The sequence below is a fragment of the Mauremys reevesii genome, linkage group 24 (assembly GCF_016161935.1).
Source record: "Mauremys reevesii isolate NIE-2019 linkage group 24, ASM1616193v1, whole genome shotgun sequence".
NCBI classification, from domain to species: domain Eukaryota; kingdom Metazoa; phylum Chordata; order Testudines; family Geoemydidae; genus Mauremys; species Mauremys reevesii.
In genome coordinates this window covers 17,152,289-17,282,042 of record NC_052646.1, presented here as the reverse complement: position 1 = coordinate 17,282,042, position 129,754 = coordinate 17,152,289, and the positions used below count along the sequence as shown (strand labels likewise).

Here is a 129,754-nt window from a genome sequence, read left to right as displayed (position 1 = left end):
GCAACTCCCTCTTCTCACAGGAAACCCACATCCTGCCAAACCCGCCCGGCCCCACACAGCGCAGACCCACGGGCCCCTCTAGTCCGGCGTCCCGCCTGCCCCCAACCCGGTGCACACAGAGCTGGGGGCAGAGCCCTCCCCCTGCCTCCCTCCCCACAGCCTGTGCGCTCAGCCCCTGGGCCTCCCACAGCCCGGCTCTGGTTTTCACACCAGCTGCTGGGAATGTGCCCATCTGGGTGGGGTGGTGCTGTCCGGGGTGCGAGCTGGGCTGGGGAGCAGCCGTGTCCCCTCCCCCCTCCAGCCCAAGACGCTGCGTTGCTGGCGACCTGCCCCTCACCCCCGGCCTCCGCCCACCCCCAGCCTCCAGCCTGTGGCTTGTGCCACCAGCCGGCTCCTCACGAATTAAACTGCAGAGCGACCCCTGCAAGGGCTCGACCCCTGCCTGCCTCCCGCTCCCCCTGGAGATCTGCCACGTGCACGGCCCAGGCCGCTCCCGGTGCCGGACGGGTCTGTGCCAAGGTCCTGCCCCAGCCCTGTGGCCCCCAACAGCGATTCCCACACGCCGGTGTCGAGGGAACATTCCCCCAACCTGATTCACTCCAGCACGGCCGAAGTGAGCGCTGGGAGCAACGGAAATCAAGCGGCTGCTGGGCAAACTCCCAGCTCAGGTCACCGGCTAAATGAACAGCAAAGCCACTGATTTGTCGCATCCAAAGCCGTAGTTCGCTTCACAGGCCGGCTGTCCCTGCACCCTGGGCCCCCCCCCTTCCTCAGGTCACTGGCTTCAGCTGCCTCTTGGTGGTTTCGGTCGACACGTGGAAGACGAGGGGAGGTAAAACGCAGGGCACTTGTTTATACGTCTCCCCGCCCCCTCCCGGCTGGACAGTGGCTCGTTAACACCTGGCTGGGGCCTGTGTGCCTTTGTCTCTGAAAAACTGATGTGTGGGCGTTACCCAGAATTACAGTAACAATCGTACCGTAGAATCTTATAACTTCATCCCCAGTATGGCTACACGTATTTCAGCAGAACAATAATGTTCAGCAGATTATGAGTTTCCGAATGACCCCTCCAGAGGCATAAGTTGGCCAAGATTTAGCATCTTTTTATGAAATGGGGTGAACATGGGGGGCAGGTTGTCACCCGCAGAGCTCAGACTCAGACTAGCATGTCAGTGTGTCCCCCTTATGGATTCACGGACACTGCCCAGACCCCTGAGCCAGCCAGCCAGTTTTTCAGAGCTGGGAGTTTGCCCAGGCAGCCGCTTGATTTCCGTTGCTCCCAGCGCTCACTTCGGCCGTGCTGGAGTGAATCAGGTTGGGGGAATGTTCCCTCGACACCGGCGTGTGGGAATCGCTGTTGGGGGCCACAGGGCTGGGGCAGGACCTTGGCACAGACCCGTCCGGCACCGGGAGCGGCCTGGGCCGTGCTCGCGGCAGATCTCCAGGGGGAGCGGGAGGCAGGCAGGGGTTGAGCCCTTGCAGGGGTCGCTCTGCAGTTTAATTCGTGAGGAGCCGGCTGGTGGCACAAGCCACAGGCTGGAGGCTGGGGGTGGGCGGAGGCCGGGGGTGGGGGGCAGGTCGCCAGCAACGCAGCGTCTTGGGCTGGAGGGGGGAGGGGACACGGATGCTCCCCAGCCCAGCTCACACCCCGGACAGCACCGCCCCGCTCAGACGGGCACATTCCCAGCAGCTGGTGTGAAAACCAGAGCCGGGCTGTGGGAGGCCCAGGGGCTGAGCGCACAGGCTGTGGGGAGGGAGGCAGGGGGAGGGCACTGCCCCCAGCTCTGTGTGCACCGGGCTGGGGGCAGGCGGGACGCCGGACTAGAGGCGCCCGTGGGTCTGCGCTGTGTGGGGCCGGGCGGGTTTGGCAGGATGTGGGTTTCCTGTGACAAGAGGGAGTTGCAGTGTCATCGGTTCGGTGCCTGCTCAGCGCTGGGCTGGTGCAGAATCACCCGGGCGCTGGGTAAGTACAGACAGACCCTGTGTGTGAGTCCCAGCTCCGCCCCGCTCTAACCACTAGTCCCCACTCCCCTGCTCTGCGCAGTCATTTCCCCACCCTCCTTCCCACCTGCACCTCCCCAGGCACCGATCTGGGACCCACTGAGAGCAGCAAATCACGGAGCCCGTCAGTCCAGGCACTGGCTGCCCCCCGGAGCCGCGGAGCGGGAGAATGTGGGTGCCAGGAGCCAGCCAGATGCCCCCTTCCACCAAGCTCTGCATTGAAATCATCCTCGCACTGCTCTGCCAGGGTAAGAGAACAACAGCAGAGACAGCTGGGCTGGCAGGAATCCCCCAGAGCGGGGGAGAGAACCCAGGAGTCCTGGCTCCCAGCCCCCCTCCTCTAACCCACTAGACCCCACTCCCCTCCCAGAGCAGGGGATAGAACCCAGGAGTCCTGGGTTCCAGATGCCTCCTGCTGTAAGAGTTGATACTGGTCAAATAAATTATGGTTTGGGGAAATAAAGGGGCTCTAGCAGAGCTGGGGGAGGAGACCAGTGCTGGGCTCGCAGGGGCTGCGGGTCGGGAGTGAGGGGCACCGGCAGAGCTGGAGGAGCCCAGGGCTGCTCCTTCGGGGGCTGCTCCTGTGCCCGGTTCTGCCAGGCCTTCACGGCAGGGTCCTCCCTCCCCGCTCCCGGCCGGGCAGAAGGTGACTCCTCCCAGCACACAGCGGTCTGGTCGGTGAGGAACGAGGTTTTCCCAGGTTGGACTAATTTGAACTTCAGTCCTGGAGCATCTTGCTGAGAAAAAAAGAGTAGAAAGAAGACACTGAATTTACGGCTTTTTAAACGTCTTTTCAGGATTCTGCAGCTTGAACAGATTCCAGCATTGTAGGGCCGGAAGGGACCTCGCGAGGTCTAGCCCAGTCCCCTGCACTCATGGCAGGACTAAGTATTGTCTAGACCTTCCCTGACAGGTGTTTGTCCAACCTGCTCTTAAAAATCCCCCATGATGGCGATTCCACCACCTCCCTGGGCAATTTATTCCAGTGCTTCACCACCCTGACAGTTAGGAAGTTTTTCCTAATGTCCAACCTAAACCTCCCTTGCTGCAATTTAAGCCCATCGCTTCTTGGCCTGTCCTCAGAGGTTAACGAGAACAATTTACCTCCCTCCTCCTTGTACAATGTTTTATATACTTGAAAACTGTTCTCATGTCCCCTCTCAGGCGTCTCTTTTCCAGACTGAACAAACCCAATTTTCCTCAGGATCTACGACCTGTTTCTGGACCTTTATTCATTTTTGTTGCTCTTCTCTGGACTTTCTCCAGTTAGTCCCCATCCTTCCTGAAATGTGGCGCCCAGACCTGGACACAACCCTCCAGCTGAGGCCTAATCAGCGCGGAGCAGAGCGGAAGAATCACTGCTTCTGTCTTGCTCACAACACTCCTGCTGATACAGCCCAGAATGATGTTTCCTTTTTTGCCACAATGTTGTACTGATCCCTCATATTCAGCTTGTGATCCACTATGACCCCAGCTCCCTTTCCGCAGGGCTCCTTCCTAGGCAGGCATGTCCCATTCCGTGTGTGTGCAACTGATCGTTCCTTCCTAAGTGGAGTATTTTGCATTTGTTCTCATTTCATTTCATCCTGTTTACTTCAGACCATTTCTCCAGATTGTCCAGATCATTTTGAATTTTAATCCTGTCCTCCAAAGCACTTGTGACCCCTCCCAATTTGGTATCATCCGCTAACTTTATAAGTGTCCTCTCTACGCCATGATCTAAATCACTGATGAAGATATTGAACAGAACCGGATCCAGAATTGATCCCTGTGGGACCCCACTCGTTATCCCTTCCAACAGGACTGTGAACCTTTGATAACGACTCTCTGGGAATGGTTTTCCAGCCAGTTCTGCACCCACTTAGGTTGTATTTGCCTAGTTTGTTTATAAGAAGGTCATGGGAGATGGTATCAAAAGCCTTTTTAAGGTCAAGATGTACCACATCTACCGCTTCCCCCCTACCCCTATCCACAAGGCTTGTTACCCTGTCAGAGAAGCCGTCAGGCTGGGGTGGCATGATTTGTTCTTGACACATCCATGATGGCTCTTACTTATCACCCTATTGTCTTCCAGGTGTTTGCAAACTGATTGCTTAATTATTTGCTTCATTATCTGTCCAGATCCTGGACTTAAAACAGCTTCTGCAGTGTGTATAGGAGAGATTAGGGTTATACCTTTCCCCGAGCAAAGCTTGTGCTCCACCAGTTCTTCCAGAGAAGTTTGCAGCTCCATCAAACGCACAAGCAGCATCTCTTTGGGGTCTGATTTACAACCATTTAACTCTTCTGAGATGTGGGTTGTCACAGATGCAGCGGATGTGTCGCCTGTAACCTGAACATCTAAAAATGCATCTACTGGCCTCCCACAGACGTCTGGAGAACGTCCGCAGTGACTTAGTACTGGACACCCATTTGCACGGTGCATTTATCAGCCACGTGCTCGTTGTGTGAGTGCGGTGAGAGAGTTCTTCACTTTTCCAGCTCCTGAGTCTTTCAAATCCAGCGTCCACATTCAGGGTTAGCCAGTGACAATGCGCTTCACACTGGCCTCAGCTTGGGGTGTGCGTAGCTGGAAAGTCTGGTGTGACACGCACTGCGCTGGGGCTCCAGCATTAAGTGCTTCTCAATCTGGCCGTGTGCGTGGTGGCTCAGGAGGCTTCCTGCAGAGCAGAGGCTTGGTGCTCTGCAGCCCTTTCACTGGCTTCGCCAGCCCTGGCTTTGCTGATGGGCCTGGCAGACCAAGCGCCTCCACTGTTCCCCGCTGGAGCAGGGAGACGCTTTCCTTCCGCGTCAGCTTTGTGGCAGGAGGTGCCCAGGGGCTTCCTCTGCGAGGTCACTGAACGGGAAACGTTTGAGCGACACACGTCCAGACCAGCCCTTAGGTTGCGGTTTCTTCAGTAGGGAGCTTGGTTTGTGCTTCGGGCTGTTCGGACGTCGAGAAACCACTTGAGCCTGCAGCTGGCGGGTTGGTGCCGTCTTGGTTCCTGGCCTGTTCCTCCCCTTGGTTGGTTTCAACCCTGGGGGTGATGGGGGATTTCAGGGAGGGTTCACCCCCCTTGTGGGGGAGGGAGATTCCTGATACTGGACAAATAAATTGTGGGTTGGGGAATTAAAGGGGCTCTGGCAGAGCTGTGGGAAGGTGGGAACCCAGGGCTGGCTGCAGGGGGCTGCGGGTCGGGAGTGAGGGGCACCAGCAGAGCTGTGGGGACCCCAGGGCTGCTCTGGCAGGGGGCTGCATGTCGGGAGTGAGGGGCACTGGCAGAGCTGTGGGGAGAATGAGATGTGCAGGAAGAGGGGGGTCGGTTAGTAAAATGCCCCTCCCGCAAGCCCATGGCTCCCAGCCCAAAGCTGCTTCCTCTTTCTCTGGCTAATCAGAGCTCACCACCATCAGTGACTTGGAAACACTGCCCAGCCCTGCCCCATGGCTCTAACCACTAGCCTCCCACACCCCTCTTAGAACCAGGAGAGAACCCAGGAGTCCTGGCTCCCACTCACCGCTGTAACCCTTCTGCCCGTCACAGTTGGCAGCACCAAGGGCCGGGTTCAGTATCCAGGGTTCCGTTTCAATAACACAACACAAAACCGGCTCGAGCCCCCACCCAGTGACCTGGGACAATTACACCCCACCCCCACCCCGGGCGCCTCTAGGAGGCAACACTTCCCCTCTCGCAAGCACAGAGTCTGAGTGTAGCAAAATCCTTTTAATAAAGGAAGGAAACAATGTGGCATTACGTTGTTGGGGAAACACCACAAACAGGATTCATAACACAAACCATGAGCAAAGACCCACCTCCAAGCTAGTTTGGCAGTGTCCTTTTCCCCTCAGGGTCTTAAGTCCAACCACCCAAAATATCACCCCAAAAATCCAACAAAAGTCTCTGTCCCTGGTCAGTGCAGCCCCAGAGTTCAAAAGTTTATCTGTGGAGTTTTACCACCCCCCAGCCTGGGTGGAAATGGGGGGAGGGGGCACATGGGGTGTTAAGGGGGCACCTTACGTGGGCCGAGGCTGACTGCCCTGCCTCTCCGTGGAGTTCTGCTGCCGCCTTCACCACGAACTGCTCTGCTTTACCAACTGCTCCCTGAGCCGCTCCAACCGTCCCACAAACAGCTCAGCTCTACCAGCCACTTAGCAATAGATCTTCAGGCTCCCCCACTAGTTAACACAGCACTCAATGATCTCAGCTCTTAGTGATTTCTGCTTGTAGTAGGTGAGCCTCAGTGCTGGTGCACCATTGGCCCAAAGTGAAATTCATCTGAGCAGCCTCTAGCTGGACTCCTAATAGAATCAAAATGAGCTCTGCTAGTTAAAAGTGGAGAGAGAAGATGGTGTAATTGGTGTTTCAGACAGCAGAGCAATTGTAATGCACACCTATCCCCCAATCTCTTTCTATTCTGGGGGTTTTGGAACCCATGTCTCTTGTCTAGCAAATGCTCTTTAGTTGATGGCGACTCCCTCTGTCATAAAACAGTTCCATTGTCCTTGATTCACATAGTCAAGGTAACAACACTTTATTCTTCCTGCCACAATAACAGAGAAACTGGGGATCCCACAGCAGCCAAAGTGACCATGTGGGCAGCTGTGGGCTCATGCCAGGCGGGGTGGGTGTGCCTATGCAAACAAGATCGGCCCCTGAAGTTCTTTTCCACACTCGCCTCAATTCACCACCAGATGTCAGGGTAGAGCTCATCCTGACTCTGCTTACACCGCTCTAATCACTAGACCCCACTCCCCACAAGCCTCCCATATTTCATCTCTGCTCCCTTGTTAGTGTATTTTTATTCTCTCTCCCCAGGGAAGGACTGAGGGGCACCGGCAGAGCTCTGTGTGGGGGCAGGGGTGGATCAGGGGGCTGCAGGTCAGGAGTGAGGGGCACCGGCAGAGCTCTGTGGGGGGGTAGGGTGAATTGAGGGATGACACTCTGTGTTCTTGGCGAACCCGGGCACAGTATCCTGCCTGTCTGACTCACAAAGGACCCCACCCCCAGCCTCTGCTTGAACCAAAACCGATCAGAGGACGGCCTTACAGAGAGCAGTGAAAGGCAGGGGGAGACACACCTAGATCCCTCCTAACAAGGGTGACAGGATTAAGGGAACTCCCCTTACCTCATCTGCATCGAAGATGGGACAAGGAGGCATCTCCATTAGCTACAGAATGGAGAACAGAGATCCCAAGGCAGGAACCGCACTGAACTCTGGGACCAGAAAAGCCGGGAAGCACGGCATGATGGGGGATCTCTGCTCCAGATGTCAATGAACCCGCCTGCACACCCCCAGCTCAGCAGTTATCAGACCAATTCTAGTAACGAATCCTTGACTGGTATCCAAAATAGTGAAGCTCCCTAGTTGCCTTGTGAGCTCCCTGCAAGGAACATCACCCATAGCCAGGAGTGATGGGCTCCTATTGTTTAGCCTAAAGAAAACCCGAGTCATCAGTTTACCCATAAACAAATCCAGTGTCTCCCTTGAACCATTGTTGTTTCCCTACAAAAAACCCTGCTCACGCTTCAGTCAGTGCTCTGATGCCTGGATCCAAACTCTGCATCAGTCCCACTGGGACTTCATCTTCTCCTGATTGATTGTGCTGGGGGCTCTGCCCGTCTCCAGCACCCAGGACCCCGAGCTCCCCCCATCACCTGGGATCCCGGACCAGTTCAAGCCTCATGGAGTGGGTGAGACCCCAGTACTCTCTCTCTCTCTCTCTCTGTTTTCTTTTCTACCTCAATTATTAACCTTCAGTAACGTAGCTGTTATGTTGGTTTAGGCTCCTTGTGTGGTATCACTATTAGTCTATAAATAACTCTTATGGTTAAGCTGGTTGCTTCTCTCTCTAAACTTTACTCTTTGCGTTTTTAGCTTCCCCAATTCACTCTGCAGCAACGCTCCTCTTACCTAAGCTAAAGATCCCTGTAGCACCCAAAAATCCTGTGGGGTTTGCTCATCCAGGGGGTTAATCCCAGAATAATTGTAACGTGACAGTGGGGAGCGGGACGTGCTGAACCTGTGACATCCGAGGGTGGCAGCCTGGAAGTGCTGCTCGACCCAGACTACTGGGTCCAGGGGCATATAAGGTGGCAGCTTGAGAGTGCTGATTAACCCGGTCCACTCAGCGCTCAGACTTGCTCTGTTAATGTGTGTGTGTGCGCGTGTGTGTGATGCTCTGGGGCTGGAGGAACCCAGCGCTGGGGAACCGAGGTCCTGCAGGGTCGCCCCATTGGGAGGGGACGTGCAGAAGGGAGGAGTCGAGTTCCCATATGAAAACACAAGTGCCCAACTTAGTGCCTATGGGGGGGTGGTAGCAGATGGAAGGTTGAGAGAGGATTGGGATTTGGAGCCACCTGGGAAAATAAAGTGACCCCGATGCTGTCCCCAAAAGCCCATTCAACCCCGATTGGCCAGGCTGGCATAACGTAGCTCCTGTTTCCACGAGGGAGGTTCAACGCAGAGTTGTGGGAGCCGATCTCCCCACAACGGAGCTGGCCACGGACGTAGTAAGATGGTCTCCTAGTCAGGCCAAGGCTACTGCCGAGCGACTGGGGCCACTGAACCGTGACACCGCTGTTTCGTGGCTGGCTCCTGTTTGGCAAATGCACCCCTCTGCTGACGGCATGGACTGAACCCAGCTGGCTCAGTTTTGCGCCTCTCCTTGTGATGCAGAAGCTCTGGGCATAGGCGTAGGTCCTTGGGAGCGGGCTGCCCCTGGACGCCGGGAATGAGTGTTAAGGGCTCTCTAGATATTACTGCCTGCGTCTTCCCGCAAGAAACTGCCTATAATGGAAGAGCAGATGCCAGGCGAGGCCCCCGAAGCTTTCCTACTTCGAAAGGAAATGCTGGCAGCTCTCTCTGATTCATTCCCCCGGACAGAGGAGAATGGGATCGTCTCTTTCCAGTACCAGGGACCCGAATTAGTACAGGGCACTTATGCGGGACTAAATCCTCACACAGAACTGACCATGGGGCTGTGGCGATAGAACACCTCACCTGGAGTGAACTAGTGGTAAAAATCCAACAGGCAGGAGATTTGCTGCGAGAAACTGGTGTGCTGAAAAGACAAGTCAGCAAAAAGACGCCCTCAGAGCCCGGGCGGGCGATCACGGTTACAAATAACGGTCCTCACTCTGCCAGGCGCCCTCCCAATCCTACCCCCACCGCCCACAGCCCCGGGCAGCGCCGACCCAGGGAGACCCTTAGGAACACGATTTGGACGGAGCTGGTGAAGTTAGGGGAGGACATGGGAAGATACGATCGCCAGCCCCTCAGCATCGGGGACGGCTTTAGGGCGATTCGCCCAATTCCCCTGAATCGGGCCCCGCCCCAAGAGGGCCCCGCGCCCAAGCCCCGGTTCGGCGTATGGGCAGGAGCTGGAGCTCCACACCGGGGTGGCCTGGCTTCCCCAGGGGGCAATGTAAAGGGCCTGGGGCTCCCAGCAGGTCTTGCCACCAGAGCCCCACTGCCGGAGCCCTGGGGTAGGGCTGAGGGGCTCTGGAGGCTATTTAAAAAGTCCAAAGCTCCCATTGCTTCTACCACCCTGGCACTTTAAACAGCCACTGGAGCCCCGTCGCTTTCCCAGGGCTCCCTCGGCTAGTTAAAGGGCCGGGGCGCTAGAAGCAGGGGGGCCCCAGGCCCTTTAAATAACCCCCAGAGCCCATGGGACCAGCCATGTGGTCTGTGACAAGGGGGAGGGACGTTCAGACTGTTTGTCTAGTCAGAAAAGCAGATTCGCTGCTGGGGCAGAAAATGGCTCCAACGCTCTGTCTGTGGCGCAGGCGGAAAGACCGAGGATTTGCCAGTTGTGCCAGACGCGGTTCTGGACTCAGCTAAAAGCCAGGCAGGAAGTGGCCCTAAGCCCGTGTCTGTCGGGGGTAATGACTTGCCCATGGAGGGAGCTCCCCCGATCTCCAAACGCTTGTCTGGGAACAAGGGGAGGAAATGCCAAGTTCTGGGGGTGTTGAGAACGGCCGTTTATCTGCTGGGGGAGCGTTTGGCCTGGGGAGCAGACGGAAGGTGCCTCTCAGCGTGCGCGGACGGAGGGTGCGTCCGTTAACTCACAAGTTCTTCTGGACTCAGGTGAAACCCAGAAAGAGGCTCAGGAAGATGTTTCTGCAGAGCAACCCCCAGCTGAAAAGGGAAAGGACAAAATTTCCGGGGGAAATGGGATTGTTGCCTACGGTGCTACTGAAGGACTAAAACCTCGTGCTGATGTGAGCAGAGTCAGGATGGGCTCTACCCTGACGTCTGGTGGTGAACCCTGGAAAAGGACGTCAGGGGCTGATCTCGTTTGCATGGGCCCACCCACCCCACCTAGCATGGTGGGACTAGCATGACCCACCCTGCCCAAACGGTCACTTTGGCTGCTGTGGGATCCCAGTCTCTTTGTTATCGGGACAGGAGTAACACAGGGTTGTTATCCTGGTGATGTGAATCAAGGACAGTAGAACTGTACTTGGCATTTTATGACGGAGGGACTCACCCTCAACTTAGCAGCACTCGCTAGACAAGGGACATGGGTGCCAAACACCCCTTCTCTCTCCACTGTATAATAATGGAGCTAATTTTAACACTATTAGGAGTCTTGTTACATGCTGCAGAGCTAAACTCATTGATAGTTAGGTCTCAATGTTAGACCTGTTTTGGGTAAGTGGTTTTGAGTTTGCCAGTAGTGCACCCCCCCCCCCCCACTTGCTAACATCTGAAATCATGGAAGAGCTGGGGGGGGGGCTGGCAGAGAGGCAGGTGTGGCTGGTGGAAAGGAGTGGCTAGAAGGATGGCTGGGGGGAGACCCAGCTGGTAGTGAAGACTGGAGCAGAACCCCCTGGTGACATCTGCAATCAGCCATTGACCAGAGAGCAGCAGAGCATGTAAGATGCCCCCCCCAGATCTCCCCCCACTTCCACCCAGGCTGGGAGATAAACTCTGCAGGGGAACTTCTGAACTCTGGGGCTGCACTGACCAAGGTCAGAAACTGTGGGAGGGATGACGGTTGGGTTGCTGGACTTAAGACCCTGAGGGGAAAAGGACACTGCCACACTCACCTGGGGGTGGGTCTTTGCTCAGGGTTTGTGTTATGAATCCTGGTTGTGGTGTTTGCCGCATTGTTTCCCTCCTTTCTTAAAAGGCTTTTGCTACACTCAGACTCTGTGCTTGCGAGAGGGGAAGTGTTGTCTCCTAGAGATGCCGGGGACGGGGGGTATGTAATTGTCCCAGGTCACTGGGTGGGGGCTCGAGCCGGGTTTGCATCGTGTTATTGAACCGGAACCCCCCAACCACAAGAAACAGTTTTAAATTTCAACCCTCTGATCACAAACGTGGCTCCCCTTGAAAGCGCTGATGGACCCGGTCCACACAGACTCTGTGTGTGGCAGGGGTGCGGGAGGTGGCAGGATCGCTCCATCGGGAGGGGACCTGCAGCTCCGTATGAACCCACACGTGACACAAGCAGCAGATTGATAGAATTACAGACCCCCCCACCCCCCAGAATAGTAACTCTAATAAATGAGGTACCCCAGAGTAACTGGCAAATCTGGTAACAGAGGGGCTGTGGATCAGGATTGAGGGGCACCAGCAGAGCTCTGTGTGGTGTGGGAGTGGAGGTGGGGGGGGCTGCAGGTCGGGACTGAGGAGCACCGGCAGAGCTGTGGCGAGCCCAGGGCTGGGCTGGCAGGGGGCTGCGGGTCGGGAGTGAGGGGCACCAGCAGAGTTGTGAGGAGCCCAGGGCTGGGATGGCAGGGGGCTGCGGGTCGGGAGTGAGGGGCACCGGCAGAGTTGTGAGGAGCCCAGGGCTGGGATGGCAGGGGGCTGCGGGTCGGGAGTGAGGGGCACCGGCAGAGCTGTGGGGAGCTCAGGGCTGGGCTAGCAGGGGGCTGCGGGTCGGGAGTGAGGGGCACCGGCAGAGTTGTGAGGAGCCCAGGGCTGGGATGGCAGGGGGCTGCGGGTCGGGAGTGAGGGGCACCGGCAGAGCTGTGGGGAGCTCAGGGCTGGGCTAGCAGGGGGCTGCGGGTCGGGAGTGAGGGGCACCGGCAGAGTTGTGAGGAGCCCAGGGCTGGGATGGCAGGGGGCTGCGGGTCGGGAGTGAGGGGCACCAGCAGAGTTGTGAGGAGCCCAGGGCTGGGATGGCAGGGGGCTGCGGGTCGGGAGTGAGGGGCACCGGCAGAGCTGTGGGGAGCTCAGGGCTGGGCTAGCAGGGGGCTGCGGGTTGGGAGTGAGGGGCACCAGCAGAGTTGTGAGGAGCCCAGGGCTGGGCTGGCAGGGGGCTGCGGGTCGGGAGTGAGGGGCACTGGCAGAGCTGTGGGGAGCTCAGGGCTGGGATGGCAGGGGGCTGCGGGTCGGGAGTGAGGGGCCCCAGCAGAGTTGTGAGGAGCGCCGGGCGGGGCTGGCGGGGGGCTGCGGGTCGGGAGTGAGGGGCACCGGCAGAGCTGTGGGGAGCTCAGGGCTGGGCTAGCAGGGGGCTGCGGGTCGGGAGTGAGGGGCACTGGCAGAGCTGTGGGGAGAATGAGATGCCCAGGAAGAGGGGGGCTGGTTAGTAAAATGCCCGTCCCGCAAGCCCTTGGCTCCTGGCCCAAAGTAGCTTCCTCTTTCACCAGCTTATCAGAGCCGGCCACCAGCAGTGACTTGGAATCACCCCCCCCCCCAACCACCCACTCCCCTCTCAGAGCCAGGAGGGAACCCAGGAGTCCTGCCCCTGAGCGCCACCCACTCTACCCACTAGTCCCCACTCCCCTGCTCTGCTCAGTCATTTCCCCACCCTCCTTCCCACCAGCACCTCCCCAGGCAGCGATCTGGGACCCACTGAGAGCAGCAAATCACGGAGCCCGTCAGTCCAGGCGCTGGCTGCCTCCCGGAGCCGCGGAGCGGGAGGATGTGGGTGCCCGGAGCCAGCCAGATGCCCCCTTCCACCAAGCTCTGCATTGAAATCATCCTCGCACTGCTCTGCCAGGGTAAGAGAACAACAGCAGAGACAGCTGGGCTGGCAGGAATCCCCCAGAGCGGGGGAGAGAACCCAGGAGTCCTGGCTCCCAGCCCCCCTCCTCTAACCCACTAGACCCCACTCCCCTCCCAGAGCGGGGGAGAGAACCCAGGAGTCCGGGGTTCCAGATGCCTCCTGCTGTAAGAGTTGATACTGGTAAAAAAATTATGGGGCACCAGCAGAGCTGGAGGAATTGGGGGGAGCCCAGGGCTGGGCTAGCGGGGGCTGCATGTCGGGAGTGAGGGGCACCGTCAGAGCGGAGGAAATGGGGAGCCCAGGGCTGGGCTCGCAGGGGGCTGCAGGTCGGGAGTGAGGGGCACCGGCAGAGCTGTTGGGAGAATGTGATTTCAAAGCCGGATTTCCCCGGTAATTGAAATGGGGGGGAGTTGAAGTCATAGGGGGTGAGGGCTGAGGGGTGAGCCCGTGAGGGTGCAGGGGGGGTTGTATGGCACCATGGTAACAATGGAGAAACATGTCCCGGCCATTTTATTAGCTCTAACTCGGGCTGTAAAACCATCACCCGCATCAGCGCTGGCTCCTCAAGCCTTCCATGAAGCACGACAGCTCCAGCCTACTTGGCTTCTGGCTGTAATTTTGGACGTGTCGAATGCCGCCAGGTCCCTTTGGGGGCTGCTCCTGTGCCCGGTTCTGCCAGGCCTTCACGGCAGGTTCCTCCCTCCCCGCTCCCGGCCGGGCAGAAGGCGACTCCTCCCAGCACACAGCGGTCTGGTCGGTGAGGAACAAGACGCTCGACCGGAGGTGCTGTGACTGGGAGCAGCAGGAGATGAATTCCTACTTCTGCCAGCCCAGGAAACAGCCCAGAGATCAGGTCGCGCTACTAGCGATGATGATACAGAAGAAGCTGAAGCCAAATCTTCATTTGTTCGTCGTATGATATTCCACTCTGGGGTCAAATCCTCTCTTCTGTCCTGATCACATGGCAGCCCCGTTGCTGGTAGTGCCTCACGCCACTTCTCTGTTGGCGTTTTATGAGAAGGCATCTGGAAAAGCTACACAGAGGTTGAGAGAATCCAGAAGTCGCTGTTGTAGATTGTAAGAGACAAGTTAGTTGTAGATTTTCAGCTGGCTTAACAGACACCTCTTGTCCTCTTCACTTAAGGAGTCAATATTAGTGCGTTCATTAGTCAACTTCTGGACTGAAGTCTTTGCTTCTTCCAGTACCTTTTCAATGAATATCTCTGACTGATCCAAGTGTAGCTTCTATTGCTGGACAAAAATCTACGACTGTGGTAGCAGAAGCTTGGATGGCGTTGGCTGATAACCCAAGTGGTTTCATCAATAGACTTACGAGAGAGAGAACAGCGATTGTCTTCTCTGAACATTGTAGCAAAGTTATCCACCAGCCTCACTCCTTAGATACGCTCCTGCTCGGTAGAGACTCTCCAAAGCCAGTACAGGGGAGTCGCATCTTACGTGGGGGTTAGGTTCTGAAGTCAGCGCGTAAGGCCAAAATCGCATATAGTCAAACGCTCATTGAGTGGAATGGCAGGCGGAAACGCCCACACTACAGGTACCGTATTTACATTTATTTTTCTTTTCTTTTTTTGCCAAGTGCATATAGTTAAAATTGCGTAAGTTAAATGCGCCTATGATGCGACTCCACTGAAATAATCGTTGCAGTAATTTTAAGACAAGAGCCAAGGATGGCTCGTTGAAAGCCAGCAGGTTTTCCCAGGTTGCACTAATTTGAACCTAATTTTCCATTTTCATCAAGACGTTCAGGCTTTTTGGACTCTTGCTGAGAAGAAGAGTATAAAGAAGACATTGAATTTATGGCTTTTTTAACGTCTTTTCAGGATTCTGCAGCTTGAACAGATTCCAGCATTGTAGGGCCGGAAGGGACCTCGCGAGGTCTAGCCCAGTCCCCTGCACTCATGGCAGGACTAAGTATTGTCTAGACCTTCCCTGACAGGTGTTTGTCCAACCTGCTCTTAAAAATCCCCATGATGGAGATTCCACAACCTCCCTGGGCAATTTATTCCAGTGTTTAACCACCCTGACAGGAAGTTTTTCCTAATGTCCAACCTGCAATTTAAGCCCGTTTCTTGTCGTAGCCTCAGAGGTTAATGAGAACAATTTACCTCCCTCCTCCTTGCAACAACCTTTTATGTCCTTGAGAACTGTTCTCATGTCCCCCCTCAGGCTTCTCTTCTCCAGACTGAACAAACCCAGTTTTTTTCAATCTTCCCTCAGGATCAATGACCTTTTTCTGGACCTTTATTCATTTTTGTTGCTTTTCTCTGGACTTTCTCCAGTTTGTCCACATCCTTCCTGAACTGCGGGGCCCAGAACTGGACACAACCCTCCAGCTGAGGTCTAATCAGCGCAGAGCAGAGCGGAAGAATCACTGCTTGTGTCTTGCTTACAACACTCCTGCTGATACAGCCCAGAATGATGTTCGCTTTTTTTGCAGCAGTGTTACGTTGTTGACTCGTATTCAGCTTGTGGTCCACTATGACCCCCAGCTCCCTTTCCGCAGGGCTCCTTCCTAGGCAGTCATGTCCCATTCTGTACGTGTGCAACTGATTGTTCCTTCCTAAGTGGAGCACTTTGCATTTGTCCTCATTTAATTTCATCCTATTTACTTCAGATCATTTCTCCAGTTTGTCCAGATCATTGTGAATTTTAATCCTGTCCTCCAAAGCACTTGCAACCCTCCCAGCTTGGTATCGTCCGCTAACTTCATAAGTGTCCTCTCTACGCCATGATCTAAATATTGATGAAAATATTGAACAGAACCAACACCCAGAATTGATCCCTGGAGGACCCCACTCGTTATGATCTTCCTGCATGACTGTGAGCCGTTGATAACGACTCTCTGGGAACAGTTTTCCAACCAGTTATGCACCCACTTAGGTTGTAATTTTCTAGTTTGTTTATGAGAAGGTCATGTCAGACAGTATAAAAAGCTTTACTAAAGTCAAGATATACCACATCTACCGCTTCCCCCCTAACCACAAGGCGTGTTACCCTGTCAGAGAAAGCTGTCAGGCTGGGGTGGCATGATTTCTTCTTGACACATCCATGATGGCTCTTTCTTGTCACCCTATTGTCTTCTATGTGTTTGCAAACTGATTGCTTAATTATTGCTCCATTATCTTTCCGGGTACAGAAGAGATTAGGGTTACACTTTTTTCTGAGGAAAGCTTGTGCTCCACCAGATCTTCCAGAGAAGTTTGCAGCTCCATCAAACGCACAAGCAGCATCTCTTTGGGGTCCGATTTACAACCATTTACCTCTTCTGAGATGTGGGTTTTTCAGAGATGCATCTGATGTGTCGCCTGTGACCTGAACATCTAAAAATGCACCTACTGGCGTCCCACGGACGTCTGGAGAACGTCCGCAGTGACTTAGTACTGGACACCCATTTGCACGGTGCATTTATCAGCCACGTGCTCGTTGTGTGAGTGCGGTGAGAAAGTTCTTCACTTTTCCAGCTCCTGAGTCTTTCAAATCCAGCATCCACATTCAGGGTTAGCCAGTGACAATGCGCTTCACACTGGCCTCAGCTTGGGGTGTGCGTAGCTGGAAAGTCTGGTGTGACACGCACTGCGCTGGGGCTCCAGCATTAAGTGCTTCTCAATCGGGCCGTGCGCGTGGCGGCTCAGGAGGCTTCCTGCAGAGCAGAGGCTTGGTGCTCTGCAGCCCTTTCACTGGCTTCGCCAGCCCTGGCTTTGCTGATGGGCCTGGCAGACCAAGCGCCTCCACTGTTCCCCGCTGGAGCAGGGAGACGCTTTCCTTCCGCGTCAGCTTTGTGGCAGGAGGTGCCCCAGGGGCTCCCCCTGCGAGGTCACTGAACGGGAAACGTTTGAGCGACACACGTCCAGACCAGCCCTTAGGTTGCGGTTTCTTCAGTAGGGAGCTTGGTTTGTGCTTCGGGCTGTTCGGACGTCGATAAACCACTTGAGCCTGCAGCTGGCGGGTTGGTGCCGTCTTGGTTCCTGGCCTGTTCCTCCCCTTGGTTGGTTTCAACCCTGGGGGTGATGGGGGATTTCAGGGAGGGTTCACCCCCCATTGTTTGGTTTGGGGAAATAAAGGGGCTCTGGCAGAGCTGTGGGGGGCGGAGCCCAGGGCTGGGCTGGCAGGGGGCTGCGGGTCGGGAGTGAGGGGCACCGGCAGGGCTGGGGGGGGAATGAGATGTGCAGGAAGAGGGGGGCTGGTTAGTAAAATGCCCCTCCCCCAAGCCCTTGGCTCCCGGCCTGAACCTGCTTCCTTTGTCACCAGCTAATAAAGGCAAATATTGATCAGCTGAGAAATCGAGTCTCTTTCTCACAGCCGGCCCCTGTCAGTGACTTGGAAACACGCCCCCCCACCCCTGGCTCTAACCACTAGCCCCCCCACTCCCCTCTTAGAGCCCATCCGCCGCTCTAACCACTAGACCCCACTCCCCTCAAGCCTCCCATATTTAATCTCTGCTCCCTTGTTGGTGTCTTTTTATTCTCTCTCCCCAGGGAAGGACTGAGGGGCACTGACAGAGCTGGGGGGGGCAGGGTGGATCTAGAGGGGGCTGCGGTTCGGGAGTGAGGGGCACAGCAGAGCTCTGTGTGGGGGTGGGGTGGATCTAGGGGGGCTGTGTGATGGGACCGAGGGGCACTGTCAGAGCTGGTCTGTTTCCCCTGCAGGTGGGCTCTGCCAGGCGCCCGACTATCGGATCCAGGTCCTGTCCCGCGTCACGGCCCAGCAGGGTCTCTGCGTCCTGCTCCCCTGTAATTTCACAGCCAATTTCGAGTCCTCCGGGGTCCCCTACAAATACTGGTTTCTCAAGGGCGACGACAGGGACACCAGCCCGGCCGTGGCCACCACAGACCCTGACAGGGCCCTGCGGGCGCCTGGGGGCCGGATCCGCCTGGTGGGGGACGCCCCAAACGACTGCTCCCTGCACATCAGCGACGTGAGAGCCGGAGACAGGGACCGCTACTTCTTCCGCTTTGTGAAGGGAAACTTTAAATACAGCTACCGGGTGACCCAGCCGCTGGTGGATGTGACAGGTGAGGCTGGGGGCCCTGGAAAGCTCAGCAGGATTAACTCTGCTTATACCCAGTGGCAGGGAGTCCCGCAGGTTAGCCCCACTAATACCCAGTGGCGGGGAGTCCCGCGGGTTAGTCTCACTAATACCCAGTGGCAGGGAGTCCCGCGGGTTAGCCCCACTAATACCCAGTGGCGGGGAGTCCCGTGGGTTAGCCCCACTAATACCCAGTGGCAGGGAGTCCCGCGGGTTAGCCCCACTAATACCCAGGGGCGGGGAGTCCCGCGGGTTAGCCCCACTAATACCCAGTGGCGGGGAGTCCCGCGGGTTAGCCCCACTAATACCCAGGGGCGGGGAGTCCCGCGGGTTAGCCCCACTAATACCCAGGGGCAGGGAGTCTCGCAGGTTAGTCTCACTAATACCCAGGGGCAGGGAGTTCCAGGGATTAACCCCAGTAGTTCCCCACTGAGTTGAAGTTTAATGGTGTCGCCTGCTTAGAGCTGAAGGAGCAGCCGGTGCTGGAGGTCCCCGAGGTGCTGCTGTCCGGACAGCTGGTGAATGTGACCTGCCAGGCTCCGGGGACCTGTTCAGGGACCCCTCCCCAAATCACCTGGACAGGGGGGTTCGACTACACAGCCAGGAACGTCTCGGTCGCCCTGGCGAATGGCAGCGTCTCCTACAGCTCCGTGCTCAGCTTCACGCCGGCCCCAGGGGATGACGGCAAAGAGCTCGTCTGCACCGTCACGTACCCCGCCGTGGTCGGGGTCTTCACCCGCAGAGCCGTCCGGCTCCACGTCGGCTGTGAGTGACCCCATCCAGCGCCGGCGGGGGAGTGGGGTCTAGTGGTTACAGGGGTGGGGCTGGCAGCCCGGACTCCTGGGTTCTATCCCTGGCTCTGGGAGGGGTGTGGGGTCTAGTGGCAGGGCTGGGCCGAGAGCCAGGACTCCTGGGTTCTATAGGAGAGCACTGGGGTCCCAGGAGGCAAGTCCCCCCACACATCCCGTGTCCCGTTGCAGACCCGCCGGAGCTGCTGCCACGGGGGAACTGCACGGTGCGGGGCCGCGGGCCCGGGGGAGCCGCCACGTGTCACTGCGCGGCCGAGGGGAACCCCCCGCCCCGGCTCGAGTGGCGTTTGCCCAACCGCACCCTCCCTGGGGACTTCGAGGGCCCCGAGCTGCGAGCGACCTCGTGGGCGCGGGGCCCGGCCGTGAGTGGGGAGCTGCGGGGCCCGGCCTGGGCCCTGGCCAACGTGTCCTGTGCTGCCACCAACGCCCACGGGCAGAGCCAGGCCGCGCTGCCCGTGGTGCCCGCAGGTACCGGGGACCGGCGGGGGCTGGGCAGGGGATCCAGCTTTGCCATTAGCTAACAGCAGTGGCCTGTTCGTCTTCAGGCAGAGATGTATATGTGAGGAAATACGGCGCTATGTGCCAGCCCCTTCGACAGGTGGCAACTCACGTATAAGTCACACAGTCCCCACCTGCCCCCTTTCACCTCTGTGCCTCCCTGGAGAGGTGGGGAAGGGGGCTCAGTCCCCATGGCTAGGCCAGCCCTCGGCCCCTCCCCCGCTCGGGGACCCTCCCCCTACGTCGTACCCACCAGTTCATTACAAGCCCTGTAGGGCCCATCACCGCCCAGCTGATCCCACCGCTCACACCAGCTGTTGGTTTGCAGCCGGCTTCCCCCTGACGCTCGTGGTGGCCTTGGTGGCTGGTGGGAGCCTCGTGCTGGTTGGTGCCGGGGCTGCAGTGGCCTGGAGAGTCAGGAAGGGAAGGTAAGACTCAGGCGGGACGGGAGAAGGATCCAGTAGGAACCGTAGCCCGGAATGGAGGGAAAAATGGCTCCCCCAAGATCGACTATCGCTCATTGCAAGCGTGAAATTCCACTTGCTGCCCTCAATCCCGACCCACAGCCCCCTGCTGTGCCAGCCGTGGGTTCGCCCCCCCAGCTCTGCCGGTGCCCCTCACTCCTGACCCGCAGCCCCTGCTAGCCTAGCCCTGCGCTCCCCCGACATGCAGCTCTGCTGCTCTGGGATGGCGGGGTGGGGGAGGGGAGGGATATCGGGATAGATGGCCCCATGGGTCTGATCGGGGCAGCAGGGAGGAGGCGGGACACCAGGCTAGATGGGCCTAGGGGCCGGATTTTGATGATGGTTTCACCCCAGACAGGGCAGCAGGGATCCCGCCAGGGCCGGACGGTGCCAAGGGACCAGAGACGGGCAGGTCAGTTACTCTTCCAAGCAGCTAGAGTCCACGGTGCCTTCCCACAGACAGGTGGGTTCCCGGCCCTCCAGTGGCTTATCCCAGACCCTGCACCCTCCAGCCCCCTCCCTGCCCCATTCCCCACCCTGCTGGGATCCCTCCCTGCACTCGACATGGGCCTTGGGAACCCCTCCGCCGCTCCCAGAATCCCCCTCTGCTGGGATTTCCCCCCTCCATCGCTCACCCCCATCCTTTCCCCTGGCCATGGCGGCCACTCTTCCCCGCTAACCCCATCTCTTTCCACACAGGATGCCACCAGGGAAGGGGGAGCCCTTGAGAAGAAAGCGGGAGGAGGAGGAGGAGGAGGAGGAGGAGGAGGAAGATGCTACCAGGGGAGAGGTGACGGGGATCAATTTCCAGAGGAAAATATCTACGCCAACGCCTAAGGCCAGGGAGGGGGACAGGGTCACTGCAGGGCTCGACCTAGAGAGAGACTGGTGGCAGCGGTGGGATAGCCGGCCTGCCTTGTGGCTAAGGTGCTAGCCTGGGTCACCGGACACCTGGGTCCTATTCCCAGCTCTGCTACGGAATGCCTGTGTGACTCTGGGCAAGTCCCTCCCCCCCCCGCCCCGTGCCTCAGTTTCTCAACTGTAACACGGGGAGTATATCACTGCATTTGGCTACTTACGCCGTGAGCTTGTTGGAGATGGTCTCTCGCTGTGTGTGGGCAGCACCTGGCACAACTAGGGCCTGTCTCTGGCTGTGTCTGGGCCGCGTCCCCCTCCCACCCTCCACCCCCCATCTCAGCTGGGGGCCACTCTGCTAATACACCCGTGAGGCAGCTACTGCTCCAGACAGAGTTACGCCGAGCAGGTCGGCCTGTGTTAACCCTTTCACTGCTGCAGCTAAATAAAAGCCATTCCCAGCTCCTCCCTGGGCTGAAGAATTTTATGTTGTCTCAGTTTCCCTCAGGGTTCCCCTCGCTCGTGGAGCCACTCAGCTGTGGCTGGACACTCACGGCCCAGGCCCAGGGTACCAAAGCACTGGGAAGAGGGTCACGATAAATAATGCCTGGTGCTGTGAGGCAGCCACCTCTGGGGTGGGAGAGCTGGGGAACAGCCGCACAGCAATGCCATGGGGCTCGCCCGGGGTGAGATGCAGCCGCCTCTGAAGTGTCGCAGTTAGAGCAGGGGGCTGGGAGCCAGGATTCCTGGGTCCAATTCAGTAACTATAACGACAGGCTCGTGACTTTAAAAACCACATTTAATGTCCAATAACAAAAAGCAAGATGCAAACGGAGCAATAAATAAGGCGGGGGCGGGGAGTGCGGGGTGAGAGGCAGCAGTGCTGGGGGCAGCGGTCGAGCCGGGCTGGCCGCGGCTGGAGGGACGGCGCCCCCGAGCGCTGCTGTGGTCTGGCCGCGTCCGGCCGGCTGGCTCAGGTGCGGCAGCAGAAGCCGCAGCCCTGGTTCCGGCAGCACTTGCAGCAGTAGGAGCAGATGGGGAAGTGGGCGTTGTGGCGCTTGGCTCTCCGGAGCAGGGCCTGCGGGGAGAGACGGGGTCAGGACTCCTGGGTTCAATCTCCAGTGAGAGGCGGGGGGGGGGTCTAGGGGTTAGCGTGGGGGGGCTGGGAGCCAGGACTCCTGGGTTCTCTCTGCAGCTCTGGGAGGGGAGTGGGGGCTAGTGGTGGTAGGGCGGGGGGGGGGGGGCTGGGAGCCAGGACTCCTCCGTTGCTAGGCCAAGGGAAGTGCATTGGCTCATTAATAGCCCAGAACCGTCCCCGAGGGCTGTAGGTTCAGGGACTGCGATCCCGGTACCGCAGCCTTCGGGGCCAGCCCGGACCCCCAGGGGAGACCCCCACCCCACCCCCTGCAGCACCGCGCCCCCTAGTGCCACCCAGGGGCTTCGGGGCCAGCCCTGACTGCCAGGGGAGAGCCCCCACCCTGCTCCCTGCACCACAGCGACCCCTAGTGCCAGGCTGGGACATCGGGGCCAGCCCTGCCTGCCAGGGGAGAGCCCCCACTCATCCAATTCTTATCTGCAGACCCTGAGTTTCTTCTTTGGGTTCCATCTGTTGCGTTAACAAACCAGCAGGATTTGCTGTCTGCAGAGACACAGAGCAGACAGACCTGATCTTTACGCTAAGTGCAGTGGGTTAGAGCAGAGGGGACTGGGAGCCAGGACACCTGGTTTTATCCCTGGCTCTAGGAGGAGAGTGTTGTCTAGTGGTTAGAGGGGGAGGGGGCTGGGAATCAGGACTCCTGGGTTCAATCCCAAATTCTTCCTCTCATTTGCTACACATATTTGTGCAACTCAGGACATGTACGTTGTATTGTGGTCTATACAATTTAATGCCACAGATTCCGAACAGAAACCTCTCGGAGAGGCTGGCAAAAAGTAGCAAGTAAGTTTTAGAAAAAAGTTTTCCTTCAATAGCCAGTGGGAAAAATATTCCCAGTCACATTTCGTGCCCCTTGTCCAGCTCACCGGCCTTTGCCCCGCTACGAACATTGAGTTTATTCCCGAATAAAGACATTTGTATTGGGACAACAGGAGATTTTGCTTAAAAATCAATCTGGACTATTTGTAGCGCAGAAGAAATGGCCGTTTCCCCCTTCCACAAATCTGTCTGTGATTCCAGACAGACCCTGCAGCTTTCCCAGAGCTTTTCATGGGCGCAGGTCTAGCTCTTTAGGTCGCAGCATTGCAAAGGGGGGAAATGACCTCTTTATTGTTTTCCATCACCGCACTCATTACGCATGAGCTCCAAACGGGCAACAATTGATCGATCCTAATTGCCCATCATCCCAGCATTTGAACATAACCGTGATGAGTGAGGCACCCCCCCACCCCCTTCCAGGGCCCGTTTCTCTCTCTTCCGAAACTCACCTTGATCAATTTCACCCTGGGAATTCTAAATGAGGATTCGAATTATCTAGATAAGGAGCCAAGCCTTATTGTTTTCAATGCTGCTAAGACGTCGGGCTGAGTGACTATCATGTGGCAAGGAGTTCCGCAGGTTAATGGCACTGTAGTGAGGCGGCCTGGCTCCCAGCAGCACCTGAGAGCGACGAGCCAGAACAGGCGCCTCAGTGGGCGGAGCCGCCACCTGTCCCCGCCGCCTGGAAGTCAAGGGGCGGGACAGGAAGTATAAAGGCCCGGGCCCAGCGCTCAGTTGCTGCCCGGCCGCTGGAGAGGACAGACGCTACTGACCGAGCTCCTGCTGGACTGAGCCTTCCCTGAGCCCGGTACCACGGGGAGGATGGGCCAAGCCTTCCCTGAGCCCGGTACCACGGGGAGGACTGGCTGAGCCTTCCCCGAGCCCGGTACCCCGAGGAGCTACCTGAGCGTCCCCTCGCTCCATGTCCTGAGGAGCAGCCCGACCTACCCAGCGCTCAGCCCCACGAGGAGCCCATGGCGTGGGACCCGGCAGAGGACCCCAGAGACGAGCAGGTACCCATGGAGGGGGAGATGGGAAGTAGCCCGTGGGTAGCCGACCCCAGTCTGGCTACAGCAGACGTGGAGCCGATGTCGGTGTGTTGCGGTCAGGACCCCACCGGCACAGCAGCAGACTGACTGCCACTACTAGGGCCCTGGGCTGGGACACAGTGGAGTGGGTGGGCCTGTGTCCCCCCTGCCACCCCACTCACGGGTGGCAGCCTCCCCCTCACCCCAGCGCTCAGACGTAGGAACCTGGACTTACTGTTGTCTGCTCAGCTCCTGCTTGAGGACCTGAGCCCTAAAGTACTGACTTGGTTTGCTCGGCCCTGCTATTTACTGTCCCGCCCTGACCTAGGGCTCGGATTCTGGAGACTGAACTGCCTCCCAGCCTCATGCAGTGAGGCGGCCTGGCTCCCCGCCGCACCTGAGAGGGCCGAGCCCCCACACCGGACTCTTACAGGCACGTTGGCTGGAAAAAGCATCGGGTTAGCCCTATGTTAAACAGGCAAGACTGGGGCTACTGTTCTTTAAAGTGGGGTATTTTGATTCCGGTCAAGCGCTAAATGGGGACTCTTCGCTCGGTCTCAATTATCAAGCTAGCGATTTCACGAGTGATTTGCACAGGAGAGGTTCTCTGACATGCTGCCAGTTCCCACCGACATTCAGAGGCCCCCCCTTGTAAAGCCCAGCCCTAAAACAGACCGTTCGTAGCAGGACCAAAGGATTTCATTGTTGGGGGTGGGGGGGTCATGCTGTACCTATCTTGAGTCACTCCTCTGTGTCTGACACTCTGACTTTGGAAACACTTATGGGCCAGATCCCAGCTGGCGTCAATCGTCCGCCGCTCTGCTGGAATGAACGGGGCCATAGCTCTGTCCCCCTTTCAGGAGTCGGCTTGGCCTTGCCTCCCCCCACGTTTCCCCTCATTTAAAAACGACTTGCTGATAAAATCAGACATCAGAATACAACAGTGTCACAGCGCATTAGTCCTGAGAAAATGCAACTTTCTCATTGTTACCGTGTAATTCTAAAATAAATCACTCGGAATATGAATATTGCACTTGCATTTCAGTGGACCGTCTACAGAGCAGTTTAAACGAGTCATTGTCTGTATGAAATTGTAGTTTGTACTGACTTCGCTCGGGCTGTTTCTGTAGCCTGTTGTAAAACCAGGCAAATAGCTGGATGAACTGCTGTACCCCCTGGCAGATCTCCGGGTACCCCCAGGGGTAAGTGTACCCATGGCTGAGAACCGCTGGCTCAGCTGATTAGCGTGGACGTGTTTGCAGGATTGGGGCTGAAGGGCAAAGCAGATGTGTTGATTGTTCTTTGGAAAACGCGTGTGTCCCCGCGACGGCTAAGAGCGATTCTTGCCTTTCTGTCTGGTTCTTGTGAACAAACAGTTTCCAGGGAGGGAAATTTCCTTTCGACGACCTCAGTTCCGCGAAGCCTGAAGATTTATTGATTGAACGAGACGTTTCTGCAAACGCCCAACTTAAAAAAAAAGAAAAAAGAAACGTTGTCCTCTAAACTCGGAGGTTTTTAATTGTATTTTTCATAACCACTTTTACAAAGAAAATTCACCGAGGTAACAAAGTTACAGCCACAGCACCGAGGATATTCGCAATATCAGATGAAACAGTCAAACGTTGATTTATTCAGTTATTTCAATCATTCGCTTCTAGTAACTGCCAAAACTATTAATGAAGCAATCAAACGAAAGAGAAATTTTGCTACCTGTGTAAAACGTCTTATTGTTTCAAAAAACAATAACGTTACTTACATCGTTTATTGAAATGTAAACGTATTACATTATTTTGTTTCTTGTGTTTGCCAGAAGCAAATGAACTAATTAAATTAATAAACATACTGTACCTTTTGCCTGTGACGTTTTAAAATGCAGTGTAGCGAAGTGTTTTCAGTTATTTGATTCTAGGGCTCTTCTGCCTCAAGTAATCACATTCAATGAAGAGGTTTATTTATTTTATTGTCTTTGGGAACAGAAGTTTTTATTTAATTTCTTAAAGTCAGTTGTTTGTTTCATTAATTAGTTAAACATGATTATTTTGATTGGCCTGAGAAAAGGAATGCTTTGAATATTTTTGGAAAGAAATTATGTGAAATGTAATGTATTACACTATTTCAATAGTTTAATTACTAATTAATTAGTGCAAGTAAATTGATTAAACCCAGGAGATCATTTAAATCTATAGGCAGTGAAATTTGACATGATTTGAAAATACTAGAAAAATGCAATTGAAAAACAATCAGTATTACCTAATAGAAATAATACATATGAATTTCTAGAACATTCAATATTAATTATTAAAGTAGTTAAGAAACAGAACTAACAAGCATTTGAATTTTCTTTAGAAAGCAGTTTCATTTTGCAACTTTTATTACTAAGTAGGCATTTTTAAAATTGAATTTATTAAAATACTTACATCGATATTTTTCTAGTGATTTTCATAATAAATAAACATTCATTTTAAAAAGTGAGAATTTTCACTGATTCCAGAAAGTGTCTTTTTAAATTTATGAAATGATTTCAACAATTTGTTGCTAATACTCTCAAAAGAAACTCCACCAGAGAGGTCCTTTGGGGCCATCTGCCTGTCCCAAGTCAGGGTAAAGGAGGAGGGTTGGGCGTGGGGCTAGCAACTCCACCCTGTAAAAATCAGCTTGCTACAGAAACGCCAACAATAGAGTTAACAGAGACTTTTAGCCTGGAAAAAGAAGGGTCTTCAACTCGAAGATGCATGACGCTGGGTGGTGAAAGCCGCGAGGAAGCCACTAAGCCGATCACCCTTCTTGCAGCCAGGAGGATTACCATCGGCACATGGAACGTGAGGACCATGTACGAGTCAGGAAAGACGGCGCAGGTTGCAGCAGAGATGAGGAGCAACAACCTGACCCTACTAGGCATTAGCGAGACAAGATGGATGCAAGCTGGACAGAGACGACTGTTGACAGGAGAGCTGTTGCTGTATTCAGGACATGAAGAGAGCGACGCACCCCACACACAGGGAGTAGGCTTCATGTTGTCCAAGCAGGCACAGAGAGCACTGATTGGTTGGGAGGCACATGGTCCCAGGATCATCACAGCATCCTTCAGAACTAAAATGAAGAGGATTAAGATGAATGTTGTTCAGTGCTACGCTCCAACCAATGACAGTGAAGAGGAGGACAAAGACTACTTTTACAACAGACTCCAGAAAATATTAGAGACTCTCCCAGACAAAGACATTACCATCCTTATGGGAGACTTTAATGCCAAAATTGGACCTGATAACACAGGATAAGAACAAGTCATGGGGACCCATGCTCTGGGAGAGATGAGTGAGAATGGAGAGAGATTTGTGGATCTGTGCGCACTTAACAATCTGGTCATAGGAGGCAGCATCTTTCCTCACAAACGGATCCACAAGAGTACCTGGGTATCGCCAGCAGGCATGACAGAAAACCAGATCGACCATGTCTGCATTAGCAAGAAGTTCAGAAGATCCTTGCAGGACGTTAGAGTTAGAAGAGGAGCAGACATGGCGTCCGACCATCACTTAGTGGTGGCCAGATTGAAGCTGAAGCTGAAGAAGAACTGGATAGACGCGTCAGACAGAAGAGCGAAGTACAACGTCAACCTTCTGAAGGACCATAAGACCAAGGAAGATTTTGGATTGACGCTGAAGAATAAGTTTTCAGTACTACAGGATCGGTCTGAGGAAGAGGAAGACAGTGTACTCAACAGATGGCAGAAAGTGAGAGACACACTTAGGTCAGCATGCCAGGAAGTGCTTGGAATTAAGAAACACCAGCAGAAAGAGTGGATCACAGCAGAGTCCTTGACAAAGATAGAAGACAGAAAGAAGAAGAAGGCAGCAGTCAACAACAGCAGGACTAGAGCAGCAAAGGCCAAAGCTCAACAAGAGTATGCTGAAGCCCACAGAGCAGTGAAGAGGAATATTAGGAAGGACAAGAGAGATTATGTGGATGGACTGGCAGCAGAAGCAGAGCAGGCAGCATACAGCGGTAACATGAAACAGCTGTACGATACTACCAAGCGACTGTCTGGAAAGTTCAGCAAGCCAGAACGTCCCGTTAAAGACAAGCAGGGAAAGTCTATAACAGGAATAGAACTACAGATGAACAGATGGGCGGAGCACTTTGAGGAACTCCTGAACAGACCAGCACCACCAAATCCACCAGACATCGACCCAGCCAACGAGGACCTCCCAATCAATTGCGATAAACCAACCAGAGACGAGATCAGAAAAGCCATCACCATGATGAAGAACAGGAAGGCGGCTGGACCTGATGATATCCCAGCAGAGGCCCTGAAAGCAGACCTGGATGCCTCAGTGGAAATGCTGTACCCCTCTTTGAGAAAATATGGGAAGAAGAAGTGATTCCGGCTGACTGGAAAGAGGGATATCTCATCAAAATCCCCAAGAAAGGAGACCTCAGCAACTGTGCCAACTATAGAGGAATCACACTCCTGTCGGTGCCAGGGAAGGTCTTCAACCAAGTCCTCTTAGAGAGAATGAAGGATGCCGTCGATCCACAGCTACGAGATGAACAGGCAGGTTTCCGGCAGAACAGATCATGCACGGACCAGATAGCAACGCTCCGCATCATAGTCGAGCAGTCTATGGAGTGGAACTCCTCGTTGTACATCAACTTTGTTGACTATGAGAAAGCATTCGATAGCGTGGATCGAGAGACCCTCTGGAAGCTCCTTCGGCACTATGGCATCCCAGCAAAGGTGGTCAACCTGATCAAGAATTCATACGACGGCATACACTGTAGAGTGATCCATGGAGGGCAGCTCACAAACAGCTTCCAGGTGCGAACGAGTCAGACAAGGATGCTTGTTGTCACCACTTCTCTTTCTTCTCGTCATCGATTGGATTATGAAGACATCCACTTACAAGCGTAGGAATGGAATCCAATGGTCATTGTGGACCCAGCTTGATGACCTGGACTTTGCCGACGACCTTGCACTCCTTTCGCACAGTAAACAGCAGATGCAAGAGAAGACCAACGTAGTGGCAGCCACGTCATCACAGGTTGGCCTCAACATCCACAAGGACAAGACCAAGATCCTTAGGATCAATTCCATCAGCAACGACCCAGTCACACTGAATGGAAGCCCCCTGGAAGAAGTGCAGTCCTTCATCTACCTAGGTAGCATCATCGACCAGCAGGGTGGCACAGACGCAGACATCAAAGTAAGGATTGGTAAGGCAAGAGCAGCCTTCTTACAGCTCAAGAACATCTGGAGCTCCAGAGAGCTGTCTTTGGCAATAAAGATTCGACTGTTCAACTCCAACGTGAAATCAGTCTTACTGTATGGAGCTGAAACCTGGAGGACAACCAAAACAACCACCAGGAAGATCCAGACCTTCATTAATAGCTGCCTCAGAAGGATTCTCCAGATCCGCTGGCCAGACACCATCAGTAAAATCCACCTCTTGGAGAGGACCCATCAACTCCCAGCAGAGGAAGAAATTAGAAGGAGAAGGTGGGGCTGGATAGGACATACACTACGCAAGCAGCCAACCAACATCACCAGACAGGCACTGCAGTGGAACCCCCAAGGCAAGCGGAAAAGAGGCCGCCCAAGAAATACCTGGCGACGTGACCTTCAGGTTGATAGCAAAAAAATGGGCTATACCTGGAACCAGCTAGAGCGAATGGCCCAGGATAGAAGACTATGGAGATCTGTTGTTGGCGGCCCATACCCCGGTTGGGGTGACGGGCATGAATGAATGAATGACTCTCAAAAGAAATCATTCAATTAACAAAGAAATAAGAATTGTCCCATATAATAATCAGTTGCCCAGTGTATTAATTAATTTTCTACTGTATTAATTAAATTATGCTAGTTAACTTGCTACTATATTAACTTCCATTCTAATAAACTCACTGGTGTATTCTGTATTATATGAATTAACCATCTACTATTTTGATTCAGATAATCAATTGATTAATAATACATATTGGCTAGTGTATTAATTAGCTAACATATTAAACAAGACTGGTTAACTTCTGTCTGTTAATTGGCTGGTGTATTTATTAAACAACTAATTAAACAAAATATTAATCAATGAATCTATTAATCACCTACAGGATTAATTAACCAGCTGGAAACAGTTTCCTACTGAGGTAGAGTACGGGGTGATCTTGACCCTCCACGTCCTGAGACAGGACCGCGCCCAATCCCACCTTGGAGGCATCCGTCTGTAGAATGAACCCTCGGTGGAAGTCCGGGCTGTATAGGACGGGTTCCTGACAGAGGCAGCGCTTAAGTCTGTGGAACGCAGCCTCGCACTCCGCGTCCCAGCGCACCTGCCAGGGATTATCCTTGGGTAGGAGCCCCGTTAAGGGTGCGGCTATGGATGCAAACTGGGGAATGAAATGCCAATAATACCCGAGGATGCCCAAAAACTGACGAACGTGACGCTTCGTCGTCGGCGTGGGACAATCCAGCAGGGCCTGTACCTTCCCCACGAGGGGTCTTACCCGACCCCCGCCGACCGTATAGCCCAGATAGTTCGTCTCTTGCCAGGCGATACGACACTTTTTGGGGTTAGCGGTCAAACCCACTTGTTTGAGTGATCTTAGGACTGCCGCGACCCGGGGCAGATGGTCCTCCCACCGACGACTATAAATGACCACGTCGTCTAGGTAGGCGGCGGCGTATTCGTGATGGGTCTGTAACAGGCGGTCCCTTAGCCTCTGGAAGGTCGCCGGGGCCCCATGAAGACCGAAGGGCATCCGTGTAAAATGATAGCGCCCCGACGAGGTGGCAAAGGCGGTTTTTTCTTTTGAGGCCTCGTCGAGGGGGATTTGCCAATACCCCTTACTGAGGTCGAGGGTTGTGATGTATTGAGCCTCACCCAGTCGATTTAGTAACTCGTCTACCCAGGGCATCAGGTACGCGTCGAAGCGTGAGATGGCATTAACCCTCCGAAAGTCAATGCAAAACCGGCGGGAGCCATCTGGTTTGGGCACGAGCACCACTGGGCTGCGCCACTCGCTTTGGGACGGTTCAACGACCCCCAACGCTAGCATCGCCCGGACCTCTTCCTCGACGTCGTCTCGCATTCGATAGGGCAAGGGCCGGTTTGTTTCCCGGACCACCTTCCCGGGCTCTGTCTGGATCGAATGGCATACCAGGTTGGTATGACCCGGGACGGCGGTGAAGGTCTTCTGAAACGCTTTCAGGAGACAGTTAGCCTGTTTTCGCTGCTCATCTATCAACGACCCGCCCAGCGCTGGCGCGAGGGGTTCCTCAGGCTGGGGCACGCGAGGTCCCAGCTCTGGCTTGGGCGGGCACGGGTCAATTAGGAGGCCCTCTTGTTCACGCCAGGGCTTCAACAGGTTAACATGATACCATTGGGTCGCCTTGCGCTTGCCTGGCTGACGAAACTCATAGGTGACTGGTCCTATCTTTTTAACCACCTCATATGGCCCCTGCCAGTGGGCCAGCAGCTTAGACTCACTTGATGGTAGGAGGAGCAAGACGCGGTCCCCCGGCGTAAATTCGCAGACCTGGGCTCCTTGGTTGTAGGTCCGCTCCTGCCGTCTCTGGGCCGCTCTCAAATTCTCTCTGGCTAGGGTTCCTGCCTGGGTCAGGTACTCCTGTAGCTGGATGATGTAGTCTAAGAGACCTTGGGTCGGGGAGGTCGTCTGTTCCCAAGCCTCCCGCACCAGGTCCAGGAGTCCCCGGGGACGGCGACCGTAGAGTAGCTCAAAGGGCGAAAACTGTGTCAACGCCTGGGGAACTTCTCGGATTGCCAACAGCAAGGCAGGCAGGAACTGATCCCAATGACGGAGTTCCCTGGGAGGGAATTTGCGCATCATGCTTTTAAGGGTTCGATTGAAGCGCTCCACTAGTCCGTCGGTTTGCGGGTGGTAGACGGACGTGCGGAGTTGCTTGATCCCTAAGAGTCTGCACACCTGTTGGAGCAGCCGAGAGGTGAAGTTGGTTCCTTGGTCTGTCAGGATCTCCCTGGGAAGCCCCACTCGCACGAAAATCTTCACCAGTTCCCCGGCTATGGTCCGGGCCGTAATACTTCTCAACGGGACGGCTTCTGGAAACCGGGTGGCATAGTCCACAAGCATGAGAACATGCTGAAACCCGGTTGTAGTTTTGGGGAGCGGGCCCACGAGATCCATGGTGACCCTCTCGAAGGGTACCTCCATGAGGGGCATGGGAACTAAGGGTGCCCGGGGTACTCCCGGCGGGGCCGCGAGCTGGCACTCCGGGCAGGAATGGCAGTACTGCTTTATGTCCTGGTGGATCCCCGGCCAGAAGAACCGCCCTAGGACCCGGGCTAGGGTCTTTTCTTGCCCCAGGTGCCCGGCGGCCGGTACGTCGTGAGCCAACTTCAGCACAGCCCGCCGGTGGCACTGGGGGACCAGTAGCTGAGTCCGTGGCTCCCGAGTGCGCGGATCCCGGTCCATCCGGTACAGGCGGTCCCGACGCAATTCAAAGTGCGGCCACTGGACAGCTCGCTGGGGTTCAATCACGGACCCATCTATGGCCGCGAGTTGTTCGTAACAAGTGCGGAGGGTAGGGTCCGTCCGCTGGTCCTGGCAGAAATCACTGTCAAAGCGGGGTCCCTCAGGGGACTCCCGGTGTGGTCCCACCTCTCTGGTGGGCTCCGGCTCCTCTTCCGCGGCGCCCGCCGGGTCCTCGGATGAGGGCTCCGGGGGGTCTGCTTCGAGGACCGGCTTGGCTCGCAAGAGTTCCTCGAAGGCGGGCCAATCCCGCCCCAAGATGACAGGGTAGGCAAGGCCTGGTGCCAGGCCGACTACCAGATTCTGAGTGACCCCTCCGACCGTTAGAGAGACTCTGGCACTAGGATAGGGCTTGACATCCCCGTGTATACATTGTAGCTGTATCGTCCCTAAGCGGGAGTCGGCTGGGGGTCCCAAGTCCTGCCGCACTAGCGTCTGGCCACACTCGGAGTCAATTAGGGCCTGAGCTGACTTGTGGCCGACAACCACCGGGACAGTGAGCTTGGGGTTCTGGGGCAGTCGCGCCCGGTTGCGTCCTGCCCACACCTGGCCAAAGCTGCAGTCCCTGTCGGGGCAGTCTCGCTGCAGGTGTCCCCGTTTCCCACAGCCAAAGCAGGGGCTGAGCTCACGCTGCCGAGTCCGGGGGGCCGTTTGGCTCGGCCCGCGAGGCGGGCTCCGTTGGGCCCCCGGGGGTCCTTGGCAGACGGGCGTGGGTCCGGTCCGAGGGGTCACCTCCCAGCCCCGGGCCCGGGATTCCTGGTGGGGGCTCGATCCGTGTCCTACCCGCCGCGCCTCACCGGGGGACTCCCTCTTCTTTTCCACTCAGGAGGTGTCTGCCCTGACCCCGGGAGGGGGACAGGGGGGACCTACCGCTGTTTCAGCGGCAAGGAAGTCTTCCATCAGGGTCACGGCCTTGGTCGCGGGCCTGTGGCGTAGCACCCACGCCCTGCCCCGGGATGGCAGGGTGTGAATAAATTGTTCAAGGACGACCTGCTCAGCTACTTCCTCCGCTGTCCGGACGTCCGGTTGGAGCCATCGATGGCAGGTCTCCTTTAGTGTCTGGGCGACCACCCGTGGCCGAGCGCCCGGGGGGTAGGCCTGGCTCCAGAATCGCTGCCGGTACGTCTCGGGGCTGACGTCCAGCGCGTCTAATATTGTGGCCCTCACTCGGTCGTAATCCTGAGCGTCCTCCGTAGCGAGCCCTCGGTAGGCCGTCTGCGCCGCCCCGGTTAGATACAGGGCAAGCAGCATGGCCCACTGGTCCCGGGCCCAGCCGGCGACCAGGGCCACTCGCTCGAAGGTCACTAGAAAGGCCTCGGGGTCATCGTCCGGGCCCATCTTGGTCAAGCGGAGGGGGGCCGCCATCCGGGGTGGTCCCGATCCCTTGCCGGCGGGCCCCTCCGTGGGACGAGGGAGAGTGACCAGCAGCTGTTGCAGCTGGGTCCCCAGCTGTTGTAGCAACTGCTGCTGCTGTTCCAGCTGGGCCGTATGCAGGTCCTGCTGCAACTGGAGGTGGGCAGTATCCCTCTGTTGTTGTTCCTCACGCTGGGTCGCCTGCTGCTGCTGCTGATGCTGCAGCTGGGCGGCCAGCTGCCGCTCCTGACTCACTACGAGCAGCTGGATTATACGCTCCATCTCCATTCTGGTCTAGGGGAGGGGTAGGCAGTCACCGCTCCCTTTTCTAGCCCTTTCTCACAGGGCTAGGGTGTGTCGTCCCTTGTCAGGTGCCAGTGTTATCCGTTGGTCGGGGTTCGACCCTCCCACAGTCAGGAGGGGAGCCACTCCGACTCGCTTCTTGCCTCCTGTTAGTCTGCTTGAGTGACAGGGAACAACGTTAGGAGGCCCAGGCCCTCTGGGCAGGGGCTGGGCAACAGCAGTACAATTAGGCCCAGGCCCTCTGGAGCAGGGGCTGGGCAACAGCAGTACAATTAGGCCCAGGCCCTCTGGAGCAGGGGCTGGGCAACAGCAAACACAGGGCTCAGACCCTCAGGCAGGGCTGAGCAGCAGTTCAAGTTTAGGGACTCAGGTCCTCAGTCAGGAGCTGAGCAAACAACCGGTAAGTCCAGACCTTTGGGTTGGGGTGCTGGTGTGAGGGGGGAGACTGCCACCCGTGAAAGGGGTGGCAGGGGGGACACAGGCCCACCCACTCCACTGTGTCCTAGCCCGGGGCCCTAGCAGCGGCGTGGATCCGCTGCAGTCAGTGGGGATCCTGGCCACAACACACTGACATGGGCACGTCGGTGCCCTCAGCCGGACAGGGGTCGGCTACCCCCGGGCTACACTCCATTCCCCCCTCAGGGCCTACCTCGTCGGTCGCACTGGGTTCGGGCCAGTCCATCTGCATCGGCTCCTCTGGACCCAGGCTTGGCGGCAGGTCCAGCAGCTCCTCCGGGAAGTTGGGCCAGGACTGTTTGGGCAGCTCCTCCGGGTAACAGCAGGGCCTGGGGGGCTCCTCATCGTAGCGGGCGCTCGGCAAGCCTGGGGGGCTCCTCGTCGTAGCGGGCGCTCGGCAAGCCTGGGGGCTCCTCCCAGTACCGGCTCCGGGGAGGCTCCTCCTCGTAGTGGGTGCGGGGAAGCTCCGGCCAGGGAGAGCAGTTGCCTCGGGCCAAGGAGGGCTCCCAGCCAGGAGCTCCCGCCGGCACGTCTGCTCTCAGCGGCAGCTGCCGTCTGACTGAGCTTTAGTGCCCTCCTTTTCTACTTCCTGCCCCGCCCCTTGACTTCCGGGGGCCGGGGACTGATGGTGGAAACTCCGCCCACTGGGGGGTTGGCAAGGGAGCTCCCTCCGCCGGGCAGGAGGGGAGCCACACGGACTCACTACATGGGGGTCATGACTTGCCCATGGAGGGAGCTCCCCCGGTCTCCAAACGCTTGTCTGGGAACAAGGGGAGGAAATGCCAAGCTCTGGGGGTGTTGAGAATGGCCGTTTATCTGCTGGGGGAGCGTTTGGCCTGGGGACCAGACAGAAGGTACCTTGCAGTGTGCGCGGACGGAGGGTGCGTCCGTTGCCTCACAAGTTCTTCTGGACTCAGGTGAAACCCAGAAAGAGGCTCAGGAAGATGTTTCTGTAGAGCAACCCCCGGCTGAAAAGGGAAAGGACAAAATTTCCGGGGGAAATGGGATTCTTCCCTACGGTGCTACTGAAGGACTAAAACCTCGTGCTGATGTGAGCAGAGTCAGGATGGGCTTTACCCTGACGTCTGGTGGTGAACCCTGGAAAAGGATGTCAGGGGCTGATCTCGTTTGCATGGGCCCACCCACCCCACCTAGCGTGATGGGACTAGCATGACCCACCCTGCCCAAATGGTCACTTTGGCTGCTGTGGGATCCCCAGTCTCTTTGTTATCGGGACAGGAGTAACACAGGGTTGTTATCCTGGTGATGTGACTCAAGGGCAGTAAAACTGTACTTGGCATTTTATGACGGAGGGACTCACCCTCAACTTAGCAGCACTCGCTAGACAAGGGACGTGGGTGCCAAACACCCCTTCTCTCTCCACTATATAATAATGGAACTAATTTTAACTCTATTAGGAGTCTTGTTACATGTTGCAGAGCTAAACTCAGTGATAGTTAGGTCTAAATCTTAGACCTGTTTTGAGTAAGTGGTTCTGAGTGTGCCAGTAGCCCCCTGCCCCTGCCCACTAACATCTGAAATCATGGCAGAGCTGTGGTGAGAGGGCTGGCAGAGAGGCAGGTGTGGCTGGTGGAGAGGCACAGAAAGCAGGATGTTTGGGGGGAGACCCAGCTGGTGGTGAAGACTGTAGCAGAACCCCATGGCGACGCCTGCAATCAGCCATTGACCAGAGAGCAGCGGAGCATGTAAGATGCCCCCCCCCAGACCTCCCCCCACTTCCACCCAGGCTGGGAGATAAACTCCGCAGAGGAACTTCTGAACTCTGGGGCTGCACTGACCAAGGACAGAAACTGTGGGAGGGATGATGGTTGGGTTGCTGGACATAAGACCCTGAGGGGAAAAGGACACTGCCACACTCACCTGGGGGTGGGTCTTTGCTCATGGTTTGTGTTATGAATCCTGGTTGTGGTGTTTGCCGCATTGTTTCCCTCCTTTCTTAAAAGGCTTTTGCTACACTCAGACTCTGTGCTTGCGAGAGGGGAAGTGTTGCCTCCTAGAGATGCCGGGGACGGGGGGTATGTAAGTGTCCCGGGTCACTGGGTGGGGGCTCGAGCCGGGTTTGCATCGTGTTATTGAAACGAAACCTCCAACCACAAGAAACAGTTTTAAATTTCAACCCTGTGATCACAAACCTGGCTCCCTTTGAAAGTGATGATGGACCCGCTCCGCACAGACTCTGTGTGTGGGGGCGGGGGGGGGTGGCAGGATCGCTCCATTGGGAGGGGACCTGCAGCTCCGTATGAACACACACGTGACACAAGCAGCAGATTGATAGAGTTACAGACACCCCCACCCCCCAGAATAGTAACCCTAATAAATGAGGTACCCCAGAGTAACTGGCAAATCTGGTAACAGAGGGGCTGTGGATCAGGATTGAGGGGCACCAGCAGAGCTCTGTATGGTGTGGGGGTGGATCTGGGGGGGGGCTGCAGGTCGGGAGTGAGGGGCACCGGGAGAGTTGTGAGGAGCCCAGGGCTGGGCTAGCAGGGGCTGCGGGTCGGGAGTGAGGGGCACCGGCAGAGCTGTGGGGAGAATGAGATGCCCAGGAAGAGGGGGGGTGGTGAGTAAAATGCCCCTCCCGCAAGCCCTTGGCTCCTGGCCCAAAGTAGCTTCCTCTTTCACCAGCTTATCAGAGCCGGCCACCAGCAGTGACTTGGAAACACCCCCCCCAACTACCCACTCCCCTCTCAGAGCCAGGAGGGAACCCAGGAGTCCTGCCCCTGAGCCCCACTCACTCTACCCACTAGTCCCCACTCCCCTGCTCTGCTCAGTCATTTCCCCACACTCCTTCCCACCAGCACCTCCCGAGGCACCGATCTGGGACCCACTGAGAGCAGCAAATCACGGAGCCCGTCAGTCCAGGCGCTGGATTCCCCCCGGAGCCGCGGAGCGGGAGGATGTGGGTGCCAGGAGCCAGCCAGATGCCCCCTTCCACCAAGCTCTGCATTGAAATCATCCTCGCACTGCTCTGCCAGGGTAAGAGAACAACAGCAGAGACAGCTGGTCTGGCAGGACTCCCCCAGAGCCGGGGAGAGAACCCAGGAGTCCTGGCTCCCAGCCCCCCTCCTCTAACCCACTAGACCCCACTCCCCTCCCAGAGCAGGGGATAGAACCCAGGAGTCCTGGGTTCCAGATGCCTCCTGCTGTAAGAGTTGATACTGGTAAAAAAATTATGCTTTGGCGAAATAAAGAGGCTTTAGCAGAGTGGGTGGGAGGGGTGGAGCCCAGAACTGGGCTCGCAGGGAGCAGTGGGTCAGGAGTGAGGGGCACCGGCAGAGCTGGAGGAATTGGGGGGAGCCCAGGGCTGGGCTGGCAGGGGCTGCGGGTCGGGAGTGAGGGGCACCGGCAGAGCTGTTGGGAGAATGTGATTTCCAAGCCGTATTTCCCCAGGAATTGAAATGGGGGGGAGTTGAAGTCACAGGGGGTGAGGGCTGAGGGGTGAGCCTGTGAGGGTGCAGGGGGGGTTGTATGGCATCTTAGTAACAATGGAGAAACATGTTGTGGCCATTTTATTAGCTCTAACTCAGGCTGTAAAACCATCACCCGCATCAGCGCTGGCTCCTCAAGCCTTCCGTGAAGCACGACAGCTCCAGCCTTCTTGGCTTCTGGATGTAATTTTGGACGTGTCGAATGCCGCCAGGTCCCCTTGGGTGGCTTCTCCTGTGCCCGGTTCTGCCAGGCCTTCACGGCAGGGTCCTCCCTCCCCGCTCCCGGCCGGGCAGAAGGCGACTCCTCCCAGCACACAGCGGTCTGGTCAGTGAGGAACGAGACGCTCGACCGAACCTGCTGTAACTGGGAGCAGCAGGAGATGAATTCCTACTTCTGCCAGCCCAGGAAACAGCCCAGAGATCAGGTCGCGCTACTAGCGATGATGATTAAGAAGAAGCTGAAGCCAAATCTTCATTTGTTCGTCGTATGATATTCCACTCTGGGGTCAAATCCTCTCTTCTGTCCTGATCACATGGCAGCCCCGTTGCTGGTAGTGCCTCACGCCACTTCTCTGTTGGCGTTTTATGAGAAGGCATCTGGAAAAGCTACAGAGAGGTTGATAGAATCCAGAAGTCGCTGTTGTAGATTTGTAGGAGACAGGTTCGGTTGTACTTTTTCAGCTGCCTTTACAGACACTTCTTGTCCTCTTCTCTTAAGGGGTCAATATTAGTGCGTTCATTAGTCAACTTCTGGACTGAAGTCTTTGCTTCTTCCAGTACCTTTTCAATGACTATTTCTCTGATTGATCCAAGGGTAGCTTGCATTGCTGGACAAAAATCTACGACTGTGGTAGCAGATGCTTGGATGGCGTTGGCTCATAACCCAAGTGGTTTCATCAGTAGACTTACGACCGAGAGAACAGCGATTGTCTTCTCTGAATGTTGTAGCAAAGTTATCCACCAGCCTCACTCCTTAGATCCGCCCCTGCTCGGTAGAGACTCTCCAAAGCCAGTACAGGGGAGTCGCATCTTACGTGGGGGTTAGGTTCTGAAGTCAGCGCGTAAGGCCAAAATCGCATATAGTCAAACGCTCATTGAGTGGAATAGCGGGCGGAAATGCCCACACTACAGGTAACGTATTTACATTTATTTTTCTTTTCTTTTTTTGCCGAGTGCGTATAGTTAAAATTGCGTAAGTTAAATGTGCCTATGATGCGACTCCACTGTAATAATGGTGGCAGTAATTTTAAGACAACAGCCAAGGATGGCTCGTTGAAAGCCAGCAGGTTTTCCCAGGTTGCACTAATTTGAACTTCATTTTCCATTTTCATCAAGACATTCAGGCTTTTTGGGGTTCTGTTTTCTGTACCAACAAACTCTGTTTAAACTGTGTTCCCGTCATCTAATAAACCTTCTGTTTTACTGTCTGGCTGAGAGTCACATCTGACTGCGGAGTTGGGGTGCAGGGACCTCTGGTTGCCCCAGGACCTGCCTGGGCACACTCGCTGCGGGAAGCACACAGTGTGGAAGGGGACGCTGAATGCTCCGAGGTCAGACCCAGGAAGGTGTAAGCTTCTTGCCCTGGAGACAGTACGCTCAGAGAGAGGAGGCTCCCCCAGAGTCCTGACTGGCTTTGCATGGAGTCGTTCCAAAGCATCCCAGCATCCCCTTCCACACCGTGCGCTTCCCGGAAGTCCGCACAGGCACTGACACTCCCTCCTCCGGCCTTTGTCTCTTTTCCAGGCATTATGAGGCCACCTGATCTCTCTGTTCTCCAACACCTTCCGTTGGCACCTTGCAGGAGAGCGGCCCAGGCAATCAGTTGCCTGGAGACAGGGTGTCGGCCATTCTCTGTGCAGACGGCATCACACTGGCCCTCTAGGGCTTTACAACAATCACACCCCCTTATCCCACCATCTAGATCCTTGAGAAATGCAGAGAGGAAACTGAGGCACCCACACAGTCTTCAGAGAAAACATTAAGAACATTCCCACTTTGTAACACCTGTATACGACCAGTTACATACTTTAAAGGGGTGTAAAATAGTCAAGTATCGTGCTAAACAAAATGATACTCCAAACTGACCACCAAATTTAAGTTGCACGTTTTTCCCCTCAGGTGAGGGCTCTGGGGTGGGGCTGGGGATGAGGGGCTCACAGTGCAGGAGCGTGCTCGGTGCTGGGGGTGCAGGCTTTGGGGTGAGGCAGGGCTGAGGATGAGGAACTTGGGGTGCAGACAGGCTGCCCCAGGGCTAGGGCCAGAGAGGACTCCCCATCACCACCACTGGCAGCAGCAAGCTCCAGGGGAGGGACCCCTCCTCTCCCCCCTGCCCCCCACGGCACACACTCTGCTCCACAGTCACTGCACATGCTCCTAGGCCCCCTCTCAGGTCCAGAAAGCTCAATCCCCTCCCCTATGATGGGTACTAGGGGGTGGGGGTTGCCATCACAGGTGGCCTTCCATGTTGCTGCCCCTCACCATAACTTCACTGTGGATGGGGCTGCCCCTTGCCCAGCATGGGGCAGAAGTGGGGTCTGCACGGTGATGGCTATGGGGCAGGGGAGCAGGGTGTCATAAAATTCACCCAAGCCCCAGCTGCTCAGGTAGGTCTATGAATCCCCTCCCCCATCTGCCCTGTGGTGGGTGGGTGCTGGAGGGGAGGGGCACTGCCTTCATATGGCTTCCTGCCTCCCTGACCCCTGCTACAGGCTGCAGCCTGCTGCCCCTCACCGTAGCTTCACTGGGGGACGGTGGGAGGGGATGGCATGGGGCTGCCCCTTCCCCAGCGCTGGGCAGGAGTGGGGGCTGGGGCTGCGGGGGGAATCATAGGGTCAAACACTCACGGAAGCCCCAGCAGCTGCTAAGGTGAGTGATGTCCCTCTCCTGGCCGGAAGTCCCCTCGCGTCTCCTCCAGGTAGGGGCAGGGAGGAGGGGAGGGCTGCCGAACACGGCAGGGCCCCCTCCCCTCCCCTCCCCTCCCCTCCTGAGGTGCTACAGCAGCAGCCAGCATTGCTCTTATGCTGGATCCCAGGCCCACACAACTCGTAAAGCGGCGAGAGCCACGTTCCGCCAAAGAAAACAGCCGAGGGCCGAAACCTCCCAGCCCCGCGGAAACACCCCCCCCAGGGCCGCCCAGCCCTGTGGAAACAAACCCTCCTTCCCCAGCGCCGCCCCACCAAAACAGCTGTGGGCCAAAAAGGAAGGTTGGGGGTGAGGAGGTGATACTTGATTTTAAATCAACCAGGGGCTGCCAGCTGAAGACGTGGCTGGGAGCCCTGAGGGTCAAATTAAAGGGCTCGGGGCTCCGGCGGCTGGGGGAACCCGGCAGGGCCGGCTTTAGGTGTTTTGCTGCCCCAAGCAAAAAAAAATTTGTCTGCCCCCCGTCCCAGCCCTGGGCTCCCCCCTGTACCCCCTTGTGATGTTATTGATATAAATTGGGACCATATAGAACATGGGTTGCAACCAAGGTCCTGTAGTGGCACCAAATCTTAAGTAAAGGGGGTCATATAAGGTGTCTAAGACCAGGTTCCGGGTTGCTGGTTATGATTATGCTGTCTGTATGTCTGTGTCATTTTGTAGTTGAAGTTATAAGTATTGGCTCTGTACTGTCTGTATTTTGTATTATGCTCTGCTTCTGGGAAATATCCCAGACAAGCTGGTGTTAGCCCTGCCTAGCCTGCTTGATGGCCCATTAAGGACCATCAGCTACACAATTGACCCATGGAGAGAAGGCAGACACGCCTTGTGACTCAGCAAAGTATGCAGAGACTTGTACATGTGACTCCAGACTCCATTTTGCTGTAATTTTCCACAGTGAGGACAAAGAGATTCTTACATCTGGAAAAGTCTATATAAGGCTGATGCATCATCTCCATCTGGTCTTCAATCCTGCTTCTTACCTCTGGAGGGACTTTGCTACAAACTGAAGCTCTACACAAGGGACTGAGGACCCATCCCAGCGGGGGATATTCCAGAGACTTAATTTGAACCTGCAGTTTACTCCATCACTGCTGCAAGCCTGAACTAAGAACTTTGCCATTACTGTATGTAATTGATTCCATTTAACCAATTCTACCTCTCATCTCTACCTTTTTCCCTTTGTAAATAAACCTTTAGATTTTAGATTCTAGAGGGTTGGCAACAGCGTGATTTGTGGGTAAGATCTGATGTGTATATTGACCTGGGTCTGGGGCTTGGTCCTTTGGGATCGAGGGAACCTTTTTCTTTTATTGGGGTGTTGGTTTTCATAACCATTCATCCCCAGGACGAGTGCACTGGTGGTGATACTGGGAGACTGGAGTGTCTAAGGAAATTGCTTGTGTGACTTGTGGTTAGCCAGTGGGGTGAGACCAAAGTCCTTTTTGTCTGGCTGGTTTGGTTTGCCTTAGAGGTGGAAAAACCCCAGCCTAGGGCTGTGACTGCCCAGTTTAAGCAATTGGTCCTGATTTGGCACTCTCAGTTGGGTCCCGCCAGAATCGCTCCATCACAGCCCTGCTGCCCCAATCCAGAGCAACCCAGAGCCTTCTGACTCCCGGTCGCGGCTGGGATTTAAAGGGGAGAAACCTAGCTCCAAATATTGGTGGAGCAGAGCCCCTGACTGTGAATATTCCTGGGGCTTTAGCCCCAGGAGCCCATATAAGTTGGCGCCCATGCAAGCAGCATCTCTTTGGGGTCTGATTTACAAGCATTTACCTCTTCTGAGATGTGGGTTTTTCAGAGATGCGTCTGATGTGTCGCCTGTAACCTGAACATCTAGAATTGCACCTACTGGCCTCCCACGGACGTCAGGAGAACGTCCGCAGTGACTTAGTACCTGACACCCATTTGCACGGTGCATTTATCAGCCACGTGCTCATTGTGTGAGTGCGGTGAGAGAGTTCTTCACTTTTCCAGCTCCTGAGTCTTTCAAATCCAGCGTCCACATTCAGGGTTAGCCAGTGACAATGCGCTTCACACTGGCCTCAGCTTGGGGTGTGCGTAGCTGGAAAGTCTGGTGTGACACGCACTGCGCTGGGGCTCCAGCATTAAGTGCTTCTCAATCGGGCCGTGCGCGTGGCGGCTCAGGAGGCTTCCTGCAGAGCAGAGGCTTGGTGCTCTGCAGCCCTTTCACTGGCTTCGCCAGCCCTGGCTTTGCTGATGGGCCTGGCAGACCAAGCGCCTCCACTGTTCCCCGCTGGAGCAGGGAGACGCTTTCCTTCCGCGTCAGCTTTGTGGCAGGAGGTGCCCCAGGGGCTCCCCCTGCGAGGCCACTGAACGGGAAACGTTTGAGCGACACACGTTCAGACCAGCCCTTAGGTTGCGGTTTCTTCAGTAGGGAGCTTGGTTTGTGCTTCGGGCTGTTCGGACGTCGAGAAACCACTTGAGCCTGCAGCTGGCGGGTTGGTGCCGTCTTGGTTCCTGGCCTGTTCCTCCCCTTGGTTGGTTTCAACCCTGGGGGTGATGGGGGATTTCAGGGAGGCTTCACCCCCCATTGTTTGGTTTGGGGAAGTAAAGGGGCTCTGGCAGAGCTGTGGGGGGCGGAGCCCAGGGCTGGGCTGGCAGGGGGCTGCGGGTCGGGAGTGAGGGGCACCGGCAGAGCTGTGGGGGGAATGAGATGTGCAGGAAGAGGGGGGCTGGTTAGTAAAATGCCCCTCCCCCAAGCCCTTCGCTCCCGGCCCGAACCTGCTTCCTCTGTCACCAGCTAATAAAGGCAAATATTGATCAGCTGAGAAATCGAGTCTCTTTCTCACAGCCGGCCCCTGTCAGTGACTTGGAAACATGACCCCCCCCCCACTCCCCTCTTAGAGCCCATCCGCCGCTCTAACCACTAGACCCCACTCCCCTCAAGCCTCCCATATTTAATCTCTGCTCCCTTGTTGGTGTCTTTTTATTCTCTCTCCCCAGGGAAGGACTGAGGGGCACTGGCAGAGCTGGGGGGGGCAGGGTGGATCTAGGGGGGGCTGCGGGTTGGGAGTGAGGGGCACTGGCAGAGCTCTGTGTGGGGGTGGGGTGGATCTAGGGGGGCTGTGGGACGGGACCGAGGGGCACCGTCAGAGCTGGTCTGTTTCCCCTGCAGGTGGGCTCTGCCAGGCGCCCGACTATCGGATCCAGGTCCCGTCCCGCGTCACGGCCCAGCAGGGTCTCTGCGTCCTGCTCCCCTGTAATTTCACAGCCAATTTCGAGTCCTCCGGGGTCCCCTACAAATACTGGTTTATCAGGGACGACAACAGGGACACCAGCCCGGCCGTGGCCACCACGGACCCTGGCAGGGCCCTGCGGGCGCCTGGGGGCCGGATCCGCCTGGTGGGGGACGCCCCGGACGACTGCTCCCTGCACATCAGCGACGTGAGAGCCAGAGACAGGGACCGCTACGTCTTCCGCTTTGTGAAGGGAAACTTTAAATACAGCTACCGGGTGACCCAGCCGCTGGTGGATGTGACAGGTGAGGCTGGGGGCCCTGGAAAGCTCAGCAGGATTAACTCTGCTTATACCCAGTGGCAGGGAGTCCCGCGGGTTAGCCCCACTAATACCCAGGGGCGGGGAGTCCCGCGGGTTAGCCCCACTAATACCCAGGGGCAGGGAGTCCCGTGGGTTACTCTCACTAATACCCAGGGGCGGGGAGTCCCGCGGGTTAGCCCCACTAATACCCAGGGGCAGGGAGTCCCGTGGGTTAGCCCCACTAATACCCAGGGGCAGGGAGTCCCGTGGGTTAGCCCCACTAATACCCAGGGGCAGGGAGTCCCGCGGGTTAGCCCCACTAATACCCAGGGGCAGGGAGTTCCAGGGATTAACCCCAGTAATTCCCCACTGAGTTGAAGTTTAATGGTGTCGCCTGCTTAGAGCTGACGGAGCAGCCGGTGCTGGGGGTCCCCGAGGTGCTGCTGTCCGGACAGCTGGTGAATGTGACCTGCCAGGCTCCGGGGACCTGCTCAGGGACCCCTCCCCAAATCACCTGGACAGGGGGGTTCGACTACACAGCCAGGAACGTCTCGGTCACCCTGGCGAACGGCAGCGTCTCCTACAGCTCCGTGCTCAGCTTCACGCCGGCCCCAGGGGATGACGGCAAAGAGCTCGTCTGCACCGTCACGTACCCCGCCGTGGTCGGGGTCTTCACCCGCAGAGCCGTCCGGCTCCACGTCGGCTGTGAGTGACCCCATCCAGCGCCGGCGGGGGAGTGGGGTCTAGTGGTTACAGGGGTGGGGCTGGCAGCCCGGACTCCTGGGTTCTATCCCTGGCTCTGGGAGGGGTGTGGGGTCTAGTGGCAGGGCTGGGCCGAGAGCCAGGACTCCTGGGTTCTATAGGAGAGCACTGGGGTCCCAGGAGGCAAGTCCCCCCACACATCCCGTGTCCCGTTGCAGACCCGCCGAAGCTGCTGCCGCGGGGGAATTGCACGGTGCGGGGCCGCGGGCCCGGGGGAGCCGCCACGTGTCACTGCGCGGCCGAGGGGAACCCCCCGCCCCGCCTCGAGTGGCGTTTGCCCAACCGCACCCTCCCTGGGGACTTCGAGGGCCCCGAGCTGCGAGCGACCTCGTGGGCGCGGGGCCCGGCCGTGAGCGGGGAGCTGCGGGGCCCGGCCTGGGCCCTGGCCAACGTGTCCTGCGCTGCCACCAACGCCCACGGGCAGAGCCAGGCCGCGCTGCCCGTGGTGCCCGCAGGTACCGGGGACCGGCGGGGGCTGGGCAGGGGATCCAGTTTTCCCATTAGCTAAGAGCAGTGGCCTGTTCGTCTTCAGGCAGAGATGTATATGTGAGGAAATATGGCGCTATGTGCCAGCCCCTTAGACAGGTGGCAACTCACGTATCAGTCACACAGTCCCCACCTGCCCCCTTTCACCTCTGTGCCTCCCTGGAGAGGTGGGGAAGGGGGCTCAGTCCCCATGGCTAGGCCAGCCCTCGGCCCCTCCCCCGCTCGGGGACCCTCCCCCTACGCCGGACCCACCAGTTCATTACAAGCCCTGTAGGGCCCATCACCGCCCAGCCGATCCCACCGCTCACACCAGCTGTTGGTTTGCAGCCGGCTTCCCCCTGACACTCGTGGTGGCCTTGGTGGCTGGTGGGAGCCTCGTGCTGGTTGGTGCCGGGGCTGCAGTGGCCTGGAGAGTCAGGAAGGGAAGGTAAGACTCAGGCGGGACGGGAGAAGGATCCAGTGGGAACCGTAGCCTGGAATGGGGGGGAAATGGCTTCCCCAAGATCAGCTATCGCTCATTGCAAGCGTGAAATTCCACTTGCTGCCCTCAATCCCGACCCACAGCTCCCTGCTGTGTCAGCCGTGGGTTCACCCCCCCACCTCTGCCGGTGCCCCTCACTCCTGACCCGCAGCCCCTGCTAGCCCAGCCCTGCGCTCCCCCGACATGCAGCTCTGATGCTCTGGGATGGGGGGGGAAGGGGAGGGGAGGGATATCGGGATAGATGGCCCCATGGGTCTGATCGGGGCAGCAGGGAGGAGGTGGGACACCAGGCTAGATGGGCCTAGGGGCCAGATTTTGATGATGGTTTCACCCCAGACAGGGCAGCAGGGATCCCGCCAGGGCCGGACGGTGCCAAGGGACCAGAGACGGGCAGGTCAGTTACTCTTCCAAGCAGCCGGAGTCCACGGTGCCTTCCCACAGACAGGTGGGTTCCCGGCCCTCCAGTGGCTTATCCCAGACCCTGCACCCTCCAGCCCCCTCCCTGCCCCATTTCCCACCCTGCTGGGATCCCTCCCTGCACTCGACATGGGCCTTGGGAACCCCTCCGCCGCTCCCAGAATCCCCCTCTGCTGGGATTTCCCCCCTCCAGCGCTCACCCCCATCCTTTCCCCTGGCCATGGCGGCCACTCTTCCCCGCTAACCCCGTCTCTCCCCGCACAGGACGCCAACAGGGAAGAGGGAGCCCTTGAGAAGAAAGCGGGAGGAGGAGGAGGAGGAGGAGGAAGATGCTACCAGGGGAGAGGTGACGGGGATCAATTTCCAGAGGAAAATATCTACGCCAACGCCTAAGGCCAGGGAGGGGGACAGGGTCACTGCAGGGCTCGAGCTAGAGAGAGACTGGTGGTAGCGGTGGGATAGCCGGCCTGCCTTGTGGCTAAGGTGCTAGCCTGGGTCACCGGACACCTGGGTCCTATTCCCAGCTCTGCTACGGAATGCCTGTGTGACTCTGGGCAAGTCCCTGCCCCCCCCCCGCCCCGTGCCTCAGTTTCTCAGCTGTAACACGGGGAGTATATCACTGCATTTGGCTACTTACGCCGTGAGCTTGTTGGAGATGGTCTCTCGCTGTGTGTGGGCAGCACCTGGCACAACCAGGGCCTGTCTCTGGCTGTGTCTGGGCCGCGTCCCCCTCCCACCCTCCACCCCCCATCTCAGCTGGGGGCCACTCTGCTAATACACCCGTGAGGCAGCTACTGCTCCAGACAGAGTTACGCCGAGCAGGTCGGCCTGTGTTAACCCTTTCACTGCTGCAGCTAAATAAAAGCCAATCCCAGCTCCTCCCTGGGCTGAAGAATTTTATGTTGTCTCAGTTTCCCTCAGGGTTCCCCTCGCTCGTGGAGCCGCTCAGCTGTGGCTGGACACTCACGGCCCAGCCCCAGGGTACCAAAGCACTGGGAAGAGGGTCACGATAAATAATGCCTGGTGCTGTGATGCAGCCACCTCTGGGGTGGGAGAGCTGGGGAACAGCCGCACAGCAATGCCATGGGGCTCGCCCGGGGTGAGATGCAGCCGCCTCTGAAGTGTCGCGGTTAGAGCAGGGGGCTGGGAGCCAGGATTCCTGGGTCCAATTCAGTAACTATAACAACAGGCTCGTGACTTTAAAAAACACATTTAATGTCCAATAACAAAAAGCGAGATGCAAACGGAGCAATAAATAAGGCGGGGGGGCGGGGTGAGAGGCAGCAGTGCTGGGGGCAGCGGGCGAGCCGGGCTGGCCGCGGCTGGAGGGACGGCGCCCCTGAGCGCTGCTGTGGTCGGGCCGCATCCGGCCGGCTGGCTCAGGTGCGGCAGCAGAAGCCGCAGCCCTGGTGTGACGGAGCGATTCTGGCGGGACCCAACTGAGAGTGCCAAATCAGGACCAATTGCTCAAACAGGGCAGTTACAGCCCTAGGCTGGGGTTTTTCCACCTCTAAGGCAAACCAAACCAGCCAGACAAAAAGGACTTTGGTCTCACCCCACTGGCTTACCACAAGTCACACAAGCAATTTCCTTAGACACTCCAGTGTCCCAGTATCACCACCAGTGCACTCGTCCTGGGGATGAATGGTTATGAAAACCAACACCCCAATAAAAGAAAAAGGTTCCCTCAATCCCAAAGGACCAAGCCCCAGACCCAGGTCAATATACACATCAGATCTTACCCACAAATCACACTGTTGCCAATCCTTTAGAATCTAAAATCTAAAGGTTTATTTACAAAGGGAAAAAGGTAGAGATGAGAGGTAGAATTGGTTAAATGGAATCAATTACATACAGTAATGGCAAAGTTCTTAGTTCAGGCTTGCAGCAGAGATGGAGTAAACTGCAGGTTCAATTTAAGTCTCTGGAATGCATCCCCCGCCGGGATGGGTCCTCAGTCCCTGGTGTAGAGCTTCAGTTTGTAGCAAAGTCCCTCCAGAGGTCAGAAGCAGGATTGAAGACCAGATGGAGATGAGGCATTGGCCTTATATAGACTTTTCCAGGTGTAAGAATTCCTTTGTCTTCACTGTGGAAATTTACAGCAACATGGAGCCTAGAGTCACATGGGCCAGTCCCTGCATACTTTGCTGAGTCACAAGGCGTGTCTGCCTTCTCTCCATGGGTCAATTGTGTAGCCGATGGCCCTTTAATGGGCCGTCAATCCAGCTATGCCGGGCTAACATCAGCTTGTCTGGGACACTTCCCAGAGGCAGAGCAGAATACAAACTATAGACATTACAGAGCCAATACTTATAACTTTAACTACAAATGATACAGACATATAGACAGCATAATTATAATCAGCAACCCATAATCTGGTCTTAGACACCTTAGATGACCCCCTTTATCTAAGATTTGGTGCCACTGCAGGACCTTGGTTGCAACCCATGTTCTATATGGTCCCAATTTATATCAATAACGTCACACCCCCAATGCAAAATTGATGCAGGAAGGGATGACAAAACATCGCTGACTGCATCCCAAGAGCCCCCTTTCCTTGGGTCTGTCTCACTACAGCTAGTGTTGGGCTAGAGGCCATACCAGTGTATAACCGAAATGGTTTATCAAAGTCATGTTCAATAACATGAATGAATCTCCTTACAAACTCAAGGTATAACTTGGTTAGCTTTTGCAGCATGGTTCCTGTATGTTTCATGTGATCTTGCCAAGAGCTTAAGAAAACAGCTACTTTATCCATACCAGCTTTGGCCAATGTTTGGAACCCAATTAACATTACACCAATGTAGATATTGATGTTGTTCATAGAACAGGAATCTTGGCATTTAGCCATGAAAGCAATATGGTAGTGTGCCTCAGTTTCCCCTCTCATACAGCACATCAGGTCTGGAATGTATTTTCCCCTGTGAAAAGTTCCAACACTGTTTACAGGCATTAACTGTGAAACATCAGTATAGCAAGGCCCTTTAACATAAAGTGTGTTTTCATGTATTCCTTTCAACATGTTCCAGGGATTTTCCAAAAGATTAGGCACATCGTACATTGTTACAGTCCTTGGCAATAGCAACACATTAGTTACAAAAATTAGCATTAGCAATAACAACAAATTCATTGCAAGTGTCCATTTACAATCATATTTGTCATGCCATACCCTTGGCTCAATACCATTGGAGATTGGGCATTTTAGGGTTAACCTGTGGCTTCCCTTTGCAAAATTCAGTCTTCTCTTTCCTTCTTGTCCTGCAGGATGAGACCCTGATTTCTCTTGCTTAACCGAATTCACTGGCTGATGGGGTGGGCCCTCTGTGCTAACAGCTATTAGCAATTCTTTCTTCTCCCTGCCAGCCAAGTAATTTGCATTAACACAGACACTAGCTTTTAACTCTTCAGCTGCTATGGATTTCAAGGCTGGACTTCGTCTTACAGAGATACCACACAAATCCAAAGAGGCTGAGGGTGAGAGCTGGCTTGCTCTCCCCTGCCTCCTCAAGCATTCAGCCATAAAACTGTTTTGCTTTGAAACACCAGTAACTGAATCTGTCCTCAGATCCTGAAGCACAGATTGCTCACTTACAGATTTAGCATGGAGACATTCCTGTCCCAACAGCATTGTCTCCCCAACAAGCTGGCCACACACAGCCAGGTGATTATAGGGCTGCTCAACTTCCTTAACAGCTTCTACTTCACCTGAGACCTTTTCAAAGCTGCCCACACTGGATCTCTCAAAAGGAAAGTCAGTGGATCCATTCACAACAGAAAATTTCTGGCTGTTAGGAACTGAAACTTCCTTGATTAAATCACTTCTACACCCTTCAGTTGCAGTAAACTGCTTGCACAGGCTACCATGAGGATTCCTTTCCCTAGGAGCTTCTCTAAGCAGCAATTCACCCCTCACAGAAATTCTGCCCTTCCCCTCTCCACCTAGGGCTTGCTCTACAGGAACACTTCCCTGAGCAACCACAGCCGCTTTCTGGGTCTCACTTACACTTAGACTCACTTCAGGCCCCACAGGCGGATTTCTACACAATCCCCTTTTAGGGACATTGCCTCTCCCAACAGATAAGCTGCTGCTCTTTTCACTACACTGAGCTACTTTTAGCAAATCACAGTTACCCATTTCAGGTTTACTTCTACAAGCTGCACTAGCCAACAATTCATTACCCATTACAAATTTACCCTCTCCTTCCTCAGTTAGGGATTTAACCTGACCATCTACTTTAATCTGCTCCTGAGAAACATTTTCCTCACCAATGAGATCTTTCTGCTCTTGATCTAACTCCAGATTCACTTCTGAGACATCAGACAGACATTCAGCAACTTCATTCCCAGACACACTGCTTCTTGGCACAAACAAACCTTTGGAGCAACCCACCTCAGGCAAATCATTGCCCACAATAGACACAGGTTTAAGATCATTCCTCTCCTGTGACTGGCTACCTGGACTGAACAAATCTTTAACATTTTCCCCAATTAAAACATCTTTAGGCAATAACTTCCTGACGCCAGCTATCACTTCATGCTGAGCCCCATTCCACTCAAGGTGGATTCTGGCTAAAGGCACACGGACAGTAAACTCACAGAGGATCACAACATTCACACTCTGATTTGGTAAATAATCTTCCTCTTTGACCAGATCTGCTCTAACAAGAGTGATGTTAGAAGCCATAGTTTGCCCTAAACAGCTTTTACCATTGACTTTTACACTCTCATACATAGCACTGCCACAATTTATGGGGCCACCCCCTACTGAACCCACAGTAACAGCATTGACATAAAAGGTGGCATTGTTGGGGTACATTTGGTTACCCCCAGACAACTGCTCAGAATTATACAACATACCAAAATTGTTACAAACTGGACTTTCAAGAGGATACAGTCTCTGCTGTTCTTCCATTGCTTTTTTGACTTGGAGTTGGAGTCTAGCTGTCTCCTGTTGCATCTGTCGAGTTTTCTCCTCAGCAGCCAGCAGCTCCAGACGCCTCTTACGAGCTTTTTCTTCTCTCTTAGCAACTTCTTTCTTTCTCTCATCAGCCTCTTTCTCCATTCGAATTTCTGCCAGTTCTTGCTCATAATCAAACTGCAGGCTGTCTCTCAAGGCTTGCAGTTTCCTTGCTTTTCCTGATGCTTTCTGTCTCATGGTCACTGATCTTTAACCAACCAAACTCTCAATCCCAAAGTTAAAATTTGGACAGCGTGGGGTTCTGACCCAATGCTTAATTGACCTGGTTCTGTGAATCCTGCCGACTACGCCACTGTGACGGAGCGATTCTGGCGGGACCCAACTGAGAGTGCCAAATCAGGACCAATTGCTCAAACAGGGCAGTTACAGCCCTAGGCTGGGGTTTTTCCACCTCTAAGGCAAACCAAACCAGCCAGACAAAAAGGACTTTGGTCTCACCCCACTGGCTTACCACAAGTCACACAAGCAATTTCCTTAGACACTCCAGTGTCCCAGTATCACCACCAGTGCACTCGTCCTGGGGATGAATGGTTATGAAAACCAACACCCCAATAAAAGAAAAAGGTTCCCTCGATCCCAAAGGACCAAGCCCCAGACCCAGGTCAATATACACATCAGATCTTACCCACAAATCACGCTGTTGCCAATCCTTTAGAATCTAAAATCTAAAGGTTTATTTACAAAGGGAAAAAGGTAGAGAAGAGAGGTAGAATTGGTTAAATGCAATCAATTACATACAGTAATGGCAAAGTTCTTAGTTCAGGCTTGCAGCAGAGATGGAGTAAACTGCAGGTTCAATTTAAGTCTCTGGAATGCATCCCCCGCCGGGATGGGTCCTCAGTCCCTGGTGTAGAGCTTCAGTTTGTAGCAAAGTCCCTCCAGAGGTCAGAAGCAGGATTGAAGACCAGATGGAGATGAGGCATTGGCCTTATATAGACTTTTCCAGGTGTAAGAATTCCTTTGTCTTCACTGTGGAAATTTACAGCAACATGGAGCCTAGAGTCACATGGGCCAGTCCCTGCATACTTTGCTGAGTCACAAGGCGTGTCTGCCTTCTCTCCATGGGTCAATTGTGTAGCCGATGGCCCTTTAATGGGCCATCAATCCAGCTATGCCGGGCTAACATCAGCTTGTCTGGGACACTTCCCAGAGGCAGAGCAGAATACAAACTATAGACATTACAGAGCCAATACTTATAACTTTAACTACAAATGATACAGACATATAGACAGCATAATTATAATCAGCAACCCATAATCTGGTCTTAGACACCTTAGATGACCCCCTTTATCTAAGATTTGGTGCCACTGCAGGACCTTGGTTGCAACCCATGTTCTATATGGTCCCAATTTATATCAATAACGTCACACCTGGTTCCGGCAGCACTTGCAGCAGTAGGTGCAGATGGGGAAGTGGGCGTTGTGGCGCTTGGCTCTCCGGAGCAGGGCCTGCGGGGAGAGACGGGGTCAGGACTCCTGGGTTCAATCTCCAGTGAGAGGCGGGGGGGGTCTAGGGGTTAGCGCGGGGGGGCTGAAAGCCAGGACTCCTGGGTTCTCTCTGCAGCTCTGGGAGGGGAGTGGGGGCTAGTGGTGGTAGGGCGGGAGCTGGGAGCCAGCACTCCTCTGTTGCTAGGCCAAGGGAAGTGCATTGGCTCATTAATAGCCAAGAACCGTCCCCGAGGGCTGTAGGTTCAGGGACTGCGATCCCGGTACTGCAGCCTTTGGGGCCAGCCCGGACCCCCCTGGGAGACCCCCACCCCACCCCCTGCAGCACAGCGCCCCCTAGTGCCACCCAGGGGCTTCGGGGCCAGCCCTGACTGCCAGGGGAGAGCCCCCACCCTGCTCCCTGCAGCACAGCGACCCCTAGTGCCAGGCTGGGACATCGGGGCCAGCCCTGCCTGCCAGGGGAGAGCCCCCCACTCATCCAGTTGTTACCTGCAGACCCTGAGTTTCTTCTTTGGGTTCCATCTGGTGCGTTAACAAACCAGCAGGATTTGCTGTCTGCAGAGACACAGAGCAGACAGACCTGATCTTTACGCTAAGTGCAGTGGGTTAGAGCAGAGGGGACTGGGAGCCAGGACACCTGGTTTTATCCCTGGCTCTAGGAGGAGAGTGTTGTCTAATGGTTAGAGGGGGAGGCGGTTGGGAATCAGGACTCCTGGGTTCAATGCCCAGTTCTTCCTCTCATTTGCTACACATATTTGTGCAAATCAGGACATGTACGTTGTATTGTGGTCTATATAATTTAATGCCACAGATTCCGAACATAAACCTATCGGAGAGGCTGGCAAAAAGTAGCAAATAAGTTTTAGAAAAAAGTTTTCCTTCAATAGCCAGTGGGAAAAATATTCCCAGTCACATTTCGTGCCCCTTGTCCAGCTCACCGGCCTTTGCCCCGCTACGAACATTGAGTTTATTCCCGAATAAAGACATTTGTATTGGGACAACAGGAGATTTTGCTTAAAAATCAATCTGGACTATTTGTAGCGCAGAAGAAATGGCCGTTTCCCCCTTCCACAAAACAGTCTGTGATTCCAGACAGACCCTGCAGCTTTCCCAGAGTTTTTCATGGGTGCAGGTCTAGCTCTTTAGGTCGCAGCATTGCAAAGGGGGGAAATGACCTCTTTATTGTTTTCCATCACCGCACTCATTACGCATGAGCTCCAAACAGGCAACAATCGATCGATCCTAATTGCCCATCATCCCAGCATTTGAACATAACCGTGATGAGTGAGGCACCCCCCCCACCCCCTTCCAGGGCCCGTTTCTCTCTCTTCCGATCTTCTTGATCAATTTCACCCTGGGAATTCTAAATGAGGATTCGAATTATCTAGATAAGGAGCCAAGCCTTATTGTTTTCAATGCTGCTATGACGTCGGGCTGAGTGACTATCACGTGGCAAGGAGTTCCGCAGGTTAATGGCACTGTAGTGAGGCGGCCTGGCTCCCAGCGGCACCTGAGAGCGACGAGCCAGAACAGGCGCCTCAGTGGGCGGAGCCACCTGTCCCCGCCCCCGGAAGTCAAGGGGCGGGACAGGAAGTATAAAGGCCCGGGCCCAGCGCTCAGTTGCTGCCTGGCCGCTGGAGAGGACAGACGCTACTGACCGAGCTCCTGCTGGACTGAGCCTTCCCTGAGCCCGGTACCACGGGGAGGATGGGCCGAGCCTTCCCCGAGCCCGGTACCACGGGGAGGACGGGCCGAGCCTTCCCCGAGCCCAGTACCCCGAGGAGCTGCCTGATTGTCCCCTCTCTCCATGTCCTGAGGAGCAGCCCGACCTACCCAGCGCTCAGCCCCACGAGGAGCCCATGGTGTGGGACCCGGCGGAGGACCCCAGAGATGAGCAGGTACCCATGGAGGGGGAGATGGGAAGTAGCCCGGGGGTAGCCGACCCCAGTCTGGCTACAGCAGACATTGAGCCGATGTCGGTGTGTTGCGGTCAGGACCCCACCGGCCCAGCAGCAGACTGACTGCCACTGCTAGGGCCCCGGGCTGGGACACAGTGGAGTGGGTGGGCCTGTGTCCCCCCTGCCACCCCACCCACGGGTGGCAGCCTCCCCCTCACCCCAGCGCTCAGACGTAGGAACCTGGACTTACTGTTGTCTGCTCAGCTCCTGCTTGAGGACCTGAGCCCTAAAGTACTGACTTGGTTTCCTCGGCCCCTGCTATTTACTGTCCCGCCCTGACCTAGGGCTCGGATTCTGGAGACTGAACTGCCTCCTAGCCTCATGCAGTGAGGCGGCCTGGCTCCCCGCCGCACCTGAGAGGGCCGAGCCCCCACACCGGACTCTTACAGGCACGTTGGCTGGAAAAAGCATCGGGTTAGCCCTATGTTAAACAGGCAAGATTGGGGCTACAGTTCTTCAAAGTGGGGTATTTTGATTCCGGTCAAGCACTAAATGGGGACTCTTTGCTCAGTCTCAATTATCAAGCTAGCGATTTCATGAGTGATTTGCACAGGAGAGGTTCTCTGACATGCTGCCAGTTCCCACCGACATTCAGAGGCCCCCCTTGTAAAGCCCAGCCCTAAAACAGACCGTTCGTAGCAGGACCAAAGGATTTCATTGTTGGGGGTGGGGGGGTCATGCTGTACCTATCTTGAGTCACTCCTCTGTGTCTGACACTCTGACTTTGGAAACACTTATGGGCCAGATCCCAGCTGGCGTCAATCGTCCGCTGCTCTGCTGGAATGAACGGGGCCATAGCTCTGTCCCCCTTTCAGGAGTCGGCTTGGCCTTGCCTCCCCCCACGTTTCCCCTCATTTAAAAACGACTTGCTGATAAAATCAGACATCAGAATACAACAGTGTCACAGTGCATTAGTCCTGAGAAAATGCGACTTTCTCATTGTTACCGTGTAATTCTAAAATAAATCACTCGGAATCTGAATATTGCACCTGCATTTCAGTGGACCGTCTACAGAGCAGTTTAAACGAGTCATTGTCTGTATGAAATTGTAGTTTGTACTGACTTCGCTCGTGCTTTTTCTGTAGCCTGTTGTAAAACCAGGCAAATAGCTGGATGAACTGCTGTACCCCCTGGCAGATCTCCGTGTACCCCCAGGGGTACGTGTACCCCTGGCTGAGAACCGCTGGCTCAGCTGATTAGCGTGGACGTGTTTGCAGGATTGGGGCCAAAGGGCAAAGCAGATGTGTTGATTGTTCTTTGGTAAACGCGTGTGTCCCTGCGACGGCTAAGAGCGATTCTTGCCTTTCTGTCCGGTTCTTGTGAACAAACAGTTTCCAGGGAGGGAAATTTCCTTTCGACGGCCTCAGTTCCGCGAAGCCTGAAGATTTATTGATTAAACGAGACGTTTCTGCAAACGCCCAATTTAAAAAAAAAAAGAAAAAAGAAACGTTGTCCTCTAAACTCGGAGGTTTTTAATTGTATTTTTCATAATCACTTTTAAAAAGAAAATTCACCGAGGTAACAAAGTTACAGCCACAGCACCGAGGATATTCGTAATATCAGATGCAACAGTCAAACGTTGATTTATTCAGTTATTTCAATCATTCGCTTCTAGTAACTGCCAAAACTATTAATGAAGCAATCAAACGAAAGAGAAATTTTGCTACCTGTGTAAAATGTCTTATTGTTTCAAAAAACAATAACGTTACTTACATCGTTTATTGAAATGTAAACATATTAAATTATTTTGTTTCTTGTGTTTGCCAGAAGCAAATGAACTAATTCAATTAATAAACATACGGTACCTTTTGCCTGTGATGTTTTAAAATGCAGTGTAGCAAAGTATTTTCAGTTATTTGATTCTAGGGCTCTTCTGCCTCAAGTAATCACATTCAATTAAGAGGTTTATTTATTTTATTGTCTTTGGGAACGGAAGTTTTCATTTAATTTCTTAAAGTCAGTTGTTTGTTTCATTAATTAGTTAAACATGATTATTTTGATTGGCCTGAGAAAAGGAAATGCTTTGAATCTTTTTGGAAAGAAATGATGTGAAATGTAATGTATTACACTATTTCAATAGTTTAATCACTAATTAATTAGTGCAAGTAAATTGATTAAACCCAGGAGATCATTTAAATCTATAGGCAGTGAAATTTGACATGATTTGAAAATACTAGAAAAATGCAATTGAAAAACAATCAGTATTACCTAATAGAAATAATACATATGAATTTCTAGAACATTCAATATTAATTATTAAAGTAGTTAAGAAACAGAACTAACAAGCATCTGAATTTTCTTTAGGAAGCAGTTTCATTTTGCAACTTTTATTACTAAGTAGGCATTTTTAAAATTGAATTTATTAAAATACTTACATCGATTTTTTTCTAGTGATTTTCATAATAAATAAACATTCATTTTAAAAAGTGAGAATTTTCACTGATTCCAGAAAGTGTCTTTTTAAATTTATGAAATGATTTCAACAATTTGTTGCTAATACTCTCAAAAGAAATCATTCAATTAACAAAGAAATAATAATCGTCCCATATAATAATCAGTTGCCCAGTGTATTAATTAATTTTCTACTGTATTAATTAACTTATGCTAATTAACTTGCTACTATATTAACTTCCATTCTAATAAACTCACTGGTGTATTCTGTATTATATGAATTAATCATCTACTATTTTGATTCAGATAATCAATTGATTAATAATACATATTGGCTAGTGTATTAATTAGCTAACATATTAAACAAGACTGGTTAACTTCTGTCTATTAATTGGCTGGTGTATTTATTAAACAACTAATTAAACAAAATATTAATCAATGAATCTATTAATCACCTACTGGATTAATTAACCAGCTGGCACATTAAAATAAAATAAATAATAAAATAAACATATTAAAATATAACTACTTTATTAATTGCTAATATATTTATCACCGGGATAGCAAGCTATTTATTAGCTAACCTACTGACTATATTTGTTTCCCATCTAATATTTCAATTAAGCCAGTAATACATTATCAACCTCTCCATGAATTGACTAATCTATAACACAGTTAAGTCAAATAGTAATTACTAAGGCCTTGTCTACACTACAGGACTATTTCGAATCTACTTAAGTCGAATTTGTGGATTCGACCTTATGAAGTCGAATTTGTGTATCCATACTAAATACACAAATTCGAACTTCTGAGTCCACATTCACGGGGCCGGCGTCGACTTTCGAAGCGGTGCACTGTGGGAAGCTATCCCACAGTTCCCGCAGTCCCCGCTGCCCATTGGAATGCTGGGTAGAGCTCGCAATGCCTGCTGGGTGAAAAAATGTGTCGAGGGTGGTTTTGGGTTACTGTCGTCATTGGGGTGAGGGTGAGGGGTGTGGGGGAAGGGTGAGTATCTGCCCCTGGATGAGGGCTCTTTTTGGGGCTCAGGGCACCGGGGAGGATCGTGGCTACGGTCGAAGTGCATGTGAAGGGAAGCCTGCCTTTACATTCGGGGATGGCAGGCACCAGGACCCTGGACAAGCATACACATCAACGAAAGACCCGGGGCAGCATACACCACACAGACTGACCCTGGTGCCTAGTGACTGCAGTCTGTGTGTGCCCTGCAGTTGACCCTGCACCCAAGTCTGTACCATGGTACTGTGGGCTATGCACTGCAATTACAATTTCCCCCCCCCACACACACACACACACACCCACAGAAAGTCTTCTGACACGAGAAACGTGACTGAAACAGTGAGTAACACCAAACCGCTTTTAATAATGTAGTACACAGTGGGGGGTTTAAACTTGGAGTTGGGACTGGTTGATGCTGTAAGGAAAGAACTTGTACAAATTTACAGCGCGAGAGTTGTCTCGAACATTATCAGTCTGCTGCGGTGCAGGGACAGTTCTCACGGCCCCTACCGCCCCTCCTTCTTGTAACTTTGGGTGATGGGGGGACAGGACTTCTTGGCGTTGGAGGGCGGTTGCAGATGCACTGCAGGGGGGCTCTCTCCTCCTGCCTGCGGTCTTGCAGAACATCTACAAGGCGCCGGAGCGTGTCCGTTTGCTCCCTCATTAGACCAAGCAGCGTTTGAGTGGCCTGCTGGTCTTCCTGCCGCCACCTATCCTCCCGTTCGATGTGTGTGCGATGCTGCTGACACAGGCTCTCCCTCCACTGTCTCTGCTCTGCCGCCTCCGCTCTGGAGCAGGCCATCAGTTCCTGGAACATGTCGTCCCTAGTCTTTTTCTTTCGGCGTCTAATCTGAGCCAGCCTCTGTGAGGTGGATGACGGGGCAGTCCGGGAAGGAGCCGAAGCTGTGTGATGCGAAAAAGTAGGTGATTTCCTTGAACACATACATGTTTGCCAACAGTAAACACAGTCTAGTCAGTTTCAGTTAACAAGACCAAAGAGGGCACCAAGTATCAGGAGATCTCAGAACTAGTCCGAGATTTCGGAATACGCTCTCATTGGCGGCGCCATTGCACTGGATAGCGCACAAGCGAGGACAGACAGCTGCATCCCTCTTGCACAAAGTCCTGGTAAGCCTTACAGTACAGAGTGCTTATCAGTTAGTGGTTAGCTGTGCTCTCCTGCTAAAGGCAATGTGCAAAGCAGAAAGGATGAGCCTTTTGCAGCCCCTCCCGCCAGTGCACGGGAACGATCAATGGATGCTTGTTCTCTGTGGCCTCTCGCACGTGGCTGTTAGGCGAGGGTCATTGTTATGCAACCTAATTGTAAACCATTAACAATAGTAACACTACACTAATTGCCCTACTTAGATGCAGTATTTGCAGAACGAGATCACCCTGAGGCGGGTCACTCGTGCCCAGAAAGACAGGATGTTACGGGACGCACTGCACAGACCAGGACCATATGCAGCAATGCTAGTCCAGGCAATGGTTCCACTCTATATTCGGATGTCCTGGCGTGGAAGAGTCTGCTTCCACGGAGTGCCCAACAAGGCACCTCTTCCGACGAACCTCATGCGGAGGCTTTGCGAGGAACTGAATGACACCTTCGTGGAAATGTCGCTAGAGGATTATTTTTCTATCCCCATTTGTGTGGACCTTCTCTTCATATAGTTTAATATTTAGAATTTTGTAAATACTGTTTCTATTTTTTCTATAACAATGTTATAAAAAATAAATGTTTATACGTGTGTAGCACTTACCGCCTGATCCTTCCCCTGATTCTGAGTCCGGGTTAACGGGCGGGGACGGTTGGTAGGGGATCTCTGTGAGGGTGATGAAGAGATCCTGGCTGTCAGGGCAAGTGGGAGTGGGTTTGCTGTCGCCTGCGCCGTCCTCAAAAGACCCTTCCTCATCTTCCCCATCGGCGAACATCGAGGAGGAACTGTCCCAGTACACTATTCCGTCCTCGGAGTCCACCGTCACTGGTGGGGCACTGGTGGCAGACCCACCTAGAATGGCATGCAGTGCCTCGTAGAAGCGGCATGTCTGGGGCTGTGCTCCGGAGCGTCCGTTTGCCGCTCTGACTTTTTGATACCCTTGTCTTAGGTCCTTGACTTTCACGCGGCACTGCATTGCATCCCGGCTGTATCCTTTCTCTTTCATGGCTTTCGAGACCTTCTCGAAGGTCTTCGCGTTCCGCTTGCTGGAGCGCAGCTCCGAGAGCACAGACTCCTCGCCCCACACAGCGATCAGATCCATGACTTCCCTGTCAGTCCATGCTGGGGACCTCTTTCTATTCTGGGATTGCCCGGACTCCTCTGCTGGAGAGCTCTGCATCGTTGCAGGTGCTGCGGAGCTCGCCCCGATGTGCAACCAGAACGTCAGATTCAAACCGCCCAGACAGGAAAATGAATTCAAATTTTCGCGGGTCATTTCCTGTGTGGCTGGGCAGAGAATCCAAGCTCGGACTGCTGTCCAGAGCGTCAACAGAGTGGTGCAGTGTGGGATAGCTCCCGGAGCTACTAAGTTCGATTAGCATCCACACCAAGCCTAATTCGAGCTAGCCATGTCGAATTTAGCGTTACTCCACCTGCCGGGGTGGAGTACCAAATTCGAACTAAAGAGCCCTCTAGTTCGAATTAAATGGCTTCCTGGTGTGGACGGTTGAGCGGTTAGTTCGAATTAACACTGATAAATTCGAATTAAAGTCCTAGTGTAGACCAGGCCTAACTGATCTATTAATTGACTAGACTAGTAATTAACCTGCAGCTGAGTTAACAGATTCCTAGACCTAAATGCAAGTTTTTCTGGCTTTCTGGCGCGCTGGTTCCCCTGTGATTGCTGAGCTCAGCCTGACAGCGCTTTGCGGGGATCTCCCAGGGACCAGGCCGTGGCGGGTAGAAAAGCCCAAATGCGGCTTTCCGCCGGCGCCGATGAGGCGGGACAGGCTGGTGGGCGGTTTGCCGTTCCATTGCTTTGGCTTCAGTGCCCCCAGGGGCAGTTTTCGGTGGGATCTCAGCGGCTCCCCCGTTGGCAGGGCAGGCGGGAGAGAGAGCGGCTTGTACGCCGGCCCTCGCCTCTGGCGATTTTTCCCCACAGGGCAACAGACAAATGGTTTGGAGGGTCCCAGGCCTCCCACCCCCCCCAGCACTGGCTGTCTAACCCCCCCCCACCCATAGCCGCTGGGCACCTCCCACTACCCCAGAAGGGGCTGTTAGCTCCTGTTTATACCGGCACAGAGCTGCAAAGGGCTTTCAGCACCGAACTCCCCCTGAGTTCGATCTACACAGCCAGGCCAGAGGGACCTGAACCAGGGTCTTTCAGCCACTAGGCTACCCCTGAGCCTCTGCACCACCCTCTAGGCGCCACCATAAAATCAGGGGATCCAGGCCGTCGTGCCAGGTGCTGCCCAGACACGGCGAGAGCCAGGCCCTGCCCCAGCTGGGATCGGGGCCCTGTCAAAAATACGATCGCCAGCCCCTCAGCATCAGGGCCGGCTTTAGGGCGATTCGCCCAATTCCCCTGAATCGGGCCCTGCCCCAAGAGGGCCCCGCGCCCAAGCCCCGGTTCGGCGTACGGGCAGGAGCTGGAGCTCCGCACCGGGGCAGCCCGGCTTCCCCAGGGGGCAATTTAAAGGGCCTGGGGCTCCCAGCAGGGCTTGCCACCAGAGCCCCACTGCCGGAGCCCTGGGGTAGGGCTGCGGCGCTCTGGGGGCTATTTAAAAAGGCCAAAGCTCCCGTTGCTTCTACCACCCCGGCCCTTTAAACAGCCACTGGAGCCCCGTCGCTTTCCCAGGGCTCCCTCGGCTAGTTAAAGGGCCGGGGCGGTAGAAGCAGGGGGGCCCCAGGCCCTTTAAATAACCCCCAGAGCCCATGGGACCAGCCGTGTGATCTGTGACACGGGGGAGGGACGTTCAGACTGTTGGTCTAGTCAGAAAAGCAGATTCGCTGCTGGGGGAGAAAATGGCTCCAACGCTCTGTCTGTGGTGCAGGCGGAAAGACCGAGGATTTGCCAGTTGTGCCAGACGTGGTTCTGGACTCAGCTAAAAGCCAGGCAGGAAGTGGCCCTAAGCCCATGTCTGTCGGGGGTAATGACTTGCCCATGGAGGGAGCTCTCCCGATCTCCAAACGCTTGTCTGGGAACAAGGGTGGAGGGAGGAAATGCCAAGCTCTGGGGGTGTTGAGAACGGCCGTTTATCTGCTGGGGGAGCGTTTGGCCTGGGGAGCAGACAGAAGGTGCCCCTCAGCGTGCGCGGACGGAGGGTGCGTCCATTGCCTCACAAGTTCTTCTGGACTCAGGTGAAACCCAGAAAGAGGCTCAGGAAGATGTTTCTGTAGAGCAACCCCCGGCTGAAAAGGGAAAGGACAAAATTTCCGGGGGAAATGGGATTGTTGCCTACGGTGCTACTGAAGGACTAAAACCTCGTGCTGATGTGAGCAGAGTCAGGATGGGCTCTACCCTGACGTCTGGTGGTGAACCCTGGAAAAGGACGTCAGGGGCTGATCTCGTTTGCATGGGCCCACCCACCCCACCTAGCATGATGGGACTAGCATGACCCACCCTGCCCAAACGGTCACTTTGGCTGCTGTGGGATCCCCAGTCTCTTTGTTATCAGGGCAGGAGTAATACAGGGTTGTTATCCTGGTGATGTGAATCAAGGGCAGTAGAACTGTGCTTGGCATTTTATGACGGAGGGACTCACCCTCAACTTAGCAGCACTCGCTAGACAAGGGACATGGGTGCTAAACATCCCTTCTCTCTCCACTGTATAATAATGGAGCTAATTTTAAGTCTATTAGGAGTCTTGTTATATGTTACAGAGCTAAGCTCATTGATAGCTAGATCTCAATGTTTTGGGTAGGTGGTTCTCATAGACTTTAAGGTCAGAAGGGACCAAGAAGTAGTTCAGGGCGATTTAGAAAAGCTGGACGAGCACAAGTCCATGGGGCCGGATGCGCTGCACCCGAGGGTGCTAAAGGAGTTGGCCGATGAGATTGCAGAGCCATTGGCCATTATCTTTGAAAAATCATGGCGATCGGGGGAGGTCCCGGATGACTGGAAAAAAGCTAATGTAGTGCCCATCTTTAAAAAATGGAAGAAGGAAGATCCAGGGAACTACAGGCCAGTCAGTCTCAGCTCAGTCCCTGGAAAAATCATGGAACAGGTCCTCAAGGAATCAATCCTGAACCACTTAAAGGAGGGGAAAGTGATCAGGAACAGTCAGCATGGATTCACCAAGGGCAAGTCATGCCTGACTAACCTAATTGCCTTCTATGATGAGATAACCGGCTCTGTGGATGAGGGGAAAGCAGTGGATGTGCTATTTCTGGACTTTAGCAAAGCTTTTGATACAGTCTCCCACAGTATTCTTGCCAGCAAGTTAAAGAAGTATGGGCTGGATGAATGGACGGTAAGGTGGATAGAAAACTGGCTAGATGGTCGGGCTCAACGGGTAGTGATCAATGGTTCCATGTCTAGTTGGCAGCCGGTATCAAGTGGAGTGCCCCAAGGGTCGGTGCTGGGGCCGGTTTTATTCAAGATCTTCATTAACGATCTGGAGGATGGTGTGGACTGCACCCCCAGCAAGTTTGCAGATGACACTAAACTGGGAGGAGTGGTTGATACGCTGGAGGGTAGGGATAGGATACAGAGGGACCTAGACAAATTAGAGGATTGGGCCAAAAGAAATATGATGAGGTTCAACAAGGACAAGTGCAAAGTCCTGCACTTAGGACGGAAGAATCCCATGCACTGCTACAGACTAGGGACCGAATGGCTGGGCAGCAGTTCTGCAGAAAAGGACCTAGGGGTTACAGTGGATGAGAAGCTGAATTTGAGTCAACAGTGTGCCCTTGTTACCAAGAAGGCTAATGGCATTTTGGGTTGTATAAGTAGGGGCATTTCCAGCAGATCGAGGGACGTGATCATTCCCCTCTATTCAGCACTGGTGAGGCCTCATCTGGAGTACTGTGTCCAGTTTTGGGCCCCACACTACAAGAAGGATGTGGATACATTGGAGAGAGTCCAGCGGAGGGCAACAAAAATGATTAGGGGGCTGGAGCACATGACTTATGAGGCGAGGCTGAGGGAACTGGGATTGTTTAGTCTGCAGAAGAGAAGAATGAGGGGGGATTTGATAGCTGCCTTCAACTACCTGAAAGGGGGTTCCAAAGAGGATGGATCTAGACTGTTCTCAGTGGTAGAAGATGACAGAACAAGGAGTAATGGCCTCAAGTTGCAGAGGGGGAGGTTTAGGTTGGACATTAGGAAAAACTTTTTCACTAGTAGGGTGGTGAAGCACTGGAATGGGTGACCTAGGGAGGTGGTGGAATCTCCTTCCTTAGAGGTTTTTAAGGTCAGGCTTGACAAAGCCCTGGCTGGGATGATTTAGTTGGGGTTGGTCCTGCTTTGAGCAGGGGGTTGGACTAGATACCTCCTGAGGTCCCTTCCAACCCTGAGATTCTATGATTATGATCATCTAGTCTGACCTCCTGCACAACGCAGGCCACAGAATCTCACCCAACCACTTCTATAACAAACCCCTAACCTATGTCTGAGTTATTGAAGTCCCCAAATTGTGGTTTGAAGACCTCAAGCTGCAGAGAATCCTCCAGCAAGTGACCCGGGCCCCATGCTGCAGAGGAAGGGGAAAAACCTCCAAGGCCTCTGCCAATCTGCCCTGGAGGAAAATTCCTTCCCGACCCCAAATATGGTGATCAGCTAAACCCTGAGCATGTGGGCAAGACTCACCTGCCAGCACCCAGGAAAGAATTCTCTGTAGTAACTCAGATCCCACCCCACCTAACATCCCATCACAGACCACTGGGCATACTTACCTGCTGATAATCAAAGATCAATTGCCAAATTAATTGCCAAAATTAGGCTATCCCATCATACCATCCCCTCCATAAATTTATCAAGCTTAGTCTTAAAGCCAGATATGTCTTTTGCCCCCACTGCTCCCCTTGGAAGGCTGTTCCAGAACTTCACTCCTCTAATGGTTAGAAACCTTCGTCTAATTTCAAGTCTAAACTTCCTAGTGTCCAGTTTATATCCATTTGTTCTTGTGTCCACATTGGTCCTAAGCTTAAATAATTCCTCTCCCTCCCTAATATTAATCCCTCTGATACATTTATAAAGAGCAATCATATCCCCCCTCTGCCTTCTTTTGGTTAGGCTAAACAAGCCAAGCTCTTTCAGTCTCCCTTCATAAGACAGGTTTTCCATTCCTCCGATCATCCTAGTAGCCCTTCTCTGAACCTGTTCCAGTTTGAATTCATCCTTTCTGAGTTTGAGTTCTGAGTTTGCCAGTAGTGCACCCCCCCACACCCCCGCTAACACCTGAAATCATAGAAGAGCTGGCGGGGGGGGGGGGGCTGGCAGAGAGGCAGGTGTGGCTGGTGGAAAGGAGTGGATAGAAGGATGGCTGGGGGGAGACCCAGCTGGTGGTGAAGACTGGAGCAGAACCCCCTGGCCATGCCTGCAATCATTGACCAGAGAGCAACGGAGCATGTAAGATGCCCCCCCCCCCAGACCTCCCCCCACTTCCACCCAGGCTGGGAGATAAACTCTGCAGAGGAACTTCTGAACTCTGGGGCTGCACTGACCAAGGTCAGAAGCTGTGGGAGGGGTGACGGTTGGGTTGCTGGATTTAAGACCCTGAGGGGGAAGGACACTGCCACACTCACCTGGGGGTGGGTCTTTGCTCATGGTTTGTGTTATGAATCCTGGTTGTGGTGTTTGCCGCATTGTTTCCCTCCTTTCTTAAAAGGCTTTTGCTACACTCAGACTCTGTGCTTGCGAGAGGGGAAGTGTTGCCTCCTAGAGATGCCGGGGGGGGGGGGGTTGGTATATAAGTGTCCCGGGTCACTGGGTGGGGGCTCGAGCCGGGTTTGCATCGTGTTATTGAACCGGAACCCGCCACCCACAAAAATCAGTTTTAAATTTCAACCCTCTGATCACAAACCTGGCTCCCCTTGAAAGTGCTGATGGACTCAGTCCACACAGACTCTGTGTGTGTGTGGGGGGGGGGGAGCGGCAGGATCGCTCCATTGGGAGGGGACCTGCAGCTCCGTATGAACCCACACGTGACACACGCAGCAGATTGATAGAATTACAGACACCCCCACCCTCCAGAAGAGTAACTCTAATAAATGAGGTACCCCAGAGTAACTGGCAAATCTGGTAACGGAGGGGCTGTGGATCAGGATTCAGGGACACCAGCAGAGCTCTGTGTGGTGTGGGAGTGGAGGGGGGGGGCTGCAGGTCGGGGCTGAGGGGCACCAGCCGAGCTGTGGGGAGCTCAGGGCTGGGCTGGCAGGGGGCTGCGGGTCGGGAGTGAGGGGCACCGGCAGAGCTGTGGGGAGCTCAGGGCTGGGCTAGCAGGGGGCTGCGGGTCGGGAGTGAGGGGGACCGGCAGAGCTGTGGGGAGCCCAGGGCTGGGCTAGCAGGGGGCTGCGGGTTGGGAGTGAGGGGCACCGGCAGAGCTGTGGGGAGAATGAGATGTGCAGAAAGAGGGGGGCTGGTTAGTAAAATGCCCCTCCCGCAAGCCCTTGGCTCCTGGCCCAAAGTAGCTTCCTCTTTCACCAGCTTATCAGAGCCGGCCACCAGCAGTGACTTGGAAACACCCCCCAACCACCCACTCCTCTCTTAGAGCCAGGAGAGAACCCAGGAGTCCTGCCCCTGAGACCCACCCACTCTACCCACTAGTCCCCACTCCCCTGCTCTGCTCAGTCATTTCCCCACCCTCCTTCCCACCAGCATCTCCCCAGGCACCGATCTGGGACCCACTGAGAGCAGCAAATCACAGAGCTCGTGAGTCCAGGCGCTAGCTGCCCCCCAGAGCCGCGGAGCGGGAGGATGTGGGTGCCAGGACCCAGCCAGATGCCCCCTTCCACCAAGCTCTGCATTGAAATCATCCTCGCACTGCTTTGCCAGGGTAAGAGAACAAGAGCAGAGACAACTGGGCTGGCAGGACTCCCCCAGAGCCGGGGAGAGAACCCAGGAGTCCTGGCTCCCAGCCCCCCTCCTCTAACCCACTAGACCCCACTCCCCTCCCAGAGCAGGAGATAGAACCCAGGAGTCCTGGGTTCCAGATGCCTCCTGCTGTAAGAGTTGATACTGGTAAAAAAAATATGGTTTGGGGAAATAAAGAGGTTTTAGTAGAGTGGGTGGGAGGGGTGGAGCCCAGAACTGGGCTCGCAGGGGGCTGCGGGTCAGGAGTGAGGGGCACCAGCAGAGCTGGGGAGCCCAGGACTGGACTAGCAGGGCTGCGGGTCAGGAGTGAGGGGCACTGGCAGAGCGGGGGAAATGGGGAGGCCAGGGCTGGGCTAGTGGGGGCTGCAGGTCAGGAGTGAGGGGCACCGGCAGAGCTGGGGGGTGGGGAGCCCAGGGCTGGGCTGGCAGGGGCTGCGGGTCGGGAGTGAGGGGCACCGGCAGAGCTGTTGGGAGAATGTGATTTCAAAGCCGTATTTCCCCAGGAATTGAAATGGGGGGGAGTTGAAGTCACAGGGGGTGAGGGCTGAGGGGTGAGCCTGTGAGGGTGCAGGGGGGGTTGTATGGCATCTTAGTAACAACGGAGAAACATGTCCCGGCCATTTTATTAGCTCTAACTCAGGCTGTAAAACCATCACCTGCATCAGCGCTGGCTCCTCAAGCCTTCCGTGAAGCACAACAGCTCCAGCCTTCTTGGCTTCTGGCTGTAATTTTGGATGTGTCGAATGCCGCCAGGTCCCCTTGGGTGCCTGCTCCTGTGCCCGGTTCTGCCAGGCCTTCACGGCAGGGTCCTCCCTCCCCGCTCCCGGCCGGGCAGAAGGCGACTCCTCCCAGCACACAGCGGTCTGGTCGGTGAGGAACGAGACGCTCGACCGGAGGTGCTGTGACTGGGAGCAGCAGGAGATGAATTCCTACTTCTGCCAGCCCAGGAAACGGCCCAGAGATCAGGTCACGCTACTAGCGATGATGATTAGGAAGAAGAAGCTGAAGCCAAATCTTCATTCCTTCGTCGTGTGATATTCCACTCTGGGGTCAAATCCTCTCTTCTGTCCTGATCACATGGCAGCCCCGTGGCTGGTAGTGCCTCACGCCACTTCTCTGTTGGCGTTTTATGAGAAGGCATCTGGAAAAGCTACAGAGAGGTTGATAGAATCCAGAAGTCGCTGTTGTAGATTTGTAGGAGACAGGTTCGGTTGTACTTTTTCAGCTGCCTTTACAGACACTTCTTGTCCTCTTCTCTTAAGGGGTCAATATTAGTGCGTTCATTAGTCAACTTCTGGACTGAAGTCTTTGCTTCTTCCAGTACCTTTTCAATGACTATTTCTCGGATTGATCCAAGGGTAGCTTGCATTGCTGGACAAAAATCTACGACTGTGGTAGCAGATGCTTGGATGGCGTTGGCTCATAACCCAAGTGGTTTCATCAGTAGACTTATGAGAGAGAGAACAGCGATTGTCTTCTCTGAATGTTGTAGCAAAGTTATCCACCAGCCTCACTCCTTAGATCAACCCCTGCTCGGTAGAGACTCTCCAAAGCCAGTACAGGGGAGTTGCATCCTACGCGGGGGTTAGGTTCTGAAGTCAGCGCGTGAGGCCAAAATCGCATATAGTCAAACGCTCATTGAGTGGAATAGCGGGCGGAAACGCCCACACTACAGGTACCGTATTTACATTTATTTTTCTTTTCTTTTTTTGCCGAGTGCATATAGTTAAAATTGCGTAAGTTAAATGCGCCTATGATGCGACTCCACTGTAATAATGGTGGCAGTAATTTTAAGACAACAGCCAAGGATGGCTCGTTGAAAGCCAGCAGGTTTTCCCAGGTTGCACTAATTTGAACTTCATTTTCCATTTTCATCAAGACATTCAGGCTTTTTGGACTCCTGCTGAGAAAAAGAAGACATTGAATGTATGGCTTTTTTAACGTCTTTTCAGGATTCTGCAGCTTTTCAGGATTCTGCAGATTCCAGCATTGTAGGGCTGGAAGGGACCTCGCGAGGTCTAGCCCAGTCCCCTGCACTCATGGCAGGACTAAGTATTGTCTAGACCTTCCCTGACAGGTGTTTGTCCACCCTGCTCTTAAAAATCCCCCATGATGGAGATTCCACCACCTCCCTGGGCAATTTATTCCCGTGCGTAACCCCCCTGACAGGAAGTTTTTCCTAATGTCCAACCTGCAATTTAAGCCCGTTTCTTGTCGTAGGCTCAGAGGTTAATGAGAACAATTTACCTCCCTCCTCCTTGCAACAACCTTTTATGTCCTTGAGAACTGTTCTCATGTCCCCCCTCAGGCTTCTCTTCTCCAGACTAAAGGAACCCAGTTTTTTTCAATCTTTCCTCAGGATGTATGACCTTTTTCTGGACCTTTAATCATTTTTGTTGCTTTTCTCTGGACTTTCTGCAATTGCTCCACATCCTTCCTGAACTGCGGGGCCCAGAACTGGACACAACCCTCCAGCTGAGGTCTAATCAGCGCGGAGCAGAGCGGAAGAATTACTGCTTCTGTCTTGCTTACAACACTCCTGCTGATACAGCACAGAATGATGTTCGCTTTTTTTGCAGCAGTGTTAAGTTGTTGACTCATATTCAGCTTGTGGTCCACTATGACCCCCAGATCTCTTTTGGCAGCGCTCCTTCCTAGGCAGCCATTTCCCATTCTGTACGTGTGCAACTGATGGTTCCTTCCTAAGTGGAGCACTTTGCATTTGTCCTCATTTAATTTCATCCTATTTACTTCAGACCATTTCTCCAGTTTGTCCAGTTCATTGTGAATTTTAATCCTGTCCTCCAAAGCACTTGCAACCCCTCCCAGCTTGGTATCGTCCGCTAACTTCATAAGTGTCCTCTCTACGCCATGATCTAAATATTAATGAAAATATTGAACAGAACCAACACCCAGAATTGATCCCTGCAGGACCCCACTCGTTATGATCTTCCCGCATGACTGTGAGCCGTTGATAACGACTCTCTGGGAACGGTTTTCCAACCAGTTATGCACCCACTTAGGTTGTAATTTTCTAGTTTGTTTATGAGAAGATCATGTCAGACAGTATCAAAAGCTTTACTAAAGTCAAGATATACCACATCTACCGCTTCCCCCCCTAACCACAAGGCGTGTTACCCTGACAAAGAAAGCTACCAGGTTGGTTTGAAATGACTTGTTCTTGACACATCCATCATGGCTCTTACTTATCACCCTATTGTCTTCTACGTGTTTGCAAACCGATTGCTTAATTATTGCTCCATTATGTTTCCGGGTACAGAAGAGATTAGGGTTACACATTTTTCTGAGAAAAGCTTGTCCTCCACCAGATCTTCCAGAGAAGTTTGCAGCTCCATCAAATGCACAAGCAGCCATAGGCAGCAGGTTTGTATAATTTTTGGTGGGGCCCAAAATGGTGGTGCCCCCCCCCGCTCCCGCCCTGTAAGCCGATATAAAATGAAGTTACAACGCGGCAGTGCCACGAGATGACAAGGGTCAATTAAAAGTGGACAGTCAGAAGCAGCACTTGCCTACTTCAATATACAGTATTATATTTTGTTGCACCTGTTGTGATGAAGTGGGAATGTTCTTAATGTTTTCTCTGAATACTCTGTGGGTGCCTCAGTTTCCCCTGCAAGATGCCAACTGAAGGTGTTGGGGACAAAGAGATCAGGTGGCCTCCTTGTCCGGAAGAGACACAGAGGCCAGAGGAGGGAGTGTCAGTTTGGAGCTGGCTGGGGAAATGGGGAGAGACCCAGAACTTGGTTCTGGGCTCCCCACCCCCCAAGATGGACCTGACAGAGGGGTTCTGTTTTCTGTACCAACAAGCTCTGTTTAAACTGTGTTCCCGTCATCTAATAAACCTTCTGTTTTACTGTCTGGCTGAGAGTCACATCTGACTGCGGAGTTGGGGTGCAGGGACCTCTGGTTGCCCCAGGACCTGCCTGGGCAGACTCACTGCGGAAAGTGCACAGTGTGGAAGGGGTCGCTGAATGCTCCGAGGTCAGACCCAGGAAGGTGTAAGCTTCTTGCCCTGGAGACAGTCTGCTCCGAGAGGAGGCTCCCCCAGAGTCCTGACTGGCTTTGCATGGAGTTGTTCCAAAGCATCCCAGCATCCCCTTCCACACCGTGCGCTTCCCGGAAGTCCGCACAGGCACTGACACTCCCTCCTCTGGCCTTTGTCTCTTTTCCAGGCATTAGGAGGCCACCCGATCTCTCTGTTCTCCAACACCTTCAGTTGGCACCTTGCAGGAGAGTGGCCCAGGCCATCGGTTACCAGGAGACGGGGTTTCAGCCATTCTCTGTGCAGACGGCATCACACTGTCCCTCTAGGGCTCTACAACAATCACACCCCCTTATCCCACCATCTAGATCCTTGAGAAATGCAGAGAGGAAACTGAGGCACCCACACAGTCTTCAGAGAAAACATTAAGCACATTCCCACTTTGTAACACCTGTATACGACCAGTTACATACTTTAAAGGGGTGTAAAATAGTCAAGTATCGTGCTAAACAAAATGATACTCCAAACTGACCACCAAATTTAAGTTGCATGTTTTTCCCCTCAGGTGAGGGTTCTGGGGTGGGGCTGGGGATGAGGGGTTCACAGTGCAGGAGGGTGCTCAGGGTTGGGGTGCTGGGGGCACAGGGCTGGGGATAAGGAACTTGGGGTGCAGACAGGCTGCCCCAGGGCTAGGGCCAGAGAGGACTCCCCATCACCACCACTGGCAGCAGCAAGCTCCAGGGGAGGGACCCCTCCTCTCCCCCCCTACCCCCCACGGCACACACTCTGCTCCACAGTCACTGCACATGCTCCTAGGGCCCCTCTCAGGTCCAGAAAGCCCACTCCCCTCCCCTATGATGGGTACTGGGGGGTGGGGGTTGCCATCACAGGTGGCCTTCCATGCTGCCCCTCACCATAACTTCACTGTGGATGGAGGATGGGGCTGCCCCTTGCCCAGCATGGGGCAGAAGTGGGGTCTGCAGGGTGGTGGCTCTGGGGTGGGGGAGCAGGGACAGGTGTCATAAAATTCACCCAAGCCCCAGCTGCTCAGGTCTAGGAAGCCTCCCTCTCCCATCCCTCCTGTGGCGGGTGGGTTGGTGGGTGCTGGGGGAGAGGGCATTGCCTTCACATGTGGCTTCCTGCCTCCCCTGTGCAGCCTGCTGCCCCTCACCGTAGCTTCACTGGGGGACGGTGGGAGGGGATGGCATGGGGCTGCCCCTTCCCCAGCGCTGGGCAGGAGTGGGGGCAGGGGGGGAATCATAGGGTCAAACACTCACGGAAGCCCCAGCAGCTGCTAAGGTGAGTGATGTCCCTCTCCTGGCCGGAAGTCCCCTCGCGTCTCCTCCAGGTAGGGGCAGGGGCGGGGAGGGCTGCCGAACACGGCACGGCCCCCTCCACTCCCCCCGCCTCCTGAGGTGCTACAGCAGCAGCCAGCATTGCTCTTATGCTGGAGCCCAGGCCCGCACAACTCGTAAAGCGGCGAGAGCCACGTTCCGCCAAATAAAACAGCCGAGGGCCGAAACCTCCCAGACCCGCGGAAACACCCGCCCCAGGGCCGCCCAGCCCTGTGGAAACAAACCCTCCTTCCCCAGCGCCGCCCCACCAAAACAGCTGTGGGCCAAAAAGGAAGGTTGGGGGTGGGGAGGTGATACTTTATTTTAAATCAACCAGGGGCTCCCAGCTACAGAGGTGGCTGGGAGCCCTCAGGGGCAAATTAAAGGCCCCGGGGCTCCGGCGGCTGGGGGAACCCAGCAGGGCCGGCTCTAGGCTTTTTGCTGCCCCAAGCAAAAAAAAAATTGTCTGCCCCCCCGTTCCAGCCCTGGGCTCCCCCTGTACCCCCCTGCTGCCCCAATCCTGGGCTCTCCCCCCACTGACCCACACCCCCTGCCGCCCCAGCGCTGGGCTTCCCCCTTTCCTCCCCATCAGTGCCCTCCCCCCACCCTGCTGCTGCCCCAGCCCGGGGCTCCCCCCCACCAATGCCTCCCCCACACACAAACACCTCCTGCCTCCCCAGCCCTGGGTCACTGGTAACTCGCTCCCAGGGCGGGTCATTCAGCAGGAATTTTGGATGTGCACAAAACACAGACAGGATTGGTTCCCATATGGTTACAGAGCTGCCGTAAAGTGGAACAATTTTCAGCTTGTGTGATTGGAGGAGATCTGGATGCATATTATAAGACTGTCCTACATAAATGAGGAAAAGTTGAGGTGCCTTTATTATTCTTTTGTTCCACTCTTTCTTTCTATGGGGAATTTGCCAATGCAGTATCACTGTCTTCCTTAAACAAACAAAAAGGCAATGGCTGCTGAAAATAGCAATTCCAGTGCTAATAAGCATTTCTTGCTCAATTTTATCCTACTTTTTCTACAGCAAGTTACAGTGGATCAGTATATTTGATTTGGGAGAAATGAAGTAACAGCTGCCCAAACTGAGCTTGAGCACTCCTGAATTTTGAGGTGTTCAAATCTGGAAGGCAGGTGCGGGGGAGGGGGGGCTGTGGGCTCTACGGGGGAGCATGGCAGCAACTGTCTGGAGCTGCATGGAGCCAGACACGCTGGTCTGAGTGGCACAGTAAGCGGGTTGGGGGTTGGAGAAGGGGTAGGGGATTCCAGGGGGCAGTCAAGGGACAGGGAGCAGGGGTGGTTGGATGGGGCAGAGGTTCAGGGGGGCAGTCAGGAGACAGGCAGCAGTAGGATAGGCATGGGAGTCCCAGGGGTTTATCAGGGGACAGGTAGGGGTGGGGTCCTGGGGGAAAGCTGGGGGTCTCAGGAGGGGGCAGTTGGGGACACGGAGAAGGGAGGCTTAGATAGGGGCTGGGGTCCCAAGGGGCAGTTGGAGCAGGGGTCTTGGGAGGGAACAATCAGGGGACAAGGAGCAGCAGCATTTAGATAGGGGGTGGGGTCCTGGGGGGCAGCTAGGGGCAGGAGTCCCAGGAGAGGGGTATCAGGGGATAAGGACCAGCGGTGTTAGATAGGGGGTGGGAGTCCTGGGGGGCAGTTAGGGGCAGGAGTCCCAGGAGAGGGGTATCTCCCGGCCCGAACCTGCTTCCTCTGTCACCAGCTAATAAAGGCAAATATTGATCAGCTGAGAAATCGAGTCTCTTTCTCACAGCTGGCCCCTGTCAGTGACTTGGAAACACGCCCCCCCCACCCCTGGCTCTAACCACTAGCCCCCCCACTCCCCTCTTAGAGCCCATCCGCCGCTCTAACCACTAGACCCCACTCCCCTCAAGACTCCCATATTTAATCTCTGCTCCCTTGTTGGTGTCTTTTTATTCTCTCTCACCAGGGAAGGACTGAGGGGCACTGTCAGAGCTGGGGGGGCAGGGTGGATTGGGGGGCTGCAGGTGGGGACCGAGGGGCACCGTCAGAGCTGGTCTGTTTCCCCTGCAGGTGGGCTCTGCCAGGAGTCCGACTATCGGATCCAGGTCCCATCCAACGTCACGGCCCAGCAGGGTCTCTGCGTCCTGATCCCCTGTAATTTCACAGCCAATTTCGAGTCCTCCGGAGCCCCCTACAAATACTGGTTTCTCAGGGATGACAACAGGGACACCAGCCCGGCCGTGGCCACCACGGACCCTGACAGGGCCCTGCAGGCGCCTGGGGGCCGGATCCGCCTGGTGGGGGACGCCCTGAACGACTGCTCCCTGCACATCAGCGACGTGAGAGCCGGAGACAGGGACCGCTACTTCTTCCGCTTTGTGAAGGGAGACTTTAAATACAGCTACGTGAAGACCCAGCCGCTGGTGGATGTGACAGGTGAGGCTGGGGGCCCTGGAGAGCTCAACAGGATTAACTCTGCTTATACCCAGTGACGGGGAGTCCCGCGGGTTAGCCCCACTAATACCCAGGGGCAGGGAGTCCCGCGGGTTAGCCCCACTAATACCCAGGGGCAGGGAGTCCCACGGGTTAGTCTCACTAATACCCAGTGGCGGGGAGTCCCGCGGGTTAGCCTCACTAATACCCAGTGGCAGGGAGTCCCGCGGGTTAGCCCCACTAATACCCAGTGGCAGGGAGTCCTGTGGGTTAGCCCCACTAATACCCAGGGGCAGGGAGTTCCAGGGATTAACCCCAGTAGTTCCCCACGGAGTTGAAGTTTAATGGTGTCGCCTGCTTAGAGCTGACGGAGCAGCCAGTGCTGGGGGTCCCCAAGGTGCTGCTGTCCGGACAGCTGGTGAATGTGACCTGCCAGGCTCCGGGGACCTGCTCAGGGACCCCTCCCCAAATCACCTGGACAGGGGGGTTCGACTACACAGCCAGGAACGTCTCGGTCACCCTGGCGAACGGCAGCGTCTCCTACAGCTCTGAGCTCAGCTTCACGCCGGCCCCGGGGGATGACGGCAAAGAACTCATCTGCACCGTCACGTACCCCGCCGTGGTCGGGGTCTTCACCCGCACAGCCGTCCGGCTCCACGTCCGCGGTGAGTGACCCCATCCAGCGCCGGCGGGGGAGTGGGGTCTAGTGGTTAGAGGGGGGGGCTGGCAGCCCGGACTCCTGGGTTCTATCCCTGGCTCTGGGAGGGGTGTGGGGTCTAGTGGCAGGGCTGGGCCGAGAGCCAGGACTCCTGGGTTCGATAGGAGAGCACTGGGGTCCCAGGAGGCAAGTCCCCCCACACATCCCATGTCCCGTTGCAGACCCCCCGAAGCTGCTGCCACGGGGGAACTGCACGGTGTGGGGCCGGGGGCCCAGGGGAGCCGCCACGTGTCACTGCGCGGCCGAGGGGAACCCCCCGCCCCGCCTTGAGTGGCGTTTGCCCAACCGCACCCTCTACGGGGACTTCGAGGGCCCCGAGCTGCGAGCGACCTTGTGGGCGCGGGGCCCGGCCGTGAGCGGGGAGCTGCGGGGCCCGGCCTGGGCCCTGGCCAACGTGTCCTGCGCTGCCACCAATGCCCACGGGCAGAGCCAGGCCGCGCTGCCCGTGGTGCCCGCAGGTACCGGGGACCGGCGGGGGCTGGGCAGGGGATCCAGTTTTCCCATTAGCTAACAGCAGTGGCCTGTTCGTCTTCAGGCAGAGATGTATATGTGAGGAAATACGGCGCTATGTGCCAGCCCCTTCGACAGGTGGCAACTCACGTATAAGTCACACAGTCCCCACCTGCCCCCTTTCACCTCTGTGCCTCCCTGGAGAGGTGGGGAAGGGGGCTCAGTCCCCATGGCTAGGCCAGCCCTCGGCCCCTCCCCCGCTCGGGGACCCTCCCCCTACGCTGGACCCGCCAGTTCATTACAAGCCCTGTAGGGCCCATCACCGCCCAGCCGATCCCACCGCTCACACCAGCTGTTGGTTTGCAGCCGGCTTCCCCCTGACACTCGTGGTGGCCTCGGCGGTTGGTGGGAGCCTCGTGCTGGTTGGTGCCGGGGCTGCAGTGGCCTGGAGAGTCAGGAAGGGAAGGTAAGACTCAGGCGGGACGGGAGAAGGATCCAGTGGGAACCGTAGCCCGGAATGGAGGGAAAAATGGCTCCCCCAAGATCAACTATCGCTCATTGCAAGCGTGAAATTCCACTTGCTGCCCTCAATCCCGACCCACAGCCCCCTGCTGTGCCAGCCGTGGGTTCGCCCCCCCAGCTCTGCCGGTGCCCCTCACTCCTGACCCGCAGCCCCTGCTAGCCCAGCCCTGGGCTCCCCCAACATGCAGCTCTGGGATGGTGCGGGGGGGGGGGAATATCGGGATAGATGGACCCATGGGTCTGATCGGGGCAGGAGGGAGGAGGTGGGACACCAGGCTAGATGGGCCTAGGGGCTGGATTTTGATGATGGTTTCACCCCAGACAGGGCAGCAGGGATCCCGCCAGGGCCGGACGGTGCCAAGGAACCAGAGACGGGCAGGTCTGTCACGCCTACGAGCAGCCGGAGTCCATGGTGCCTTCCCACAGACAGGTGGGTTCCCGGCCCTCCAACGGCTTATCCCAGACCCTGCACCCTCCAGCCCCATCCCCCACCCTGCTGGGATCCCTCCCTGCACTCGACATGGGCCTTGGGAACCCCTCCACCGCTCCCAGAATCCCCCTCTGCTGGGATATCCCCCCTCCAGTGCTCACCACCATCCTTTCCCCTGGCCATGGCGGCCACTCTTCCCCGCTAACCCGGTCTCTCCCCGCACAGGATGCCACCAGGGAAGAGGGAGCCCTTGAGAAGAAAGGGGGAGGAGGAGGAGGAAGATGGTACCAGGGGAGAGGTGACGGGGAACAATTCACAGATGAAAATATCTACGCCAACGCCTAAGGCCAGGGAGGGGGACGGGGTCACTGCAGGGCTCGAGCTAGAGAGACTGGTGGCAGCGGTGGGATAGCCGACCTGCCTTGTGGCTAAGGTGCTAGCCTGGGTCACCGGACACCTGGGTCCTATTCCCAGCTCTGCTACGGAATGCCTGTGTGACTCTGGGCAAGTCCCTGCCCCCCCCCGCCCCGTGCCTCAGTTTCTCAGCTGTAACACGGGGAGTATATCACTGCATTTGGCTACTTACGCCGTGAGCTTGTTGGAGATGGTCTCTCGCTGTGTGGGCAGCACCTGGCACAACCAGGGCCTGTCTCTGGCTGTGTCTGGGCCGCGTCCTGCTCCCACCTCCCCACCCCCCATCTCAGCTGGGGGCCACTCTGCTAATACACCCGTGAGGCAGCTACTGCTCCAGACAGAGTTACGCCGAGCAGGTCGGCCTGTGTTAACCCTTTCACTGCTGCAGCTAAATAAAAGCCATTCCCAGCTCCTCCCTGGGCTGAAGAGTTTTATGTTGCCTCGGTTTCCGTCAGGGGTTCCCCTCGCTCATGGAGCCGCTCAGCTGTGGCTGGACACTCACGGCCCAGGCCCAGGGTACCAAAGCCCTGGGAAGAGGGTCACGATAAACAATGCCTGGTGCTGCGATGCAGCCACCTCTGGGGTGGGAGAGCTGAGGAACAGCCGCACAGCAATGCCATGGGGCTCGCCCGGTGCTGAGATGCAGCCACCTCTGAAGTGCCGTGGTTAGATGCGGGGCTGGGAGCCAGGACTCCTGGGTTCTGTCCCTGGCTCTGGGAGGGGAGTGGGATCTAGGGGGTTGAGGGGGGCTGGGATCCAGGACTCCTGGGTCCAATTCAGTAACTATAATGACAGGCTTGTGACTTTAATAACCACATTTAATGTCCAATACCAAAAAGCGAGACGCAAACGGAGCAATAAATAAGGTGGGGGCGGGGTGAGAGGCAGCAGTGCTGGGGGCAGCGGGGGAGCCGGGCTGGCCGCGGCTGGAGGGACGGCGCCCCCGAGCGCTGCTGTGGTCCGGCCGCATCCGGCCGGCTGGCTCAGGTGCGGCAGCAGAAGCCGCAGCCCTGTTTCCGGCAGCACTTGCAGCAGTAGGTGCAGATGGGGAAGTGGGCGTTGTGGCTTTTGGCTCTCCCGGAGCAGGGCCTGCGGGGAGAGAACGGGATCAGGACTCCTGGGTTCATTCTCCGGCGAGGGGATGGGGGGGGTCTAGGGGTTAGCGCAGGGGGGCTGGGAGCCAGGACTCCTGGGTTCTCTCTGCAGCTCTGGGAGGGGAGTGGGGGCTAGTGGGGGGGGGGGGCTGGGAGCCAGGACACCTCTGTTGCTAGCCCAAGGGAAGTGCATTGGCTCATTAATAGCCCAGAACCGTCCCCGAGGGCTGTAGGTTCAGGGACTGCGATCCCGGTACTGCAGCCTTCAGGGCCAGCCCTGCCTGCCAGGGGAGAGCCCCCACCCCGCTCCCTGCAGCACAGCGCCCCCTAGTGCCAGGCTGGGACATCGGGGCCAGCCCTGCCTGCCAGGGGAGAACCCCCACCCCGCTCCCTGCAGCACAGTGCCCCCTAGTGCCAGGCTGGGACATTGGGGCCAGCCCTGCCTGCCAGGGGAGAGCCCCCACTCATCCAGTTCTTACCTGCAGACCCTGAGTTTCTTCTTTGGGTTCCATCTGTTGCGTTAACAAACCAGCAGGATTTGCTGTCTGCAGAGACACAGAGAAGACAGACCTGATCTTTACGCTAGGTGCAGTGGGTTAGAGCAGAGGGGGCTGGGAGCCGGGACACCTGGGTTCTCTCTGCAGCTCTGGGAGGGGAGTGGGGGCTAGTGGTTAGAGGGGGAGGGGGCTGGGAATCAGGACACCTGGGTTCAATCCCAAATTCTTCCTCTCATTTGCTACACATATTTGTGCAACTCAAGACATGTACGTTGTATTGTCTATGCAATTTAATGCCACAGATTCCGAACAGAAACCTCTCGGAGAGGCTGGCAAAAAGTAGCAAGTAAGTTTTAGAAAAAAGTTTTCCTTCAATAGCCAGTGGGAAAAATATTCCTGGTCACATTTCGTGCCCCTTGTCCAGCTCACCGGCCTTTGTCCCACTACGAACATTGAGTTTATTCCCGAATAAAGACATTTGTATTGGGACAACAGGAGATTTTGCTTAAAAATCAATCTGGTCTATTTGTAGTGCCAAAGAAATGGCCGTTTCCCCCTTCCACAAATCTGTCTGTGATTCCAGACAGACCCTGCAGCTTTCCCAGAGCTTTTCATGGGCGCAGGTCCAGGGACTGGAATAACGTGGGGTGGGGGGTGCAGAGACTATATGTCGTGTCAGATTAATCCTAAAGAAAGTCAGTGCTGGGTAACGCCCCGAGCTGGGAGTCCAGACGCCTGGGTTCTGTTCCCGGCTCTGTAGCCAAGAGCCCATGGGACCTTGAGCCAGTTACCCTGTGGCTCTGTGCCTCAGTTTCCCCATGCCTGGAAAAAGGGGCTGATAATCCTACCTGGCACAACGGGGCCCCGATCTCAGCTGGGGCAGGGCCTGGCTCTCGCTGTGTCTGGGCAGCGCCTGGCACGACGGGGCCCTGATCCCAGCTGGGACGTCTCGGTACAACCATCATACAAAACAAAAAGGAGTCTGGGAAGCGTTTACCTGGCCCTGGAAGCAGCAGGAGTTTTGAGCAGTGATGACGAGGATGAGAATCACGCAGGCAACTTGAAGCTTCGTCATGATGTTTCTCTGCCTTGTAGTTTTCTGTCTCCTCTTCCCTGCTCCCCTGGTGTGTCTCCGAAGGGCTGCGCTGGTGGTTGAGTTCGGCCCCCGACCCAGAGCTGCGTTTATAGCCCAGCCATCCCCACCCCAGTCCCGAAACAGCCAATCCCCCGTGTGCCAAGCAAGGCCAGGTGAGGCAAGGGATACCGTAAACAGCTCGTCAATAAGGTTATCGCAGCTGGGCTAAAAATTCCAGCAAACCGTTGGTCGGCTCCCCAGCCGGTGTCAATGGGCCGTGACACCACTGGAGTCAATGGGGCCAGATCCCAGCTGGTGTCGATCAGCAGCGCGTTAATTCTCGCAGGCCTTTGATTTAAATCCCTCCTGGCGTTTGTCCCAATGAGACGTCAAAACAGTTACAGTAAGTTTCACGGTCGGGGTGTCTGCCCCCGCGACACCGTGGCCGAGATCGGAGCAAGGCTGGCACAGGAATGACCTCAGCTTTTCTCGTAAATCTCTCAAGTTTAGCAACATTTCTCCCGGCCACAAGATGATCCAGGCACCAGATGAGGGATTGAGCCGGCCACCTAATTAGGTCGCAGCATTTCAAAGGGGGAAAATGACCTCTTTATTGTTTTCCATCACCGCACTCATTACACATGAGCCCCAAACGGGCAACAATCGATCGATCCTAATTGCCCATCATCCCAGAATTTGAACATAACCGTGATGAGTGAGGCACACACACACCCCCACCCCCTTCTGGGGCCCATTTCTCTCTCTTCCCAAACTCACCTTGATCAATTTCACCCTGGGAATTCTAAATAGGGATTCGTATTATCTAGATAAGCAGCCAAGCCTTATTGTTTTCAATGCTGCTAAGACGTCGGGCTGAGTGAATATCATGTGGCAAGGAGTTCCGCAAGTTAATGGCACGTTGGCTGGAAAAAGCATCGGGTTAGCTCTATGTTAAACAGGCAAGATTGGGGCTACAGTTCTTCAAAGTGGGGTATTTTGATTCTGGTCAAGCGCTAAATGGGGACTCTTTACTCAGTCTCAATTATCAAGCTAGTGATTTCACTAGTCTTTTGCACAGGAGAGGTTCTCTGACATGCTGCCAGTTCCCACCGACATTCGGAGGCCCCCCCGCCCCGCAAAACCCCGCCCTAAAAGAGACCGTTCGTAGCAGAGACAAAGGATTTCATTTTTGGCTGGGTTGGGGGGGGGCGTCATGCTGTACCTATCTTGAGTCACTCCGCTGTGTCTGACACTCTGACTTTGGAAACACTTATGGGCCAGATCCCAGCTGGCGTCAATCGTCCGCCGCTCTGCTGGAATGAACGGGGCCATAGCTCTGTCCCCCTTTCAGGAGTCGGCTTTGTCTTACCTCCCACCACGTTTCCCCTCGTTTATTGAAATGTAAACGTATTAAATTATTTTGTTTGTTTCTTGTGTTTGCCAGAAGCAAATGAACTAATTCAATTAATAAACATACGGTACCTTTTGCCTGTGACGTTTTAAAATGCAGTGTAGCAAAGTGTTTTCAGTTATTTGATTCTACGGGTCTTATACCTCAAGTAATCACTTTCGATGAAGAGGTTTATCTATTTTATTGTCTTTGGGAACGGAAGTTTTCATTTTATTTCTTAAAGTCAGTTGTTTGTTTCATTAATTAGTTAAACAGGATTATTTTGATTGGCCTGAGAAAAGGAAATGCTTTGAATATTTTTGGAAAGAAATGAAATGAAATGTAATTGTGGTGGAGTAGGGGCTGTCTATGTGGGGGATGGGAAAACCAGGGAGGATTTTAGGTGAGATGCAGGTATTCAGACTGTAACATGAGCTAGGCCTGGGGGAGGGGAGGGGACACCTCTGCCCAGGAGCTAGACAAAAGGAAAGGAGCTGAGTGGAGAGGGTCGGTCAGTCTTCGGCTTGGGAGCTGGGTGGTGGGTTTTCAGGGGATCCTAGCAGGGGATCCAAGCACCCTGAACCCCCCGAGAAAGGTCCTGGCTCTGGCCACGAGCTCTGCTGTATCCTGTGTTCCTGTTGTTCAATAAACCTTCTGTTTTACTGGCTGGCTGAGAGTCACTGTGAGTCCCAGGAAGAGGGGTGCAGGGCCTGACTCCCCTACACTCCGTGACAACTGGTGGCAGAGGTGGGATCTACTGCACCCCGTGGACGGCGCTTCCTGCAGTAAGTGACTGGGGAGCAGTAAAACGAAGGGGCGATTCACCCCTGGGAGAGTGTGGCCAGAGAGCAGCACTTTGCAGTAACAGGGTCCCCCGGGGGATCGCAGCGAGCGGTCCCAGGGGCAGAGGAGGCTGCAGCTCGACCCTGGCAGAGAGGTGGTGACCTCAAGGACTGGCACACTAGGGGTCCCCCTGGAACCCGTGGGGAGCGGCGAGCACCCCGGCCTGCGAGTGGCCAGCAGGAAGATGTATGCCACGCAGCGCAAGTGTGACCTGGTGGGGCTGTGCCAGCGGAGGGGGCTGCACTGTGGGAAGCTCACCAAGGCCCAGCTGATTGCCCAGCTGGAGGACGCAGATCGTGTGAATGAACCGATCCCTGTGTCTGAGGGAAGCAGCCGGGCAGAGGCAGCGCAGGCACCAGTGTCTGTCCCCGCTGGCAGTGGTCAGCCGGCCGCTGAGGGTTTCCCGAGACCTCCCACCCCTAAGCCTAGGGGGAGGGGGAGGAGGAGCCCAGCGGCTACGGAGGGCACCGTGACCCCCCTGGCCGGCAGGGGAACGGCCCGGCGAAGCTCACCCCCCAGCCGGGGATCGTCCCGGCGACGCTCGGCATCCGTGGAGCGCAGGCGGCTGGACTGGGAGAGAGAGATGAAACTGAGAGAGCTGGAGGAGCGTAAGGAACAGAGGGAACGTGAGGAGACACAAAGCCAGCGTGAGCGGGAGGAGAAGGAAAACCAGCGTAAACATGAGGAGAACCAGCACCAGCAGGAGCGGGAGGAGAAGGAGAAGCAACGTAAACACGAGATGGACCTGGCCCAGCTGAACAACAGTAAGGCCCCGGCTGCGGGGAGTGAGGGGGGACCCAAGCCTACAAAGAGCTTTGATAAGAGCTTCCTGGCCCGGCATAAGGAGGGGGAGGACATAGACACCTTCCTGTCGGCCTTTGAGAATGCCTGCGAACTGCGCCAGGTGGACCCTGCAGACAGGATCCCGTTTCTCACCCCCTTACTGGACTCCACCGCCGTGGAGGTGTACAGCCGAATGAGAGGGGCGGAGGCGGGGGACTACAACCTGTTCAAAGAGGCCCTGCTCCGCGAGTTTGGGCTGACCCCGGAGAGGTACTGGAAGAGGTTCCGGAGTCAACATAAGACCCGGGAGTTCACATACCTGCAACTGGTCAACCGGGCGCAGGGGTACGCCCGCAAGTGGACGGCTGGGGCCCAAACTAGAGAGGACCTGCTTGACCTATTCATACTGGAGCACCTGTATGAGCAGTGCCCGTCGGACCTGAGGCTGTGGTTGATGGACCAGAAGCCAGAGAACCCGCAGCATGCAGGCCAGCTGGCCGACCAATATGTGGACAGTCGGGCAGGGGATGGCAGAGAGGAGTCTCGAGGGAACAGGCCTGCCTCAACGCAGAGAGAGAGTCACCATGGGACCTCCCAGCAGGGGCCTATGGAGAACCCCCACCAAAGGGGAACATCCAGTGTCAGGTCCATCCGACCCACTCGAGGGGACCCACAGGACATGAGCTGCTATCACTGTGGCCAACGAGGCCACATACGGGCCCAATGCCCCAAGCTCAGGGACAGACCGAGCAGACCCAACCCGCAGAGGGTTGACTGGGTAAAGACCCAATCGGATGAGGGGCAGCGTTCGCAGGAAAGGGGGGCTGGCAGTGTTCCACCTGGGAAGGAGGGAGGAGAGCCCCAGGTCAGCTCCTCTGGGGGGCTGGATGCTCCGGACCCAGGGTTTTTGGTCTACAGGGTGGGCATGGGGCTGCCCCTCCGGAACCAGTGCCTTGTTCCCCTGGAGGTAGATGGGAGGAAGGTCACTGGGTACTGGGACACAGGCGCAGAGGTGACGCTGGCCCGGCCCGAGGTGGTGGCCCCAGATCGGATGGTGCCTGATACCTATCTGACCCTGATGGGCGTGAGCGGGACCCCATTCAAAGTGCCTGTGGCAAGGGTGCACCTGAAGTGGGGGGTCAAGGAGGGCCCCAAGGATGTGGGGGTACATCCCCATTTGCCCACAGAGGTGTTAATGGGGGGGACCTCGAGGCCTGGCCAGGCAATGCCCGGGGTGCCCTGGTCGTGACCCGTAATCAGAGTCGGCGCAGGGCACTGCGCCCTGACAGCGGGGAAGGTGCTCTGCCCGAGGCTCAGGACCCTGACCTGGGGGGGAGGGAACGCCCAGAGACACGACCCAGAGAGGCTGCGACCTCAGTCCCAGCCGGTGGGAGAGAGCAACTCCCCAGCCCTGTCCCAGCTGCGGAGTTCCAGGCCGAGGTGCAGAAGGATCCCTCCTTGCGGAAGCTCAGGTACCGGGCAGACCTCAGTGCAGCACAGACCATGAGGGAGGTTGCAAGGAGAGGTTCCTGTGGGAGAAGGGGTTCCTGTACCGAGAATGGGCTCCCCCCGGGGAAGTGGAGTCATGGGGGATCAGGAAGCAGCTGGTGGTTCCCCAGAAGTTTCGCCCCAAGCTCCTGTACCTGGCCCATGACATCCCCCTCGCCGGGCACCAGGGAATCTGGCCCACCAGGCAGAGGCTGCTACACAACTTTTACTGGCCTGGGGTCTTTACCCATGTCCGACAGTACTGCCAGTCCTGTGACCCCTGCCAGCGGGTGGGGAAGGCCCGGGACAAGGGGAAAGCAGCTCTGAGGCCTTTGCCCATCATAGAAGAACCTTTCCAGAAGGTGGCCATGGACATGGTGGGACTGCTCAGCAAGGCGACCCGGTCAGGGAAGAAACACATCCTGGTGGTGGTAGATTTCGCCACTCGATACCCCGAGGCAGTGGCCTTGTCCTCTACTGAAGCAGACACCGTGGCGGATGCGCTGCTGACCATTTTCAGCCAGGTGGGGTTCCCCAAGGAAGTCTTAACGGACCAGGGGTCTAACTTTATGTCGAAACTGCTCCAGTCCCTGTGGAAGAAATGTGGGGTCCGACCCAGCTGGGCCTCAGCGTATCACCCCCAGACCAACGGGCTGGTGGAGAGGTTCAACGGGACGCTAAAGATGATGCTAAAAACATTCATGCACCAGCACCCACAGGACTGGGACAAGTACTTACCTCACCTGCTGTTTGCATACAGGGAGGTACCCCAGGAATCAACTGGGTTCTCACCTTTCGAACTGTTGTATGGAAGGCGGGTAAGGGGGCCCCTGGACCTGATGAGAGACGAATGGGAGGGGAAGGCCGCTCCCGATGGAGAGTCGGTGGTGGAGTATGTCCTGACCTTCCGGGAAAGACTTGCCAAGCTCATGGGCCTGGCCAGGGAGAATCTGGCCCGAGCCCAGAGGAAGCAGAAGGTCTGGTACGACCTCACGGCGCGGGCCCGCGCCTTCGCCACCGGGGACCAAGTGATGGTTCTCATCCCCGTGAGGAAAAACAAACTCCAGGCTGCCTGGGAAGGGCCCTTCAAGGTTGTCCAGCAACTAAATGAGGTAAACTATGTGGTGGAGCTGTCGAACTGGGCGCACCACCACTGGGTGTACCATGTGAATATGATGAAGCCATACGATGACCGGGGGAATATGGTGTTGGCCGTGTGTGGGCATTGGGACGAGCTGGGGGATGACCCTTTAGTGGCTCTATTCCCAGGGACAAAGGCTGGTTCCCCCCTGGAGGCGATTCCCCTCTCTGATCGGCTAACCCTGGCCCAGCAGACTGAGATCAGAGGGGTACTGCTCCTATACCGACAGCTGTTTTCCAACCAGCCTGGGCGCACTAATTTGACGGTCCACCGGGTGGAGACTGGGTCACACCTCCCTATAAGATGCTCCCCTTTTCGGGTCCCAGGACTTAGAAAGGGAGGTCAGGGACATGCTGGCCTTGGGGGTGATCCAGCCGTCCGCCAGCCCCTGGGCCTCCCCAGTGGTGCTGGTCCCCAAGAAGGACGGGTCGCTCCGGTTCTGTGTAGACTATCGAAAGCTCAATGCCATCACCGTATCTGATGCCTACCCCATGCCAAGGCCTGACGAGCTCCTGGACAAGCTGGGAGGCGCTCGGTACCTCACCACCATGGATCTTACAAAAGGCTACTGGCAAGTGCCGCTGGATGCAGATGCCAGGCTGAAATCGGCCTTCATCACCCCCCTGGGGCTCTATGAGTTTCTGACCCTGCCCTTCGGCCTCAAGGGGGCGCCGTCCACCTTCCAGCGCCTGGTGGATCAGCTACTGAGGGGGATGGAGAGTTTTGCTGTGGCGTATATTGACGACATCTGCGTCTTCAGCCAGACCTGGGAGGACCACGTGTCCCAGGTTAGACGAGTGCTGGACCGACTCCGGGAGGCGGGGTTAACCGTAAAGGCGGAGAAGTGCAAGGTGGGGATGGCGAAAGTATCTTACCTGGGCCATCGGGTGGGGAGCGGCTGCCTAAAGCCGGAACCAGCCAAGGTGGAGGTGATCAGAGACTGGCCCGCTCCCCAGACCAAAAAGCAGGTCCAGGCCTTTATCGGGATGGCGGGGTATTATCGAAGGTTCGTGCCCCACTTTAGCGCCATAGCCGCCCCCATCACTGAGCTGTGCAAGAAGGGGAAGCCAGACAAGGTGGTCTGGACCGAGCAGTGCCAGGAGGCTCTCCGGGTGCTGAAGGAGGCTCTGCTCAGAGGCCCAGTTCTGGCAAACCCAGATTTTGACAAGCCCTTTCTGGTGTTCACCGATGCCTCAGACACGGGCCTGGGGGCGGTGTTGATGCAGGAGGATGAAAAGGGGGAGAGACACCCCATCGTGTACCTGAGCAAGAAGTTGCTACCCCGGGAGCAGAACTACGCGGCCATCGAGAAGGAATGCCTGGCCATGGTGTGGGCCCTGAAGAAACTGGAGCCATATCTCTTTGGGCGCCACTTCACCGTGTACACCGACCACTCTCCCCTGATCTGGCTGCACCAGATGAAAGGAGCCAACGCCAAGCTCCTGAGGTGGAGCCTGCTCCTGCAGGACTATGACATGGACGTGGTCCACGTGAAGGGAAGTGCCAACCTGATAGCGGACGAGCTGTCCCGGAGAGGGGGCGCCGAACTTCCCCGGGTCACTGGGCAAAGTGACCCCGCTCAGTTCAGTCTCGGAGGGGGAAGAGGTGTGGTGGAGTAGGGGCTGTCTATGTGGGGGATGGGAGAGCAGGGAGGATTTTAGGTGAGAGGCAGGTATTCAGACTGTAACATGAGCTAGGCCTGGGGGAGGGGAGGTGACACCTTTGCCCAGGAGCTGGACAAAAGGAAAGGAGCTGAGTGGAGAGGGTGGGGTCAGTCTTCGGTTTGGGACCGGGGTGGTGGGTTTGCAGGGGAACCTAGGCTGGAATCCAGACACCCTGAACCCCCAGAGAGGCCAGAGTGAGGGGTCCTGGCTCTGAACACAAGCTCTGCTGTATCCTGTGTTCCTGTGTCCAATAAACCTTCTGTGTTACTGGCTGGCTGAGAGTCACTGTGAGTCCCAGGAAGAGGGGTGCAGGGCCGGACTCCCCCACACTCCGTGACAGTAATGTATTACATTATTTCAATAGTTTAATCGCTAACTAATTAGTGCAAGTAAATTGATTAAACCCAGGAGATCTTTTTAATCTATAGGCAGTGAAATTTGACATGATTTGAAAATACTAGAAAAATGCAATTGAAAAATAATCAGCATTTGTGACATTATTGATATAAATTGGGACCATATAGAACATGGGTTGCAACCAAGGACCTGTAGTGGCACCAAATCTTAGGTAAAGGGGGTCATATAAGGTGTCTAAGACCAGGTTATGGGTTGCTGGTTATGATTATGCTGTCTGTGTGCATGTATTATTTTTAGTTGAACTTATGAGTATTGACTCTATACTGTCTGTATTTCAAGTTGGTGATGTGCTTCTGGGTGATATCCCAGACAAGTTGGTGTCAGCTCTGCCTAGCCTGCTTGATGGCCCATTAAGGACCATCAGCTACACAATTGACCCACGGAGAGGAGGCAGACACGCCTTGTAACTCAGCAAAGTATGCAGGGACTGGCCCATGTGACTCCAGACTCCATTTTGCTGTAATTTTCCACAGTAAGAACAAAGAGATTCTTACACCTGGAAAAGCCTATATAAGGCTAATGCCTCATTTCCATCTTGTAGAGGGACTTTGCTACAAGCTGAAGCTCTACACAAGGGACTGATGACCCATCCCAGCGGGGGATGTACTCCAGAGACTTGATTTAAACCTGCAGTTTATGCCATCACTGCTACAAGCCTGAACTAAGAACTTTGCCATTACTGAATGTCATTGATTCCATTTAACCAATTCTAGCTCTCATCTCTACCTTTTTCCCTTTATGAATAAACCTTTAGATTCTAAAGGATTGGCAACAGCGTGATTTGTGGGTAATATTTGATGTGTATATTGACCTGGGTCTGGGGCTTGATTCTTTGGGATCGAGAGAACCTTTTTCTTTTATTGGGGTGTTGGTTTTCATAACCATTTATCCCCAGGACGAGTGCACTGGTGGTGATGCTGGGAGACTGGAGTGCCTAAGGAAATTGCTTCTGTGACTTGTGGTTAGCCAGTGGGGTGAAACCAAAGTCCTTTTTGTCTGGCTGGTTTGGTTTGCCTTAGGGGTGGAAAAACCCCAGCCTAGGGCTGTGACTGCCCTGTTTGAGCAATTGGTCCTGAATTAAAAAAAACAGGAGTACTTGTGGCACCTTAGAGACTAACAAATTTATTTCAGCATGAGCTTTCGTGAGCTAAAGCTCACTTCTTCGGATGCATAGAATGGAACACACAGACAGGAGACATTTATACATACAGAGAACATGAAAAGGTGGAAGTATGCATACCAACAGGCAGAGTCTAATCAATTGAGATGAGCTATCGTTAGCAGGAGGAAAAAAAACTTTTTGAAGCGATAATTAAGATGGCCCATAGAAGGTGTGAGGAGAACTTAACATAGGGAAATAGATTCAATTGGTGTAATGACCCAACCATTCCCAGTCTTTGTTTAAACCACAGTTAATTGTATCTAGTTTGCATATTAATTCAAGTTCAGCAGTTTCTCTTTGGAGTCTGTTTTTGAAGTTTTTTTGTTGCAAAATTGCCACCTTCAAGTCTGTCACTGAGTGGTTAGAGAGGTTGAAGTGTTCTCCCACTGGTTTTTGAATGTTATGATTCCTGATGTCAGATTTGTGTCCATTTATTCTTTTGCGTAGAGACTGTCCGGTTTGGCCAATGTACATGGCAGAGGGGCATTGCTGGCACACGATGGCATATATCACGTTGGTAGATGTGCAGGTGTATGAGCCCCTGATGGCGTGTCTGATGTGATTAGGTCCTGTGATGGTGTCACTTGAATGGATATGTGGACAGAGCTGGCATCGGGCTTTGTTGCAAGGATAGGTTCCTGGGTTAGTGTTTATGTTGTATGGTGTGCGGTTGCTGGTGAGTATTTGCTTCAGGTTGGGAGGCTGTCTATAAGCGAGGACTGGCCTGTCTCCCAAGATCTGTGAGAGTGAGGGATCATCTTTAAGGATAGGTTGTAAATCTTTGATGATGCGCTGGAGAGGTTTTAGTTGGGGGCTGTAGGTGATGGCTAGTGGTGTTCTGTTATTTTCTTTTTTAGGCCTGTCCTGTAGTAGGTGGCTTCTGGGTACTCTTCTGGCTCTGTCAATCTGTTTTTTCACTTCAGCAGGTGGGTATTGTAGGTTTAAGAATGCTTGATAGAGATCTTGTAGGTGTTTATCTCTGTCCGAGGGATTGGAGCAAATACGGTTGTATCTTAGAGCTTGGCTGTAGACAATGGATCGTGTGGTGTGTCCGGGATGGAAGCTGGAGGCATGTAAGTAAGTATAGCGGTCAGTGGGTTTCCGGTATAGGGTGGTATTTATGTGACCATCGTTTATTAGCACAGTAGTGTCTAGGAAATGGACCGCTTGTGTGGATTGGTCTAGGCTGAGGTTGATGGTGGGATGGAAATTGTTAAAATCTTGGTGGAATTTCTCGAGGGCTTCTTTTCCATGAGTCCAGATGATGAAGATGTCATCAATGTAGCGCAAGTAGAGTAGGGGTGTTAGGGAACGAGAGTTAAGGAAGCGTTGTTCTAAGTCAGCCATAAAGATGTTGGCATACTGAGGGGCCATGCGGGTACCCATAGCAGTGCCACTGACTTGAAGATATATATTGTCCCCAAATGTGAAATAGTTGTGGGTGAGGACAAAGTCACAAAGTTCAGCCACCAGGTTAGCCGTGATATTATCGGGGATACTGTTCCTGATGGCTTGTAGTCCATCTTTGTGTGGAATGTTAGTGTAGAGGGCTTCCACATCCATAGTGGCCAGAATGGTGTTTTCTGGAAGATCACTGATGGATTGTAGTTTCCTCAGGAAGTCAGTGGTGTCTCGAAGATAGCTGGGAGTGCTGGTGGCATAGGGCCTGAGGAGAGAGTCCACATAGCCAGACAATCCTGCTGTTAAAGTACCAATGCTTGAGATGATGGGGCGTCCAGGATTTCCAGGTTTATGGATCTTGGGTAGCAAATAGAATACACCTGGTCGGGGTTCCAGGCATGTGTCTGTATAGATCTGTTCCTGTGCTTTCTCAGGGAGTTTTTTGAGCAGATGGTGTAGTTTCTTTTGGTAATCATCAGTGGGATCAGAGGGTAATGGCTTGTAGAATGTGGAGTTAGAGAGTTGCCTGGCAGCCTCTTGTTCATATTCCGACCTATTCATGATGACGACAGCACCTCCTTTGTCAGCCTGTTTGTTTATGATGTTAGAGTTGTTCTTGAGGCTGTTGATGGCATTGTGTTCAGCACGGCTTAGGTTATGGGGCAAGTGATGTTGCTTTTCCACAATTTCAGCCCATGCACGGTGACGGAAGCAATCTATGTAGAAGTCTAGTCTGTTGTTTCGACCCTCTGGAGGAGTCCATGCAGAATCCTTTTTATTATAGCGGTGGTAGGAAGGATTCTGTGGGTTAGTATGTAGTTCAGAGGTGTGTTGGAAGTATTCTTTGAGTCGGAGACGGCGAAAGTAGGATTCTAGGTCACCGCAAAACTGTATCATATTCGTGGATCTGGAAGGACAAAAGGAGAGTCCCCGAGATAGGATAGATTCTTCTGCTGGGCTAAGAGAATAGCTGGAAAGATTAACAATATTGTTGGGTGGGTTAAGGGAGCTATTGTTGTGGCTCCTTGTGCCATGTAGCAGTTTAGACAGTTTAGTGTCCTTTTTCTTTTGTAGAGAAGCAAAGTTTTTGTTGTAAATGGCTTGTCTAGTTTTTGTAAAGTTTGTCCATGAGGAAGTTTGTGTAGAAGGTTGGTTTTTCATCAGAATATCTAGTTTAGAGAGTTCAGTCTTAATCTTCCCCTGTTTGCTGTATAGGATGTTGATCAGGTGGTTTCGCAGTTTCTTTGAGAGTGTGTGGCACAATCTGTCAGCATAGTCTGTGTGGTATGTAGATTGTAATGGATTTTTTACCTTTAGTCCTTTTGGTATGATGTTCATCTGTTTGCATTTGGAAAGGAAGATGATGTCAGTCTGTATCTGTACGAGTTTTTTCATGAAGTTGATGGATTTCCACTCCATACGGCTAAATGCAGTGCCTTGCATAATGACAGGTTTCAGAGTAGCAGCCGTGTTAGTCTGTATCCGCAAAAAAAACAGGAGTACTTGTGGCACCTTAAAGACTAACAAATTTATTTCAGCATGAGCTTTCGTGAGCTAAAGCTCACTTCTTCGGATGCATAGAGTGGAACACACAGACAGGAGATATTTATACATACAGAGAACGTGAAAAAGTGGAAGTATGCATACCAACAGACAGAGTCTAATCAATTGAGATGAGCTATCGTTAGCAGGAGGAAAAAAAACTTTTTGAAGTGATAATTAAGATGGCCCATAGAAGGTGTGAGGAGAACTTAACATAGGGAAATAGATTCAATTGGTGTAATGACCCAACCATTCCCAGTCTTTGTTTAAACCACAGTTAATTGTATCTAGTTTGCATATTAATTCAAGTTCAGCAGTTTCTCTTTGGAGTCTGTTTTTGAAGTTTTTTTGTTGCAAAATTGCCACCTTCAAGTCTGTCACTGAGTGGTTAGAGAGGTTGAAGTGTCTCCCACTGGTTTTTGAATGTTATGATTCCTGATGTCAGATTTGTGTCCATTTATTCTTTTGCGTAGAGACTGTCCGGTTTGGCCAATGTACATGGCAGAGGGGCATTGCTGGCACATGATGGCATATATCACGTTGGTAGATGTGCAGGTGTACGAGCCCCTGATGGCGTGTCTGATGTGATTAGGTCCTATGATGGTGTCACTTGAATGGATATGTGGACAGAGCTGGCATCGGGCTTTGTTGCAAGGATAGGTTCCTGGGTTAGTGTTTATGTTGTATGGTGTGCGGTTGCTGGTGAGTATTTGCTTCAGGTTGGGAGGCTGTCTGTAAGCGAGGACTGGCCTGTCTCCCAAGATCTGTGAGAGTGAGGGATCATCTTTAAGGATAGGTTGTAAATCAACTGCCTCGTCACAGTGGCATAGTCGTGCTAGGATCCACAGAACCAGGTCAATTAAGCTTTGGGTCAGAACCCCACGCTATCCAAATTTGAAATTTGAGATTGATAGTTTGGTGGGTTAAAAATCAGTGACCATTAGACAGAAAGCATCAGGAAACTGCAAGCCCTGATGGACAGTCTGCAGTTTGAACATGAGCAAAAACTGGCATAAATTCGAATGGAAGAGGGGCAAGCCTTGGCCCAGCTGGAGGAAGAGGCTGCTAAGAGAAAGAAAGAAGCTGCTAAGAGAGAAGAAAGAGCTCGGAAGGGGCGTCTGGAGCTGCTGGCTGCTGAGGAGAAAACTCGACAGATGCAACAAGAAACTGCTAGACTCCAGCTCCAAGTCAAGAAAGCAAGGGAAGAACAGCAGAAATTGTATCCTCTTGAAAGTCCAGTTTGTAACTGTCAGGCCTAAATAAAATGTAACCCAAAGCCAGTTGTGTCAACCTGAACAAAGTCAAGCTAACTGCCTAACAGAGGTTTATGGGTAATTCATAAGTGGAAAGTCCCAGGGAGTTGCAGGTCTGTCTCTCACAAAGTTAAGCAACCATCAGATAAGAAAGGGACTGTATTCCTAGCATGGTACCAAACGTACTGAGGTAGAAACAATTCGTTTAAAGAACTCATAAGAAGCCAAGATTCCAAACTTCCAGACTCCCTGTGCAGTACTCCCTGTTTCTGTTCTATGTCTATTCCTAACAATTACATTTCAGATTGATTAGTGATTGTTAAGGTATCATAAATCATGTAAAACATTTAATCTTGTAGAACATTAAAAAAGAATGTATGGTAACAGTTTCTAGTTTCAAAAGAAGGGGGGTGGCTACTTAACTAGGTAATTGCAATTAGGATGATGCGACGGAGCTGTCTATATAAACCTAGGTAATTTTGCAAAGAAGCTAGCTGGTTCTCTTTGGAGACGAGCTCGCTCCCTATTGTCGTGTGCACTCTTCAATAAAGAGCATTATGTTTGAACTTTGCTGGTGTTGCCTGTCTCTCATGGTCAGACAACGAACTTTGCCGTTTGGGGTACCAGAGTCCCCAACAACTTTTGGCGACTCTGCCGGGACTCGTCTGACTCTCCAGCGGGGGGATCGGACACTGAGGCAACGCAGCGCGCATCTTCTGGTTTAGAAGAGCTTTGCCTGGTGATCTGATCTCTGCGTTGGCGATAAGGCGAGTTCTGTGAACCAGCTGAAGCTCGTAGATATCCAGCAACATCCACCTACCCGTTGAGTAGGATCCAGGTTGCCTGGGTTTGAGTCCCAGTCCAGGTTTGCGCAGGATCCAAGTTGTCGGGGTTAGAGTCCCCAGCCTGGGTTTGATTCCCAGTCCAGGTGTTCAAGTCCCCTGGAGAGGTAAGTGAGCACTCGATGCAGGGAGGTGGGGGTTAGAGTCCCTTTACCTTGACGCGAGATAGAAGGGTTAGAGTCCTTTCGTCAAGATGGGACAATTTGGCAGTAAATGCCCGGGGGACGCCCTGTTGTCTCTGATACTTAGAGATTGGAAGGAAATTTCTGGGACTACTGGTTTAGCTAAATCCAAGATGAAAAATTTGTGTCAAATACAATGGCCCTCCTTTTCTGCTCATTTGTCCCCGACTAAGGATTGGCCAAGCTGCAGACAGGATGAATTCCCTGCGGGATATTCTAGTTGATCTTAGACCAGGACAAATGGATTATTTATTTGTGTGGTATAATTATAAGCCAAAAGAAGGATGTACCGCTTTTGAGGCAGTTTGTTTAGAAGATTCCATTTAAAAAACCCTACCTTATGCTCCAATAGTTCAATCGGAAGGAGAGGAGGATAGGTATATTCCCTTGAATGTTCCTTTGCGGCGAAGTCCTAGAGGAGGGGTAGATGTTTTGGAAGGGGAAATTCCTGAGGATAAACCAGAATTTCAAGCTCCTTTGCGAGCTTATCCTGTACCTCAGACTAGCGGATCGCCTACGATGGTGCTCACGCATACGCCATTTACAATGGCAGATTTATTAAATTGGCAATGATCTATGCCCCGCCTTCGGGATAATCCTGAAGAGGTGGGAAGAATGTTTACAACCATTTTTTCTATTCACGTACCAACCTGGGCAGATGTGAACCAATTACTAGATACCCTTCTAACTGAAGATGCGCGTCAAAGAGTTAAGGAAAAAGCGGTGGCATTTTATGGGATGACTCACAATGAAGCACTGCCCACAGCTGATCCTAACTGGGATCCGAATAAGGACGGGGATAAGGAAAAATTGAGTCAATATCGACAGGCTGTGGAGTAAGGTTACTGCATGTGTGCAGTTCCCTAATGAGCACCCCTCCGAGTTCTGCACTCGATTAACGAAGAAGGTTAGAAAACACAGTAATTTGGATATAGAATCAGAATCTGGACAAGAAATGATTAAGCTGGTATATATGGCACAGTGCACAGAGGACGTTGCAAAAAGGTTTAGGGAACATTGATGTTATGCAAGGCAAAAGCTTATCCGAAGTAGTTAGTATTGCTACCCGTGTTTACAATGGGAGAGAAGAATTAAAAGAAAAGGAAAGAAAGAAGGAAAAACAAAAGGATCTAAAGGCTCAGGTGTCACTGTTGGCAGTGGTTATGTTGGGAGGCAGAGGAAGGGGCCGAGGCTGGAGTCACGGCTTTAGGGGTGGACGAGGGGGTGGATTTGGTAGGGGGCGCGGACAAGGTGGAAATGTGAGTTCCAGGAATACTGGATGCTATCAGTGTGGTGAAGAAGGACATTGGCAGAGAGAATGTCCCCTCAGACTAAAAGCTGATTGTAAACCTGTAGTGGGTCAGTTCTCTGTGGATCATGAACGAAGGGAGGCGCCGCTCCCCTGGGGTCCTGAAGTTTATGAAGCCGGAATGGTACCGTTTAAGTGTGACACACGATTTCCCTAAAATTAGGGCAAAAGACTTTTGAATTACTAGTAGATACGGGGGCCACTCATTCGGCTATACCTAAGGGAGCGGCACCACAAAGCAGAATTGAAAAATGTGTAATAGGAGTTACTGGAAAACCTGAACGACATTTCATGACTAATGAGTGTATGGCTACGCTGGGTCCTATCTCAGTTCAGCATTCCTTTCTGCTAATGCATGGTCCGGTGAATTTATTAGGAAGGGATTTCTTGTGTAAACTACATGCTCAAATCTTGTGTACACCCGCAAGCATCTCCCTCCGATTCCCGGTGGAGAAAGCTTATCTGTTAATGCAGTTCACTGACCGTAATTGTGAAATGCTTCCCCTCCGAGTCCAGAATGAAGTTAACCCTAGAGTGTGGGGAGGAAAGCATGATGTGGGGTTGGTGGAATCTGCTTTACCTCTAAATCCAGTGATAAAGGCGGACATGCCTCCTCCGGCTCAAAGACAATATCCCCTTAAACTCGAGGCTATACACGGACCTGAGCCCCTTGTGCAGAATTTTAAGAACAAAGGAATTTTGGTGCCGTGTATTTCTCCATGTAACACCCCCATTCTGGCTGTAAAAAAAACCACAGCTTGGCTCTGATGGAAAACCTGTATATAGAATGGTGCAGGATTTGAGACTTATTAACCAGGATGTGATTCCTGAACATCCTGTGGTGCCAAACCCAAGTACTATTTTAGCAATGGTACCGCCTGAAGCAGAGTGGTTTACTTGCATGGACCTGACAAACGCCTTTTTCTCTGTGCCGGTGGCCCCAGAAAAACAGTATCTTTTTGCATTTACTTGGGGGGTTCCGGGTACAGCAGGAAAAGGGTATGAGAGGTTTTCCCCGGGACAACTCACTTGGACTAGAACGCCTCACGGCTACGTGGAAGCCCTGGGTGTATTTGCTAGAGTTTTAGCAGAGAATCTAAAAGATGTTCAGCTGCCAGCTGCCTCTACCCTAGTGACTTATGTTGACGATATTTTGGTGGCTTCAAAAACTCAAGAAGACAATGAAGTTGACTCTGTCTATTTACTCAATCAGTTGGCAGTGAAAGGACGTAAGGTCAGTCCCACAAAGTTACAATGGGCCCGACAGGAGGTAAAGTACCTTGGGTACACTCGGGGCCCCGGAATCCGTAGCCTGGACACAAAACGAACTGACGCTATTGTTAACATTCCTTTTCCTACCACTAAGCGAGGCATGCGGGGTTTTATTGGCAAGAGTGGATTTTGTTGTCCTTGGATTATTTCGGCTGGTGAATGGCTGAAGCCTTTACATGAACTAACTAAGGAAGAGACCAAAGAGCCCCTACACCCAAACCCTGAGCAGCTAAATGCTTTTAAAGCACTAAAAGAATCTCTCATTCGAGCTCCCGCGTTAGGGCTACCCAATTACAATAAGGCTTTTGATTTGTACGTGCATGAAGTAAAGGGGGTGGCCTCGGGAGTACTAACCCAGTCATTTGGAAATGCTCCGCGGCCAGTGGCATACCTTTCAGGACATTGGATCCAGTGGCTAAGGGACACCCTGGCTGCCTTAGGAATGTGGCAGCGGCTGCATTATTAGTGAAGAAGGCTCAAGAGATTGTTTTGGGACATCCTTTAACAGTGCACACTCCCCATGCAGCGGCTAGTTTGTTGGATTCACAGCAGCATCAACATTTAACCAATCAAAGGTTGTCAAGGTATGAAGTGACTCTACTAATGACCCCCGGCGTTACTCTAAGGACGTGTGCAACTTTAAATCCAGCTTCCCTGCTACCTCCTGAAAATGGACAGGGAACGGTGCATGATTGTTTGCAGGTTTTGGATCAGGTCTCTACTCCGTGACCTGATTTGACGGATGTTCCTTTAATTGATCCGGAGTTAGAGTTGTTTGCAGATGGTTCTGCCTTTGTAAGAAATGGTGTTCGACACTCTGGATATGCGGTTACAGATGGTCATACAGTATTGATAGGAAAACCTTTGTCACCAGGGACAAGCGCCCAGTCAGCTGAATTACAGGCTTTAACTGCCGCCTGTTTATACGCCAGAGGAAAAAGGGTTAATATTTATACTGACTCTAAATATGCTTTTGGGGTGTGTCGTGCTACCGGAGCTATTTGGAAGGAGAGAGGATTCATTACTTCCTCAGGCTCACAAATTGCTCATGGAAAAAAAAATAGCTGAATTGTTGCAAGCTATTCAAGCCCCTAAAGAGATTGCAGTTATTCACTGCCGGGCTCACACCAAACAAACTGATCCTGTATCAGCAGGAAATCGGCTTGCAGATGAGGCTGCTAAGGCAGCTGCCCTACAAAATACACAGTTGACTGTGAGTTCTCCGCTTTTAACCTGGCAACAGCGAGCCTCGGAGAGTGAAAAAAGACTTTGGGAAAAGTGGGGAGCTAAGCCTAACTCAACCGGACTTTGGGAATATAATGGTCGTTATGTGTTGCCTAAAAGTCATCAGGGTGAAGTAGTGCGACAAATTCATAGTAACACACATTTGGGGGCAAATAAGATGGCCCTAATTGTTCTGAGACAATTTGTTTCTCCTGGACTTTATGAGGTAGCTAGAAGAATAGTGGAGAGGTGTGCCCTGTGTCAACAATGTAATCCGAGGGGTGTAAGTAAACAGGCACCGCCGGGGGGGCGCAAGTGGGCACACAGACCTATGCAGCACCTACAGATTGATTTCACTGATTTACCTCCCTCCGAAGGGAAACGGCATTTGTTGGTTATAGTCGACCAGCTAACGGGATGGGTGGAAGCCTATCCTACAGCCCGAGCTACTGCAACCACAGTATGCAAAATATTGCTTAATGAAGTGATCCCACGATTTGGCCCTCCTGAAGTAATAGATTCTGATCAAGGCACTCATTTCACGGCAAAGATTTGTAAAGAACTTACTGAAGCCGTGGGAACAAAATGGGCTTTTCATGCTCCATGGCACCCCCAGAGTTCGGGCCAGGTGGAGCGTATGAATGGAATTGTGCCAAGAGCTCCAGCTGACATGGACAAAGGTTCTGCCTCTTGCACGCTACACTATCCGAACATCTCCTAATGCTAGAACCAAATTGGCTCCCTATGAACTTTTGTTTGGACACGTGCCTCCAACTTTTGCCCCTTTGATATCAATTCCTAGTGACTCCGACATGACAGCTGAAACAGAGAACTATGTACAGGGATTACAGCGCCATTTAGTAACATTGCAACAGTACTCTGCACATTCCCAATCCTGACCACTGTGGGAAGCTGTTCATTCTTTTTTGCCAGGTGATTCTGTGTGGGTAAAAGCATATAAGAAGACCCCACTCCAACCACAGTGGCTGGGACCCTTCGAGATCCTTCTGGTGAGCCCGACCACACCAGAGTCAAGAGGAGCACCGCTCGGGAACCTGACCTGGAAAAAGGTTCCCCTGAAGTAGACGACGTCGGACTTCGCGGGTGCCGCGCACGTTCACCCCACCGTGAACCGGGTGAACCAGAAGCAGACGACAGCAGTGCCCCAGATGAATGGACTGTTACCCCTGTGGGCGACCTGAAGCTTCGACTGCAACTGAAGGAACCGTAACTCGGTTGTGTCTTTTCCCAAAAGGACAGCCCAACCTATTAGCATGGGGTTTTCTGTTTTTATTTTGTTTATTATTTGTTGTTCTTCTTTTTTGGGGTTTTGGCAAGTTGAAACTTTAGTATCTTATAGTTCTAATACCTTTATTCGCCTTGCCCATGAAATGAAGGCTCGAATGCCAGCTTTGCGGAATACCTCGTGTTGGGTGTGTTCACTCATGCCTGCAGATAGTCAAAAGGGTCTCCCCATGGTTCCTATTCCCCTTAGTGCTATGAATATAACCTGGACTCCATCATGGAAGGATGTCTCAGGAAATTTAAACATTACTTGGGCTGACACTGGTATTTCCAAAGATAGGTACCTGATAGTTTGGAAAAGAGTTGGCTAGTGGTGTATTTTAAGAAATGGAAAGGTAGCACTAGGAAATAGTGAGTGCAAAGCTTACTATAATGGCACTCGTTATGGGTCCAAGTGAGGTCCTGACATATCTCTTGTGGACGGGGTAAGGTCTTGCTCCTCTGCATGGTATAGTTTTTCTGGAAATAAATGTAGTATGCATGGTCAGCACCGTTTTTTGTATGAAGGACAAAAGCAAATAGAAACTATTGTTTCTTCCTGCACACTCCAGTATAATTTCTCAAATCATGCTTTATGTTTATGTGCTACAAATTCTTCTACAGATATTACTCATTCTTCTTCAACTGGATTTTCCTTTCTCCCAGCCTGGACTGGAAGATACAGGTGGTTAGCAAAAACTCTCCCCACCCTTTTCGGAGTATACTAGGTATGCGGTAACAAGGCATATCTAGCCCTCCCTCCATCATGGAGTGGATCCTGTTACTTGGCTTGGTTAGAACCCCCTATGGTTTATCACGCGCATTTACCCACGGGAAAAATCCGAAATGTAAGGGGGGCGGAGAAGGATGTTAAAGAATCTCGTCCCCTTACTTGGCGGGCCCTAACTGACTGGACGGGTGCCTGTGCAGGGTTTGTATTTGCTTGTGGAGGAACCACTTGGCGAATCGGGGAGGGAGTCATGAGACTCCAAGGGGTCTTAGAAATAATGGCCAATGACACTGCCACAGCCTTGGTAGGTTTGGCAACTGAACAAAAGAAACTGAGACAACTGGTTCTCCAAAATCGCTTGGCACTGGACATCTTGCTGGCCTCACAAGGAGGAACATGTGCTTTAACTGGACAAGAGTGTTGTGTTTATGTCCCTGATATGTACAATGCCACATGGGAGAGAGCGGATCACATCGTGCAAGTGGCAAAGGACCATGGAAGGGAGCGAAGTGAGTCTTGGTGGAGTAACCTGTTTAATTGGTTCCCAAACATAGGAGGATGGCTCCACAACTTGCTCCGCAGTGCAGTTGTAATAATTTGTGGCCTGCTGGTCCTATATGTTATGATCCGAGGTGGCTGCTGGATGGGCACTCGACTCTGCCCTAAGCAGTAGTTTTGTTGTCCCAAGAGTCCCGTTACGGTCCTCTAGGGACAAAGAGGGGATATTGTTAGGCCTAAATAAAATGTAACCCAAAGCCAGTTGTGTCAACCTGAACAAAGTCAAGCTAACTGCCTAACAGAGGTTTATGGGTAATTTGTAAGTGGAAAGTCCCAGGGAGTTGCAGGTCTGTCTCTCACAAAGTTAAGCAACCATGAGATAAGAAAGGGACTGTATTCCTAGCATGGTACCAAACGTACTGAGGTAGAAACAATTCGTTTAAAGAACTCATAAGAAGCCAAGATTCCAAACTTCCAGACTCCCTGTGCAGTACTCCCTGTTTCTGTTCTATGTCTATTCCTAACAATTACATTTCAGATTGATTAGTGATTGTTAAGGTATCATAAATCATGTAAAACATTTAATCTTGTAGAACATTAAAAAAGAATGTATGGTAACAGTTTCTAGTTTCAAAAGAAGGGGGTGGTTACTTAACTAGGTAATTGCAATTAGGATGATGCGACGGAGCTGTCTATATAAACCTAGGTAATTTTGCAAAGAAGCTAGCTGGTTCTCTTTGGAGACGAGCTCGCTCTCTATTGTCGTGTGCACTCTTCAATAAAGAGCATTATGTTTGAACTTTGCTGGTGTTGCCTGTCTCTCATGGTCAGACAACGAACTTTGCCGTTTGGGGTACCAGAGTCCCCAACAACTTGGGGGTGTCTGGAGCTGCTGGCTGCTGAGGAGAAAACTCGACAGATGCAACAAGAAACTGCTAGACTCCAGCTCCAAGTCAAAAAAGCAAGGGAAGAACAGCAGAAATTGTATCCTCTTGAAAGTCCAGTTTGTAACAATGTTGGTATGTTGTATAATTCTGAGCAGTTGTCTGGGGGTAACCAAATGTACCCCAACAATGCCACCTTTTATGTCAATGCTGTTACTGTGGGTTCAGTAGGGGGTGGCCCCATAAATTGTGCCAGTGCTATGGATGGGAGTGGTAATGGAAAATTCATAGAGAGTGTAAAAGTCAATAGGGCAAATTATGGCTTCTAACATCACTCTTGTTAAAGCAGATCTAGTCAAAGAGGAAGATTATTTACCAAATCAGAGTGTGAATGTTGTGATCCTCTGTGAGTTTACGGTCCATGTGCCTTTAGCCAGAATCCACCTTGAGTGGAATGGGGCTCAGCATGAAGTGATAGCTGGCGTCAGGAAGTTATTGCCTAAAGATCTTTTAATTGGGGAAAATGTTAAAGCTTTGTTCAGTTCAGGTAGCCAGTCACAGGAGAGGAATGATCTTAAACCTGTGTCTATTGTGAGCAATGATTTGCCTGAGGTGAGTTGCTCCAAAGGTTTGTCTGTGTCAAAAAGCAGTGTGTCCGGGAATGAAGTTTCTGAATCCTGTGGCACCTTATAGACTAACAAACGTTTTGCAGCATGAGCTTTCGTGGGTGAATACCCACTTCTTCGGATGCAAGAAGAAGTGGGTATTCACCTTGCATCCGAAGAAGTGGGTATTCACCCACGAAAGCTCATGCTGCAAAACGTTTGTTAGTCTATAAGGTGCCACAGGATTCTTTGTTGCTTTTACAGATCCAGACTAACACGGCTACCCCTCTGATAAGTTTCTGAATGTCTGTCTAATGTCTCAGAAGGAAGTCTGAAGTTAGATCAAGAGCAGAAAGATCTCATTGGTGAGGAAAATGTTTCTCAGGAGCAGTTTAAAGTAGATGGTCAGGTTAAAGCCCTAACTGAGGAAGGAAAGGGTAAATTTGTAATGGGTAATGGATTGTTGGCTAGTGCAGCTTGTAAAAGTGAACCTGAAATGGGTAACTGTGATTTGCTGGAAGTAGCTCAGTGTAGTGAAAAAAGCAGCAGCTTATCTCTTGGGAGTGGCAATGTGCCTGGTAGGGAAAGTTTGAAGGAGCCTAGGCAGCCTTGTGAGCTGATGGCTTTGTCTAATCAGCAGTTTGGGAAGACAGGGATAGTGGAAGATGAGTGACCCTGTCCCTGTCCCTTACCTGTGTCTGTCAGGGGTATTGACTTGCCTATGGAGGAAGTTACCCCCATCTCCAAGCAGTTGTCTGTGAACAGCCCTGTGTGCTGGGACAAGGGAAATGAGATCCCAAGCTGTGTGTCTGGTAAAGGAGAATGTGTCTCCGGCTCTTCTGTGTCTGTGGAGCAGACAGAAGGTGCCTTTCAGCCTGTGATGGTTGAGGGTGATTCAGTTGTCTCGAAGTTGGTTGTAAATACAGCTAAAGCCCAGGAAGGGAATGGTCCTAAGTTTGTGTCTGCTGGGGAGAATGGCACTGTGACTAGGTTGCATCCAGTTAGTGTCTTAGCAAAATCCCAGAGAACAGACAATTCTGGTGCTTGTAGTTTGCCAGTTGCTAATGTGTGGTTGGAAAAGGGTGCAGCAACTCTGTCTGATCAGGGTGATACCCCAGCCAGGGCACAAGGAGGGCAGGAAGGTGATTTAATTGTGTTACCTACTGACAGTTTGACAACTTGTAGCAAGAAGGAAAAGATTCCTGAACTTGTTCATGGCCAAGGGCAGGAGAATGCTTCTAACTTGTTCTCTAGAAAGTCTGTAAGTTTGCCTGAAAGGGGATTGTGTAGAAATCTGCCTAATGGCAGATTGCTAATGTTGTTATTGCTAATGGTAATGTTTGTTACTAATGTGTTGCATTACCAAGAAATGTAAAAATGTGCAATGTGCCTAATCTTGTGGAAAATCCCTTAAACATGTTGAGAGTAATGCATGAAGACATACTTTATGTTAAAAGGCCGTGTTATACTAATGTTTCACTGTTAATGCCTGTAGACAATCTTGGAACTTTTCATAGAAGAAAAGACACTCCAGACCTAACGTGCTGTATAAAAAGGGAAACTAAGGCACACTACCAAATTGATTTTATGGCTAAATGCCAAGATTCCTGTACTATAAACATTAATATCGATCTTAACTTGATGTTAATTGGGTTCCAAACATTTGCCAAAATTTGTATGGATAAAGTAGCTCTGTTCTTTAGCTCTTGGCAAGATCACATGGAATATACAGGAACCCTGCTGCAAAAGCAGATCCAATCCGCTGTTGTTCAAACCAGGTTTTACCTTAAGTTTGTTAAGAGATTCAATCATGTTATTGAACATGACTTTGATAAACCATTTCTGTTATACACTGATACGGCCTCTAGCCCAACACTAGCTGTAGTGAGACAGACCCAAGGAGGGGGAGCTCTTGGGATGCAGTCAGTGATGTTTTGTCATCCCTTCCTGCATCAATTTTGCGTTGGGGTGTGACGTTATTGATATAAATTGGGACCATATAGAACATGGGTTGCATCCAAGGTCCTGTAGTAGCACCAAATCTTGGGTAAAGGGGGTCATATAAGGTGTCTAGGACCAGGTTATGGGTTGCTGGTTATGACTATGCTGTCTGTGTGCATGTATTATTTTTAGTTGAAGTTATGAGTATTGGCTCTATACTGTCTGTATTTCAAGTTGGTGATGTGCTTCTGGGAAACATCCCAGACAAGTTGGTGTTAGCCCTGCCTAGCCTGCTTGATGGCCCATTAAAGGGCCATCGGCTACACAATTGACCCATGGAGAGAAGGCAGACACGCCTTGTGACTCAGCAAAGTATGCAGGGACTGGCCCATGTGACTCCAGACTCCATTTTGCTGTAATTTTCCACAGTGAGGACAAAGAGGTTCTTACACCTGGAAAAGTCTATATAAGGCTGATGCATCATCTCCATCTTGTCTCCAATCCTGCTTCTGACCTCTGGAGGGACTTTGCTACAAACTGAAGCTCTGCACAAAGGACTGAATGACCCATCCCAGCGGGGGATGTTCTCCAGAGACTTGATTTGAACCTGCAGTTTATGCCATCACTGCTGCAAGCCTGAACTAAGAACTTTGCCATCACTGTATGTAATTGATTCCATTTAACCAATTCTAGCTCTCACCTCTACCTTTTTCCCTTTATGAATAAACCTTTAGATTTTAGATTCTAAGGGATTGGCAACAGCGTGATTTGTGGGTAATATTTGATGTGTATATTGACCTGGGTCTGGATCTTGATTCTTTGGGATCGAGAGAACCTTTTTCTTTTATTGGGGTGTTGGTTTTCATAACCATTCATCCCCAGGACGAGTGCACTGGTGGTGATACTGGGAGACTGGAGTGTCTAAGGAAATTGCTTGTGTGACTTGTGGTTAGCCAGTGGGGTGAGACCAAAGTCCTCTTTGTCCGGCTGGTTTGGTTTGCCTTAGGGGTGGAAAAACCCCAGCCTAGGGCTGTGACTGCCCTGTTTGAGCAATTGGTCCTGAATTGGCACTCTCAGCTGGGTCCCGCCAGAACCGCATCGTCACAGCATTACCTAATAGAAATAATACATATGAATTTCTAGAACATTCAATATTAATTATTAAAGTAGTTAATAAACAGAACTAACAAGCATTTGAATTTTCTTTAGGAAGCAGTTTCATTTTGCAACTTTTATTACTAAGTAGGCATTTTTTAAATTGAATTTATTAAAATACTTACATAGATTTTTTTTCTAGTGATTTTCATAATAAATAAACATTGATTTTAAAAAGTGAGAATTTTCACTGATTCCAGAAAGTGTCTTTTAAAATTTAATTTATGAAATGATTTCAACAATTTGTTTCTAATACTCTCAAAATAAATCATTCAATTAACAAAGAAATAATAATTGGCCCATATAGTAATCGGTTGCCCGGTGTATTAATTAAGTTTCTACTGTATTAATTAACTTACGCTAATTAACTTGCTACTATATTAACTTTCATTCTAATAAACTCACTAGTGTATTCCATATTATATGAATTAATCATATACTATTTTGATTAAGACAATCAATTGATTAATAATACATATTGGCTAGTGTATAAATTAGCTAACATTAAACAAGACTGGTTAACTTCTGTCTGTTAATTGGCTGGTGTATTTATTAAACAACTAATTAAACAAAATATTTAATCAATGAATCTATTAATCACCTACTGGATTAATTAACCAGCTGGCACATTAAAATAAAATAAATAATAAAATAAACATATTAAAATATAACTACTTTATTAATTGCTAATATATTTATCACCGTGATAGCAAGCTATTTATTAGCTAACCTACTGACTATAATTGTTTCCCAGCTAATATTTCAATTAAGCCAGTAATACATTAGCAACCTCTCTATTAATTGACCAGTATATAACACAGTTAATTTAAATAGTAATTACTAACTGATCTATTAATTGACTAGACTAGTAATTAACCTGCAGCTGAGTTAACATATTCCTAGAACTAAATGCAAGTTTTTCTGGCTTTCTGGCGCGCTGGTTCCCCTGTGATTGCTTAGCTCAGCACGACAGCGCTTTGCGGGGCTCTCCCAGGGACCAGGCCGTGGCGGGTAGAAAAGCCCAAATGCGGCTTTCCGCCAGTGCCGATGAGGCGGGACGGCTGGTGGGCGGTTTGCCGTTCCATTGCTTTGGCTTTAGTGCCCCCAGGGGCAGTTTTCGGTGGGATCTCAGCGGCTGCCCCGTTGGCAGGGCAGGCGGGAGAGAGAGCGGCTTGTACGCCGGCCCTCGCCTCTGGCGATTTTTCCCCACAGGGCAACAGACAAATGGTTTGGAGGGTCCCAGGCCTCCCATCCCCCCAGCACTGGCTGTCGAACCCCCCCCACCCCATAGCCTCTGGGCACCTCCCACTACCCCAGAAGGGGCTGTTAGCTCCTGTTTATACCGGCACAGAGCTGCAAAGGGCTTTCAGCACCGAACTCCCCCTGAGTTCAATCTACACAGCCAGGCCGGAGGGACCTGAACCAGGGTCTTCCAGACACTAGGCTACCCCTGAGCCTCTGCGCCACCCTCTAGGTGCCACCATAAAATCAGGGGATCGGGGCCCTGTCGAGCCAGGCGCTGCCCAGACACGGCGAGAGCCAGGCCCTGCCCCAGCTGGGATCGGGGCCCTGTCGAAAATACGATCGCCAGCCCCTCAGCATCAGGGCCGGCTTTAGGGCGATTCGCCCAATTCCCCTGAATCGGGCCCTGCCCCAAGAGGGCCCCGTGCCCAAGCCCCGGTTCGGCGTACGGGCAGGAGCTGGTGCTCCGCACTGGGGTGGCCCAGCTTCCCCATGGGGCAATTTAAAGGGCCTGGGGCTCCCAGCAGGGCTTGCCACCAGAGCCCCACTGCTGGAGCCCTGGGGTAGGGCTGCGGGGCTCTGGGGGCTATTTAAAATGTCCAAAGCTCCCGTTGCTTCTACCACCCCGGCCCTTTAAACAGCCACTGGAGCCCCGTCGCTTTCCAAGGGCTCCCTCGGCTAGTTAAAGGGCCAGGGCGCTAGAAGCAGGGGGGCCCCAGGCCCTTTAAATAACCCCCAGAGCCCCTGGGACCAGCCTTGTGGTCTGTGACAAGGGGGAGGGACGTTCAAACTGTTGGTCTAGTCAGAAAAGCAGATTCGCTGCTGGGGGAGAAAATGGCTCCAACGCTCTGTCTGTGGCGCAGGCGGAAAGACCGAGGATTTGCCAGTTGTGCCAGACGCGGTTCTGGACTCAGCTAAAAGCCAGGCAGGAAGTGGCCCTAAGCCCGTGTCTGTCGGGGGTAATGACTTGCCCATGGAGGGAGCTCCCCCGATCTCCAAACGCTTGTCTGGGAACAAGGGGAGGAAATGCCAAGCTCTGGGGGTGTTGAGAACGGCCGTTTATCTGCTGGGGGAGCGTTTGGCCTGGGGAGCAGAGGGAAGGTGCCTCTCAGCGTGCGCGGACGGAGGGTGCGTCCGTTGCCTCCGAAGTTCTTCTGGACTCAGGTGAAACCCAGAAAGAGGCTCAGGAAGATGTTTCTGCAGAGCAACCCCCAGCTGAAAAGGGAAAGGACAAAATTTCCGGGGGAAATGGGATTGTTGCCTACGGTGCTACTGAAGGACTAAAACCTCGTGCTGATGTGAGCAGAGTCAGGATGGGCTCTACCCTGACGTCTGGTGGTGAACCCTGGAAAAGGACGTCAGGGGCTGATCTCGTTTGCATGGGCCCACCCACCCCACCTAGCATGATGGGACTAGCATGACCCACCCTGCCCAAACGGTCACTTTGGCTGCTGTGGGATCCCCAGTCTCTTTGTTATCGGGACAGGAGTAACACAGGGTTGTTATCCTGGTGATGTGAATCAAGGGCAGTAGAACTGTACTTGGCATTTTATGACGGAGGGACTCACCCTCAACTTAGCAGCACTCGCTAGACAAGGGAAGTGGGTGCCAAACACCCCTTCTCTTTTCACTGTATATTAATGGAACTAACTTTAATTCCATTAGGAGTCTTGTTAGATGCTACAGCGCTAAACTCACTGATAGTTAGGTTTAAACATTAGACCTGTTTTGGGCAAGTGGTTCTGGGTGAGCTAGCAGTTGGGGGGGCTGTTAGAGAAGCCCCCATGGCTGGTGGAGAGGAGCAAATAGCAGGATGGCTGCGGGGAGACCCAGCTGGCAGTGAAGACTGGAGCAGAACCTCACGGTGACGCCTGCAATCAGCCATTGACCAGAGAGCAGCGGAGCATGTAAGATGCCCCCCCCCCAGACCTCCCCCCACTTCCACCCAGGCTGGGAGATAAACTTCTGAACTCTGGGGCTGCACTGACCAAGGTCAGAAACTGTGGGAGGGGTGACGGCTGGGTTGCTGGACTTAAGACCCTGAGGGGAAAAGGACGCTGCCACACTCACCTGGGGGTGGGTCTTTGCTCAGGGTTTGTGTTATGAATCCTGGTTGTGGTGTTTGCCACATTGTTTCCCTCCTTTCTTAAAAGGCTTTTGCTACACTCAGACTCTGTGCTTGCGAGAGGGGAAGTGTTGCCTCCTAGAGATGCCGGGGGGGGGGGTTGGTATGTAAGTGTCCCGGGTCACTGGGTGGGGGCTCGAGCCGGGTTTGCATCGTGTTATTGAACCGGAACCCCCCAACCACAAGAAACAGTTTTAAATTTCAACCCTCTGATCACAAACCTGGCTCCCCTTGAAAGCGCTGATGGACCCGGTCCGCACAGACTCTGTGTGCGTGGGGGGGGCAGGATCGCTCCATCGGGAGGGGACCTGCAGCTCCGTATGAACACACACGTGACACAAGCAGCAGATTGATAGAATTACAGACACCCCCCCAGAATAGTAACCCTAATAAATGAGGTACCCCAGAGTAACTGGCAAATCTGGTAACAGAGGGGCTGTGGATCAGGATTGAGGGGCACTAGCAGAGCTCTGTGTGGTGTGGGGGTGGAGCTGGGTGGGGGGGTGCAGGTTGGGACTTAGGGGCACTGGTAGAGCTGGGATGGGGGGGGGGGAGCCCAGGGCCGGGCTAACAGGGGGCTGCAGGTCAGGAGTGAAGGGCACCAGAAGAGCTGTGAGGAGCCCAGGGCTGGGCTAGCAGGGGCTGCGGGTCGGGAGTGAGGGGCACCGGCAGAGCTGTGGGGAGCTCAGGGCTGGGCTAGCAGGGGGCTGCGGGTCGGGAGTGAGGGGCACCGGCAGAGTTGTGAGGAGCCCAGGGCTGGGCTGGCAGGGGGCTGCGGGTCGGGAGTGAGGGGCACCAGCAGAGCTGTGGGGAGCTCAGGGCTGGGCTAGCAGGGGGCTGCGGGTCGGGAGTGAGGGGCACCAGCAGAGCTGTGGGGAGCTCAGGGCTGGGCTAGCAGGGGGCTGCGGGTCGGGAGTGAGGGGCACCAGCAGAGCTGTGGGGAGCTCAGGGCTGGGCTGGCAGGGGGCTGCGGGTCGGGAGTGAGGGGCACCGGCAGAGCTGTGGGGACAATGAGATGCCCAGGAAGAGGGGGGCTGGTTAGTAAAATGCCCCTCCCGCAAGCCCATGGCTCCTGGCCCAAACTCACTTCCTCTTTCACCAGCTTATCAGAGCCGGCCACGGGCAGTGACTTGGAAACATCCCCCAACCCCACCCTAACCACTAGCTGCCCACTCCCCTCTCAGAGCCAGGAGAGAACCCAGGAGTCCTGGCACCCAGCCCCACCCGCTCTACCCACTAGTCCCCACTCCCCTGCTCTGCTTAGTCATTTCCCCACCCTCCTTCCCAGCAACACCTTCCCAGGCAGCAATCTGAGACCCACTGAGAGAAGCAAATCACGGAGCCCGTCAGTCCAGGCACTGGCTGCCCCCCAGAGCCGTGGAGCGGGAGGATGTGGGTGCCAGGAGCCAGCCAGATGCTCCCTTCCACCAAGCTCTGCATTGAAATCATCCTCGCACTGCTCTGCCAGGGTAAGAGAACAACAGCAGAGACAGCTGGGCTGGCAGGACTCCCCTAGAGCCGGGGAGAGAACCCAGGAGTCCTGGCTCCAAGCCCCCCTCCTCTAACCCACTAAACCCCACTCCCCTCCCAGAGCCGGGGAGAGAACCCAGGAGTCCTGGGTCTGAGTCCCCCTCCTCTAACCCACTAAACCCCGCTCCCCTCCGAGAGCAGGGGATAGAACCCAGGAGTCCTGGGTCCCAGATGCTTCCTGCTGTAAGAGTTGATACTGGTCAAATAAATTATGGTTTGGGGAAATAAAAAGGCTCTAGCAGAGTGGGTGGGAGGGGTGGAGCCCAGAACTGGGCTCGCAGGGGGCTGCAGGTCGGGAGTGAGGGGCACTGGCAGAGCTGGAGGAATTGTGGGGAGCCCAGGGCTGGGCTCGCAGGGGGGCTGCAGGTCGGGAGTGAGGGGCACCAGCAGAGCTGTTGGGAGAATGTGATTTCAAAGCCGTATTTCCCCAGGAATTGAAATGGGTGTGTGTGTGTTTGAAGTCACAGGGGGTGAGGGCTGAGGGGTGAGCCCGTGAGGGTGCAGGGGGGGTTGTATGGCACCATGGTAACAACAGAGAAACATGTTGTGGCCATTTTATTAGCTTTAACTCGGGCTGTAAAACCATCACCCGCATCAGCGCTGGCTCCTCAAGCCTTCCGTGAAGCACGACAGCTCCAGCCTTCTTGGCTTCTGGCTGTAATTTTGGACGTGTCGAATGCCGCCAGGTCCCCTTGGGTGGCTTCTCCTGTGCCCGGTTCTGCCAGGCCTTCACGGCAGGGTCCTCCCTTCCCGCTTCCGGCCAGGCAGAAGGCGACTCCTCCCAGCACACAGCGGTCTGGTCGGTGAGGAACGAGACGCTCGACCGGAGGTGCTGTGACTGGGAGCAGCAGGAGATGAATTCCTACTTCTGCCAGCCCAGGAAACAGCCCAGAGATCAGGTCACGCTACTAGCGATGATGATGAAGAAGAAGCTGAAGCCAAATCTTCATTTGTTCGTCGTATGATATTCCACTCTGGGGTCAAATCCTCTCTTCTGTCCTGATCACATGGCAGCCCCGTGGCTGGTAGTGCCTCATGCCACTTCTCTGTTGGCGTTTTATGAGAAGGCATCTGGAAAAGCTACACAGAGGCTGACAGAATCCAGAAGTCGCGGTTGTAGATTTTCAGCTGGCTTAACAGACACCTCTTGTCCTCTTCACTTAAGGAGTCAATATTAGTGCGTTCATTAGTCAACTTCTGGACTGAAGTCTTTGCTTCTTCCAGTACCTTTTCAATGACTATTTCTCTGATTGATCCAAGGGTAGCTTGCATTGCTGGACAAAAATCTACGACTGTGGTAGCAGAAGCTTGGATGGTGTTGGCTCATAACCCAAGTGGTTTCATCAGTAGACTTACGAGAGAGAGAACAGCGATTGTCTTCTCTGAATGTTGTAGCAAAGTTATCCACCAGCCTCACTCCTTAGATCCGCCCCTGCTCGGTAGAGACTCTCCAAAGCCAGTACAGGGGAGTCGCATCTTACGTGGGGGTTAGGTTCTGAAGTCAGCGCGTAAGGCGAAAATCGCATATAGTCAAACGCTCATTGAGTGGAATAGCGGGCGGAAACGCCCACACTACAGGTACCGTATTTACATTTATTTTTCTTTTCTTTTTTTGCCGAGTGCATATAGTTAAAATTGCGTAAGTTAAATGCGCCTATGATGCGACTCCACTGTAATAATGGTGGCAGTAATTTTAAGACAACAGCGAAGGATGGCTCGTTGAAAGCCAGCAGGTTTTCCCAGGTTGCACTAATTTGAACTTCATTTTCCATTTTCATCAAGACATTCAGGCTTTTTGGACTCCTGCTGAGAAAAAGAGTATAAAGAAGACATTGAATTTACGGCTTTTTAAACGTCTTTTCAGGAGTCTGCAGCTTGAACAGATTCCAGCATTGTAGGGCCGGAAGGGACCTCGCGAGGTCTAGCCCAGTCCCCTGCACTCATGGCAGGACTACGTATTGTCTAGACCTTCCCTGACAGGTGTTTGTCCAACCTGCTCTTAAAAATCCCCCATGATGGAGATGCCACCACCTCCCTGGGCAATTTATTCCCGTGCGTAACCACCCGGACAGGAAGTTTCTCCTAATGTCCAACCTAAATCCCCCTTGCTGCAATTTAAGCCCATTGCTTCCTGTCCTATCCTCAGAGGTTAATGAGAACAATTTACCTCCCTCCTCCTTGCAACAACCTTTTATGTCCTTGAGAACTGTTCTCATGTCCCCCCTCAGGCTTCTCTTCTCCAGACTAGACAAACCCAGTTTTTTTCAATCTTCCCTCAGGATCTATGACCTTTTTCTGGACCTTTATTCATTTTTGTTGCTTTTCTCTGGACTTTCTCCAATTGCTCCACATCCTTCCTGAAATGCGGGCCCCAGAACTGGACACAACCCTCCAGCTGAGGCCTAATCAGCGCGGAGCAGAGCGGAAAAATCACTGCTTGTGTCTTGCTTACAACACTGCTGCTGATACAGCCCAGAATGATGTTTGCTTTTTGAAACAGTGTTACACTGTTGACTCATTTTTAGGGTGTGATCCACTATGATCCCAGCTCCCTTTCCGCAGGGCTCCTTCCTAGGCAGTCATGTCCCCTTTTGTATGTGTGCAACTGATTGTTCCTTCCTAAGTGGAGCACTTTGCATTTGTCCTTATTGAATGTCATCCTATTGACTTCAGACCATTTCTCCAGTTTGCCCAGATCATTGTGAATTTTAATCCTGTCCTCCAAAGCACTTGCAACCCCTCCCAGTTTGGTATCGTCCGCTAACTTCATAAGTGTCCTCTCTACGCCATGATCTAAATCACTGATCATAGAATCATAGAATCACAGAATCTCAGGGCTGGAAGGGACCTCAGGAGGTATCTAGTCCAACCCCCTGCTCAAAGCAGGACCAAACCCAACTAAATCATCCCAGCCAGGGCTTTGTCAAGCCGGGCCTTAAAAACCTCTAAGGAAGGAGATTCCACCCCCTCCCCAGGGAACCCATTCCAGTTCTTCATCACCCTACTAATGAAAAAGTGTTTCTAATGTCCAACCTAAACCTCCCCCTCTGCAACTTGAGACCATTACTCCTTGTTCTGTCATCTTCTACCACTGAGAACAGTCTAGATCCATCCTCTTTGGAACCCCCTTTCAGGTAGTTGAAAGCAGCTATCAAATCCCCCCTCATTCTTCTCTTCTGCAGACTAAACAATCCCAGTTCCCTCAGCCTCTCCTCATAAGTCATGTGCTCCAGCCCCCTAATCATTTTTGTTGCCCTCCGCTGGACTCTCTCCAATTTATCCACATCCTTCTTGTAGTGTGGGGCCCAAAACTGGACACAGTACTCCAGATGAGGCCTCACCAGTGCTGAATAGAGGGGAATGATCACATCCCTCGATCTGCTGGAAATGCCCCTACTTATACAACCCAAAATGCCATTAGCCTTCTTGGCAACAAGGGCACACTGTTGACTCATATTCAGCTTTTCGTCCACCGTAACCCCTAGGTCCTTTTCTGCAGAACTGCAGCCCAGCCATTCGGTCTCTAGTCTGGAGCAGTGCATGGGATTCTTCCGTCCTAAGTGCAGGACTCTGCACTTGTCCTTGTTAAACCTCATCATATTTCTTTTGGCCCAATCCTCTAATTTGTCTAGGTCCCTCTGTATCCTATCCCTACCCTCCAGCATATCAACCACTCCTCCCAGTTTAGTGTCATCTGCAAACTTGCTGGGGGTGCAGTCCACACCATCCTCCAGATCGTTAATGAAGATATTGAATAAAACCGGCCCCAGCACCGACCCTTGGGGCACCCCACTTGATACCGGCTGCCAACTAGACATGGAACCATTGATCACTACCCGTTGAGCCCGACCATCTAGCCAGTTTTCTATCCACCTTACCATCCATTCATCCAGCCCATACTTCTTTAACTTGCTGGCAAGAATACTGTGGGAGACTGTATCAAAAGCTTTGCTAAAGTCCAGAAATAGCACATCCACTGCTTTCCCCTCATCCACAGAGCCGGTTATCTCATCATAGAAGGCAATGAGGTTAGTCAGGCATGACTTGCCCTTGGTGAATCCATGCTGACTGTTCCTGATCACTTTCCCCTCCTTTAAGTGGTTCAGGATTGATTCCTTGAGGACATGTTCTATGATTTTTCCAGGGACTGAGCTGAGACTGACTGGCCTGTAGTTCCCTGGATCTTCCTTCTTCCCTTTTTTAAAGATGGGCACTACATTAGCTTTTTTCCAGTCGTCCGGACCTCCCCCGATCGCCATGATTTTTCAAAGATAATGGCCAATGGCTCTGCAATCTCATCGGCCAACTCCTTTAGCACCCTCAGATGCAGCGCATCCGGCCCCATGGACTTGTGCTCGTCCAGCTTTTCTAAATAGTCCCGACTTTCCTAAATAGTCCCTGATGAAGATATTGAACAGAACCAGATCCAGAATTGATCCCTGCGGAACACCACTCATTATCCCTTCCAACAGGACTGTGAACCTTTGATAATGACTCCCTGGGAACGGTTTTCCAACCAGTTCTGCACCAACTTAGGTTGTATTTTTCTAGTTTGTTTATGAGAAGGTCATGTCAGACGGTATCAAAAGCCTTGCTAACGTCAAGATGTACCACCTCTGCTGCTTCCCCCCTACCCACAAGGCGTGTTACCCTGACAAAGAAAGCTACCAGGCTGGTTTGAAACTATTTGTTCTTGACACATCCATGATGGCTCTTACTTATCACCCTATTGTCTTCTACGTGTTTGCAAACTGATTGCTTAATTATTGCTCCATTATCTTTCTGGGTACAGTAATTAAAACGATCTCTGCAGCGTGTATAGGAGAGATTAGGGTTATACCTTTCCCCGAGCAAAGCTTGTGCTCCACCAGATCTTCCAGAGAAGTTTGCAGCTCCATCAAACGCACAAGCAGCATATCTTTGGGGTCTGATTTACAACCATTTAACTCTTCTGAGATGTGGGTTGTCACAGATGCAGCGGATGTGTCGCCTGTAACCTGAGCATCTAGAATTCCACCTACTGGCCTCCCACGGACGTCTGGAGAACGTCCGCAGTGACTTAGTACCTGACACCCATTTGCACGGTGCATTTATCAGCCACGTGCTCGTTGTGTGAGTGCGGTGAGAGAGTTCTTCACTTTTCCAGCTCCTGAGTCTTTCAAATCCAGCGTCCACATTCAGGGTTAGCCAGTGACAATGCGCTTCACACTGGCCTCAGCTTGGGGTGTGCGTAGCTGGAAAGTCTGGTGTGACACGCACTGCGCTGGGGCTCCAGCATTAAGTGCTTCTCAATCGGGCCGTGCGCGTGGCGGCTCAGGAGGCTTCCTGCAGAGCAGAGGCTTGGTGCTCTGCAGCCCTTTCACTGGCTTCGCCAGCCCTGGCTTTGCTGATGGGCCTGGCAGACCAAGCGCCTCCACTGTTCCCCGCTGGAGCAGGGAGACGCTTTCCTTCCGCGTCAGCTTTGTGGCAGGAGGTGCCCCAGGGGCTCCCCCTGCGAGGTCACTGAACGGGAAACGTTTGAGCGACACACGTCCAGACCAGCCCTTAGGTTGCGGTTTCTTCAGTAGGGAGCTTGGTTTGTGCTTCGGGCTGTTCGGACGTCGATAAACCACGTGAGCCTGCAGCTGGCGGGTTGGTGCCGTCTTGGTTCCTGGCCTGTTCCTCCCCTTGGTTGGTTTGTACCCTGGGGGTGATGGGGGATTTCAGGGAGGGTTCACCCCCCTTGTGGGGGAGGGAGATCCCAGATACTGGACAAATAAACTGTGGTTTGGGGAAATAAAGGGGCTCTGGCAGAGCTGTGGGAAGGGGGGAACCCAGGGCTGGCTGCAGGGGGCTGCGGGTCGGGACTGAGGGGCACCGGCAGAGCGGGGGGGGCAGGGTGGATTGTGGGGCTGCGGGTGGGGACCGAGGGCACTGTCAGAGCTGGTCTGTTTCCCCTGCAGGTGGGCTCTGCCAGGAGCCCGTCTATCGGATCCAGGTCCCGTCCCGCATCACGGCCCAGCAGGGTCTCTGCGTCCTGCTCCCCTGTCATTTCACAGCCAATTTCGCGTCCTCCGGGGTCCCCTACAAATACTGGTTTCTCAAGGGCGACGACAGAGACACCAGCCCGGCTGTGGCCACCACGGACCCTGGCAGGGCCCTGCGGGAGCCTGGGGGCCGGATCCGCCTGGTGGGGGACGCCATGGACGACTGCTCCCTGCACATCAGCGACGTGAGAGCCGGAGACGAGGACCGCTACTTCTTCCGCTTTGTGAAGGGAGATTTTAAATACAGCTACCTGGTGACCCAGCCGCTGGTGGATGTGACAGGTGAGGCTGGGGGGCCCTGGAGAGCTCAGCAGGATTAACTCTGCTTATACCCAGTGGCAGGGAGTCCCACAGGTTAACCCCACTCATACCCAGTGGCAGGGAGTCCCGTGGGTTAGCCCCACTAATACCCAGGGGCAGGGAGTCCCATGGGTTAGTCTCACTAATATCCAGTGGCAGGGAGTTCCAGGGATTAACCCCAGTAATTCCCCACTGAGTTGAAGTTTAATGGAGTTGCCTGCTTAGAGCTGACGGAGCAGCCGGTGCTGCGGGTCCCCGAGGTGCTGCTGTCCGGACAGCTGGTGAATGTGACCTGCCAGGCTCCAGGGACCTGCTCAGGGACCCCTCCCCAAATCACCTGGACAGGGGGGTTCGACTACACAGCCAGGAACGTCTTGGTCACCCTGGTGAATGGCAGCGTCTCCTACAGCTCCGTGCTCAGCTTCACGCCGGCCCCAGGGGATGACGGCAAAGAGCTCGTCTGCACCGTCACGTACCCCGCCGTGGTCGGGGTCTTCACCCGCAGAGCCGTCCGGCTCCACGTCGGCTGTGAGTGACCCCATCCAGCGCCGGTGGGGGAGTGGAGTCTAGTGGTTAGAGGGGGGGGCTGGCAGCCCGGACTCCTGGGTTCTATCCCTGGCTCTGGGAGGGGTGTGGGGTCTAGTGGCAGGGCTGGGCCGAGAGCCAGGACTCCTGGGTTCTATAGGAGAGCACTGGGGTCCCAGGAGGCAAGTCCCCCCACACATCCCGTGTCCCGTTGCAGACCCACCGGCGCTGCTGCTGCCGCGGGGGAACTGCACGGTGCGGGGCCGCGGGCCCAGGGGAGCCGCCACGTGTCACTGCGCGGCCGAGGGGAACCCCCCGCCCCGCCTCGAGTGGTGTTTGCCCAACCGCACCCTCCCCGGGGACTTCGAGGGCCCCGAGCTGCGAGCGACTTTCAGGATTCTGCAGCTTGAATAGATTCCAGCACTGTAGGGCCGGAAGGGACCTCGCGAGGTCGTCTAGCCCAGTCCCCTGCACTCATGGCAGGACCTGACAGGTGTTTGTCCAACCTGCTCTTAAAAATCCCCCATGATGGAGATTCCACCACCTCCCTGGGCAATTTATTCCAGTGCTTAACCCCCCCGACAGGAAGTTTTTCCTAATATCCAACCTGCAATTTAAGCCCGTTTCTTGTCGTAGCCTCAGAGGTTAACGAGAACAATTTACCTCCCTCCTCCTTGCAACAACCTTTCATGTCCTTGAGAACTGTTCTCATGTCCCCCCTCAAGCTTCTCTTCTCCAGACTGAACAAACCCAGTTTTTTTCAATCTTCCCTCAGGATCTATGACCTTTTTCTGGACCTTTAATCATTTTTGTTGCTTTTCTCTGGACTTTCTCCAATTGCACCACATCCTTCCTGAAATGTGGCGCCCAGAACTGGGCACAACCCTCCAGCTGAGGCCTAATCAGCGCAGAGCAGAGCGGAAGAATCACTGCTTCTGTCTTGCTCACAACACTCCTGCTGATACATCCCAGAATGATTTTTTCTTTTTGAAACAGTGGTACACTGTTGACTCATTTTTAGGGTGTGATCCACTATGACCCCCAGATCCCTTTTCGCACTGCTCCTTCCTAGGCAGTCATGTCCCCTTTTGTATGTGTGCAACTGATTGTTCCTTCCTAAGTGGAGCACTTTGCATTTGTCCTTATTGAATGTCATCCTATTGACTTCAGACCATTTCTCCAGTTTGCCCAGATCATTGTGAATTTTAATCCTGTCCTCCAAAGCACTTGTGACCCCACCCAATTTGGTATCGTCTGCTAACTTCATAAGTGTCCTCTCTACGCCATGATCTAAATCACTGATGAAGATATTGAACAGAACCGGATCCAGAATTGATCCCTGCGGGACCCCACTCGTTATCCCTTCCAACAGGACTGTGAACCTTTGATAACGACTCCCTGGGAACGGTTTTCCAACCAGTTCTGCATCAACTTAGGTTGTATTTTTCTAGTTTGTTTATGAGAAGGTCATGTCAGACGGTATCAAAAGCCTTGCTAACGTCAAGATGTACCACGTCTGCTGCTTCCCCCCTACCCACAAGGCGTGTTACCCTGACAAAGAAAGCTACCAGGCTGGTTTGAAACTATTTGTTCTTGACACATCCACGATGGCTCTTACTTATCACCCTATTGTTTTCTACGTGTTTGCAAACTGATTGCTTAATTATTGCTCCATTATCTTTCTGGGTACAGTAATTAAAACGACCTCTGCAGCGTGTATAGGAGAGATTAGGGTTATACCTTTCCCCGAGCAAAGCTTGTGCTCCACCAGATCTTCCAGAGAAGTTTGCAGCTCCATCAAACGCACAAGCAGCATCTCTTTGGGGTCCGATTTACAAGCATTTAACTCTTCTGAGATGTGGGTTGTCACAGATGCAGCGGATGTGTCGCCTGTAACCTGAACATCTAGAATTGCACCTACTGGCCTCCCACGGACGTCTGGAGAACGTCCGCAGTGACTTAGTACCTGACACCCATTTGCACGGTGCATTTATCAGCCACGTGCTCGTTGTGTGAGTGCGGTGAGAGAGTTCTTCACTTTTCCAGCTCCTGAGTCTTTCAAATCCAGCGTCCACATTCAGGGTTAGCCAGTGACAATGCGCTTCACACTGGCCTCAGGCTGGGGTGTGCGTAGCTGGAAAGTCTGGTGTGACACGCACTGCGCTGGGGCTCCAGCATTAAGTGCTTCTCAATCGGGCCGTGCGCGTGGCGGCTCAGGAGGCTTCCTGCAGAGCAGAGGCTTGGTGCTCTGCAGCCCTTTCACTGGCTTCGCCAGCCCTGGCTTTGCTGATGGGCCTGGCAGACCAAGCGCCTCCACTGTTCCCCCTGGAGCAGGGAGACGCTTTCCTTCCGCGTCAGCTTTGTGGCAGGAGGTGCCCCAGGGGCTCCCCCTGCGAGGTCACTGAACGGGAAACGTTTGAGCGACACACGTCCAGACCAGCCCTTAGGTTGCGGTTTCTTCAGTAGGGAGCTTGGTTTGTGCTTCGGGCTGTTCGGACGTCGATAAACCACTTGAGCCTGCAGCTGGCGGGTTGGTGCCGTCTTGGTTCCTGGCCTGTTCCTCCCCTTGGTTGGTTTCAACCCTGGGGGGTGATGGGGGATTTCAGGGAGGGTTCACCGCCCTTGTGGGGGAGGGAGATCCCAGATACTGGACAAATAAATTGTGGTTTGGGGAAATAAAGGGGCTCTGGCAGAGCTGTGGGGACCCCAGGGCTGGGCTGGCGGGGGGCTGCGGGTTGGAACTGAGGGCCACCGGCAGAGCTCTGTGTGGGGGCAGGGGTGGATCTAGTGGGGCTGCAGGTCGGGATTGAGAGGCACTGGCAGAGCTGGGGGGGCAGGGTGGATCTAGAGGGGCTGTGGGACAGGACTCAGGGGCACCAGCAGAGCTGGGGGGCAGGGTGGATTGGGGGGCTGCGGGTGGGGACCGAGGACATGGTCAGAGCTGGTCTGTTTCCCCTGCAGGTGGGCTCTCCCAGGAGCCCGTCTATCGGATCCAGGTCCCGTCCCGCGTCACGGCCCAGCAGGGTCTCTGCGTCCTGCTCCCCTGTAATTTCACAGCCAATTTCGAGTCCTCCGGGGTCCCCTACAAATACTGGTTTCTCAGCGACGACGACAGGGACACCAGCCCGGCTGTGGCCACCACAGATCCTGGCAGGGCCCTGAGGGAGCCTGGGGGCCGGATCCGCCTGGTAGGGGACGCCCCGGACGACTGCTCCCTGCACATCAGCGACGTGAGAGCCGGAGACAGGGACCGCTACGTCTTCCACTTTGTGAAGGGAGACTTTAAATACAGCTACGTGGTGACCCAGCCACTGGTGGATGTGACAGGTGAGGCTGGGGGGCCCTGGAGAGCTCAGCAGGATTAACTCTGCTTATACCCAGTGGCAGGGAGTCCTGCAGGTTAACCCCACTAATAACCAGTGGCGGCGAGTCCCGCGGGTTAGCCCCACTAATACCCAGTGGCGGGGAGTCCCGCGGGTTAGCCCCACTAATACCCAGTGGCGGGGAGTCCCGTGGGTTAGCCCCACTAATACCCCGTGACAGGGAGTCCCGTGGGTTAGCCCCATTAATACACAGGGGCAGGGAGTCCTGCGAGTTAGCCCCATTAATACCCAGGGGCAGGGAGTCCCGCGGGTTAGCCTCACTAATACCCAGGGGCAGGGAGTCCCGCGGGTTAGTCTCACTAATACCCAGTGGCAGGGAGTCCTGCAGGTTAGCCCCACTAATACACAGTGGCAGGGAGTCCCGCGGGTTAGCCCCACTAATACCCAGTGGCAGGGAGTCCAGTGGGTTAGCCCCACTAATACCCAGTGGCAGGGAGTTCCAGGGATTAACCCCAGTAGTTCCCCACTGAGTTGAAGTTTAATGGTGTCACCTGCTTAGAGCTGACGGAGCAGCCGGTGCTGGGGGTCCCCGAGGTGCTGCTGTCCGGACAGCTGGTGGATGTGACCTGCCAGGCTCCGGGGACCTGCTCAGGGACCCCTCCCCAAATCACCTGGACAGGGGGGTTCGACTACACAGCCAGGAACGTCTCGGTCGCCCTGGCGAACGGCAGCGTCTCCTACAGCTCCGTGCTCAGCTTCACGCCGGCCCCGGGGGATGACGGCAAAGAGCTCGTCTGCACCGTCACGTACCCCGCCGTGGTCGGGGTCTTCACCCGCAGAGCCGTCCGGCTCCACGTCGGCTGTGAGTGACCCCATCCAGCGCCGGTGGGGGAGTGGGGTCTAGTGGTTAGAGGGGGCGGGCTGGCAGCCCGGACTCCTGGGTTCTATCCCTGGCTCTGGGAGGGGCGTGGGGTCTAGTGGCAGGGCTGGGCCGAGAGCCAGGACTCCTGGGTTCTATAGGAGAGCACTGGGGTCCCAGGAGGCAAGTCCCCCCACACATCCTGTGTCCCGTTGCAGACCCCCCGAAGCTGCTGCCGCGGGGGAACTGCATGGTGCAGGGCCGCGGGCCCGGGGGAGCCGCCACGTGTCACTGCGCGGCCGAGGGGAACCCCCCGCCCCGCCTCGAGTGGCGTTTGCCCAACCGCACCCTCCCCGGGGACTTCGAGGGCCCCGAGCTGCAAGCGACTTTCAGGATTCTGCAGCTTGAATAGATTCCAGCATTGTAGGGCCGGAAGGGACCTCGCGAGGTCGTCTAGCCCAGTCCCCTGCACTCATGGCAGGACTAAGCATTGTCTAGACCTTCCCTGACAGGTGTTTGTGCAACCTGGTCTTAAAAATCCACCATGATGGAGATGCCACCACCTCCCTGGGCAATTTATTCCCGTGCGTAACCACCCTGACAGGAAGTTTCTCCTAATGTCCAACCTAAATCCCCCTTGCTGCAATTTAAGCCCGTTTCTTGTCGTAGCCTCAGAGGTTAATGAGAACAGTTTACGTCCCTCCTCCTTGCAACAACCTTTCATGTCCTTGAGAACTGTTGGTGCCGTCTTGGTTCCTGGCCTGTTCCTCCCCTTGGTTGGTTTCAACACTGGGGGGTGATGGGGGATTTCAGGGAGGGTTCACCCCCCTTGTGGGTGAGGGAGATCCCAGATACTGGACAAATAAATTGTGGTTTGGGGAAATAAAGGGGCTCTGGCAGAGCTGTGGGAAGCGGGGAACCCAGGGCTGGGCTGCAGGGGGCTGCGGGTGGGGAGTGAGGGGCACCGGCAGGGCTCTATGGGGGGTGGGATGGATCTAGGGGTGCTGCGGGTCGGGACTGAGGGGCCCTGGGAGAGCTGGGGGGGCAGGGTGGATTGGGGGGTTGGGACTGAGGGGCACCATCAGAACTGGGGGGGGCAGGGTGGATTGGGGGGCTGCGGGTGGGGACCGAGGACACGGTCAGAGCTGGTCTGTTTCCCCAGCAGGTGGGCTCTGCCAGGAGCCCGTCTATCGGATCCAGGTCCCGTCCCGCGTCACGGCGCAGCAGGGTCTCTGCGTCCTGCTCCCCTGTAATTTCACAGCCAATTTCGAGTCCTCCGGGGTCCCCTACAAATACTGGTTCAAGGACGATGACGGAGACACCAGCCCGGCCGTGGCCACCACGGACCCTGACAGGGCCCTGCGGGAGCCTGGGGGCCGGATCCGCCTGGTGGGGGACGCCCCGGACGACTGCTCCCTGCACATCAGCGACCTGAGAGCCGTAGACAGGGACCGCTACTTCTTCCACTTTGTGAAAGGAGACTTTAAATACAGCTACGTGGTGACCCAGCCGCTGGTGGATGTGACAGGTGAGGCTGGGGGCCCTGGAGAGCTCAGCAGGATTAACTCTGCTTATACCCAGGGGCAGGGAGTCCCGCGGGTTAGTCTCACTAATACCCAGTGGCAGGGAGTCCTGCAGGTTAGCCCCACTAATACACAGTGGCAGGGAGTCCCGCGGGTTAGCCCCACTAATACCCAGTGGCAGGGAGTCCTGCAGGTTAGCCCCACTAATACACAGTGGCAGGGAGTCCCGCAGGTTAGCCCCACTAATATCCAGTGGCAGGGAGTTCCAGGGATTAACCCCAGTAGTTCCCCACTGAGTTGAAGTTTCATGGTATCGCCTGCTTAGAGCTGACGGAGCAGCCGGTGCTGGGGGTTCCCGAGGTGCTGCTGTCCGGACAGCTGGTGAATGTGACCTGCCAGGCTCCGGGGACCTGCTCAGGGACCCCTCCCCAAATCACCTGGACAGGGGGGTTCGACTACACAGCCAGGAACGTCTCGGTCGCCCTGGCGAACGGCAGCGTCTCCTACAGCTCCGTGCTCAGCTTCACGCCGGCCCCGGGGGATGACGGCAAAGAGCTCGTCTGCACCGTCACGTACCCCGCCATGGTCGGGGTCTTCACCCGCAGAGCCGTCCGGCTCCACGTCGGCTGTGAGTGACCCCATCCAGCGCCGGCGGGGGAGTGGGGTCTAGTGGTTAGAGGGGGGGCTGGCAGCCCGGACTCCTGGGTTCTATCCCTGGCTCTGGGAGGGGTGTGGGGTGTAGTGGCATGGCTGGGCCGAGAGCCAGGACTCCTGGGTTCTATAGGAGAGCACTGGGGTCCCAGGAGACAAGTCCCCCCCCCGTCACATCCCATGTCCCATTTAAGACCTCCCGAAGCTGCTGCCGCGGGGGAACTGCACGGTGCGGGGCCGCGGGCCCGGGGGAGCCGCCACGTGTCACTGCGCGGCCGAGGGGAACCCCCCGCCCCGGCTCGAGTGGTGTTTGCCCAACCGCACCCTCCCCGGGGACTTCGAGGGCCCTGAGCTGCGAGCGACTTCATGGGCGCGGGGCCCGGCCGTGAGCGGGGAGCTGCGGGGCCCGGCCGGGGCCCTGGCCAACGTGTCCTGCGCTGCCACCAACGCCCACGGGCAGAGCCAGGCCGCGCTGCCCGTGGTGCCCGCAGGTACCGGGGACCGGCAGGGGCTGGGCAGGGGATCCAGTTTTCCCATTAGCTAACAGCAGTGGCCTGTTCGTCTTCAGGCAGAGATGTATATGTGAGGAAATACGGCGCTATGTGCCAGCCCCTTCGACAGATGGCAACTCACGTATCAGTCACACAGTCCCCACCTGCCCCCTTTCACCTCTGTGCCTCCCTGGAGAGGTGGGGAAGGGGGCTCAGTCCCCATGGCTAGGCCAGCCCTCGGCCCCTCCCCCTAGCTCGGGGACCCTCCCCCTACGCTGGACCCGCCAGTTCATTACAAGCCCTGTAGGGCCCATCACCGCCCAGCCGATCCCACCGCTCACACCAGCTGTTGGTTTGCAGCCGGCTTCCCCCTGATACTCGTGGTGGCCTTGGTGGCTGGTGGGAGCCTCGTGCTGGTTGGTGCCGGGGCTGCAGTGGCCTGGAGAGTCAGGAAGGGAAGGTAAGACTCAGGCGGGACGGGAGAAGGATCCAGTGGGAACCGTAGCCCGGAATGGGGGGAAGAAATGGCTCCCCCAAGATCAACTATCGCTCATTGCAAGCGTGAAATTCCACTTGCTGCCCTCAATCCCGACCCACAGCCCCCTGCTGTGCCAGTCGTGGGTTCGCCCCCCCAGCTCTGCCGGTGCCCCTCAGTCCTGACCCGCAGCCCCTGCTAGCCCAGCCCTGGGCTCCCCCAATGTGCAGCTCTGGGATGGCGGAGGAGGGGGGGGAGGGGAGGGATATCGGGATAGATAGACCCATGGGTCTGATCATGGCAGCAGGGAGGAGGTGGGACACCAGGCTAGATGGGCCTAGGGGCTGGATTTTGATGATGGTTTCACCCCAGACAGGGCAGCAGGGATATCACCAGGGCCGGACGGTGCCAAGGGACCAGAGACGGGCAGGTCAGTTACTCCTCCGGGCAGCCAGAGTCCACGGCGCCTTCCCACAGACAGGTGGGTTCCCGGCCCTCCAGTGGCTTATCCCAGACCCTGCACCCTCCAGCCCCCTCCCTGCCCCATTCCCCACCCTGCTGGGATCCCTCCCTGCACTCGACATGGGCCCTGGGACCCCCTCCGCCGCTCCCAGAATCCCCCTCTGCTGGGATTTCCCCCCTCCAGCGCTCACCCCCATCCTTTCCCCTGGGCATGGCGGCCACTCTTCCCCGCTAACCCCGTCTCTCCCCGCACAGGACGCCACCAGGGAAGAGGGAGCCCTTGAGAAGAAAGGGAGAGGAGGAGGAGGAGGAGGAGGAGGAGGAGGAGGTGGATGCTACCGGGGGAGAGGTGACGGGGAACAATTCACAGAGGAAAACATCTACGTCAACGCCTAAGGCCAGAGAGGGGGACAGGGTCACTGCAGGGCTCGACCTAGAGAGAGACTGGTGGCAGAGGTGGGATAGCCGGCCTGCCTTGTGGCTAAGGTGCTAGCCTGGGTCACCGGACACCTGGGTCCTATTCCCAGCTCTGCTTCCGAATGCCTGTGTGACCCTGGCCAAGTCCCTGCCCCCCCGCCCCGTGCCTCAGTTTCTCAGCTGTAACACGGGGAGTATATCACTGCATTTGGCTACTTACACCGTGAGCTTGTTAGAGATGGTCTCTCGCTGTGTGTGGGCAGCACCTGGCACAACCAGGGCCTGTCTCTGGCTGTGTCTGGGCCGCGTCCCCCTCCCACCCTCCACCCCCATCTCAGCTGGGGGCCACTCTGCTAATACACCCGTGAGGCAGCTACTGCTCCAGACAGAGTTACGCCGAGCAGGTTGGCCTGTGTTAACCCTTTCACTGCTGCAGCTAAATAAAAGCCATTCCCAGCTCCTCCCTGGGCTGAAGAATTTTATGTTGCCTCAGTTTCCCTCAGGGGTTCCCCTCGCTCGTGGAGCCGCTCAGCTGTGGCTGGACACTCACGGCCCAGCCCCAGGGTACCAAAGCACTGGGAAGAGTGTCACGATAAACAATGCCTGGTGCTGCGATGCAGCCACCTCTGGGGTGGGAGAGCTGAGGAACAGCCGCACAGCAATGCCATGGGGCTCGCCCGGGGTGAGATGCAGCCACCTCTGAAGTGTCCTGGTTAGAAGGGGGGAGGGGGGCCAGGACTCCTGGGTTCTGTCCCTGGCTCTGGGAGGGGAGTGGGGTCTGGTGGTTAGCACAGGGGGGCTGGGATTCAGGACTCCTGGGTCCAATTCAGTAACTATGACGACAGGCCTGTGACTTTAAAAACCACATTTAATGTCCAATAACAAAAAGCGAGACGCAAACGGAGCAATAAATAAGGCGGGGGCGGGGTGAGAGGCAGCAGTGCTGGGGGCAGCGGGGGAGCCGGGCTGGCCGCGGCTGGAGGGACGGCGCCGCCGAGCGCTGCTGTGGTCCGACCGCGTCCGGCCGGCTGGCTCAGGTGCGGCAGCAGAAGCCGCAGCCCTGGTTCCGGCAGCACTTGCAGCAGTAGGTGCAGATGGGGAAGTGGGCGTTGTGGCGCTTGGCTCTCCGGAGCAGGGCCTGCGGGGAGAGAACGGGGTCAGGACTCCTGGGTTCAATCTCCAGTGAGAGGCGGGGGGGGGGTCTAGGGGTTAGCGCAGGGGGGCTGGGAGCCAGGACTCCTGGGTTCTCTCTGCAGCTCTGGGAGGGGACTGGGGTCTAGTGGTGGTGGGGGGGCGGGCTGGGAGCCAGGACTCCTCCGTTGCTAGGCCAAGGGAAGTGCATTGGCTCATTAATAGCCCAGAACCGTCCCTGAGGGCTGTAGGTTCAGGGACTGCGATCCCAGTACTGCGATCCTGGCCAACCTGGACCCCCAGGGGAGAGCCCCACCCTGCTCCCTGCAGCACAGCGCCCCCCTAGTGCCAGGCTGGGACATCGGGGCCAGCCCTGAGTCCCAGGGGAGAGCCCCCACCCCGCTCCCTGCAGCACAGCGACCCCTAGTGCCGCCTAGGGGCTTCGGGGCCAGCCCTGCCTGCCAGGGGAGAGCCCCCCACTCATCCAGTTCTTACCTGCAGACCCTGAGTTTCTTCTTTGGGTTCCATCTGTTGCGTTAGCAAACCAGCAGGATTTGCTGTCTGCAGAGACACAGAGAAGACAAACCTGAGCTTTACGCTAGGTGCAGTGGGTTAGAGCAGAGGGGGCTGGGAGCCGGGACAGCTGCTTTTATCCCTGGCTCTAGGAGGAGAGTGTCGTCTAGTGGTTACAGAGGGAGAGGGCTGGGAATCAGGATTCCTGGGTTCAATCCCAAATTCTTCCTCTCATTTGCTACACATATTTGTGCAACTCAGGACATGTACGTTGTATTGTGGTCTATGCAATTTAATGCCACAGATTCCGAACACAAACCTCTCGGAGAGGCTGGCAAAAAGTAGCAAGTAAGTTTTAGAAAAAAGTTTTCCTTCAATAGCCAGTGGGAAAAATATTCCCAGTCACATTTCGTGCCCCTTGTCCAGCTCACCAGCCTTTGTCCCGCTACGAACGTTGAGTTTATTCCCGAATAAAGACATTCGTATTGGGACAACAGGAGATTTTGCTTAAAAATCAATCTGGTCTATTTGTAGTGCAAAAGAAATGGCCGTTTCCCCCTTCCACAAATCTGTCTGTGATTCCGGACAGACCCTGCAGCTTTCCCAGAGCTTTTCATGGGCGCAGGTCCAGGGACTGGAATAACGTGAGGGGTGCAGAGACTATATGTCGTATCAGATTAATCCTAAAGAAAGTCAGTGCTGGGTAACGCCCCGAGCTGGGAGTCCAGACGCCTGGGTTCTGTTCCCGGCTCTGTAGCCAAGAGCCCATGGGACCTTGAGCCAGTTACCCTGTGGCTCTGTGCCTCAGTTTCCCCATGCCTGGAAAAAGGGGCTGATAATCCTACCTGGCACAATGGGGCCCCGATCTCAGCTGGGGCAGGGCCTGGCTCTCACTGTGTCTGGGCAGCGCCTGGCACAATAGGGCTCTGATCCCAGCTGGGGCAGGGCCTGGCTCTCACTGTGTCTGGGCAGCGCCTGGCACGACGGGGCCCTGATCCCAGCTGGGACGTCTCGGTACAACCATCATACAAAACAAAAAGGAGTCTGGGAAGCGTTTACCTGGCCCTGGAAGCAGCAGGAGTTTTGAGCAGTGATGACGAGGATGAGAATCACGCAGGCAACTTGAAGCTTCGTCATGATGTTTCTCTGCCTTGTAGTTTTCTGTCTCCTCTTCCCCGCTCCCCTGGTGTGTCTCCAAAGGGCTGCGCTGGTGGTTGAGTTCGGCCCCCGACCCAGGGCTGCGTTTATAGCCCAGCCATCCCCACCCCGGTCCCGAAACAGCCAATCCCCCGTGTGCCAAGCAAGGCCAGGTGAGGCAAGGGATACCGTAAACAGCTCGTCAATAAGGTTATCGCAGCTGGGCTAAAAATTCCAGCAAACCGTTGGTCGGCTCCCCAGCCGGTGTCAATGGGCCGTGACACCACTGGAGTCAATGGGGCCAGATCCCAGCTGGTGTCGATCAGCAGCGCGTTAATTCTCGCAGGCCTTTGATTTAAATCCCTCCTGGCGTTTGTCCCAATGAGACGTCAAAACAGTTACAGTAAGTTTCACGGTCGGGGTGTCTGCCCCCGCGACACCGTGGCCGAGATCGGAGCAAGGCTGGGACAGGAATGACCTCAGCTTTTCTCGTAAATCTCTCAAGTTTAGCAACATTTCTCCCGGCCACAAGATGATCCAGGCACCAGATGAGGGATTGAGCTGGCCACCTAATTAGGTTGCAGCATTTCAAAGGGGGAAAATGACCTCTTTATTGTTTTCCATCACCGCACTCATTACGCATGAGCCCCAAACGGGCAACAATCGATCGATCCTAATTGCCCATCATCCCAGTATTTGAACATAACCGTGATGAGTGAGGCACACACACACCCCCACCCCCTTCTGGGGCCCGTTTCTCTCTCTTCCCAAACTCACCTTGATCAATTTCACCCTGGGAATTCTAAATGGGGATTCGTATTATCTAGATAAGCAGCCAAGCCTTATTGTTTTCAATGCTGCTAAGACATCAGTCTGAGTGACAATCATGTGGCAAGGAGTTCCGCAGGTTAATGGCACGTTGGCTGGAAAAAGCTCTATGTTAAACAGGCAAGATTGGGGCTACTGTTCTTCAAAGTGGGGTATTTTGATTCCGGTCAAGCGCTAAATGGGGAATCCTCACGCAGTCTCAATTATCAAGCTAGTGATTTCACTAGTGATTTGCACAGGAGAGGTTCTCTGACATGCTGCCAGTTCCCACCGACATTCAGAGCCCCCCTCCCTGCAAACCCCAGCCCTAAAAAAGACCGCTCATAGCAGAGCCAAAGGATTTCATTGTTGGGGGGGGGTGGGCGTCATGCTGTACCTATCTTGAGTCACTCCGCTCTGTCTGACACTCTGACTTTGGAAACACTTATGGGCCAGATCCCAGCTGGCGTCAATCGTCCGCCGCTCTGCTGGAATGAACGGGGCCATAGCTCTGTCCCCCTTTCAGGAGTTGGCTTTGTCTTGCCTTCCCCCACATTTCCCCTCATTTAAAAACGACTTGCTGATAAAATCAGACATCAGAATACAACAGTGTCACAGCTCATTAGTACTGAGAAAATGCGACTTGCTCATTTTTCCCGTGCAATTATAAAATAACTCAATCGGAATCTGAATATTGCACCTGCATTTCAGTGGACCGTCTACAGAGCAGTTTAAATGAGTCATTGCCTGTATGAAATTGTAGTTTGTACTGACTTCGCTCGTGCTGTTTCTGTAGCCTGTTGTAAAACCAGGCAAATAGCTGGATGAACTGATGTACCCCCTGGCAGATCTCCGGGTACCCCCAGGGATATGTGTACCCCTGGCTGAGAACCGCTGGCTCAGATGATTAGCCTGGACGTGTTTGCAGGATTGGGGCTGAAGGGCAAAGCAGATGTGTTGATTGTGTTGAAACGCGCGTGTCCCTGTGACGGCTAAGAGCGATTCTTGCCTTTCTGTCCGGTTCTTGTGAACAAACAGTTTCCAGGGAGGGAAATTTCCTTTCGACGGCCTCAGTTCCGCGAAGCCTGAAGATTTATTGATTAAACAAGACGTTTCTGCAAACGCCCAATTTAAAAAAAAAAGAAAATAGAAACATCCTCTAAACTCGGAGGATTTTAATTGTACTTTTCATAATCACTTTTAAAAAGAAAATTCACCGAGGTAACAAAGTTACAGCCACAGCTTTGTTA

The 129,754-nt window shown here is 54.0% G+C and overlaps 6 protein-coding genes across 6 annotated transcripts; 4 read left to right on the top strand and 2 right to left on the bottom strand.

Moving 5' to 3' along the window:
* Positions 1-2,040: 2,040 nt before the first annotated feature.
* LOC120390563 (sialic acid-binding Ig-like lectin 13) lies at positions 2,041-21,076 on the top strand. The gene is made up of 8 exons (XM_039513294.1): positions 2,041-2,249; positions 12,755-12,932; positions 17,605-17,970; positions 18,447-18,749; positions 18,965-19,261; positions 19,620-19,719; positions 20,110-20,218; positions 20,455-21,076. The coding sequence occupies exons 2-8, from the start codon at positions 12,854-12,856 to the stop codon at positions 20,590-20,592; spliced, it is 1,392 nt and encodes a 463-aa protein (XP_039369228.1). The 5' UTR covers positions 2,041-2,249; positions 12,755-12,853; the 3' UTR covers positions 20,593-21,076.
* Positions 21,077-37,076: 16,000 nt separating this feature from the next.
* Positions 37,077-46,684, top strand: LOC120390561 (sialic acid-binding Ig-like lectin 13). Its single transcript, XM_039513293.1, has 6 exons — positions 37,077-37,218; positions 43,726-44,091; positions 44,490-44,792; positions 45,008-45,304; positions 45,663-45,762; positions 46,498-46,684. Exons 1-6 carry the CDS (start codon positions 37,140-37,142, stop codon positions 46,682-46,684), a joined length of 1,332 nt encoding a protein of 443 aa, XP_039369227.1. The 5' UTR covers positions 37,077-37,139.
* LOC120390560 lies at positions 43,971-125,050 on the top strand. Its single transcript, XM_039513292.1, has 11 exons — positions 43,971-44,091; positions 44,490-44,792; positions 115,807-116,172; positions 116,416-116,718; positions 119,677-120,042; positions 120,598-120,900; positions 122,063-122,425; positions 122,746-123,048; positions 123,923-124,022; positions 124,410-124,518; positions 125,027-125,050. Exons 3-11 carry the CDS (start codon positions 116,046-116,048, stop codon positions 125,048-125,050), a joined length of 1,998 nt encoding a protein of 665 aa, XP_039369226.1. The 5' UTR covers positions 43,971-44,091; positions 44,490-44,792; positions 115,807-116,045.
* LOC120390658 (sialic acid-binding Ig-like lectin 12) lies at positions 66,838-77,704 on the top strand. The gene is made up of 6 exons (XM_039513428.1): positions 66,838-66,960; positions 74,395-74,760; positions 75,120-75,422; positions 76,292-76,391; positions 76,769-76,877; positions 77,103-77,704. Exons 1-6 carry the CDS (start codon positions 66,882-66,884, stop codon positions 77,220-77,222), a joined length of 1,077 nt encoding a protein of 358 aa, XP_039369362.1. The 5' UTR covers positions 66,838-66,881; the 3' UTR covers positions 77,223-77,704.
* LOC120390659 (hepcidin-like) lies at positions 78,136-80,058 on the bottom strand. Its single transcript, XM_039513430.1, is given in 4 exon segments — positions 78,136-78,367; positions 78,369-78,380; positions 78,865-78,930; positions 79,880-80,058. Coding segments are annotated over 4 exon segments (249 nt in total). The 5' UTR covers positions 79,958-80,058; the 3' UTR covers positions 78,136-78,274.
* A 716-nt stretch (positions 125,051-125,766) lies between the features above and the next one.
* LOC120390321 (hepcidin antimicrobial peptide) lies at positions 125,767-127,789 on the bottom strand. The gene is made up of 3 exons (XM_039512906.1): positions 127,620-127,789; positions 126,543-126,608; positions 125,767-126,054 (listed from the first exon to the last, which is right to left on the bottom strand). The coding sequence occupies exons 1-3, from the start codon at positions 127,695-127,697 to the stop codon at positions 125,950-125,952; spliced, it is 249 nt and encodes an 82-aa protein (XP_039368840.1). The 5' UTR covers positions 127,698-127,789; the 3' UTR covers positions 125,767-125,949.
* Between the last annotated feature and the right edge of the window lie 1,965 nt (positions 127,790-129,754).

What these genes read in the sequence shown, in the direction of transcription:
- LOC120390563 (XM_039513294.1), top strand. Translation starts at nt 12,854, where the DNA reads ATGTGGGTGCCCGGAGCCAGCCAGATGCCCCCTTCCACCAAGCTCTGC. An exon ending in TGGAGAGTCAGGAAGGGAAG is followed by an intron (nt 19,720 to 20,109) that starts GTAAGACTCAGG and finishes GTTTCACCCCAG; the next exon opens with ACAGGGCAGCAGGGATCCCG. An exon ending in CGGTGCCTTCCCACAGACAG is followed by an intron (nt 20,219 to 20,454) that starts GTGGGTTCCCGG and finishes CTTTCCACACAG; the next exon opens with GATGCCACCAGGGAAGGGGG.
- LOC120390321 (XM_039512906.1), bottom strand. Translation starts at nt 127,697, where the DNA reads ATGACGAAGCTTCAAGTTGCCTGCGTGATTCTCATCCTCGTCATCACT. An exon ending in CCTGCTGCTTCCAGGGCCAG is followed by an intron (nt 126,609 to 127,619) that starts GTAAACGCTTCC and finishes GTGTCTCTGCAG; the next exon opens with ACAGCAAATCCTGCTGGTTT. An exon ending in AAGAAACTCAGGGTCTGCAG is followed by an intron (nt 126,055 to 126,542) that starts GTAAGAACTGGA and finishes CTCTCCCCGCAG; the next exon opens with GCCCTGCTCCGGAGAGCCAA.
- LOC120390560 (XM_039513292.1), top strand. Translation starts at nt 116,046, where the DNA reads ATGGACGACTGCTCCCTGCACATCAGCGACGTGAGAGCCGGAGACGAG. An exon ending in CGTCCGGCTCCACGTCGGCT is followed by an intron (nt 120,901 to 122,062) that starts GTGAGTGACCCC and finishes TTTCCCCAGCAG; the next exon opens with GTGGGCTCTGCCAGGAGCCC. An exon ending in TGGAGAGTCAGGAAGGGAAG is followed by an intron (nt 124,023 to 124,409) that starts GTAAGACTCAGG and finishes GTTTCACCCCAG; the next exon opens with ACAGGGCAGCAGGGATATCA.
- LOC120390658 (XM_039513428.1), top strand. Translation starts at nt 66,882, where the DNA reads ATGTGGGTGCCAGGACCCAGCCAGATGCCCCCTTCCACCAAGCTCTGC. An exon ending in CCTCGCACTGCTTTGCCAGG is followed by an intron (nt 66,961 to 74,394) that starts GTAAGAGAACAA and finishes TTTCCCCTGCAG; the next exon opens with GTGGGCTCTGCCAGGAGTCC. An exon ending in TGGAGAGTCAGGAAGGGAAG is followed by an intron (nt 76,392 to 76,768) that starts GTAAGACTCAGG and finishes GTTTCACCCCAG; the next exon opens with ACAGGGCAGCAGGGATCCCG.
- LOC120390561 (XM_039513293.1), top strand. Translation starts at nt 37,140, where the DNA reads ATGTGGGTGCCAGGAGCCAGCCAGATGCCCCCTTCCACCAAGCTCTGC. An exon ending in GCCGCTGGTGGATGTGACAG is followed by an intron (nt 44,092 to 44,489) that starts GTGAGGCTGGGG and finishes TCGCCTGCTTAG; the next exon opens with AGCTGACGGAGCAGCCGGTG. An exon ending in GCTGCCCGTGGTGCCCGCAG is followed by an intron (nt 45,305 to 45,662) that starts GTACCGGGGACC and finishes GTTGGTTTGCAG; the next exon opens with CCGGCTTCCCCCTGACACTC.